This window comes from Melospiza melodia, chromosome 10 (genome assembly GCF_035770615.1).
Source record: "Melospiza melodia melodia isolate bMelMel2 chromosome 10, bMelMel2.pri, whole genome shotgun sequence".
NCBI lineage: Eukaryota > Metazoa > Chordata > Aves > Passeriformes > Passerellidae > Melospiza > Melospiza melodia.
Genome location: NC_086203.1, coordinates 9,247,354 through 9,390,504, shown reverse-complemented (window position 1 = coordinate 9,390,504; position 143,151 = coordinate 9,247,354).

Genomic DNA, 143,151 nt, shown 5'->3' with positions numbered 1-143,151 from the left:
TTCAAGACAGCTATAAACAGAATTCCTTCAGTACGTTCATTAAATGATTGAAGCAATCCAAGTTGGAAATAACATGATACCAACATAGAGCAAAATTACATAGAAAAGACATTAAAACTTTAATGCGAAACCAGCATCACTACCTAAGCCCAAATCAGCACAGCAGTTTGTAAGAGCACACTGGTGTACATGTGCATCAGTCTAACCTGCAAATCTCTGGGGAGAAAAAGGTACTGGATGGTATTTCATCACTAGCCACTACCTTTGGGCAATCTTCCATGTTCCTGTCAAGTTTTACATCAGATATATTGTTCCTAGAGAATGAAAAAGATGTAAGAGAAAAATCTTGATGATAAAAAAAAAGTTATATACTTTCTTTTGAGTTAGTAGTTCAGAAAATGCCTTCAGGAGGAGGTCTTCAAGGAGCTCAGCTTCAGTTCTGTGGTACAATGCTGGAAGTTCATGCAGCCAACACTCCATGGAGCCCCAAGTGGTGTTGGAGTCCCCAAGTCAGCACTTACCAGGCAACACTGGATTTGGCCTTTCTGTTTTATTCATTTTCCTCATTTCCTTTCTGTTTTTCCCCTCACAGCCATGGGATCCTCTTGGCTGACCTCCTGTTACTGCACCTGAGTGGGTCGCAGCTGGTGAGAGATAGACGGTGAATCTTGTTTCTTGAATCAGAAGGCTGGATTTATTAAGATATTATATATAATACATTATGACTATACCAAATAGAATATAGAGAGAGGTTTTGCAGAGCAGCTAGGCTAGCCTCAGAATAGATAGAAAGAATCCATAACAAAGTTGTGTTCAAGGACTCAGTCCCCTGGCTTGCACTGGTGATTGGCCCTTAATTATAAACATAGAACATGAACCAATCACCAATCAAAATAGGTGCCCCTGTTGCATTCCCCAGCAGCTGATAATAATTGTTTACCTTGTCTTCTGAGGCCTCTGGCCTCCAGAAGACGCAGAAATCCGAAAGAAAGGATTTCTGTGGAGAAATGTCTGCGACAGACCTCCCCCTGCCCCAGGGCACAGCGGAGCTGCCCAGTGACCATCAATCAGCCCCTTCTGCCTGGAGCTGCCGATCACCCGGTGCTGCAGCCCTGCTGGCAGGAGCAGGGGCTGCTCTGGCAAGAAAGCACAGGGGAATCTCTTTATCCACTGGTATCAGCAACCAGCTCTGCTGCAGCCTGACAAAGAGCCCAGGAGGTGAGGCTGGCTCCAGGCACGTCCAGCCAAACAGCAGGAATGAGCAGGAGGGTATTTCACAAGGAATCCCTGTTGTTGCAGTGCTCGCCCTGATAATGGCAAGGCCAAGAGAGGTTTCCATATTCCAATACCTGCAAGTTGTTTTGGGTGCTGGGGTTCTCAGAGCTGCCAGAGAGCTGCTGCAGCAACAAAACATATGCATATGGATAAACCTTGGGATGAATCATAGAATCATGGAGTGGTTTGGCTGGGAAGGGACCTAAAAGCTCATCTCATTCCACCCATGCCATGGGCAGGGACAGCTCCCACTACCTCAGGGTGCCCCAAGCCCTGTCCAGCACTTTAAGGGATGATGCTCAAATCTTCTCTGCTCCTGCTCACTATGGGTGTAGGACAAGGTTTGTTCTTTAATGGGACTGTTGCTTCTTTTCCATCATCTCCAGCCAAGTTAAACTAATTAGACTGAATGCAGATTATACTGGAGGCATATGGGTTTGGTTGTTTTGTAGATGGTATTTGACCCTTTTCTTTCTCACCTACCTCCACCATTGCATTGCAGAACTAGGGAGTGCTGTGTCACACCAGATCAGAGCTTTCACCCCCCCTCACTCTTTATCCACCTTTGAAGAGGTTGTGATGCTGCAGATTTCCCCAGAACAAAGGCATTCTCATCCCCTGACACACTGCACTGCCAAGGAATTTCATCTCCCAGACAGACTGCAAAGGGAAGAATCACCACAGACTATGTGCAATTTATGATTTCATTAATTCCTGCCACCAGCCACACTAACAGGCATTTTTCAGAAAGGAATGCATGATCAATTAGTCACAGGAATAAAAACGAAGGAGTAGACTCTTGAAATGAAAAGGGGATTATTCCTGCTTAAACATCAAAATGATGCTGGCTCCTCTGTGGATGATTAGGTGGAGAATTTATAGGAGATAATGTTAAATGCTCAAATGTTTCCCACTTAATTGTGGGAAAAGTGGTAGTGGGTGCTTTTCCCACAATTAACTGGGTACTATGAGACTGCTGCCAGGGTGATACATTCTCCAAAGATTTAAGCAATAAGCCGGAATTGCATTGACCTCTTACTGCCAAATAGCCATTAACTGGTGCAGGTATTAGGGGGAATTTCAATGTAAAAGGATGCTGAAGTCCAGCTCTGGGGCAGGCAGAGGCAGCAGCATTTCCTAATGGGCCAGGTTTCCACAATCCTCCCTCAGAAGAGGCTGTGCTCAGGTTCTGCTGCACTGCAGGCCCTTCAGCACGGCCCCACAGAGCCAAGTGCTTATTTTAGACCCCTCATCCCATGCACAGCCCCCAGCCAGCGTCCCTCCCCTCTGACAGCCCCTCTGTGTCCCAGGCAGAGCTGGGCTCCACACACACGCGCTTGTTTATCCCAAAGGTTCCGGTGATTTCCGCAAATTGGACCCAGGGCACGGCGTTTCCAGGTTAAAAGATTGTAGCTATAAAAATGTTGATATGAGAGAAATATTCCCTGTGGATTTTTCAAGCATTACAGAGTCTTTCACTGAACTATGGTTTATACTGTTTTCTTAATGGAATGCAGCTGGCTTAATGAATAGAAATAGTCAAGAATAATGTATTCAGTGACTGATGGTGGGGGGGGAAGCATCCCAAATAATTTATTTATATTCTATGACACTGATCTACTAATGAAGGCGTTTATTAATAAGAAATATGCTCAGTGATGATGGTGAAAATCAGTCAAACATATTATTAGCAGTCATTATTCCACCATTTTGAATTGAGAGGTAAAATTTCCTGTAGTAGCTGTAGTTTAGCTGTAGTTTCTCTGTAAAGTGTGCAGTTCAGGTAACAGCACCAGAAACAGTTCACATTTCAGAGGCAAAGGATGCATAAAACAATACCAATTAAACCCATTCTGGCTAAAAATTACAATATTTACCTTGGGGGTTCTGCTACTTTCTAGTTATTTTGCGTTATTAATTTGGAGTAATGCTTACACAGAATATCAACAGGAATTTGACAGGAAATTAATGTAGAAACTCCCCCCAGAGATCTTAGATGTTGCTAAGCCCATTTTTCCTTAGCCAGAGTTAATGAATAATCATCTCCTTGGCAATGGTTCCTGGAGTAGAGACTTGTACTTTCGTTCCTGTTAAATATAGAAAAATGAAAAGTGTCACATAACGTTGGCATCAGGGGGATTTATCTAAAGCAACTGAGTGAGTAAATACCCTCCATGCACTGAGTCACTGCTCTGAACCACCCCCATTGCTGCAGCTAACTTCCCATTTGGGAAAGTTTTCTCTACAAAGAATGTTTACCCCTTTTCAGTCTAAAGATACTTTGATGTCTCTTTCACATGCGAAAGCAGCACTCCCTCCTTTCTCAGTCCTACAATCAACTCCTAAGTCCAGGGATTTCTTTTATTTTTCCTTCTCAAGCTGCAGGACAACTTCTTTCAGAGGTGCTTTTCTGACATTTCATCACTTAATTTATTGCCGGCACCAAGGTGAGGGCTGGAAGTCGTTTTCCTGCTGCTTTTGTGCTCGGGAGCAGCTGACCTCTGGGGCAAGCTCATGGGGAGATTTCCTGGAATAACCTGAAACCCTGAGCTGGAGCTCAATGTCCTTCAGGGTGTGGATTCAGCTGCCCCAGTCACTGGAAACAGGGGCTGCTGCTGCTGCTGCTGCTGCTCCTTTGGGGCCAGCTCAGCTCTGCCCTCCTGGACACACCATCCCCAGCCCTGGGGCTTCCCCAGCCAGGCTGCGGCTGGTCACACTCGGCCATCGGAGCTGTGCGTGGCTCCTGACAGGACTGGGAGACCAGGAGGGAACTGGGACTGCTGTGGGAATCACAGAACCAGGGAATCACAGATTGGTTTGGGTTGGAAGGCACCTTACAGACCATGCCCAAGGGAGCAGGAGGCAGTAGGGGGAGGAATAGCAAAGGCCAGCAGTGGGGAGTGAATGCTCTTGCCCAAGCCCGCGCTGCCTTTGTGGAGGATGGACAAAAACCAAAGGTGTTTCCAAGTTCAGCCATCCCCCAAACACAGCTGTGTGTAAAGCCAACCCTCTCGTCGAGAACAGCAAGGGCAAAGGAAATCAATCCCTCTAGCCCACTGGGACATGAGGGCACTGCCCTGCATTTGATAAGCTCTTACTGACGTCATTAAGTCCCGATTTCTGTTTGGAGAGTTTGGGCTCCTCCTCAAATACATACAAAAATCTAACAAAAAAGTAAATGTGCAAAGGGATCTGGCTGATCCCGAGCTCTCTGGTGGGCACTGAAGATCTCAAAACACTTCAGAGGGCAGCTCTCCTCTGCCACACACACAGGGAATCATCATCTCTGCAATAACTTCAGGTAGTACTCTGGTATCTGTCTTGCAAATATCAGCAGGTTCAGAGCCCAAACGGTGCTTTTTGCAGGATGAAGCTGGCAGAGCTTGCCAAGATTCAGAGATGAAATCCAAATAAAAATGAGGCCCTTGAGGTTGCTCCCACATGTGACTGAGGGCATTGCTTAAGCAGAAGCTATCCATCCTCTCTGCAAAAACATTCATCACTGAGAGAAACCAGGTTTCTGAAATAATTTGGGGAAAATCTTGGTCATGAAGCTTGTCCACCAAAAGTGGGGCTTTCCAGGTGATATCAGCACACTTTTCAGGGTGGGCTGATGCCTTTCTGTGCAGAGAACTGTCTCCCAACCCACTGGGCCTGAAGGGCATTTACTCTACAACAATGCCAAGATTTTGGCTGCAGCAGGAGGAGAAGCTGTGCTGAGTGAGAATCTGAATCAGAAGCTTCAGAGTGCTCAGAAATTCCTCACAAATAGGTACCTGTCAGTGGGGATGTGGATCATTCCTCTTGGGTTCTGGTGCAAACTGGGCATTCTGAGTAACATTTGCAGCCTGTACTGGCTCCCTCAGGCCTTACACAGCCCAAGGCAGCAAAAGTAGACTTGGAAAAAAGACTTAATTCCATAAAAGCGGTGTTGGGAAAGCAGGAGATAGCAAAGCACTGCTGAAAGCACACAGTGTATATGATGTGAAATTATTGTTTAATTGATATACTGCAACATATTGTTCTAATGGTAGGAGGGAAAAGAAATAATGACCAGTTATCTCATTAATAATGTTCATTTTCTCTTCCAGTATTGTCAGCGGGTTGAGTTAATTATTAAGCATGACAGTTGGGCTTTAATATATCAGCTATAGATTCCAGTCACAGCAGTCTAGTTTAATAATTGGATTTCTTTCTCTCTCATTTTGACTAATAGCATACTTATAGCAATTATTAAAATTCATCATAGCACAAAAATAAACCATTTGAAACCTCACCAAAAATGGCAGCACAACAGAGCTCTGCTTAGCATTTAGTGGAGAATTCAGAACAGTTTCTTGGAAAGCAAGGACAGCTTCTCTGGTAATTCAACAGCCACAGTGTGAACGTGGACACTCCGTGAAAGCCAAGAGTGCTGCAGGTGAGCCAAGGCAGTGTTGAATAGGCTGCTGTCACTAAAGCAGCACATTCAAACTTCACGGGAAATTCCCTCTGAAAATGCAAATTCATTTGTGGTTCTTTAGCTATAGGTAGTTCAGCCAAGCCATGGCAGTTTACCAGCACTTGCAGAAAGTTGTTTTAACACTGCATCATCAAACTGTTCTGGAGACTTCACAGTCTGCCTTGGAATGGCTGTAGGTGCCAAGTGGACACAGCTTCTGCTGTGAGGAACTTAAAATCCTCCTTACTGCTCTTCCAGACTCTTTAAAGACAAGGTTTAACTTCCAGCATGAGCACAGCTCTGCATAAGCTCATTGACTCCAAAACCTATAGGCATCAAGGCACCCAGAAGAAATCCTGCACATTCCCACCATGCCAGAGAGAAATGGGGCTTATTCAAGGACTGACAAATAGGCAAGATTTTGAGGGGTGAGAGTGGAATGAAAATAGAAGACTTGAGAAAAGCCTGGTGTTTATAGTTTCGGGAGAAAGGGCAGCAGGACTGTAAGCTGCGTGCTCACCATCTCCTCCTCCAGGTGCACACAGGGATGGAGCAGCCCCAGTGAGTGGTTTCAGGCATTGAAACCACTGCAGACTTGGAATCAATTCACAAGTGAAAATAAAGACAGAATAACCATAGAATCCCAGACTGGTTTGGGTAGGAAGGGACCTCAAAGCCCCTCCAGTGCCACCCGTGCCATGGCAGGGACACCTCCCACTGTCCCAGGCTGCTCCAAGCCCCAGTGTCCAGCCTGGCCTTGGGCACCGCCAGGGATCCAGGGGCAGCCACAGCTGCTCTGCCCACCCTCACAGGGAGGAATTTCTTCTTAACATCTGACCAAGTACCTGGTTACACAGACACCAGGAACTGTCTCACTCTGCAGCAGGCTGCAGTGAATGTCTGCTGAAATATGACGCACAGAATGCACCACAGGTTCCTCCTGCACGCATTGCCTGCACTCCTCTCAGGACACAGCTCTCAAAACCAGTCCCAGAGTGCTCCTGCTGCCCAGGAGGAGATGGGAAAGGGCTGTGCCCTGGCTACAGCCTTGGCAAGAGCTCAGCAAGAGCCATCGGTGTCACCGCAGCCAGAGAGACAGGACAGGGAGAGAATTTCTATTTGCCCTTTGAAGCTGAGAAGGGACCAGTTTGTGTCTGAACAGCATTCCTTCACACCTCCCCATATTATCTAAAAGTAGGAGACTTAGCAATTAAGCAACCCTCAGATGAATAATTGAGAAAAATTAAAGACTGGAAAGATACCAAAGGCTTCCCTCACCGGACTGCAGAGTGATGCATTGCTTTGGAACTGCAGATAAACCAGGCCACAACCAACCTCATCCTCTGGCCCCTATTTAAGAGCCAGGAGGAAAAGACTGGAAGCAAGAAAACACCAGCTTACTACAAGTTTTGCCCTGAAACTCCATTGGCACAGGAGCCCCTGGCTTTCCTGCATGATGCTTCGTGACTCCACGATGCTTTTACAGCCACGCTCAGCTGCTGCACAGCCCATCCATTGTTCACTTGAGCAGCCTGAGCCTGGGAACACCAGAGAGTATTATCAGAGCACAGGGAATGCTGCTCTAACTGTTGGTTTGCAAAGTTATGTGGATAAATGATCATCTGGGGAAAGAAACGTGGTGTATGTATAGTTAATCTACGTAGAATTTGTTGTAAATTAATCATATTGAATATTAAAACTATTCCCTATTCTCACGTTAAAATAACTCCTCAGTATTTTCATCTGATTTTACCAGAAATGATGAAAAGCTGGACTTTGCTGTCCACCTCTCCCATTCTTACCTCTTGCACTGCCAGGAAAGTGCTAAATAGATGAATTGCCAGCTCCCTGCAGCAGAGAGCTGATCTTCTGGGCCCTGTGACACACAGATGAGGCAGTCAACCCACAGAGGTCTTTGGAGGCTAAAATCCTGTGTCTCTGTGGTGCTCACAGCAGCTGGTCCCAGGCAAGAGGTGAGCAGCTGCACAGGTGACCCGAGGTCTGTGGGCAGTTTGAAATCCCACGTATTTTGTTCATGTGCCAAATCTGGGCTCTGTTTCCTGTGCTCACCCCATAAACTCCATAGGTGAACTGACTAAAAATGGCATCACAGAGATCCCTGCAGATCAGCTAAGTGCAGATATCAGGTCAAAGACTGGACTCACTTCCCTTGGAGATCCTTTCCAGCTTTTGTGATGCCTGACTCTATAAACTGAAGCTGGCGTTTTGCTCACACTGCATTTTTGTCACAGCTTCGGAATCAATCCCTTCAGAACATCCGCTGAACAAGTATTGCTCTCCAGGCAGCTTCTCACACAGTAGAGGGATGGGCAATAGAAACCAGAAATTTTTTTTTACAAAGGTGTATTTGTTCTTTTCTAGGACAATTTTGGAATTAAGTGCTGTAGCACAAACATGTTTTTTCAGGATTACAATAGCCTCTCACCTTTACTGGTTCCGCAAAGCAAATTGGGTGCTGAATACCACTCACGCATGAATTAGTGGCCAATTGGCCAAAACTTCTCTTTCTTGTCTCCAGCCCAGCTTTAGCCATGACTCTGCACACTCAGAAATCACAGGGCAATGGAAGATTTGTCTTCTTAACAGCAGTAATGCAAGATGACTGCAGATGAAATTTTACATTCTACTTAATACTTGGTCCCCAGTGATGCTCCTGAGTGTCCTGGCTGTTCAGAGGTGTCCCAGCTCCCTCAAACACAACTGCACCAGCCAGGACATCTCATTTCATGGCCCACGGCAGCAGAAACGCACTGCTACAAGGCTCTGAGCCTGTGGGCCGCACTACAGAGCAGATAATCTCCAGCAGGGGTTGGAGGAAGAGTTCTGCTTTGAGCTCACCTGAAGATGATCAATAGCTGCACCCACCAAATTTGTTTTGTTGCTGCCCATCAGAACTAAGGAGAAGAATTTCTCAGCACCCTCTGCCAACCATTGCCGTCAGCTATTTGAAGTCATGTCCTTGTCCCTTTCCATGGTCTGCTGTGTGAGGAGCCACCTCCACAGTGCTGCCAGACACCCTGGGGCCACCAGCCCCTCGCTGGAAGGGTTCCAGCCAGGTACTGCCAGCTCTGCGTGTGCTGGGGATGTCACCTCCTGCACACACACCTAAATTATTTCAGTGGGTTGTAAGTCAGGTATAAAACTCTCTTTGGGCTAAAACTTGGCATGCCCACATATGCAAACACACTCACACAGCCTGATTTCTGGGAAGGGAAGAGACTGTGCATTACTCCTGAATTCTGCACAGAGGCAGAGGGCATTCTCACGGGGAGAAGCTGCAGAGCACCCACGAGGCCAGTGGGGGAAGGCAGAGATGGCTGGAAATGGGACGGCCACAAACCCACCCATCACTGCCATTCCAGTCTCCTTTCCATCCCCCAGCTCCGGGCAAGGGGGACGGCATCTTGTCTGCTCTTGGGGATGGTTAGCGGAGGGTTACATGTTTTCCCAGCTCTGTCTGAAACTCGGAGGCTACAGGGACACTTCAGAGCCCCCCTGCATAGGCTGCTTCAAAGGAAGAGTCCTTGGAAGCTCACCGGCACTAAACCCATCCTTTAAACAAGCTTTGCTTTGCAAGAGTTTGGATGCTCCTTGACTGTTCCTGCAAACTGCAGAGGGAAAACATGTTTGCAGTGCCAAGACTGTCCTGGGATGTTGTGTTGTTTCTGTAGAAGTTGGACTTTTCTGTTCCCCCCATCATGTAATGGCTCTGCCCTGGTTATCTTCTCCTTCCCTTGTGCTGCCAGTTATCCCAACTCATTCCCAGTTGCCTTGGAGACTAATGTACCCTTTCTCAAATCCCTCCCCGGTGCCCTGTCCGTCACTCGGCGCTCGCACCCTTCTCTCTAGAAACTTCCAGCGAGAGCGTTGAGTGATTGGTTCAGGGACCAGGGCCCCACCCTCAAGTTATCCCCATTGGGGTTCTCCCTAAGTCAATCTTTTGTATCCCCCTCCCCTCTAAAACTCCATTCGCCAGAGGGTCGACTCCTCCCCTGTCTCCCTCCCTGCTTAGAAGCTGTTGCAAGTGTCTCCCTCGTTCCCTGTCCGGCTGTCGGGTGCCCGCAGCTGGACAGCGCTCTCTGCTTTCTGCTGGCTGCAGCCATAAGCCGTGCCACGTCCTAGCGCAAGGTGGGGCTGCTGTCCCAGCACAGGGCGTTTGCCTCAGGCGCTGTCCCGAGCCGCGGAGACCGGGACAGTGCTGCCCTGCTGCTGGCGCTGCTGGATCGCTGGCGGGGCCGTCCGAGAAGGACAGTCCTTGCCCAGCTTGACCGCTTGACTGGGACATGGCCGCTGTTAAAGAGTGTAAATCGCACTGCTCACAGAGGTCCCTCGTGCGGGGCCCTGCGAGCTTGGCACTATCACAGCAAGAAGAAATGTGCCTCTGGAAGCTGCATCCAACAGTGCTTGCAGAGTTAGTGGGAAGAGAGGAGGGATTTTTAGGAAGCATAAAGAAAAGGGGAGCATAGAGACAAAGGGAGCCTCCTGCTGTCTCTTGAAATCTCCCCCAGCCTGAACAAGCTCCTTCTGGGACTGGAGGCTCCCAGAAGCAGAATGGGGCAGTGCCTGCTGTAAACACAGCATCCTTGCGATGTCTGCAGCTGCAGGTGTTTGTAGACTTGACCTTTTGTGATAAAGAGTAAGGACATTTCCTTCATACTTAGTTTGCAAGTCTTCTAGGAAACACACCAAACTCCAGGCAGTCATTTGCTGCAATGTTTTGTTCCCTGAATAACACAAAACTCCACCTTTATGTCAGTGTTGCTCTGGTTTGCTGGGTCAAAACCCACGTCTGGCCTGAGGGAGATGAGTCATTTGCCTGGGTGCTTCCACTCCTGCTGCAGCCCTGAGACGGTCAAGGTATAGAAAGAAGAGATGTAGGGAAAGAATGATAACAACATCTTATCATGTAATCAGGTGGTAAAAAAGGGGAGTGTGATTGAAAGTAAGGGTATTGTTATTTAATTTCATGCAACTGTATTTAGTGATATTAGTGGTTTGAGCATTGCTGTACATCCTCCCTACTAGAAATTACCTGCTTCCGCCATGTGGCCTCAGAAGAATGTAACAGCTCCATCTTTTCAGGGAGGAGGCAGCACTAGGACCACAGTGATTGTTTCACACAGAAGACCTGAGCACACAGTTTGCTCCAGCTCGGAGCATGGGCTCATTCCAGTGTAAGAACTCCTGAAGCTAAATTATTAGAAATAGCATTACCACAGGATGTATGATGTCTATCATGAGATAATCATCACACATCTGGATTTTTGAGACACAGAGCATAGTCTGGTGCTTTCCAGTCCCTGGTGACATGACCTAATAGCAACACATCCCTGGAGCTGCACTAGTGCAGCACTCTGTGCTGCATGAAGGAGGCGCTGCTGGGCTGGGAGAGCACACAGTTGGCAGCCCATGGCTGTGATTTACACAAAGCTGTTTGTGTCTTGTAAAGAGATTTCTTTTCCTTCAGTGGTAGGGAGCCAGGAGATGCATTGGTCAGCAGCAGAACAGGGAACATCTTGGTGCAGAGCCAGGAGCAGGGGAAGGACAAGCCTTCCAGCCCAGAGTACTCACATGGCTTTTGGAATGAAGAGCCGCAGCAAATGTGGAAGGGTAAATAAGGCCAGGAAATCTTTTGCTGTATGAATGAACTCCCTGGTATTTATGATGCAGAGTTTCCAGCAATGTTGCTGTGGAGCTGGGCTCCTGCTGGGCAAATGATTCTTCCCAAACTGAGGTGGGTGCCATGTTATCATTCCCTGGCTCTACCTGTCCCTATCTGGCTGCTCCTGAAAGCTCTGGCCTCAGCCCAATCTTGTGCCTTCTGAGCAGCAAGATTTAAATGGTCCCTATCATTCAAATGACTTGACTTCAAATTGAAATGATTTGATTATTTTAACAAGGGGTTAAATCAGCTCCCTCTGATCTAATGGTGTTGGTGTCTGGGAACAGTGCAGCCAGGACTGAGATGCTCAGTACAGGCTGCAAAACCTGCTGGAAATGCACGACAGTATTTAGGTTGTTTATGACACTCACCTCCCATTTCCTCATGCGGTTCCTGCACCTGTACTGGGTGGGCGAGGCTGTGCATGCCCTTTGAGCAGAGATGAACTTTTGGGGTCAGCTGCCTGATGGCCAGGAGGTGCCAAACTGCTGGGGTCACTGGTGTCCTCTGCCTGCCCTGCAATTCATGGCCACCATTTCTCTCACCTCTTATTTCTTCTCCCTGGTACCTCTGCCACTACTTCAGCTTCTCAAACCTTTTTTTCTGTTTCTGCTCTCCTCTGGAAATTGTCGGATCTTCTCTTCCCAAGGAAGTGATGTGGGCTCATTTTCCTTCTCCAGTCTTCACACCTGGTTTGTTCCTTCCATTTGCTGGAAGATGCATTGGCAGATGGATGTGGAGAAAACATCAGAGAGTGAACCAAGTCATTTACACCAAGAGAGACTGGATTATGTTATCCCTGGGTTGTTCAGAATCATGGAATCAGAGAATCCTTAAAGTTGGGAAAGACCTTCACAATAATCAATTCCAACCATCAAGCACCACCATCACAATGTTCACCACTAAACCACATGCCAAGTCCTGCATCAACATGTCTTCTGAGCTCTTCCAAGGATGGTGATTCTACCAGTGCCCTGGGCAACGTGTTCCAATGCTTTACAACCTTTTCCAAGAAGAAATGTTCCCTGATTTCCAATCTAAACCTCTCCTGGTGCAAGTTGAGACCTTTTCCTCTTGTCCTGTCCCTGTTCCCATGGGAGCAGAGCCCCACCTGGCTCCACCCTCGTGTCAGGGACTTGTGGAGAGCCACGAGGCTCCCCCTCAGCCTCCTTTCCTCTGGGCTGAAACCTGGAGGAACTCAAACTCACAGTTTGAGTTGATTCAGAGGAACCAACAAATCTGTTTTAGGAACTATTAAATGATGCTGGCTGCTCTTAGTAGTAAAAAACCAGAAAACAAACGAGATACGCCCAGCAGCTCAGTGTGGTGAGTTGTGCTAGCAAAGAGCCCACTCCAGACTCCAATGGCACAAGCATCAGCACCAGATTCTGCCTGGGATAACCTCTGTGAATTTCTCTCTCAACGTATGCAGCTGAAATAATAACTGATCCACATGAACCAAATCTTCACAGTGGGTACATTTTTTCCCTGGTGTTTCCAAACAAAAATCAAACATGAACAGTGAGAAATTATTTCATCTTTACTAATGAGTGGCAGCATGAGAACTCAGCAATATGTTAAGAGAAAATCTCGCTGGTACACTGAATTACACTTTTCCTGGAGTGAAGCAAGAGCCCTTGTGATTGAAAAACTCCCTTTCCAGACTCAGAGATTGTTTTTATAAAGTATTAAAAAAAAAGTATAATGTTCCAAAACACAGCCAGGAAAGCAGCGGTAATAATTCTACCCTAATGCCTCTGAAACTAAGCTAGACTTAGCCTGAACTTTTTCAATTTGGAGTGTATGTATACACAAGATTGCTAACATATTGCTGCAGTAGATGTGTGCAGTGTGTGCTGCCCTGCCCAGCTGCTGGCTCTGTCACCCCAGAAACTGCAGCTCCATCCCCATGGGCTGCAGGCCCCCACGGGCAGGGCTGGGGCGTGGGGGCTGCTCCCCTGCACGGCCTCCCCTTCACATCCCTGCCAGAGCCATGGGCAGCTGCCTGTGGCCCCCGAGCGCGCTCAGGAACTGACCACTGCTGCTGGAGGCCTGGGTGCTGAGCCCCTGAATCATCTCTCACTCGGACATGCTGACAAACAAAGGAGGAACAGGGCCTCAGTGGCCCAAAGAGCTGCCCACAGAACCAGGAGGACCAGGACGAGTGGGATTGCAGAAGCGGCGCGGGGAGAACATCCAGGCAGGCTGCCAGGGGCTGAGGCTGGGGCAATGGAAAATCTGCAGTGGGAAGGAAACAACACAGTATCTGGTATTTTGAAACACAGCTAGAGTTTTCCTGTGCATTCTGACTAGGAGTCAGCAATGGTACGCTGTGAAATTCCTAATACCTGTCTGGCCCTTAGGGCTGAGCTGTGGGATGAAGCTCTGGGAGGAGACCTGGGAGCGATCCTAGAGTGAGCCAGGGTTCCCCATATCAGAGTAGAGCCAGGAATAGCAGGAAGGGACCCATGGCAGCCTCGCCCCCTCTCTGCCCTTTCCGAACCATGAGCCAAAATACATGCTGAAGCACATGGTGAGAGAACTGCTCAAAGTGAATGGTGGGTACATTCCCTTAGCCTTGTCCTGGGGCTCAGCAGCCGGGGGCTTTGGCTGCACATCTGCACACGCCGTGCCCGGAACAGCAGGAAGGGATCCATGGCAGCCTCGCTGCCCCTCTGCCCTTTCCCCACCATGGGCACCCCGTGCAGCCGCTCCCAGGTTTCGGGACGTGTCTCCCCACGGAGGGAGCCCAGCAGGACAGCTCAGTACCCGAGTGCCCTGAGCCTGCTCGGGACAATTCCTCTGGGCTGTGCCCGTCTTGTCCGGGCTGTGCCCGCAGTGCCAAGCAGCAGAGAGGGCAGCTGAAGCCTCAGCAGGGCTCAGGCCCAGAGGCACAGCAATTACCTCCTGAGGCCTGGCATCGCCTCCCTTCCTGCAGAAGAGGCTGCAAATGAGCCACTGCTTCCTCTGGGAAATGCTGCCTTCTGCACAACCTCTCCATCTGCTTCTGGAGAAAAGAAAAGAGAGAGCTGGATCAGACTGGGCTGTTCCCCAGGAATGGATGCCACAAAAGCAGGGCTCAGCCTGTGGGGTCAGTTGAGACACACGACTCACCCCTGCGATGGGAGCCAGGCTTCTGTGTAGGAATCAGCAAAGGGTCGGGAAATGTGTTCCATTCAGGCACATCTGTAAGACAACAGCCATAGAAGCTTCTGTTACCAGGTTTCTGGCAGATTGTCAACAGTTATCAACAATTATTACTGTGTAGGACAATGAGAACAAACCTGCAGGAGGCTCCAATGGCTTCAAAACTTTATTCAGCCAATCTAATGGAGAAGCCTTTGCAGCAACCGCATCTCGAAGGGAGCACAGATGAGAACATTTTTCAGGATGTGTTGGGATCCCCGTCTGCCCCTGGGAAATGGGCACTGCAAGGGGCTCGGGTAAGGCGGTGGGAGGCAGACGTGAATGGACATGGCCAAAGCTGCACAGGGGCCTGGGGAGCTCTGGGCAGGCTCCTGGTCACTCTGCACCCTCTTTCCATGCCCTGTGCAACATCCCTGGTGGGGCGGCTGAAGCAGCTCAGGCCCCTGGGTGCTCTCACTCCCACAGCTGCAGCTCTTGCTAAATCCCTGGGCAAAACTGCAGCAGGCAGTGCCACAGCTATGCTCCTGTCCCCCTTTGTCCCTGTCGCCCTTTCTCCCTCCCTTCCTACCTTTTTCTATCTTTGCGACCCTCTGTCCCCTGGGACAAATCCCCCAGCACAGGGGCACGTGGCCAGGCCCTGTCAGGACCCAGTGGAGCCTTGATCTCCCCCTCTGCCCTTTCCCCACCATGGGCACCCCGTGCAGCCGCTCCCAGGTTTGGGGACGTGTCTCCCACGGAGGGAGCCCAGCAGGACAGCTCAGTACCCGAGTGCCCTGAGCCCTCTCGGGACAATTCCTCTGGCTGTGCCCATCTTGTCCGGGTTTTGCAAAAGTAAACATTAAGAATTAAAAGCAATTTTATTTTTTATTGTCAAAGTGTCAGAAGATTGTACGTTTCTGTAAAACTAGGTAACTGTAAAACTACTTTGGCAAATAGAGAACTGTTGGAGTGAAGGGGAACAAATATCCGGGGTCTGTATTCTATGAAAAACTTTTCTAAATGCTACAAATGAAAAACATATCAAAATGTTTCACATGAAAAACAAAGATAACATGAGGGTGCTGTTGGTCTCACGAGCCCCATGCCTGGCTGCTGCCTGCCCAGCCCTGGCTGTGCCCAGACAAACAGCTCTTCCAGTGCTGGTGCTAGCACAGGGACACCTGAGCTGGAGCTGGACTCAAGCCTGTGATAGATGAGTAATGTGCCATTTGACTCTCACAATTAAAAGACAAATATAATGTATATATGTTAAGAGAAGTTTTATAGACTTATTGTTATGTTTTACCCCCCCTTGCATTGTTATCATGGGGTGACCTGAGCTCCGGACATCAGGAGGGTCACCTTGTTATGACAGCAGCACCTGACCTCCAGTCGAGATGTAAGGAATCAAAGTGCACCACTGGACAGCAAAGAATAGGTCAATGGACAGAACTTTAGGAAGGGCAAAAGAGTTAAAAAGTGAAACCTCCCTTCTGTAGATGAGCATATGGTGGGAAAATCCTCTACTCCTGGTGCTGTAATAATTTCCTATTCAGTCTCCTGTGATATTTCAAATAAATTTTTAATAAACCTCTTGAATTTTTAGAAGAAAGTATCAATTTCCTCAAAAGCCACTCCCTGGCTTGCAGGGCTGCACCTCTTGCCCTGACAGGAGATCACAGCCAGTCCCTTTGGGGACAGAGGGTGCTGTTCTGCGTAGAGGTTGCAGGATGTTTCCAACAATAAGCTGGTAATGCACCTGAGGAAGGGACAATGGACACTGGCACGGAGATGCAAGATGGCAGGTCCAGTTCTCCCGCACTGAAGTCCTCGGCCGGACTTGTGAATCTGCAGAGGCGCTGCTGTGAAGAGAGGAGGTGGCTGAGGCCCCGGCTGCCAGTGGCACACAGGGACCCTCCTGCACAGCAGGGCCCAGAGCTGGCAAGGCTCCCCAGCACGGCTGGAGCTGCTGGCACAGCTTGGCCCAGCTGCACAGCTGCCCCTCAAGGCCCCGGCGAGCAGGACACGGCTCTGGGCAGGCTCCCTGGTCAGGAGCGGGCCCAGAGCGCCTCTGCCTTTCAAGGGCAATCTCGTCCCTGCTCTTTCTCCTCCCCACCCTGCTTTGCCTCTGCCCTGTGCCCCTGGGGCTCCTCTTGGCCAGGCAGCCTCAGTGGGAGCCAGCACTGGCTGCAGCCCCAGCAGGCCCCCCAGGACAAGGCCCAGCAATTAAGAGGCCAATGTAAGCTCTGGGCAGCAGCAGAACCCTCAGCAGAGTTCTTTGGACAACCATGGACTGGCCACACCAACACTGCAGCCTCACTGGGAATGTTTCCTGTCTGCAGTAGACTTTCAAAAGAAGCTGTTCGAGGGGGAGAGCAACAAAACACTCACCCTTTTCTCTTCCAGTAATTCCAAATTTGGAAACAGCATAAAATAAAGATAAGCTCCACAAAAAGTAGGCCAGCCATTAATCTCAGCCAGCAGCCTCTTTCCTTACAGACAACCCATCCAGGGCCCTCCTGGGAATCTGGAACTTGTGCTGTGGTTCCAGCTGCACCTGTGGGAGCAATGGGGAGCGTCAGCCCGTGCTGTGCTGCACTGCTGAGCTGGCAGCACGGTGGATGCGGGCAGGACGTTCTCCGTTTCCCCCAGAGCTGGGGCCTGCAGGCACCTTGCCGCCCCTTGGCACAGGCTGTGCCACCCAACAAAGCCCAGCAGGCCGGGAGGAGAGCCCGGGGCCAGCGCAGCTGCTTGGGCAGTGGCTGCTTGGAGGGACACGGGCCAAAGCCATCCCTGAGCAGCCACTGCCAGCCCTGGCCCTCCCTGCCCCGTGACAGCTCCCCCAGCGCCAGGGCACAGAGTCAGGCCCTGTCAGGACCCAGTGCAGCCCCTGCCCAGTCGGGAGCCGAGGCTGCCTCTGGCCCTGGGCTCGCGGCAGGGCTCCCGCTCGGGGCTGCTCCTGTGCCTTGGGCCTCTGGGCACTCAGGGCCAGCTCCGGAGCAGCTGCAGCGGGAGGGACGTTGGTGCACGAGTCCCCTTTCCCCGGGGCTGTGAATGAGCTCCAGAGGCCTCAAAGCTCCGGAGGCACCTCCAGCTTTGGCTGCTGCCGGGCCGTGCAAGGGCAGGCCCTGGGGGAAGAGCTGCTGCCACACAACCCTGTCTAGGGCTCAGCCTGGCAAAGCAATTACCTTCTGTGTCTGTGCCCGTATCTGGCATCTGCTCCTTTCCTGCGGCAGGGGCTGCCAATTGGCCCTTGCTTCCTTCAGGATATGCCTCCTTCTGTACAGATATTTGGTCCATCCCTTGATAAATGGAAATGGACAGCTGAATCAAATGGAAGTGTTCCTGATTTGGGTGCTGGCATCTTCAGGATGTCATGCTTGCCAAATATGGGGAAAGGATTCAGAAAATGTGTGGGCTTTTGGGGCAGGGCCATGGCTCTCCCTGTTCCAAACAGCCACCAGGCCTGAGCCGCAGGAGCAGTGAGGGGATCGCGCAGGGCGAGGGCACACACGTGAATGGCTCTGTCCTGGCACCTGCAGCGATGCCCCCCTGGCCAAGCTTTGGGCTCTGAGCTGGCAGCTCTCCCAGGGGAGAGGCCTTGACCTACCCTCACCATCTCCCAGAGGCTCAGTCCTGGACGTGGGTTGGGAAGCCAGATCACCTTCACCAATAGGCTCAGCTGCAAAGAAAGGCAGGACAGAACAGCTCCCGTGGCACTGTAGGAGATCCTCAGGCTGCAGGCAAGGCTCAGCCCCGGGGCACAGCCCTGGGCCTGGACCCTGCCTCTTCTGTTCTTCTCTGTGGCTGCACAGAGCACACAGAAGGACACAGTGGCATTGCACATGGGAGGAGGATGGACAGCTAAATGCTCCTTCCTCCCTCTGACAGTCATCCTGTGAGATCCCTCAGGGCTCCAGAATGGAGCATGGCAAGGTTTCCCTGAATCCATCAAGATGGTCTGAAGTGAAAGGGCAGATCTATGAGCTCTTGCCACCTGGTCTCTGCAAATGTTGTCAGGAAAGGTACATTGAGAACTTGCCTCCAGCCTTTCCTAAGAGATTCACGCCGTACTCCAGCAGGGCTTGCAGATAATCCATGTCCTGATCCCAATCTAGAGGTTAGCGGAAATAAGATTCATTTCCATTGTGTGTTGGAATCCCTGTCTGCCTCAGGGAACTGGGCACAGCAAGGGGGTCAGGTAAGTCCCTAGGATCCAGATGTGAATGGACAATGCCAAAGCTGCACAGGGGCCTTGGGAGCTCTGGGGTGACTCCTGGCCACACTCCACTCTCTCTGCAGACCCTGTGTAACATCCCTGGTATGGTAGCTGGACCAGCCAAGGCCCCTTTTGGTTCTGTCAGCTTCACAAAGGAAACCCTCCTTTGATCCCTGGGGAGAACTGCAGCCGGCGGTGTTGCAAAATCCCTCCCTCCTCTCCTCTCTACCACCCCTCCTTCTGCTGGGACACCTGCCCTATACCAAGGGCACAGAGCCACGCCCGGTCAGGACCCAGTGGAGCCTTGCTCTCCCCCTCTGCCCTTTCCCCACCATGGGCACCCCGTGCAGCCGCTCCCAGGTTTCGGGAGGTGTCTCCCACGGAGGGAGCCCAGCAGGACAGCTCAGTACCCGAGTGCCCTGAGCCTGCTCGGGACAATTCCTCTGGGCTGTGCCCGTCTTCTCCGGGCTGAGCCCGCAGTGCCAAGCAGCAGAGAGGGCAGCTGAAGCCTCAGCAGGGCTCAGGCCCAGAGGCACAGCAATTACCTCCTGTGACTGTGCCTGGCATGGCCTCCCTTCCTGCAGCAGAGGCTGCCAATGAGTCACTGTTTCCTCTGGGAAATGCCGCCTTCTGCACAGCCTCTCCATCCACTTCTGGAGAAAGAAAGAAGCACCCCTGATAAGGTGGGGCTGTTCCTCACTGGGAAGATCGCATCTTCAGCAGCCAGTACTTGTGAAACATATGTTTAAGTATCAGGAAACGATCAAAATATCTGGAGAGGCCAGGGCCCACTTTCATCAAAACACTCGCCCTTACTGATCAGCCTAGAAATGGAAAATCACAGGGGATCTCATGCTCTTGGTGCGTTTTGGGCTGCCTGTCAGCTGATGCCCAATGCCTTCCTGCAGAGGCTGGGGAGAAGCTGCAGCCAGGCCAGGCTGGGAAACAGCCCTGCAGGGCGTGGAAGCAGCAGCGGGGCAGTGAGGCTGCCATGGATCCCTTCCTGCTGTGCCGGGCACGGCGTGTCCAGATGTGCAGCCAAAGCCCCCGGCTGCTGAGCCCCAGGACAAGGCTGAGGGAAATGCACCCACCTTGTCCTCCCTGAAGCATTTCCTTCAGAATTTGCTGCATGACTTTGAGTGGCTCATGGGCTTTCTTGTCTCCTGTAGCTTTGTTCTTTCCCCTTGGAGGACCTAGGAGCAACACGATTCCATTTCCCGGGAGTGGATGCCACAAGAGCAAGGCTCAGCCTGTGGGGTCAGCAGGGACACACTACTCACCCCTGCGACGGGAGCTGGGCTTGTGTGCAGGAACCAGCAAAGGAGCTGCAGAAGTCCTCCCTGCAGACACACCTGTAACTCAACAGCCACAGAAGCTTCTGTCATCTCTGCTCAGCTGCACGGGCACCACTGAGCCGCAGGAGCGGCGAGGGGATCGCGCAGGGCGAGGGCACACACGTGCATGGCTCTGTCCTGGCACCTGCAGCGATGCCTGGATATTGGCACTGGTAGGAAAGGCACAAGGCGAACTTGCCTCTAGCATGCTCCAAGAGTTTCAAGCCATCATCCAGCAGGGCATCCAGAAAATGCAATTTGCGATCCCAGTCTGGAAGGCAGCACAGATCAGACCCATTTCCATGGTGTGCTGGAGTCCCCCTTTGCCTCTTGGAAATGGGCACTGCAAGGGGGTTGGTTAGGGCCAGGGGAGCCAGATGTGCATGGACATGGCCATAGCTGCAGTTGGGTCTGGGGAGCTCTGGGCTGGCTCCTGGTCCATCCCCATTCTCTTTGCAGGCCCTGTGCAACATCCCTGGAGAGGTGCCTGGAGCAGCACAGGTTGCATTGGGGCTCTCTCACAGCCAAAGCTGAAACTCCTTCTAAAGCCCTGGTGCAAAAATGCAGCAGGCAGTGCCACAATCATCCCTCCCTCCGTCATGCCCTCCCTTACTCCCTTCCTGACTCCCTCTCTCTCTTTATTCCTCTTTCCTTTGAAATTGCTCCCCCAACAGAAGCAGACATAGCCAGGCCCTGTCAGGACCCAGTGGAGCCTTGCTCTCCCCCGCTGCCCTTTCCCCACCATGGGCACCCCGTGCAGCCGCTCCCAGGTTTGGGGACGTGTCTCCCACAGAGGGAGCCCAGCAGGACAGCTCAGTACCCGAGTGCCCTGAGCCTGCTCGGGACAATTCCTCTGGGCTGTGCCCGTCTTGTCCGGGCTGTGCCTGCAGTGCCAAGCAGCAGAGAGAGCAGCTCAAGCCTCAGCAGGGCTCAGGCCCAGAGGCACAGCAATTACCTCCTGTGGCTGTGCCTGGCATCGCGTCCCTTTCAGCAGAAGAGGCTGCCAATGAGCCCCTGCTACCACTGGGAAATGCTTCCTTCTCTGAAGCTTCTCCATCCATTTCTGCAGAAAGGAAAAGGGACAGGTGGATCAGGTAGGGCTGTTCCCTACTGGAAAGGTGGAATCCTCAGGAGGTAATGCTTGACAAAAACACAAACTTGCTGGGTAGGCCAGGGCCTACTTTCATCAAAAGAGCCGCCCATAGCGATCAGCCTAGATAGACACTGGGAAATTGCAGGGGATCTCAGGGTGTGCATGGCCCATGGTGCTGTTCGGCTTTCTGTCAGCTGATGCCCAGTGCTTTCCTGCAGAGGCTGGGGAGAAGCTGCAGCCAGGCCAGGCTGGCAAACAGCCCTGCAGGGCGTGGAAGCAGCAGTGGGGCAGCGAGGCTGCCATGGATCCCTTCCCACTGTGCCAGGCACGGCGTGTCCAGATGTGCAGACAAAGCCCCCGGCTGCTGAGCCCCAGGACAAGGCTGAGGGAAATGCACCCACCACGGCGTCTCTCCAGATCACTCGGCATCTTGTCCATGTGTTTGGATGCCTCCAATGACTTACGGTCTCCTCTAGGTTTGTTGTTCATTCTCATGGGTCCTTAAGAGAAATGTTTCAATTTCCCATGAATGGATGCCCAAAAAGCAGGGCTCAGCCTGTGGGGTCAGCAGGGACACACTACTCACCCCTGCGATGGGATCTGGGCTTATGTGCAGTAACAAGCAAGGAAGCTGGAGAAGTTCTCCCTGCAGACACACCTGTAACTCAACAGCCACAGAAGCTTCTGCCATCTCTGCTCAGCTGCTCGGGCACCACTGAGCCGCAGGAGCGGTGAGGGGATCGTGCAGGGCGAGGGCACACACATGCATGGCTCTGTCCTGGCACCTGCAGCGATGCCCCCCTGGCCGAGCTTTGGGCTCTGAGCTGGCAGCTCTCCCAGGGGAAAGGCCTTGACCTACCCTCGCCATGTCCCAGGGGCTCAGTCCTGGACGTGGGTTGGGAAGCCAGATCACCTTCAGCAACAGGTTCAGCTGCAAAGAAAGGCAGGACAGAACAGCTCCCGTGGCACTGTAGGAGATCCTCAGGCTGCAGGCAAGGCTCAGCCCTGGGGCACAGCCCTGGGCCCGGCCCCTTCCCTCTCTGCTCTTCTCTGTGGCTGCACAGAGCACACAGAAGGACACAGTGGCACTGCACATGGGATGAGGAGGGACGGCTAAACGCTCCTTCCTCCGACTGACAGCGATCCTGTGGGATCCCTCAGGGCTCCAGAAGGGAATAGGGCAATGTTTTCATAATTCTACACCGCTGACTGATGGAAAATGACTTATGAGTGAGCTCTTGCCACATGGACACAGAATATTCTCCCAATAGAAAGGGAAATTGAGAACTTGCCTCCAGTATTATCCAAGTTCTTTAAAGTGTCATTCACCAGAAGTTGCAAATAACTGATGTCACGATCCAGATCTAGAGGGAAGCAGAGATCAGAACCGTATCCATGGTGTGCTGGGATCTCCTTCTCTCTTAGGGAACTGGCTACTACGTGTGGGTCAGGTAAAACCATGGAAGCCAGATGTGAATGTACTGCAGCCTGGGAAGCTCTGGGCAGGCTCCTGGTCACTTTCCTCCCTCTTTCCTTATTCTGTGTAAGATCCCTGGAGAGGAAACTGGGGCTGCCCAGGGCCCATGGGGGCTCTCTAACTTTCCCAGAGGAAACCCTCCCTGAAGGCCTGGGGAAAACCATCCCCAGCGCTTCCCGGGGAGCAGGGAGCGCTGTCCTGGGAAAGGGGAGCCAGGCTGCCGGCTCACCTGCTCCCCACGCTTGCAGCGGAGCAGCCTGGGCAGCCCTGGCAGGCAGGGCCACGGCCAGGAGGAGCAGGAGGAAGAGGCGCAGAGCAAGGGCCATGCTGCCTTGCCCTCTGCCAGTCCCGCAGCTCTTGCTGCCACCGCTGTCCTGACACCGCTGTCCCAATGTCAGCACCACTGCTGCCACCGCCGCTGCTGCTGCCGCAACAGTTGTGCTCAAGCACTGACTGCTCGCTCCTTGTGCTGCTGTGCAACCACCGGGTCTGGCACCTCTGTGACCTCAGAGCCTGCTGTGACCTCAGCCTGCTGTGACCCCTGAGCCTGCTGTGACCTCAGCCTGCTGTGACCCCTGAGCCTGCTGTGACCTCATGGCCTCAGCTGCACCCCCAGAGTGTGCCCCCACCTGTAGAAATTGACTGCCCTTATGGTAATTCTTTCAGTTCTTCAAAGAGCCATTGCTCAGCAAAGCCTTCAGGAACACAGGGTCTTGTTTGGTTTGATGGCAGCATCTGCACAGCAACGAGATGGTAAAGCAGCTGCCACAGGGACATCGGGCATGGGCATGGAGGTGGGAAATGTCTGGCAGGTGTGTCCCAGACTGAGGTGTTTGGGCTTTTTTTCTGCAGAGGGGCAGCTGTTGAAAGAAGAGGTAGCTGAGGCCCCCCGTTCAGCTGGGATACTGTCCTGGGGAGACTTGATGATGTTTGTATCCCCATGTGTCAGTTTAGCCTTGAAATAAGTCCTGCACCTGTAGGACTGGCTCCAAGAGTGAAGCGGGGAGTGGCGGGGGAGGTGAGAAGAAGCAATGAGTTTGTTATCAGGAACTGCACTTGCTCCCCTGCATCCTTCTCCTGCGCTATGCGGTCTGCGGCAAGGACAGATAGAGGGACAGAGCTCTCCTTTGATTTTTAATTAGTTTCTAGCTAACTGAGGCAGAGAATTTCTCTGGACTGTCTTTTTTCATTTTTTGTGGAACTGTTTGAACCTGCTCTGGACTGAAAACCCAGAAGAGCACCAGCAGCTCACACCTGTGGCCCACTGGACTGGGCCAGGGTTGCAGCATTTCGAATGCAGGAGGGACTGATAACAGAATGAGTTAGCAGAGCTACAGCCCACTTTCTGAGTGTGCCACCTCTTCTAAGTGGCAAGAGGTATTATTGTTCAATATTGTTCCTATTTTATTCTGCTGGTAAATGCTTGGCCTGTTAAATAAAGAAATCTTTTTCCACTTTCCTCCAAAAAAATCATCTTCCCATACTAGCTGGGGAAGGGGCAGCCTGAATGTGTTTTCTACAGAAACCATTTGGAGGTTATGTCCCAAATTTGCCCTAAACCAAGATCAAAACACAGACCCTCCTGCACAGCAGGAGATTACCATTGTGCTCAAAGGTTGCCTCTGAAGGCTGAGAGGTGAGCTTGTCAGAACTCCTGGAAAATACCAGCGTAAAAGTTTTACGTTAGTTTTTGTGGCTATGTAGAAATCTGCAGTGGGAAAAGAGCCTCTCCTGTATGCTGGGTGTCTTGGCTCGTCTTAGCTCTTCTCAGAGTATAGATGACCAATTAAATACAATTCTATATTTAATTCAAGAAGTGTAAAAATGTTCTAAGTTTTCCTGAATTCTAAATGTACTTTGAAAAATCCTAAATGTCAATGGAAAGAGGGAAGAAAATTTTGGGGATTTCTTTCTAAAAAAACAATAAAAACAAAATAAATTCTAAATATTTCAAAAACTTTCTAGAGTTCTGAAAATGAAAAACAAGTCCAAAACATGGCGCCTCGGGAGACACATGCCCAGCTGCTGCCTGCCGGGCTCTGGCTGTGCCCAGACACAAAGATCAGCCAGTGCTGGTGCTACCACCCAGAGACCAGAGCTGAAGCCCAGAGGTGTTGCTCAAGCCCTTCCCTGGCAGGAGGGGCCCACCTTCGGTCCTGGCCGCACACCAGAGCCAGCACGTTTAGGGACAGAGGCTCCTGTTCTGGGTGGTGGCCGAAGGTCCAGGGCAACAAGCTGATAATGCAGCACTGGCAGGGATGTTGGGCACTGCCTTGGGGATGGCTGATGACAGGTACTGGTCTCTCCAACCAAAGATATTGGCCAGTATTGTGAAGCTGCAGAGGCGCTCCTGTGAAGAGAGGAGGTGGCTGAGGCCCCAGGTGCCAATGGCACACAGGGAGCCTCCTGCACAGCCGGGCCCAGAGCTGGCAAGGCTCCCCAGCATGGCTGGAGCTGCTGGCACAGCTTGGCCCAGCTGCACAGCTGTCCCTCAAGGCCCCGGCGAGCAGGGCACGGCTCTGGGCAGGCTCCCTGGCCAGGAGCGGGCCCCAGAGCGCCTCTGCCTTTCAAGGGCAATCTCGTCCCTGCTCTTTCTCCTCCCCACCGTGCTTTGCCTCTGCCCTGTAGCCCCGGGTGCCTCCTGTGCCCATGTCCACGGCCATGGCTGTAAATGCCTTAGGCTGCAGCACAGGGCCAGGGCATAGCAAGGCTCTTGTTGTGCCTGCGGCGCTGCCTGGCAGGCCCAGCCGAGCCCGGGGCTGTGGCCCTTCCCTGCCGGGTCTGGGGCTGGCCCGACAGGGGCACGGCGGCTCCAGAGGCCCTGCCCGGCCCCCAAGGATGGGCTCCGCCCGCCCGCCGGGCCCGCAGGCCGGGTCGAGGCTTTGCAGGAAGCTTCCTGCTGACTTTGCACAGTGTCAGTGTCGACCGAGAGTGGCCTTTGCTGCGCTGAGAAGACTGAAAAACCCCGCTGCACACCTCATGAGGGGCTCCTGCAAGCCACTCCATAGAGATCATCATTAATCCCTTGTGCCTCATGAGGGAGCTCTGCACCCTGCAGCAGGGACCCAAAAATATCCCTGTGTTCCTCACAAGGAATCCGTGCACATCAATGCAAAGACCCCAAGACGGCCTTGTGTGCCTCAGAAAAGAACCCAGCCTCCTGCCAACTTTAGCAAGGACTCAGATCCTCTCCAGGCCTTGATAACAAGCACTAAACTGCCACGGTCATCACTGGAAGTCAAGCCCCTGCCAGCATTACAGATGTCTCCAGTCCCCTGTGCACCATAGGAAAGATCCCAAATCCCCATAGAAGCTCATGAGGAACCCCAGCCACATGCACCACTTCCAAAGGACCCAAAGCCCTGCAAGTCTTACTGCAAAACCCAATACCCACAAGACCAGCCCCTCCAGCTCGTGTGCCTCATGATGGACCCCGGTCATCTGCCAGGCTTACAGAGGTCCCCCCATCACCTGCATGCCAGAGAAAAGCCAGGCTTGACATTAACTCTAGCCTGCAGCATGTTCCCTGACAGAAACCAATTCCCTTCTGAGAATGGGGAACGCGTGTGGTGGGTCTGGCTGCACCTGTGGAAGCAATGGGGAGCGTCAGCCCGTGCTGTGCTGCACTGCTGAGCTGGCAGCACGGTGGATGTGGGCAGGACGTTCTCCGTTTCCCCCAGAGCTGGGGCCTGCAAGTACCTTGCTGTCCCTTGGCACAGGCTGTGCCACCCAACAAAGCCCAGCAGGCCGGGAGGAGACCCCAGCGGCAGCAGGAAGCTGAGAGAAGGCCCTGCTCTCGAACTGAGTGGGGTACCACCAGGATCAAACAAAGATGGTAATTGAAGAGATTCCCACTGTGCTCAAAGTTTGTCTGAGAAGACTAAGACGTGAGCTTTTCAAAAATCCCAGGAAGTATCTGGGAAAAGCTTTTATGTATGTTGGTTGTGACTAGGTACAAAGCTCCTGTGGGAGCAGGCTGCCTGGCTGAGGGTGTGTTCCAGATTGGAAGGCAATATGTATTCTATTACCATCTGTATGGCAGCTGTCTTTTGTCAAGTGGGCAGTTTGACTTATCTTTCTTTCTCAGTGATCACAATCACTCCTTCCTTGGGAGGGGACATCTGCTGATAACAGGCTATTGAATGTCACTGCACAACTGATAAGAACTATAACATCCCATGGTGAGATGCTCTGCCCAGAGGGAGGAGCCAAGCATTGCTACCCACATAGAATCTGGAGCTCCTGGAATAACTGCACAGCTTCTCCACTGGATTTCCCAGAGGAACAGCAGCTGCCTCTTTCTTCCACGGGATCTTCAGAGGATAGACTGAAATAAACAGGGCCAGGAGACTTCTTCTCCTTTTTAATGCCTTTATTAAAAGTGATCAGCTCAGGATTGGGTGGCTCGACGGGTCTGCAGCATCCCGTCGTCTCCCAGGGCAACTCAGAGGAGGAGGATATGCGCACCTTTGTCCACCAGGGGCAGAGCTGGGGATCAGGTCCTCGTGGGAGCCTTTGGGGCATGGTGATCCTTTCCAGTTGTTGTCCCTCCCACCCAGTCGGCCTGCTGTCACCACCGGGGTCAACTCCCATGGTCAGGGCGAGAGGCTCCAAAGGTGTTCCGCATCTCTGCAGGCTCAGCACTCGGCTCCTCACATCCAGACATCACTCCAGTCTCTCAACTCTTATTTGGCTCGTTGTTTTTGGGGTTTCTCCATGGGTTTGGAGTCGGGGGTCCTGCAAAGCAATCTGGTCTTGGGAGTCACTTTTCATAACCCCTCCCACCTTCTCAGGTGTCTTCCCTATTCTGAGAAAGGTAGAACTTAGCCTTGGGCAAGGCTCTGCTAATACAAAAGGAGCAATTAGCCACAACGACCCGTGATTACAATAACAAAACACGCAGAACTTGGGCAGGGCCAGTGATCTGGCTGCCTCTTTGTAACTTTTTCTCACAAAAAAATATTATCCGAATTTTTGTTCATAACATAGACTACACCCTTCTCTACAGGAACCCCCTTGCTCCAACAGAACCACACCTGACACTCCAGGAGGACTGCAGCCAAATTTCCAATCGGACTGCTACCAACACCCTGACCCACAGGGTTTCAGGTTGTGTTCTGACTCTGTTAGTGTTGTTTTAGTTTACTGTGTTCTTCATTTTCATCCTTTTATTTTCTTCCCTGTTAAAAAACTTGTTATGAACAAAAATTCGGTTAATATTTTTTTGTGAGAAAAAGTTACCACTACTGCTGGGCTGCTGCCTGTGTTACGGTAATTACGGTCGTTGTCATTAATGGTTGTTTTTGTATTAGTAAAAGCCCTGGCTGGGCCGAGTTAATGGCCCTTCTGCTGAGAAAGTAACGGGTGGGGACCTTCCTGAGCAGTGAGGAGAAGACACCTGGAGGGGAGGTTATGCAAAGTGACTCCAGGACCAGAATGCTTTGTGGGCCATCATCAAACATGCTCACAGGAGTAGGAGGATTTACATTGGCAAGCAGATCGCCGCCTTTGTCTGTGTGCATTGATAATCAACAAGTATCTGCTGTGTTTTCAATTGTCCAGCTGCCTCCTACAGTTTCCTGTTTAATTGGAAGGGACATTTTAACACAATTGGGAGTGGTGTTAACTAACCATCATCCTTTGGGGTAATTGCCATTGCTTGGACTTTCCCCATTCCACTCACCTGGAAAACTGATACACCGGTGATGGTTAAGCAATGGCCATTAAAAGGGGAGAGTCTTATGTACGCTCATGAATTGGTAAAGGAACAATATACAAAGGGACATCTACGACTTTCCACGAGCCCTTAGAATACACCTATTTTTGTAATTAAGAAGAAATCAGGGAAATATCATTTGATACATGATTTACGAGCTGTAAATGACCAGATGGAACCAATGGGGGCCTTACAGCCTGGTCTTCCAAATCCAACTATGGTCCCAGAACACTGGCCACTTTTAATTATTGACCTAAAGGATTGTTTTTTCACTATTGGGCTGCATCCTGATGACATGAAGAGATTTGGTTTTACTTTACCAGCAATAAATCGTGGAGAACCAGATAAAAGATTTGAATGGATGACTCTTCCGCAAGGCATGCGCAATTCTCCGACTTTATGTCAGCTTTATGTTGATGCTGCATTACAGCCACTACATCACAAATAGCCAGCAACTCTAATATATCATTACATGGACGATATTTTGTTTGCACAGCAACAACCATTTTCCTCTTTGCAGATTGACAGCATTAAAAATACTCTTGCTGCATATTCACTTGTTATTGCTACAGAGAAAATTCAGACCACAAAGCCCTGGAAATATTTGGGATGGACTTTGATGGATCAAAAAGAAATACCTCAAAAATTGGAATTACAATTAGACATTAAGACTCTACACGATGCACAGAAGTTGCTGGGAGACTTACAGTGGCTGAAGCCCATCGTGGGAATACCAAATCATTTATTAGAAGCCCTACGGCCTTTGTTAAAGGGCGTGGACCCTACTACTCCTGTATACCTGACAAAGGAGCATCATCTTGCCTTGCAGCAAATTAGTAACTGCGTACAACAAGGGTATGTGTCTCGTCGACAACTCGACCACCCCATTGACCTTACTATCTGGAATAGCCCTTGCCACTTGCTTGGTGCTCTCTCTCAAGAACAAGAGAAAACGGGGGAGATACGGGTTTTGGAATGGTTGTCACCACCACTACAGCATAAGAAAACAATATTTTCAAAAATGGAACAATTGGCTGCATTAATCAAAAAGGGGGGTCTCAGAATTCTTGAAGTGGATGGTAGAGAACCTGCTACCATTAGATTGCCTATGGAAAAAGAAACCCTGGACTGGTACTTGATTAATTCAAAGGATTTACAGGAAGCATTATTGACACCGTCTGCTAAAGTAGAGACCAGCAAATTAGTGCCCAGAGTTTTGCAATGGATGACAGAATGGAACTGGATCACTCGACCTTTGAGAGAAGAACATCCTATAGAAGGAGCTATTACAGCTTTTACAGATGCAGGAAAGAAATCAAGGCGTGCTGCTGTCACCTGGCAAGAAAAAGGACAATGGAAGCATCAAGTCCTCACAGCAGACCCTGCAGATAGCTTACAAACTTTGGAATTGTTAGCAGTAATATGGGCGGTGTCCAACTTACAGGAGCCTTTAAATGTGGTCACAGACTCTATGTACGTTGCAGGAGTAGTCAGACGAATAAAGGAAGCAGCAATTAAGGAAGTGAATAATAAACGATTGTATGAGTTACTGGTACAATTAAGGAAGGCTTTACGGGAGAGAAATGCAGCATATTCTGTGATTCATATTAGGAGCCATAAGTGGTCTGAAGGTTTAGGAGAAGGGAATGAACGTGCAGACAAATTGGTTACCCTACCCATTGATAACTCTTGTCCTGTTGATAAGCATACATTGGCCAGAGAAGCACATAGTAGATATCATCAAAATGCAAAAGGATTAGCAAGGCACTTTGAACTGAGTTTGTCAGAAGCTAAGGCCATTGTTAGAGCATTTCCAACATGTAGTTATCATAATGGTGGAATAGGTTTAGGCATCGGAGTTAATCCTCGAGGTTTAGAAATAAATGAGAAATGGCAAATGGATGTTACACATGTAGCTAGATTTGGTAGGGTCAAGTATGTGCACGTCGCTATAGATACATATAGTCATTACATATGGGCTACGACTCAAGCAGGAGAAAAAGCTATACACGTTATCAGACACCTGTTAAGTTGCTTTGCTGTCATGGGAGTCCCAAAGAGTATCAAAACGGATAATGGTCCAGCTTATGTAAGTGCTAGGGTCCAGAAATTTTTGAATCAGTGGTCTGTTAAGCATGTGACAGGTATTCCACACTCCCCTACTGGACAGGCAATAGTGGAAAGAGCAAACGGTACCCTTAAGCAGTATATTGAAAAACATCAAGATTTGAGAGATCCACAAGCATGTTTGGCTAAGGTTTTGTATGTGATTAATTATTTATGTATTTTTGGGGAAGACGATACCCCTCCTGCAATTAAACATCATCCGAGATCAGGTCAGGAAAATACCAAGGAGACAGAGGTCTGGGTTAAATATAAGAACCCGAGTACAGGATTATGGGAAAAACCTGCAAAAGTATTATATTGGGGTCGGGGGTATCTTTGTGTTTCCTCACCTACAGGGCCTTTGTGGGTGGCTGCTAAGTGGACTAAACCTGTTTTTGATGCAGCCTCTGGTGGATCGCCTCACGGAGGAGAACAAGGATCAACTGGGGAAGAAACTGCTTCTAGTCCTACCACCGCTACTGTTACAGTTGAAGGGACACTCGAAAGCAGTGAACAGAGCACTGACACGTCACTATCAGACAGCCCAGGAACGTATTAGTTTCATTGACTCATTATCAACTTTTCGTTTAACTAATCCAGCAAAGGAACATTGCCTTGACTGTCATGATCCACATTGTGCTGCCTGGATAGCCCTACGTTGTGGGGGTTGTGATAGAACTTTTTGGATAGAACAATCATTATTATGGGATTTGTGGTGTCACACTTGTGAACACGAGCACAGGTGGGGTAAAAGCTGGCAAGATGAATTAAGGAGACAAACAGGGCAAAATGCATATATAGCTTTAAATCTTTATGAGTCTCCTGAACAGAAAGTTCTTGCTTATTATCGATGGGAGGTACAATGTATTGTGAATAGAATTAAGGTTCAAAGTAAATCACGTATAGTCTCTGTAAGGTGTAGAAAATTAGTACCTTTAACGCAACGTTCGATTGTAGGGCCCTTCAGGGGGAATCCTGAGAGAGCCCTAGACTGCTGCATTGAAAGGTTGCAAAAATTGAGTTTGCAAGTGACAGGACCAGTAAAATTAGGAGCAGCAAAACTGAAGACAGATAAGAAAAGGAAGGCAAGAAAGGGAAACGACCTCATCTAAATAAGGCTATTAGTGATTGCTAATTAATTTTCTATGATTAGGACAATTTTACAGTTGTGGGACCCTTGGGAGGATATAGTTGTTGAAGAAGATAACGAACAAGAACTACGATTACGAAATAAGATACGCCTTGTGTTAAAGAAAGAGCTTGAACTATTAGCCTCATATAGTAAAAAAGCTGAAGAGGCTTTGCAATCACCACCATTGAATTGGTTGTATTGGGTTGAAGAAACAGACTTTTATACTGGTCCTTACTTACATTCACTTCCTTGTTGTGTTTGTAAAAGGGATGTTGATAAGTGCTATGCATAGATAGCTTTGCATTGTGCAGATTGTAATCAGGTTTATTGGTACTCACAGAGGTCAATAGGATATTTAAGGTGTAGACCTTGTTTTGGAAAGTGGATTCGAAATTTTCTCTGGGTTAGAGCTCTTGAGCAAAGTACTGGCCTGCCAGGACGGACAGGATTACAGCTTCTTGAGAGTGCAGAACAAGTGGTTATAGCATATATTAGGTGGAAGTTGCAGGAAATACTTAGAATATTTGAAATTACTAGAGCCTCACGCATCATAGCAGCTCGCTGTAAAGCTGATTTGCCTTTAAACTTACCTCACGCTATACCGGTAAGGAAGGATGCTGATTTGGAAGTAGATCAGTGTATTCAAAAATTGACTCAGCCTTACCATAGACACTCTAGCAAACCAGGGAAAAGACAATGAAGAAAGGAAAAACAGAGAAAGCAGAAAGAAAAATGAGGTTTGTTTTTATTATACAGCTCAATGCTGTAGCGAGTGAAGCAGTAGGAATAACATATTTTAGTCAGCCAAGAGAAAATTTATGGGTAACACTTGCTAATCAAACTAACCAATCATCACTTTGTCTTAGTCTTGGGGGAGTCACTAACCCATTTCGAACATGCCTGGTGGGACTTCCGATGTGGTCTCCTGGAGAATTTTGCAGTTTGATAAATAATCGAACCTTATGTATGTCTAACATGTCAAACATCACATTGCCGGTGCAACAAGGGTATACTGCAGGTCAGAGTGATGGCTATCGTCAATGCTTACTAATCCAATCACTTAACACCTCTTTGCATTCTCCTCCTGAGGAATTGGATCTTTTTGGAAGTACAAACGCCAGTATGTCTAACACTACAGCTGGCGGATGGTTTAGCTTTGAATTTTCAGATGCTCAGAATTTAAACCAACCTAAAGAAACATGGGCCACCCTAGATTCATCCCTGAATGTGAGTGGAATCTCTCCGCAGCATTTACAGTAAATGTAATAGCACAAATATCCCGGCACCAATGAAATTACCCACAGGAATATTTTTGATTTGTGGAGACAGGGCGTGGAATGGTATACCAGCTAAACCACAGGGTGGACCCTGTTATTTGGGAAAATTGTCATTGTTTCACCCTAATGTGTCCTTGTTAATGCAGCTGAGTCAAAATTCAAACAGGAAAAGACGTAGTATACATGACTTAGACTGCAGCCAAATAGGAGATCCACAGTTTTGGGGTACATTCAAACAAGTGGTAGTTTCAACTATCTTGCCAGGAGGATCTGCCAATAAAGCCATGAGTTTAGCAAAACAATTAGGATGCTGGGCAAAGGATGAGCTGAACAAGACATCACAAATTCTAGACATGCTAACCGCAGATGTGCACAGTGTTAACCATGCTGTTTTGCAAAATAGAGCTGCTGTAGAATTTTTGCTCTTAGCACAAGGGCATGGATGTTAGGAGTTCGAGGGAATGTGTTGCATGAATCTATCTGATCATTTGGTGTCCATTCACACTAAGATAAAAGAACTGCAACAGAGACTTCACAATCTCAAGGAAGAAGAAGGTTTAGGAATTGACAAATGGCTTAAAAGCTTAAGACTTGGGCCATGGCTGAGGAACCTTGTGATCTATGCTATAGGACTACCGGGTGTAATTTTACTGTTCTTGCTTATTTTGCCTTGTATCTTTAACTGTATTCAAAACATGGTCAGCTGTACAATAGCAAAAACCTGGCAGACTAATCTCCGTGCTCAAGAAGAAAACGGGGGAAATGTGGAGAGTTTTATTAATAGTTGGTTAGCTGAGAAAGGCCATACTGACATAATGCCGCTGGTTAAGCTGAAAGAGGGAAGTCAACAGTCAGTAAGCTGAAAAGAGAAGTCAGCAGTCGGTGTCCAATGACAGGCAAGGACAGAATGCCCTTGCCGCAACATGAGGATGGGGAAGAGAGATTCTCCTTGAGAATATGTAGAAAGTATCAAAAGTAGAACCATAAGAATGCAAAAGTAGGCGTACTTGCTGATATGTAATTAACCAATCCTGAGCTCAACTTTTGCAATATGTATGAAGCTCATTACGAACTGTATTTAACCTGCTGTACCGATCAATAAAACTGGACCTGTGATGATCTAATTGATCTCCGGGTCTCCTTCCGTCGACAAAGAAGTCTCCTGGCCCTATTTATTTCAGAACTGCTATTTCCTGCTCCCATATTTTTGCCTGAGAGCCACTTAACTTAAAATTTATACTAATTTGGTGGGGTGGAGAGGGTTTACATTCTCCATTTCAGGGGAAGGTCCGGCCTTCCTTAGTAGACTCTGGGCTTTCTAAACCGAGACAGGGTGTCTTAGTTCTTCCTAGAGTAATGATTACCACTGAAATGCAATTTTATTTTTTATTGTATAAGTGGAAAAAATTTCAAGAATGTACAACTACTTCCAAAAATTCAGATGTATTGTGTGAAAAGGGTGGAAACATCTGGGGATTTCTCTTTACAAAAAATATTCCTAAATATTTCCAACAATGAAAAGTGAAGGCAAAAGGGGGCCACTTTTTCTGGATTCTAATTAAACTTATAAAAATCCTTAACTACTATAGTAATGGGGAAGTAATATTTTTCGATGTCTCTCTTCAGAAAATATATTTTGAAATATTTTGAAAAATTTCTAATTTATAAAAATGAAAAACTAAGACAAAATAGGGTTGCTTTTTCTCAGGAGCCCCATGCTGCTGCCTGCCCCTGGGCTCCCCCAGCCCTCGGGACCCCGCCGCTGGTCACAGCAGCCCCTGCCTGGCTCCTGCCTGCCCACACCGTGGGCATCCACGGCTGCTCCTGGACGTAGAGCTCAGCCAGGGCTGCTGCCGGCTGGGCTTTGCTGCTGCTGCTGCCAGCCGGACACTGGTGCTAGCAGCAGCAAAGCCTTCTTTATTGCAAAAGAAGAGCTGAATTTGGAAGCTCTAACTCAATATTGAGTTAAGCACTTCTACATCCTTTCTTGGGGCTTTCACCTTTGGACCTGGAGGTAGGAAGACTAAAAGCCCCAAAGAGCTTTGTTTTCATTGAGATGAAAATGAAAACAGGTCAGAATCAGAGCTGCTATTGCTCTTCCAGCAGAGGACGTCTCGGGGCCAGCCAGCAGCTTTCAGCGTTTCTTCAAGGTGCTGCCTGTGGAGAGAGGAGGTGGCTGAGGCCCCAGCTGCCAGTGGCACACAGGGAGCCTCCTGCACAGCAGGGCCCAGAGCTGGCAAGGCTCCCCAGCACGGCTGGAGCTGCTGGCACAGCTTGGCCCAGCTGCACAGCTGTCCCTCAAGGCCCCGGCGAGCAGGACACGGCTCTGGGCAGGCTCCCTGGCCAGGAGCGGGCCCCAGAGCGCCTCTGCCTTTCAAGGGCAATCTCGTCCCTGCTCTTTCTCCTCCACACCATGCTTTGCCTCTGCCCTGTGCCCCTGGGGCTCCTCTTGGCCAGGCAGCCTCAGTGGGAGCCAGCACTGGCTGCAGCCCCAGCGGGCCCCCCAGGACAAGGCCCAGCAATTAAGAGGCCAATGAAAGCTCTGGGCAGCAGCAGAACCCTCAGCAGAGTTCCTTGGACAGCCATGGACTGGCCACAACTCCACTGCAACCTCTCTGGGAAGGTTTCCCTGACTATGAGCACCCTTCAAAGGAAGCTGATTGTGGTAAAGCTCTGCAAAGGACTCACCTTTTTTTCTTCCAGCAATACCAGATTGCTGCACAGCATATCATAAGGCCAAGTGCTGCACCAAACACAATGGCCATCATCTTATTCAAACAAGGTTTTCCCCAGCAGAAAACTCTTCTCCTGCCTTTCCAGATGTTGTCAACACTTGTTGCAGGGCTGGCTGCATCTGTGGAAGCAATGGGGAGCGTGAGCCCGTGCTGTGCTGCACTGCTGAGCTGGCAGCACGGTGGATGCGGCCAGGATGTTCTCACTCCCTGTTTCCCCCTGAGCTGGGCCTGCCGGCACCTTGCTGCCCCTTGGCCCAGGAGTGCTCAGTGCCCAAACCCCTGAGCCTGCATGCCAAAATTCCTATGTGCTGTGCCCTTCTGCCCCAGGCAATACTTGTCAAAAACATGGAAAAGGACAAGGAAAATGCCCAGGGTATTGGAGCAGCTCCAGGGCCCTACACCCTGCAAACAGCTGCCTCTCTGCATCTACCCAGACACCGAAATTGCAGGGGATCGCAGGCCTGTGGTGCAGTTTGGACTCCCTGTCAGCTGATGCCCAATGCCTTCCTGCAGAGGCTGGGGAGGAGCTGCAGGCAGGCCAGGCTGGCAAACAGCCCTGCAGGGCGTGGAAGCAGCAGCGGGGCAGCGAGGCTGCCATGGATCCCTTCCCACTGTGCTGGGCATGGCGTGTCCAGATGTGCAGCCAAAGCCCCCGGCTGCTGAGCCCCAGGACCAGGCTAAGGGAAATGCACCCACCTTGTCCTGCATGATGCATTTCCTTCAGCATTTGCCTCACGTGTTCAGATGGCTCATGGGCTTTCTTCTGTCCTGTAGCTTTGTACTTTCCCCTTGGAGGACCTTGGAGCAACACGGTTCCATTTCCCATGAATGGATGCCACAAAAGCAGGGCTCAGCCTGCGGGGTCAGTAGGGACACACTACTCACCCCTGCGATGGGATCTGGGCTTGTGTGCAGGAATCAGGAAATTTGCAGGAAAAGTCCTCCCTGCAGACACCCCTGTAACTCAACAGCCACAGAAGCTTCTGTCATCTTTATCCCCCTGGCTGAGCTTTGGGCTCTGAGCTGGCAGCTCTCCCAGGGAAAATGCCTTGACCTACCCTCACCATCTCCCAGAGGCTCAATCCTGGATGGGAGTTGGGAAGCCAGATCACCTTCAGCAACAGGTTCAGCTGCAAAGAAAGGCAGGACAGAACAGCTCCCGTGGCACTGTAGGAGATCCTCAGGCTGCAGGCAAGGCTCAGCCTGGGGTGCAGCCCTGGGCCCGGCCCCTTCCCTCTCTGCTCTTCTCTGTGACTGCACAGAGCACACGGAAGAACACAGCGGCATTGCACATGGGAGGAGGATGGACAGCTAAACGCTCCTTCCTCCCACCAACAGTGATCCTCTGGGATCCCTCAGGGCTCCAGAAGGGAGCAGGTCAAGAATTCCAGATTCCTTAAACCGTGAGATTATATTAAGGGAAACGGCTCATGAGTGAGCTCTTGCCACATAGACACATAGGGTTATACTCTTAGGACATGCACATGGAGAACTTACCTCCAGCCTCCTCCAACATTTTCAAGCTCTCATCCAATATGGCATCTAGAATATGCAAGTTGCGATCCCAGTCTGGAGGGAAGAAGAGATCAAAACCATTTCCATGGCCTGCTGAGATCTCCTGCCTCTGCAAATTGGGCACTGCAAGGGTTTGGGTAAGGCTATGGGAGCCAGGTGTGAATGGACAAGGCCAAACTGCACAGGGGCCTGGGGAGCTCTGGGCTGGCTCCTGGTCACTCTGCACCCTCTTTGCAGGCCCTGTGACACATGCCTGGAGAGGAATCAGGGGCTGCCCAGGGCCCTGGTGTCTCTCTCCCTCCCCCAGAGGAAACCCTCCCTGAAGGCCTGGTGTAAACCATCCCCAGCGCTTCCCAGGGAGCAGGGAGCGCTGTCCCGGGAAAGGGGAGCCAGGCTGCCGGCTCACCTGCTCGCCGCGCTTGCAGCGGAGCAGCCTGGGCAGCCCTGGCAGGCAGGGCCACGGCCAGGAGGAGCAGGAGGAAGAGGCGCAGAGCAAGGGCCATGCTGCCTTGCCCTCTGCCAGTCCCGCAGCTCTTGCTGCCACCGCTGTCCTGACACTGCTGTCCCAATGTCAGCACCACTGCTGCCACCGCCGCTGCTGCTGCCGCAACAGTTGTGCTCAAGGACTGACTGCTCGCTCCTTGTGCTGCTGTGCAACCACCGGGTCTGGGACATCTGTGACCTCAGAGCCTGCTGTGACCTCAGCCTGCTGTGACCCCTGAGCCTGCTGTGACCTCAGCCTGCTGTGACCCCTGAGCCTGCTGTGACCTCATGGCCTCAGCTGTACCCCCAGAGTGTGCCCCCATCTTTACAAATGGTCTGCCCTGATTGTAAATATTTTGCTTCATCAAAGGGCCATTGCTCAGCAAAACCTTTGTTGTGCCTGATGACATTGCTGGTCAAGCTCTGCCCCTGGGATGCTCCAAATTTTCAGAATTCACAGAATGAACAAGTTTGAATAGATCTTGAAGATCATTGAGTCCAACCCATGTCCCAACACCTCAACTAAACCATTGCACCCAGTGTCACATCCAGTCTTCTTTTAACACATCCAGGAATGGTGACTCCACCATCTCCCTGGAAAGGCCATGCCAGAACCTTATCACTCTTTCTGTGAAAAACTTTTTCTTAATACCAACCTGTATTTCCCTTGGCATGGCTTGAGACTGTGTCCTCTCATTCTGCCAGTTGCTGCCTGGGGAAAGAGACAAACCCCACCTGACTATAGGTGGGGTTGTCCTGGGGGGCTCCATCTTTCAGGGAGTTGTAGAAGAAGCTCACCTCTAAGCCTCCTTTTCTCCAGGCTAAATACCCCCAGCTCCCTCAGACGTTCCTCACAGGGTTTCTTTTCCAAGCCCCTCTCCAGCCTCGTTGCCTCCTCTGGATGTGCTCAGCATCTCAATGTCCTTCCCAAACTGAGGGGCCAGAACTGGACGCAGCACTCGAGGTGAGGCCTCACCAGTGCCAAGCACAGGGGAAGAGCGACCTCCCTGCTCCTGCTGGCCACACTATTCCTTGTCCAGGCCAGGATGCCCTTGGCCTTCTTGGCCAGCAGGGCACACTGCTGGCTCACATTCGAGCAGCACTCCCAGGTCCCTTTCTGCCTGGGCACTGTCCAGCCACACCGTCCCCAGCCTGGAACGCTGCAGGGGGTTATTGTGGCCAAAATGCAGGACTGGGCACTTGGACTTACAAAACTTCATCCTATTGGACTCTGCCCATCCCTGCAACCATTCCAGGTCTCCCTGCAGAACCCTCCTACCTTCCAACAGATGGACAGAGCTCGCAGCTCCGTGTCATCTGCAGATTTACTAATGAAAGACTCAACCTGCTCATCCATAGTGTCAATAAAAATATTGAACAGAGCTGGCCCCAGCACTGAGCCCTGAGGGACACCCCTGGTGACGGGTGCCAGCTGGATGCAGCACCGTTCACCACCACTCTCTGGGCCATCCAGTTCCTAAACCAGCAAAGAGTTCTCCTGTCCAAGCTGTGGGCTGCAGCTTTTCCGGGAGTGTGCTGTGGGACACTCCACAGTGCCAAAGGCCTTGCTGGAGTCCAAATAGACACATCCACAGCCTTTCCTGCACCCACCAGGAGGGTCACCTGGTCATAAAAGGAGATCAGGTTGGTCAGACACAACCTATGCCTGCTAAGCCCCTGTTGGCTGCCTCTGATAGCCTGGCCATCCTCTAAGTTCTCTGTGATGACACTCAGTATAAACTATTCCATCACCTCACCGGGTGGCTACTGAGGTCAGGCTAACTGGTCTGTAATTACCAGGATCCTCCTTCCCACCTATTTTGTGGATGGATGTCACATTGGCCAGCTTCCAGTCATCTGGAACCTCACCAGTGAGCCAGGGCTGCTGGTAAATAATGGAGAGCAGCTTGGCAAGTTCATCTGCCAGTTCTCTCATCACCCTGGGGTGGATCCCATCTGGCCCCATAGATTATGAGCATCCAAGTGGCTCAGCAGTTCTTTGACTACCTCCTCTTGGATAACAGGAGGCCCATTCTGCTCCCCGATACCATCTAGCAACCCAGGAGGACAGTTGTCTAGAGGACAAGTTGTCTTCCCACTGAAGACTGAGGCAAAGGCCTCTGCCTTCTCCTCAACTGCAGTTACTAAGTTCCCTCCCACATCTACTAAAGAACAAAGATTGGTCTTACCCTTCCTTTTACCACTGATATATTTGTAAAAACATTAATACTTTTTATTATCCTTTACAGAAGTTGCCATTTCAAGTTCAAACTGAGCTTTGGCCTGCCTAATTTTTTCCTACATGCTGCCGCTGGGTGGGCTTTGCTGGTGCTACCACCCGGACACTGGGGCGACAGCACCTTCTGTTTACTGCAAGAGAAGAGCTGGGCCAAGCCCTGAACCTTCAGTAGGGGCCAGAGGGCAGGGCCAGGGCCTTCAGCTGGAGAGGACCTTGTTTGGGTGATGGCAGCATCTGCACAGCAACAAGCTGGTAAAGCAGCTGTGACAGGGACATCAGGTGTGGGTAGGGAGATGTGCAATTAAAGATCCAGTTCTCCCTTAGGTGTTCGGTAGGACCTATGAAGGGGGAAGGATATGACTGTGGAAAGAGGCCATGGCAAGAGAAAGAGTAAAGACTGGCAGTCCTGCAAGCAGAAAATCCTAAGGATTCATCAAGTGGATTTAGACCATGTATTCCTGTCTTGTTTTGAACCTCTACAGAATCCATGTGGAGCATCAGCCCGTGCTGTGCTGCACTGCTGAGCTGGCAGCACAGTGGATGCGGGCAGGACGGTCTCCGTTTCCCCCAGAGCTGGGGCCTGCAGGCACCTTGCCGCCCCTTGGCACAGGCTGTGCCACCCAACAAAGCCCAGCAGGCCGGGAGGAGAGCCCGGGGGCAGCGCAGCTGCTTGGGCAGTGGCTGCTTGGAGGGACACGGGCCAAAGGCATCCCTGAGCAGCCACTGCCAGCCCTGGCCCTCCCTGCCCCGTGACAGCTCCCCCAGCCCCAGGGCACAGAGTCAGGCCCTGTCAGGACCCAGTGCAGCCCCTGCCCAGTCGGGAGCCGAGGCTGCCTCTGGCCCTGGGCTCGCGGCAGGGCTCCCGCTCGGGGCTGCTCCTGTGCCTTGGGCCTCTGGGCACTCAGGGCCAGCTCCGGAGCAGCTGCAAAGGGAGGGACATTGGTGCACGAGTCCCCTTTCCCCGGGGCTGTGAATGAGCTCCAGAGGTGCCTCCAGCTTTGGATGCTGCCAGGCCATGCAAGGGTAGGCCCTGGGGGAAGAGCTGCTGCCACACAACCCTGTCTAGGGCTCAGCCTGGCAAAGCAAATACCTTCTGTGTCTGTGCCCGTATCTGGCATCTGCTCCTTTCCTGCGGCAGGGGCTGCCAATTGGCCCCTGCTTCCTTCAGGATATGCCTCCTTTTGTACAGATATTTGGTCCATCCCTTGATAAATGGAAATGGACAGCTGAATCAAATGGAAGTGTTCCTGATTTGGGTGCTGGCATCTTCAGGATGTCATGCTTGCCAAAAATGGGGAAAGGATTCAGAAAATGTGTGGGCTTTTGGGGCAGGGCCATGGCTCTCACTGTTCCAAACAGCCACCAGGCCTGAGCCGCAGGAGCAGAGAGGGGATCGCACAGGGTGAGGTCACACACGTGCATGGCTCTGTCCTGGCACCTGCAGCGATGCCCCCCTGGCCGAGCTTTGGGGTCTGAGCTGGCAGCTCTCCCAGGGGAAAGGCCTTGACCTACCCTCACCATCTCCCAGAGGCTCAATTGTGGATGTGGTTTGGGAAGATAGATCACCTTCAGCAACAGATTTAGCTGCAAAGAAAGGCAGGACGGAACAGCTCCCGTGGCACTGTAGGAGATCCTCAGCCTGTGGCAAGGCTCAGCCCTGGGGCACAGCCCCTTCCCTCTCTGTTCTTCTCTGTGGCTGCACAGAGCACACGGAAGGACACAGTGGCATTGCACACAGGAGGAGGATGGACTGCTAAATGCTCCTTCCTCCCACTGACAGCGATTCTGTGGGATCCCTCAGTGCTCCAGAAAGGAGTGGGGCAAGTTTTACAGAATTCTTCAGCCCTGACCTAACATTAATGAAAATGGCAGATGGTTGAGCTCTTGCCACATGGACACTGGCTATTCTACCAGTAAAAAGGGAAATTCATAACTTGCCCCTGGCATTCGCCGTGAAATTCAATGTGTCATTCACCAGAACTTCCAAATCCTCCAAGTCGTTATCCAAATCCAGGGCAGCTGCCAGGTGGACATGCTGCTGCCACCTGGACATTGGGGTGGCAGCTCCATCTCTTTATTGCAACAGAAATGCTGGGCCAAGCTCTGCCCACCTTCAGTACGGGCCAGAGATCACAGCCAGTTCCTTCAGGGGGAGAAGACCTTGTTTGGGTGGTGGCAGCATCTGCATGGCAATAAGCTGGGAAAGCAACTGTGACAGGGGCATCGGGCATGGGCATGGCGATGGGGAATGTCTGGTACAGGTGTCCCAGACTGAGGCGTTTGGCCTCTCCTGTGAAGCTGCTGAGGGACGCCTGTTGAGACAGGACGATGCTGAGGTCCCAGTTGCAGCTGGCACACAGAGACCCTCCTGCACAGCAGGAGATTCCCAGTGTGCTCAAAGTTTGCCTCTGAAGACTGAGAGGTGAGCTTCTCAGAAATCCCAGAAAATATCAGGGAAAAGGTTTTAGGTTGGTTATTGTCGCTCGGTAAGAATGTCCAGTGGGAAAAGAGGCTCTCCAGTATGCTGGGTGCCTTGTGATGCCTTAGTTCTTCTTAGAGTAATGATTAACAATTAAATGCAGTTTTATTTTTTATTCTGCAAGTATTTAAGTGTTCTACATTTTTCAGAATTCTACAATGATTTTGAAAAATCCTGAACTCCTGTGGGGAAAAGGGAAGAAACATATGGGGATTTTTGTCTACAAAAACTGCTTCTGAATATTTTGAACAATTTCTGCTAAGTAAAAATGTAAAATGAAGACAAAATGGGGTTGCTTTTTCTCAGGAGCCCCATGCCCAGCTGCTGCCTGCCCAGCCCTGGCTGTGCCCAGACAAGCAGCTCCGCCAGCGCTGGTGGTAGCACACAGAAACCTGAGCTGAAGCACAAAGATGCTGGTGGACTCAGGCCCTTCCCTGGCAGGAGGGCTGCACCTCCTGGCCTGGCTGGACACCAGGGCCAACACCTTTGGGGACAGAGGATCCTGTTCTGGGTGATGGAGGCAACAGCATGTCCACAGCAATTAGCTGGTAATGCAGCTGTGGGGAAGGGACAATGGACAATGGCACGGAGATGCAAGATGACAAATCCAGTTGATTCTAGAAGTGTAAAAATGTTCAAAGTTTAAGAAGTTGTTAAAGATTTTTCTAAATAGTTTTAGAATCCACAAAAAGTGACCTCATTTTGTCTTCACTTTTCATTTTTAGAAATATTTAGAAATATCTTTTATAGTTAGAAATCCCTAAATGTTTCGTTCCTGTTTCCACAACACATCTGTATTTTTGAAACTGGTTTTAGAGTTCTGGAAAATATTTTCCCCTTATACAATAAAAATTAAAATTGCATTTCAGTGGTAATCTTTAGGAAGAAGTAAGACCCCCTCAGCCAGCCAGCCTGCTGCAGAGGCTCTTTTTCCGCAGGAGCTTTGTACCTAGTGACCACCAACATACGTAAAACCTTTTCCCAGATATTTCCTGGGATTTTTGACAAGCTCACGTCTTAGTCTTCTCAGACAAACTTTGAGCACAGTGGGAATCTCTTCAAGCTGACATCTTTGTTTGCTTCTGGTGGAACTCCCTCAGTTCTAGAGCAGGGCCTTCTCTCAGCTTTCTGCTGCCCCCGGGCTCTCCTCCCGGCCTGCTGGGCTTTGTTGGGTGGCACAGCCTGTGCCAAGGGGCGGCAAGGTGCCTGCAGGCCCCAGCTCTGGGGGAAATGGAGAACGTCCTGCCCACATCCACCGTGCTGCCAGCTCAGCAGCGCAGCACAGCACGGGCTGGCACTCCCCATTGCTCCCACAGGTGCAGCCGGCCCAACCACACGCGTTCCTCATTCCCAGAAGGGAACTGGTTTCTGTCAGGGAACACGGTGTTGGCAAGAGTTAAAGGCAAACCTGGCTTTTGTCTGGCATGCAGGTGATGGGGGGACCCCTGTAAGGCTGGCAGTTGACCACGGTTGACCTCCGTCATGAGGCACACGATCTGGAGACGGGGTCTTGTTCATGTTGAGTTTTGCAGGAAGACGTGCGGGGCTTTGGGTCCTTTGGAAGTGGTGCGTGTGGCTGGGGTTCCTCATGAGCTTCTATGGGGATTTGGGATATTTTCTATGGTGTACAGGGGACTGGAGATATCTGTGAGGCTGGAAGGGGTTTGAGTTGCTCGTGATTAATGTGGCAGTTTAGTGCTTGCTGAAATAAACAGGGCAGGAGACCTTTCTCCTTTTTTATGTTTATTAAAAATCAGGTCATGTGGGGAGAACCGACGCGTCGTGCTCACGCTGCAGCTGCTCCCAGGAATGGCACTGAGGAGGAGGAAGAGTGAAGTTGTGTCTGCTGGTCTGCAGGCAGTGATGAGTCTTTGGTCCTCACAAGAGCATCAGGAGATTTTCTAGTTTTTGAGTTTGACATTCGAAGTCCTCTTTCTAGCTGACATCTTTTTAGGTTAGGGTGAGAGGTAAAAAAGGTCTTAGCAGACACTGAAGTCTGTTCCTCACCTCTAGACATCACTTAGATCTCTTAATTCCATGGTGGCTTGTTGTTTATAGGGGTTGTTCTTGCTAGATTTGGTGAGGGGTTTCCTCTTTTGCATGCCTACCCCGATGTCACCTCCTCCTCACAGTCCTGGGTACCATCTTCCAGGAAGCAGCAGGGTGATACTTGACAAAGAGAGATTTCTAACCATCAAGAGCAGGTAATTAAAGGAAAGCTATTAACCACAGGTGACTACAACATGAAATTATTAACAAGTAGTTAGAACTCCAACTTGGTAGCAATTGGTTTAACTTGTGAACTCTGCATCCTTTAAAATAATGAGCAACCTTTCTACTCATAACACGTGCCGTTAAGGCCTGAAGAGGAGCTGAGTCCTTCCTAAGGTGGGCAGGAAGCTGGGTTCTTTTGTGAGGCACACAGGAATATTTTTGGGTCTGTGCTGAGGGGTGGAGGGATCCCTCATGAGGAACACAGGTATATTTTTGGGTCCCTTCTCAGTGGTGCAAGGATCCCTTATGTTATAAATGAATATGAGTCGTGCTAACAATTGCAAGTCTATCGATATCTTAGAAAATATTTGTTAAAAAGTAGTAGAGGAAAAGGATATGTAATTAGTGTCATGGAACAGATGTTTTCAGATGTTCATGAGAGAATAGGATACAGGATAGAATATTGAGATAAGCCATATCCTAAAACAGAATCGACCTTGGGATCAACAAAGTTAGGAAAACTCCCAAAGCAGAATTGGCATGGGGATGAACAAAGTTAAAATGACTCCCAAGGCAAGGGCAGCCTTGGGATGAATAAAGTGGTGACAATTCCAGATAGGGAATCTAAAATAGAAGTCTTATCTACAGTACAGCTTATTTGGAACATAATGCTTACTTATATAACACAAAGCTTAATGTACATGTGCAACTTGCCAGGTTATTCAGAAGAAGACAGCAAGGAAGACGGTGAGCCTTCCTCTGAAAAGACCACCACAGGGCCAAAAGACCGCTTAGCAGCAAGTGGAGCATGCATTATGCAGTATAGTGGCATAGATTGCAAGATGTGAAAAAAGATACTTATGGGAAAATATTGATGAATATGTATTAGCATAGAGTATATAAATTGTGGTTGTGTGCTTTTGCATTTTGTACATGAGGCAGGGTGGGAAGCCCTCCCCGTACCCCAATCAATTGGTTTTGCTTATGCTTTATCCAAACCACAGCCAAATTTCTTTTTGTATTTGCTTGATTATATTTAATTGTACTATTTTAAATAAAATTCCTTCTCAATTAAAATTGTTGCTCAATTTTAATTTAATGGTTTATTTAATTAGACACGTAGGACCTCATTCCTAACACTCATGAGGCACAAAGGACTATTGATGATCGCTACTGAGGCTTGCAGGAGTCCCTCATGAGGTGTGCAGTGGGGTTTTTCAGTCTTCTCAGTGCAGCAAAGGCCACTCTCGGACGACGATGTGCAAAGTCAGCAGGAAGCGTCCTGCAAAGCCTCGGGCCCAGCCTGCGGGCCCGGCGGGCGGGCGGAGCCCATCCCTGGGGGCCGGGCAGGGCCTCTGGAGCTGCCGCGCCCTCTCGGGCCAGCCCTGGCCCAGGTGGGGAAGGGCCACAGCCCCGGGCTCGGCTGGGCCTGCCGGGCAGCGCACAACAAGAGCCTTGCTATGCCCTGGCCCTGTGCTGCAGCCTAAGGCATTTACAGCCATGGCCGTGGACATGGGCACAGGAGGCACCCGGGGCTACAGGGCAGAGGAAAAGCACGGTGGGGAGGAGAAAGAGCAGGGACGAGATTGCCCTTGAAAGGCAGAGGCGCTCTGGGGCCCGCTCCTGGCCAGGGAGCCTGCCCAGAGCCGTGCCCTGCTCGCCGGGGCCTTGAGGGACAGCTGTGCAGCTGGGCCAAGCTGTGCCAGCAGCTCCAGCCGTGCTGGGGAGCCTTGCCAGCTCTGGGCCCTGCTGTGCAGGAGGCTCCCTGTGTGCCCCTGGCAGCTGGGGCCTCAGCCACCTCCTCTATTCACAGGAGTGCCTCTGCAGATTCACAAGACCGGCCAAATAACTCAGGCAGGGAGAATTGGACCTGTGATCTCTCATCTCTGTACCAGTGTCCGTTGTCCCTTCCATGGCTGCATTACCCTCCTATTGCCTGGGGACATGCTGTTGCCACCACCACCCAGAGCAGGACCCTCTGTCCCCAAAGGTGCTGGCCCTGGTGTCCAGCCAGGCCAGGAGGTATAGCCCTGCAAGCCAGCGAAGGGCTTGAGTCCAGCAACATCTTTGGGCTTCAGCTCAGGTGTCTCTGTTCTACCAACAGAGCTGGTGGAGCTCCTTGTCTGGGCACTGCCAGGGCTGGGCAGGCAGCAGCCAGATTTGGGGCTCCTGGGAAAAAGCAAGCTCATTTTCTTCATTTTACATTTCTACATATTAGAAATTTTTAGAAATACTCAAAAACATCTTTAATAGAAAAAAATCCCCAAATACTTTTTTCCCATTTCCCCCAAATGCTTTATATTTTTCAAAGTAGTATTAGAATTCTGAAAAATGAAGAACACGTTTACACTTGAAGAATAAAGAATAAAATATCATTTAATTGGTGATCTTTAAGAAGAACTAAGTCATCACAAGACACTCAGCATACTGGAGAGCCTCTTTTCCCACTGGACATTTTTATCTAGTGACAACAACCAACCTAAAACCTTTTCCCTGATATTTTCTAGGATTTCTGAGAAGCCCACTTCTCAGTCTTCAGAGGCAAACTTTGAGCACACTGGGAATCTCCTGCTGTGCAGGAGGGTCTCTGTGTGCCAACTGCAACTGGGACCTCAGCATCGTCCTGTCTCAACAGGTGTCCGTCAGCAGCTTCACAGGAGCGGCCAAACGCCTCAGTCTGGGACACCTGTACCAGACATTCCCCATCGCCATGCCCATGCCCGATGCCCCTGTCACAGCTGCATTACCAGCTTATTGCTGTGCAGATGCTGCCACCACCCAAACAAGGTCCTCTCCCCCTGAAGGAACTGGCCCTGATCTCTGGCCTGTACTGAAGGTGGGCAGAGCTTGGCCCAGCATTTCTGTTGCAATAAAGAGATGGAGGTGTCACCCCAATGTCCAGGTGGCAGCAGCAGCAAAGCCCACGTGGCAGCCGCACTGGCTCAGTTCCGTGCCCAGGAGCAGCCGTGGATGCCCACAGTGTGGGCAGGCAGGAGCCAGGCAGGGGCTGCTGTGACCAGTGGCGGGGTCCCGAGGGCTGGGGGAGCCCATGCTGAGCGTCCCTGGGCTGAGGGCACATTTCCTTCCCTGGCATCATCTGGGCCTGCACCTCCTCTGTGGGAAATTGATTTGTAGAAAATTCTTAGGGCCTGATGGAAGGCTCACACTGTATGTACTTGTATGTAAATTTTGTGATAAGAAATGCTGACTTCGAAGTTTTATGGAATAAGAGAGATATTGCTAAGACAGAAATCGGGTTAGGAAAAAAAAAAAAGCAAACCTGGAAACAGTTCCTAAAATTTCCCAGTTTTTATCATTCATTAGAAGACTTCTAATTCTTAGAGATTACCCCATGACCTAAAAAAGATTAACAAGATCATAGAAAACATGAAGCCTCTACAACCTAGACTTCTCTCTCTTTCAGTGATTCCAAGAGACTATCCCCTTCTTATCACCCACTTAAAAATTGTTTTTTCAACATCCTACTACATCCAGAGGATACTCCTCAATTTACCATTTTGGTTCCAATCGTTAATAGAAAAGAACCACTACAAAGATTTCAGTAAGTTGTTTTGCTGCAAGGGATGAAAAATTCTCCTACTATTTGTCAATATTTTTGTAGCAAAAGCTTTGTCTCCAGCCTGACAAAAACAGCCATAGTCAAGAATTTTACACTACATGAATGACTTGCTCATCACAGTTCTTACTGAAAAAGAACCGGAACAGAGTTCAGACAGCATCATCACTGGAGTTCAGAACAGTGGACTGGAAATTTCAACATCAAAAATACAAGAAACCTCGCCCTGGAAACATCTGTGATGGAGGATGACAGAACAATCCATCAAGGCACAGAAAATACAGCTTCATAGCAAAGTAAGCACCTTGCAAGATTTACAACAGCTTCTAAGAGATATCAGTTGGGTCCGATCTGGTTTTAGGAATTACAAATAATGAACTTGCTCTACTTTTTAACCTACTAAGAGGAGACTGCAGCATCAAATCTTAGAGAACTTTGATCTTTGAAACTCATAAAGCAATTGAAAATGTTGGTCAGTGTTATGAACAAAAATTCGGTTAATATTTTTTTTTGTGAGAAAAAGTTACAAAAAGGCAGCCAGATCACTGTAGCTGCCAAAGTTCTGCGTTTTGTTATTGTAATCACAGGTCGTTGTGGCTAATCGCTCCTTTTGCATTAGCAGAGCCTTGCCCGAGGCTAAGGTGTACTTTTCCCAGAAGGGTGAAGAGACCTGAGAGGGTGGGGGGGGGGCTATGCAAAGTGACTCCAAGGACCAGCATGCTGTGGGACCCCTACTCCAAACGTGAAGGAACCCCAAAAACAACGAGCCAAATAAGAGTTGAGAGACTGGAGTGATGTCTGGACCTGAGGAGACGAGTGCTGAGCCTGCAGAGATGCTGAACACCTTCAGAGTCCCTCTCACCCTGACCACGGGAGTTGTCCCCAGCGATGAGACCGAGCCGACTGGGCCGAGAGGGGTAACATCTGATGGGAACACCGTGCCCTAAAAGCTCCCACGAGGACGTGATTCCCCAGCTCTGCCCCTGGTGGACAGAGCTGTGCTTATCCTCTTCTTCTGAGTTGCCCTGGGAGAGATGACGGGAGACTGCAGCCCCGCCGAGTCGCCCAATCCTGAGCTGATCACTTTTAATAAAGGCGTTAAAAAGGAGAAGAAGTCTCCTGGCCCTGTTTATTTCAGCTGGGGCGCTCGTCTGGAATAGCCACGCCAAGAGAGGACTCAGGACTGGCCATCTTGGACCCTCAGGACAGCTGGCTACCAGGACCAGAGGGATCGACTCAGGACCAGCGACGCAGAGGAGCACCGGAGCACCGGACTGGTGAGAAATCTGGTGGCGGGAGTGGGAACCTGATGTTGAATCCTGGTCCAGTGCCTGGGGGTGAGAGTGATGTGAGTCCAACCTTTTTCCTTTTGGTTTTCACAGTCGAATTAGTAATGAAGAGTACCTGAAACGGGCTTTCAAACACAGGCATTAATGGTCTGCTATTTATGATTCTATCAAAACTCAGTTTCTCTGTTTAATGTTATTGGTTAGTTTCTCTTTTTCCATAGCTTGCATGTTTCTCTCATCAACTTCTACATACTCTGTATTTTGCAAGGAGTTGTATTTCTCAGCTAATTTAACTCCCAAAGTACTTTTATTCTCCTATTTTTCTGTGTATTTAATTCACTGGTTTTCTGTTCTATTTTTCAAGATCTTATCTATTTATCTCTTGCTTCTGTTTCTTACTTTCACTTACAGCTTAAATACTACTTTTCTTTCAACCCCCTTACACTTTTTCTCACACTATTTTTCTACACAATACACTTCCCTCTAAGGAGATGTGGTAAAACTTATAATGCACAATCTACATTACTTCTATTCTAATTTGTCTATATTCACTCTCACACATTCCTTCACACCCTCAAGACACAAACCGGATCCTTATTGCTAGAAAATCACGGGTATCTCTGGGCCTCTTGGAAGGGCCCTGACTCTGGTTGCCTCTGGTGCACATTTACCTGTGAGGCTGTCTGCGTTTCACTCACGCTCTTACTGCTACGGCTCCCTCACACATCTGGGGAGCCCTAGTCTGGTTTGCAGGTCACACACACTCTTTGGTCACAGCCCCCTTCCTACCTGCCCGGGAAGTTGAGGCTGACTTTGTGACTCACTCTCATACACACAACAAGACAATAAAAAGGTACCTTTTACTTTCACATCACTTATTACAAGTTTAGTCTTACTGGCCAGTTTTGGTGCTATTGGATATCCTTTCTACCTAGCTGTTTTTGTCTAACTTCAGATGTTACTTTGTTGAGACAGGACTTATCTGCCCCTGTATCAACCAAAAATTCAAATTCTTCATTTAGGGGTCCCACCTCAAAGTTTACCAAGGGCTCTTCTAGATGTTGCATCGGGTCCCCTAAAGTGTAAAGCCCCTGACCCTCTAATTGTCACCTCTAAGGATCTTCCCTAAATTATCTTGTTCCCTGGCTATTGCAGCATCGAGACTGAGCTTTCTACAAAACCTCCTGACGTGTCCTGCCTCTCCACAGTAATAGAGTAATAGCAAAGTCGTTCTCTCAGAGGGACTTGAGGTCTTTCCATCCCTCTTGTACCTGACAGTACTGACCTATCCTTGCCTCCTCCTTGTGGTGGACCTGCCCACCCTGCACTTTCTCTAGCTACAGCAACCATGATCTTAGCCTTGGCCTTTGCTTTTTCTTCCTCCCTCCTTAAATACACCTTCAGTGCTTCTCTTAGCAACTCATTAATTTCCTTCTCTTGTCAATCTTCCATCTTTTCCAATTTTCTCCGTATATCAGGGCAAGATTTGGTAACAAATTGGACTTTTAGTAGCATTTGACCTTCTAGGGTGTCTGGGTCTGTTCTAGAGGACAACTGGAAGTTCCGCTTTAGGCGGTTAAGCCAGGCAGCAGGAGCTTCATCTTTCTCTTGTGTACCCTCAAATGCCAATTGGGTGTTAGTTCCTTTGGGAACTGACTCTTTGATCCCCCGTATTATCAAACATCTATATTCCATCATGGCCTTCCTCCCCTCCTCCTGGTTAGGGTTCCAGCTGGGATCCGTTAGTGGCAATTTATGTTCACCTGATGGCACCTGGGGTCCTGGATGGTTCTCTTTCTCCCATATTCTTATGCCAGCCACCCTAATCATCTGGACCTCTTCTGGGGAGAATAATATACTCAGGATGGAATTCATCTCCCCGCAAGTGTAGATATTTGGACCTAGAAATTGATCCACTTGGTTGGCTATGCCCACTGGGTCCTCAACTAAATGCCCCAACTCTTTCTTGAATCCTCTCACCTCAGAAGCAGTTAGGGGAGCATTCACAAAGCCAACACCTCCCGCTACTCCTCCCATAGGAACCTCTCTGAGGTGAAAGAGTTTCTCTGCCTTGGAGGTCTTGGATCTGGTACTACAGTACGGCCCATCTTCAGATGCCAAACTCCTTTGAGGGATATCTGGGTTACCCTGAACGTTCTGCCCACCAGCAGGTGTATTGGCTGATAGCTGTTTACCGGGCAAGGAGGCATTTGTGTCCCAATTAGGAGGAGGTAAAGGGACAGCAATAGGAGGGGGAGAAGAGCCTGAGTGGATATTAAGTGGAGCTGGAGAAGGGGTGGAGAATGCAGCAGGTGTGGCAGGCACTTGTGGTGATGCAGAAGGAACTGGAGGAGCTGAAGGTGGTGAGGGAGTGGTTACTGGAGGAGATACTGGGTTTATCATAGCAGAAGCAGAAGCATATCATGCTGAAGAGGTAGAAGGAGGAATTTGAGCAGGTGGTAATGAGATGGCAGGCAGGGGAGGAACCGGACCTGCCATTTGAGGTGCTTGGAGAAGAGGATTATAAGGTGGAGGGGCAGAAGTATAAATAATCCAGGGAGTCCCATCTTTTACTAATTCCATCATCCCCTCCTTCATTTCCCTCTTTCTTCCTCTGTACCTTACAAATTCGCACCCCTTCATCCTCAACAGCGCTCTTTACCCAGCAAGCTACGTACAATAATTGCTCAGGATCAGCATCCCCTCAAGCTGTCAGATAATGGCTCAGTTGTTGGCATATCCACTTATCCTTTGTCCCACACCAAGGCCATCCTCCTTGGACCTCTAATTCCGGCCAGACTTCTACACAATAATGGATCGTTTTCACTTTATCTAATCCCTCCGGGCCTCTATAGAATCCCATTTCTCTAACAGTTCTCCTAAGGGACTATTGGGAGGTATATTCCTCAGTCTCTTGCCGGTCTTTTTACTATTACACCCTCCCATTTTACATGTCTCAACAGTAAAAAGTCCCTACGGTGCCTTTACTTACCGGTAATTTAAAAAAACACCTCCTTTGAGGAGCTTCAGCCTCCTCCACCGAACTTCAAATTTCTGCCTGATGCTCAGGACTTTATACTGAAACAACTGCCCGATCTCTTGATTGCCCAACTTTACAATGTCAGGTCTTACATCTATCAGGACTTGAACACACGAAACCTCGGCCAAGAATCCAGTTTATGCCTGACTTCCTCAGTCAGGAAAAAAAACTGCCTGATTTTTAGTTTGCCTAGCCTGCCAATTTTTAGGTTTCACCATATCAGGACTTAAAAGCAAACCGCAGCCTCCTTCGCTGGGGTTTGTGCCTGACTCCTTTGTCAGGACTTACTTTGCCTGCAGGGCTTGAGCTTACCCGAATCCTTCTCAGGACTTGAAATCTACCCTAATTGTTCTCAGGACTTAAAAATCTACCCGAATCCTTTGTCAGGACTTACAATCTGCCTGACTTCCCTCTGTCAGGACTTACTTTGGGTGCGTGCCACTCATACAACTATTCCCTCTGCATGCCCAGAGAGGGGGGGCCCCTTTTTTTTCCCCCTTAGGAACCGACTCACTCACACTAATTCCACTTGCTTTCCCCTGTTCCCGGCCGGCTTTCTCATGAAAGGCCGAAAACGCGGTATTGTGGGGTCCCTTTCACTTCAAAGGTCCGGCTGCCGGCCCTCGTCTCACTCACACACACATGTGCACGTCTCCCACTCCCGTCACCAGATTTCTCACCAGTCCGGTGCTCCGGTGCTCCTCTGCGTCGCTGGTCCTGAGCCGATCCCTCTAGTCCTGGTAGCCAGCTGTCCTGGAGGTCCAAGATGGCCAGTCCTGAGTCCTCTCTTGGCGTGGCTATCCCAGACAAGTGCCCCAGCTGAAATAAACAGGGCCAGGAGACTTCTCCTTTTTAACGCCTTTATTATAAGTGATCAGCCCAGGATTGGGCAGCTCAACAGGTCTACATCTTCCCATCATCTCTCCCAGGACAACTTAGAGGAGGAGGATAAGCGCAGCTTTGTCCACTAGGGGCAGAGCTGGGGATCAGGTCCTCGTGGGAGCCTTTAGGGCCTCGTGATCCCTTCCGATGTTACTTTTGCTGGCTGTCTTAGCTGGCCCTGGGCGCCGGGGACGACTCCTTGCTCAGGGTGAGAGAAACTCCAAAGGTGTTCCGCATCTCTGCAGGCCCAGCACTCCGCTCCTCTCGTCCAGACATCACTCCAATCTTTCAACTCTTAGGTGGCTCGTTGTTTTTGGGGTTTCTCACTATGTTTGAAGCAGGGGTTCCACACAGCATGCTGGTCCTTGGAGTATTTTGCATATCCCTCCCCTCCAAAGTCTCTTCTCCTCACTGTTCGGGAGGTCTCCACCCTTCACTGTCTCAGAGAAGGGCCATTGACTCACCCCAGCCAGGGCTTTTACTGATACAAAAGCAACTATTAACAACAACAACCCGTAATTACCATAACACAAGCAGCAGCCCAGCAGCAACAGTGGTAACCTTTTTCTCACAGAAAAAATTGGCAAAATTTTTTGTTCATAACACGATGATCAGGGAAACAAATTCCCTCTCAACTCCTGTCAAAGAAGCTGAGGGCAAAGTTGGGTGTCTTAAAGCCACCTGCTACCTATAGGACATGGTTCCATTAGTCACTAAGAGGAGGATTGCACTTTTCCTCTTCAGAAAGGCTTTTTGAAACAGGCCTGGAATAAGAGATAGAAGTGTTTGGAAAATTCACAAAAAAATTATCAGACTCTGAATTGGGTTTGTGGTCGCTGCACTGTCAGACCAGTTGTAAGCATGACTCAGTCTTGGACAAATCCACACCTTTTCCTTCAACAAAGAAGTGAGGGGCAGTATTATCAGTGTTTCTGCTTTTGAGCTGTTTGACACTGTTTGGAATTGCAGAATCCTAGAAGGGTTTGGGTTGGAAGGACCTGAAAGCTCAGTGCCATGGGTAGGGACACCTTCCATTGTCCCATGGTGCTCCAAGCCCTGTCCAGCCTTGAAGTGCATGAGGTTCAGCATGTAATAAATACATCTTTCCAACCTCACATCACACAGAAACGTGGCAGGAAAAGGCCATTTTGGTTCTTGTTACCATGAAATGCATCTTGAGCTCTCTGTGTTGCACTAAACATAGAAATATCTGGGAAGAGCCTTTGACAGGACAAGGAGAATAGTGCAGAATCATCCCTGGGTGCAATCAGGCTTGAAATAAATACAGCTAAAGCAATAATTATCACTGCTGCCTTTATATCTCTTAAGCCCGAGGCAAGAAAGGTCTTTGGGTGCTGCTTGGGATGTTAAAAGTGTGAGGGGGATGCAAAGGGAATTTGTGGCCAGTGAGCTGCTCACAGTTGGAGCTTGTGGAGCAGTCAGTGGCTCTGCTCAGGATCACCATCTGCAGCACTGCAAACAGTGTTGGCCCAGAGGGAAGAGGCCTGCTGCCAGTGGCTGCCAGGAGTCAGCAGGACTGGTTTCAGACAGGTTTCCTCCTGGTTTGTCCGGTTTGATTTTGAATTAGGGAGAGTCAGTTATATCATGTTGAAGCAGATGTTCAATTTCCAATGATCCACTTAAAACCTGCTCCCACCAAAGTGCTCCTTATTCCTCAGCTCTGTGGGGTGATCTGTGTGCTGAGAGTCAGAAATGTCCTTCTGTGGGCTATGACAGGAGCAGGCAGAAGTTTCTAAGGATGATCCTGTTAGGAATGTGCAGTCCTGGATCAGCACCACCTCATAACAGAGTGCAGGTTTATTGAACAGGTACAGTAATGTTGTAAGAGATGTGGTATTAAAATGAAGTTGTTTAAAATTGTATTGCATTTACAACAGATTAAGTGGTCTGCAATGAACAAGCCACAAGTGCTTAGTGTAACAAGTGGTAAGCTACTGTGTAAATCCTTTCATGAGCCCTTTCTTGGTCCATTTCATTATGAAACATAATTGTGTGGCCAGGCTTGTTTCCAGGAAATCTCCTCTCTGGTCCTGTGGCAATCTCACCATCATCAGGCTCTCCCGGCAGGGAAGAGTGAAAAAACATGGCAGTGGGAAAGATCACCAGTGTTTACAAGCAGCTGATGGGAATTCCAGCTGCTTTGGTGGGGTTGCAAACCTCGGAGTGGGAAATGCAGTGCCCTGAGCCTCTCCATGGGAATGCTGTCAGATGAAGTGCTGACATTGTGTGCGTGGTCACAGTTAAGCCCTCCAGTCTGTCCTTGCTGAGTTCCTTGCTTATGCAGAAGGGCCTAGTGGGTTTATGCTGTAATTGGAGTAAATGTCTCTTGAATGCATGTTGAATTTGGAAGTCTGATGTGGCTCAATTAAAAGTGATTAGGTTTTCTGTCTCCACTGTAGAGGCTGTAAGTGCTCTGGAGAACCATTTAACGTTGAAGGCTGGCCTGCTGCTTTTGGCTGAAATGCAGCTCCAAATAGGCAATACTCTGAGAAATTCCAGGACTCCCACTAGGTCAAAACATTTTCTCTCAACCCTAGCATTTAATCAAGTTTCCTAGTAACATGTCTCCATGTATCACAATCCTTATTGCTTGGAAAGCCACCAATTTTGCAATGAGCTGAGAGTTTTTGTTATGTGTACTGGATGCCATTCTCTAGCTATAGAGGTCTAATTAAAACAATTTCCATCCCTTCTGATTTCAGACAGCATTTGTGTTAGATGCTTCCGTTTTACTGTGTGTTACATGCTTTGGGTGAGATTAATTTAGTTACACTGAATATTTATCTAGTCGAATTCTATTAATTACAGTATTTTTAATCAACTTAACCTGGGATAGTATGTCCAGGATCCAGTCACTTAAATCTGGGCTGAAGCAGAAATGAGCTGTACTTTCAGAAGTGTACTTGGCATAAATCAAAACATTGTGGACAGGACAGGAGATCCCAAAAATCCCTGAGCTGGTCATATTGTGGTGACCATGCTGTCTGGGACTCACTCATGTCTCAGTTCAGTACTGCAAACCTTTGGGAGAATTGTGTCCAGCTGGTCTTATGGACTGTCACTTTTGTGGGGAAAATACAGAAATGTTCACGTTACCCAAGGTAAGACCTGCAGGCCCCTGTGCTCTGGTCTGAAACTGGCTGACAGCAGGGCTGAAGTCTCACCCACACCTTTCTTGGCTTTGGCACTTTTGATTAAGTTGTTCAGAGATAGTCCAATAAATTGTTTAATGCCTCATTTTCAGCTGAAAGAACAGTGTGATTTGCACATGAAACCAAAAAGCTCTTCCTTTGTTTACCTACCCAAAGACATTGATAATACAGTAGTTTTATAGTAAAAAAGGGCACTAATGTTCCATGGAGTACCAGTGTACTCAGTATTTGTGATGATTAGGGAAACAAAATCCCCCTCAACCCCTGTCAAAGAAGCTGAGGGCAAAGTTTATGATGTGCTGGATCCCCTAGACCCCACTTATTCTAGATGTGTTCAATTTGGGCTGATTCCAGCAGTCTTCACAGTGAGTGGCTTGATGTTCTTTTATTTCAAGAGAATCCTGGGGGGCAGAGTTAGAATATTCCATATTCTGGGCCTCCCAGCAGATTCTCCATGTGGTGAGGACTTGTCCATGCCTGTTCCCACAGCAGCACTGGGTTGACACTGGGAGGTGTCTCTGTGTCTTCATGGCTTCTTAAAGAAAGAAAAGGTTCTAACCTTGCAAGTGGGACGTCAGAATGTGCTGACTGGGACCCAAATTTCTGAAAATATTTGGCTTATTTTAGTGCATGTTGAGCACCTCAGTGGCTTCCTGGAGCACACCTGCCCTGAGCGGCCCAGGGCTGTGCAGGGGGTGCCTGGGGAGCTGCTCACTCCATGCCAGAGCTGTAACCACTGCAGGACAGTGCCTCGTTGTTGCTGGGGCAATGAATCACTGCAAGTGTGAAATGCAAATGATGGGGGTTGCCTTAACCGCATCTTGGATAAGATGGATATTTGTATTTTGCCCTGTCACTGTGACAGTGCTGCCATATGCTCAGGTTCTGCTTTGAGCTGAATTGGTGCCCAAAGGCAGCTGTGCTGCCCTGCCCCAGGTAACAGTGAGCACCTGAGCTCCTTGCTCAGCACCTCAAGGGCAGCAGAGCACCCCTGGGAGACCCTGCAAAATTCAGAGCTGAGCGGCAGCTGGTGGAGAGTCTGGATGGGAAGGCACACAAGGAACAGCTGAGGGCACTTGGTTTGCTCAGCTGGAGAAGGGAAGATTGAGGTCACAGCTTCAGAGGCTGCAGCCCCTCCCGAGGGGCAGCTCCAACCTCTGCTCCCTGGGACAGGGACAGCACCCAGGGAACAGCTGGAGCTGGCCCAGGGGAGGTCAGGTTCCAGAGAGTTTAAACTCTAACGATTAAATTCCAGGTTAAGATGAGTAAATGCATTGGGATCCTTTAGCAATAAATCACAGTGGCATTGTTTGGATGCTGAAAAGATAAACCAAAAATCGCTAATTGAGTCATATTTTAAAAATTATTTTAGGTGTCTGCCTTTTAATATCTTTTGACATATACTTTTTAAGTGCTTTATCCATGCATTTATAAATTTGTCTTTTGCTTTAAATGAAGCAGAACTAGGTATTTAATACTTGGAATCCTCATAATTGTTCTTGGAATTTTTATTTGGATGAGGATTTTGGCATGGATGATGCTTTATGAAACAGTCCCAGGTCTGGATCTCATTCATCGCAGCTCTTGAAAAGAAATGTCCCTTGGCTTTCAGATAGGGCTATGGAATTTTTCAGAGGAACTGGATCTAGAAAGTGTATGTACCTTTAAATATAGAGTTTATTTCATATGCAGAGCTTCCATAAGGATCAGGTTTGTGCACATTGCCTTAATTGTAAATGTAAATTTAAAATCTATTGTAGGCAATGCATTATAGATTAACAGAATCTCAGAATGGTTTGGGTTTGGAAGGGACCTTAAAGCCCATCCAGTCCCATCCCTTCCACCTTCCACTGTCCCAGGCTGCTCCAAGCCCCATCCAGCCTGGCCTTGGGCACTGCCAGGGATCCAGGGGCAGCCACAGCTGCTCTGGGCAACCTGTGTAGGGGCCTCACCTTTATATTATGCTGGTTTTAAATATGCCAGAATTTGCCAAATAAACTGGTTTCCTTATTAATTCTGTTGTGATCAGACATCAATTGAAACCAAATTTATTCCTGTATGTTTCTTTTTTGTAGCTGGCAGATGTTTGTCCTAGCAGAATTTGCAGCGGGGTACTCACCACAGACCTCCCCCATCTGGGGCTGGGGCTGGCCCTGAGCTGGGCTTTGGGCAAGGGGGGAGCAGACAGGCTCCTGGACTGCCCGGTGTGAGAGTTTTTGTGTGTGTCTGATCTCAATGACTCCAGTCCTGTGAAGGTGTTTATGAGCTCTGGGCTCTGTCCTGCTGCACCTCCGAGCTACTCCTGGTGAGCAGAGTGAAGCTCAGCCATACATCTTGTCATGTTCAGGGCTTGTCACTGGGCTGGAGCATGGTTAGTGCAGCCAGAGTTTGCTTTAGACGTGGTGCTGGGATTATAAAGTGTACTATTGGGTTGTAATAAAGTAACTGAGCTCATATTAGCAAAGCCTGACAGTTCTGACATGGAGCCTTTAGATTTACACCATCTTTTGCCTTGGGCCTGACCTAAATCCCAGGCACTTAGGGACAAGAAATGAATTAAGTCTTGTCTCTGTGCAGACCAAATTCCTGGCCTGTGCTGAGTGCACCATTAATGGAGCCAGCAGTGGTCATGTCTTTGCCTGAGACTGTAGTAAATTGCATTTATTAATGGCAGATTATATAAACTTCAGCCAAGTCTTTATCAGCACTGTTATGTTTGCCCACTTATCCCACCATAAAAAGGCCAAACAATATTAAAAGTAGTAACAATTTTAATTAAATAGTTTAGAAAATATATAAACAAGGGATAATTTGGTTCAAATAATAGCGCATAAGCAAAAACAACCGCGGGGTACGGAGGGCAGGGTTCAATGACCCTTGCCACTTCACGTACAAGCTTGCCAAGTAAAAGTCACCCCTTATATGCCATGTGTCAATACCATCTCCTCCCATTTTTGGTTGGTCACTTTTCTGTCTCCGCCCTCCTCACCACCTTTATCACGCATGTGCCACTACTCGGTTTGGTGGTCGCACAAGTGTTTGGGGGTCGTCACTGATGAAGGCCCTGTAGTCTTCTTTGTTGTCCTTTAATTCACCTTTGGGTTACACATGTGCACCAAGCCAGTACAATGTAAGCCAACGCTAACGTATCACTGCATCTACATATCAAAGCAATAAGTCCCTTATAATTAGCATTTTCTTGGACCCAACCATGTTCTTGATCATTTTTAGCAACTGTATCTCCAGCTTCTTTCCTGTGGTCCTTGAAAACATCTGCTGGGAAGTGGGGGGGGTGGGTGGAGCCCCTCCTTTCCCTCTCCTCTTTGGCATTACAACTTTTAACAATTACCTGTTTTATTATTCTCAATTATTAATTACTGTATCAATATTGATTACTGTTTCAATTTTTATCAGGACAAATCATGCCTATTTATCACAGCACTTAGGCCAGACACCAGATAAACAGTTGTCTGCAAGTCTTTGCTCTAATAAAATTGCACATGAACCTTGAACTCATTGCTGTGGCTTAAACACTTTAAGAAATGAGCTGGCTGCTCAGCAGTGTAAAGTGGACATTCCTTGAAGCCCAAGCAAGGCTGCCGTGCCACATCTGCTGAGGATCCCACTCTTGGCTCTCTGTGGGATTCTCCTGGCTTGTGTCCCTGCAGGATGAGGACGAGCAGAGCTGGGGCTGCCCAGAGCCTACACATGATGGCGCTGCCCCATGTCCTTGGCTGTGCCTCATGCTTTATTCCTTGGGATGAGTTTCCCTTCACACCTGGCCGGCCATTCCCCCTTAGAAGAGCTGGCCCTTTGCTGCCCGTTGCACTCCAGGAAATTCCCTGCTGCTGGGAAGAGATTCCCTGCTCAGGACATGCCAGAGCTCCCAGGGACTGTGCTCCCAAATTAAAACAAAGTGACAACATGTTTACTAGGGGGAGCTGGAGCAGCTCTGGTAGTCAGGGAGAGCAGTGCAGTTTCCCAAAGATTTTTTTTTTTTTTTTACCAAGTCTTTGAAATCTTTTTGACATCTGCCTCTTATTACACAATAATATAACTATCCTTTAAGGAAAGGAGATGATTTTCGTTATTCATTTCTAAGTTAACAGAGATATTTCCAAGTGCAGTAACTGTGGGAGCTTTGCTTTCAGGTTATTTGGCCATACAGCTGAGTTGAACTCCAACACTATTTTCTGTTCCATGCCTGCATTTACCTTGGCCACAACTGAAAGGAGGTTTTTATCAGAGAGCCAGGGTTTGCTTTTTATTGAAGAAATAGGTTGACTCTGTCTGAATGAGGAACATGAAACTCTGGGAGGAAATCTGAATGTCCCAGCCACTCACATTCCACAATCATCAGCAGAAGCATCTTGTTTGTTCTTTGTAGGGACAACACCGTTGCTTTCCCCCTCTCCACCCCAGGGATCACACTGAGTTTTCTTCTTTTACATCCAAGTAAAAAAAAAAAAAAGTAAACTTTGAGTGTTTTAAATAAAAAGTAATATGTAAGGATGTAAAGGCAGAGGGATGGAGCACTGAGGAGCTGACATTTGTTTCTCCTTTCATGCCAGGCTGCATTCCCAGTATTTGTGTTTCTGGAACAGCAGCACTGAGCTGGGGCTGCTCTCTGGGAGAAGGATGCCGTGAAGGGGCCGTGGGAAAGTCTCCTGCCTTGAGTCTCAAATAATGCTGCAGCACCATCTGTATTTGCACACCACAGAAAATTATCCACGCACCTATTCTTGATTTCTGCTGTGCTTGACTCCAAATTATGTCTGCATCAACCTGATTTTAAGGACTGTAGCACATCTGCAGTTTCAAGGCATAGTAAAGCCAGTGCTGCAATCTGAGACTTAAGTCCACAGTAAGAGTTGTTGATGTAATTTAACTAATTTGCAGGTCATTCCAATTTGCAGCTCATTGTCTTGATGAGGATGATGATGATGATATCATAGAACACTTTCCTATGTTCTCCACCAAATAAAGTGGTGCCACTAAGCTTCTGGAGAAAAGAGCTGTCAAAGGTGCTGTTTGGCAGTCATCTAGGGAGAGGTGCGGGGCAGAAAGATATGCCCTGGAAGGATGCTCTGGTGGGCTCCAGCATTTAAACAAGCTTCTTTGATACACAGACTGGGCCATTTTCAAGATGAAATGGCTGCATTAAGTGGTTTCCTAGGCTGTATTCTGGGCAGAAAGCTTTGAAAGCCCGTTGGAGTTTAGCCTCCATGAGAAAGGCAGCATCAGGTTTTGTGCCAGGTGAAACCTAGCATTCAAAAGCTCAAGCTGTGTTTAGAGAAGCCACCAGGCTAAGGTAAGCAAGGCCAGAAAGCTTCTCCAGTCCTGCTGAGCAGGTGTGGCAGAGCTGCTGTGTTTTACAGCAGCTCCATGGCAGCGCAGCAGCTGCAGGAGAGGGCTCAGGACAGGCTTGGGGCAGAGCAGGGCGGCACAAAGCTGAGAGAAGCCTCTGCACTAGAACTGAGGCAGTTCTTGAAGAAGCAAACAAAGATGGTGCCTTGAAGAGATTCCCGCTGTGCTCAAAGTTTGCCTGTGAAGGCTGAGAGGTGAGCTTGTCAGAAATCCCGGGAAATATCAGGGAAAAGGTTTTACGTTCGTTTTTGTGGCTAGGTACAAATCTGCAGTGGGAAAAGAGCCTCTCCAGTATACTAGTTGTCATGGGTTGGCTTAGTTCTTCCTAGAATAAAGATTACCAATCAAATGCAATTCTGTTTTTTATTCTAGAAGTGTAAAATGTTCTAAGTTTTCCTGAATTCTACAACTACTCTGAATAATCCTAAATGTCTATGGAAAAAGGGAAGAAAATTTTGGGGATTTCTTTCTAAAAATACAAAAAAAAAAAAATTCTGAATATTTTAAAAAATGAAAATGAAAAACAAATCCAAAATGTGGTGCCTCAGGAGCCCCATGCCCAGGGGCTGCCTGCCCAGCTCTGGCTGTGCCCAGACACTCAGACGAGCCAGTGCTGGTGCTACCACCCAGAGACCAGAGCTGAAGCCCAGAGGTGTTGCTCAAGCCCTTCCCTGGCAGGAGGGGCCCACCTCTAGTCCTGGCTAGACACCAGGGCAAGGAATTCAGGGGACAGAGGCTCCTGCACTGGGTGGTGGCTGAGCATCCACAGCAATAGGGTCATAATGCAGCGGTGGCAAACTCGTGTAGCAAAGGCTTGGAGATAGCTGACGACAGGTCCAGTTCCTCCTGCCTGAGTAACTTGGCCAGTCTTGTGAATCTGCAAAGGTGCTCCTGTGGAGAGAGGAGGTGGCTGATGCCCCAGCTGCCAGGGGCACACAGGGAGCCTCCTGCACAGCAGGGCCCAGGGCTGGCAAGGCTCCCCAGCATGGCTGGAGCTGCTGGCACAGCTTGGAACAGCTGCACAGGCCCCGGCAAGCAGGGCACGGCTCTGGGCAGGCTCCCTGGCCAGGAGCGGGCCCCAGAGCGCCTCTGCCTTTCAAGGCCAATCTCGTCCCTGCTCTTTCTCCTCCCCACCGTGCTTTGCCTCTGCCCTGTGCCCCTGGGGTTTGCCTTGGCCAGGCAGCCTCAGTGGGAGCCAGCACTGGCTGCAGCCCCAGTGGGTCCCCCAGGACAAGGCCCAGCAATGAGGAGGCCAACGAAAGCTCTGGGCAGCAGCAGAACCCTCAGCAGAGTTTTTTAGACAATCATGGAAAGGCCACAACTCCACTCCAGGAAAGTTTCCTGTCTACATTACGCTTTCAAAAGAAGCTCTTTAAGGGAAAAATGATTAAAGTACTCACTGTTTTCTCTTCCAGTAACACCAGACTCCAACACAGCATAAGATGATGATAAGCGCCAAAACAAGTAGGCCTGCCATTAACCCTAGCCAGGAGCTTGTTCCCTTACAGACACGCCTTCCAAGGCCCTTCTGGGAATCAGGAACATGTGCTGTGGTTCCAGCTGCACCTGTGGAAGCAATGGGGAGCGTCAGCCCGTGCTGTGCTGCACTGCTGAGCTGGCAGCACGGTGGATGCGGGCAGGACGTTCTCTGTTTCCCCCAGAGCTGGGGCCTGCAGGCACCTTGCCGCCCCTTGGCACAGGCTGTGCCACCCAACAAAGCCCAGCAGGCCGGGAGGAGAGCCCAGGGGCAGCGCAGCTGCTTGGGCAGTGGCTGCTTGGAGGGACACGGGCCAAAGCCATCCCTGAGCAGCCACTGCCAGCCCTGGCCCTCCCTGTCCCGTGACAGCTCCCCCAGCGCCAGGGCACAGAGTCAGGCCCTGTCAGGACCCAGTGCAGCCCCTGTCCAGTTGGGAGCCAAGGCTGGCTCTGGTCCTGGGCTCGCGGCAGGGCTCCCGCTCGGGGCTGCTCCTGTGCCTTGGGCCTCTGGGCACTCAGGGCCAGCTCCGGAGCAGCTGCAGTGGGAGGGACGTTGGTGCATGAGTCCCCTTTCCCCGGGGCTGTGAATGAGCTCCAGAGGCCTCCCAGCATCCAGAGGCACCTCCAGATTTGGCTGCTGCCAGGTCATGGAAGGGCAGGCCCTGGGGAAGAGCTGCTGCCACACAGCCCTGCCAAGGGCTGAGCCTGGCACAGCAATTACCTTCTGTACGGGTGCCCGTGTCTGGCATCTCCTCATTTCCTGAGGTAGAGACTGGCAATGGGTCTCTGCTTCCTCCGGGATGGGCCTCCTGCTGCACAGACGGTGTGTCGAACACTTGAGAAAGGAAGAGGCACAGCCGGATCAGATGGGATTATCCACTATTCATGGAGGTGGCATCTTCAGGTGGTAATGCTTTCCAAATTATGGATTAGGATCAGGAAAACATCTGGGAATTTTGGGCTGGGCCAGGCCCCTCCCACCTCCAAATAGCTGCCAGGCCTGAGCAGAAGGTGTGAGGGGATCGCGCAGGGTGAGGGCACACACATGCATGGCTCTGTCCTGGCACCTGCAGCGATGCCCCCCTGGCCGAGCTTTGGGCTCTGAGCTGGCAGCTCTCCCAGGGGAAAGGCCTTAACCTACCCTCACCATCTCCCAGAGGCTCAGTCATGGATGTAAGTTGGGAAGCCAAATCACCTTCACCAACAGGTTCAGCTGCAAAGAAAGGCAGAACAGAACAGCTCCCGTGGCACTGTAGGAGATCCTCAGGCTGTGGCAAGGCTCAGCCCTTGGGCACAGCCCTGGGCCCAGCCCCTTCCCTCTCTGCTCTTCTCTGTGGCTGCACAGAACACATAGAAGGATTTTGTGGCCAGTGCACACACAGTGCACTGGCACTGCACATGGGAGGAGGATGGACAGCTAAATGCTCCTTCCTCCCACTGACAGAAATCCTGTGGGATCCCTCAGGGCTCCAGAAAGGAGCTGGGCAAATTTTCCTGAATCCATCAACCTTGAGATGGTCTGAAGGGAAAGGGCACATCTGTGAGCTCTTGCCACCTGGTCTCTGCAAATGTTGTCAGGAAAGGTACATTGAGAACTTGCCTCCAGCATTTCCAAAGGTCTTCAAACTGTCATGTGCCAGGGCTCCCAGATAAACCATGTCAAGGTCCCAGTCTAGAGGAAAGCAGACATTAGAACCATTTCCATGGCCTGCTGCTGTCTCTCTCTGCCTTAGGGATTAGGCTCTGCAAGGGGGTCTCGGGTAAAGCCGTGAGGCCAAATGTAAATGGACGAGGCCAAACTGCTCAGGGGCCTGGGGAGCTCTGGCCTGGCTCCTGGTCACCCTCCACCCTCTTTTCAGGCCCTGTGACACATCCCTGGAAAGGTGGCTTGACCTGCCCAGGGCCCATGGTTATTCTTCTGCTCCCACAGAGGAAACCCTCCCTAAATCCCTGGGGTAAACTGCAGCAGGCAGTGCCACAACTATCCCTTCTTGCCTCTCTCTGCTGGGGCAGCTCAGACAGATGAAGGAAAAGTCAGAACCTCTCACAAAGCTCAGGCCCTGTGGGAAGAGCTTCTGGCACACAGCCTCACTGAGGGTTGAGCCCAGCACAGCAATTACCTCCTGTGGCTGAGCCCATGCCTGGGATTGCCTCCCTTCCTTCAGGAAATGCAGCCTTCCACAGAGCCTCTCTGTCCATCTCTTGAGAAAGAAAGAGGCAGAGCTGGATCAGATGGAATCATTGCACATCTGGGAGGTGGCCTCTTCAGGAGGCAATACTTGTCCAAGGCATGGATAAGGATCAGGATAAGGCCCGGGCTATTGGTGTTGTGACAGGGCACAAGCACCACCCCTCCTGATCCTCCTCGAGACCAGGAAATTGCAGGACATCTCATGCCCTTGCTGCAGTTTTGACTGCCTGTCAGCTGCTGCCCAATGCCTTCGTGCAGAGGCTGGGGAGAAGCTGCAGCCAGGCCAGGCTGGCAAACAGCCCTGCAGGGCGTGGAAGCAGCAGCGGGGCAGCGAGGCTGCCATGGATCCCTTCCTGCTGTGCTGGGCTTGGCGTGTCCAGATGAGCAGCCAAAGCCCCCGGCTGCTGAGCCCCAGGACAAGGCTGAGGGAAATGCACTCACCTTGTCCTGCCTGCTGCATGTCCATCAGCATTTGCCTCATGTGCTCAGAGGGCTCATGGGGTTTCTTCTGTCCTGTAGCTTTGTACTTTCCCCTCGGAGGACCTTGGAGAAACATGATTCCATTTCCCATGAATGGATGCCACAAAAGCAGGTCTCAGCCTGTGGGGTCAGAGGGGAAACACTACTCACCCCTGCGATGGAAGCTGGGCTTTCGTGAAAAATCCACCAAAGGGCCTGGGAATGTCCTCCCTGCAGACACCCCTGTAACTCAACAGCCACAGAAGCTTCTGCCATCTCTGCTCAGCTGCACGGGCACCACTGAGCCGCAGGAGCAGTGAGGGGATCACGCAGGGCGAGGGCACACACGTGCATGGCTCTGTCCTGGCACCTGCAGCGATGCCCCCCCGGCCAAGCTTTGGGCTCTGAGCTGGCAGCTCTCCCAGGGGAAAGGCCTTGACCTACCCTCACCATCTCCCAGAGGCTCAATCTTGAATGTGGGTTGGGAAGCCAGATCGCCTTCACCAACAGGTTCAGCTGCAAAGAAAGGCAGGACAGAACAGCTCCATTGGCACTGCTGAAGATTCTCCTTCAGGCCCAATGTCCGTGAGGGCACCTGGTTGACTGGTGCCCTCCAAGGCACTCCCTCGGCTCTGTCTTCCACTCAGGAGCAGGGCCAGGGGCACCTCGTGCCTGCAGTGGCCCCACACTGGGATGGAAGGAGCCCCTTGCGGGGCAGTCTGGGCAGAAAGGACTCCCTGGAGCTGCCAGCAGCTCCAAACACAGCCCCAGGCAGGGCCAGGTCTTGGCAGTGGCAGCAGGAGCAGCTCAGGCTACCTGGGGCCGGCAAAGGAGCTGAGAAAGGCTCAGCCCTGAGCCCAGCCCCTTCCCTCTCTGCTCTCCTCTGTGGCTGCACAGAGCACGCGGAAGGACACAGTGGCATTGCACATGGGAGGAGGATGGACAGCTAAATGCCCATTCTTCTCACTGACAGCAATCCTGTGGGATCACTCAGGGCTCCAGAAGGGGGCAGGGCCAGGCTTCTAGAATTCAACAACCTTTCTACTCTTAATGACAGTGGGACATGCATTAGGTTTTGCCTCACTGACACTGATTATCCTCTAATTGAAATGGAACTTTGAGATCTTGGCTCCAGCATGTGCCAAGGTCTTCAAACTGTCATCCAGAAGGATAAGCAGGGAATCCGTGTTACAATGCAAGACTAGAAGGGAACAGAAAACAGAACTGTTTCTGTGAGGTGCAGGGATCTAATTTTGGCTTTGGAATCTGGGTACTGCAAGGGTTTTGGGCAAGCCTGTGGAAGCTGGATGTCAATGGACGTGGCCAAAGCTGCAAATGGGCCTGGGAGGCTCTGGGCTGGCTCCTGGTCATGCTCCGCAATCCTTGCAGGCCCTGTGTAACATTTCTGGAGGGGCAGCAGGAGTCGCCCAGCGGCCCTGGGACACTCTCCCTGCCACAGCGGGAAACTTTCCTTAAGCCTTGGGGAAAATGGCAGCATGTAGTGCCAGAACAATTCTTACCTCCTTCCCTCCTGCCCCCCCTCTCTCCATCTTTCTGCTGGGACACCTTGCCCAAGCTTATGACACCAGGCCAGGCCCTCTCAGGACCCAGTGGAGCCTTGCTCTCCCCCTCTGCCCTTTCCCCACCATGGGCACCCCGTGCAGCCGCTCCCAGGTTTGGGGATGTGTCTCCCACGGAGGGAGCCCGGCAGGACAGCTCAGTACCCGAGTGCCCTGAGCCTGCTCGGGACAATTCCTCTGGGCTGTGCCCATCTTGTCCGGGCTGTGCCTGCAGTGCCAAGCAGCAGAGAGGGCAGCTCAAGCCTCAGCAGGGCTCAGGCCCAGAGGCACAGCAATTACCTCCTGTGGCTGTGCCTGGCATCGCCTCCCTTCCTGCAGCAGAGGCTGTCAATGAGCCCCTGCTTCCTCTGGGAACCTGAGCCTTCTGCACAGCCTCTCCATCAGCTTCTGGAGAAAAGAAAAGAGAGAGCTGGATCAGATTGGGCTGTTCCCCATTGGAAAGATGGCCTCTTCAGGAGACAATGCTTGTCACTGACATGGTTAAGAATCAGGAAATCCCTATCAACTTTTTGGGTAACGCAGGGACCTCTGTTCTCCAAACACCTGCCCCTTCTGCTTTGCCTGGATATGGGAAATTGCAGGGCATCTCATGCCCATTGTTCAGTTTGGGCTGCCTGTCAGCTGATGCCACATTCAATCCTGCAGAGGCTGGGGAGAAGCTGCAGCCAGGCCAGGCTGGCAAACAGCCCTGCAGGGCGTGGAAGCAGCAGCAGGGCAGCGAGGCTGCCATGGATCCCTTCCCGCTGTGCCGGGCACGGCGTGTCCAGATGTGCAGCCAAAGCCCCCGGCTGCTGAGCCCCAGGACAAGGCTGAGGGAAATGCACCCACCTGGTCCTGCCTGCTTCATTTCCTTCAGCATTTGCCCCATGTGCTTGGATGGCTCATGGGGATTTTTGTGTCCTATAGCTTCGTTCTTACCTATCAGAGAACCTTCAATAAACCAAAATACTTCAATTTCCCATGAATGGATGCCACAAAAGCAGGGCTCAGCCTGTGGGGTTAGCAGGGACACACCACTCACTCCTGCGTTTGGGCTTGTGTGCAACATCCACCAAATGACCTGGGAATGTCCTCCCTGCAGACACCCCTGTAACTCAACAGCCACAGAAGCTTCTGCCATCTCTGCTCAGCTGCACGGGCACCACTGAGCCGCAGGAGTTGTGAGTGGGCCGTGCAGGGCGAGGGCACACACATGCATGGCTCTGTCCTGGCACCTGCAGCGATGCCCCCCTGGCCGAGCTTTGGGCTCTGAGCTGGCAGCTCTCCCAGGGGAAAGGCCTTAACCTACCCTCACCATCTCCCAGAGGCTCAATCCTGAATGTGGTTTGGGAAACCAAATCACCTTCACCAACAGGTTCAGCTGCAAAGAAAGGCAGGACAGAACAGCTCTCATGGCACTGTAGGAGATCCTCAGGCTGCAGGCAAGGCTCAGCTCCCGGGCACAGCCCTGGGCCTGGCCCCTTCCCTCTCTGCTCTTCTCTGTGGCTGCACAAAGCACACGGAAGGACACAGTGGCATTGCACATGGGAGGAGGATGGATAGCTAAATGCTCCTTCCTTCGACTGACAGTGATCCTGTGGGATCCCTCAGGGCTCCAGAAGGAGAAGGTCAAGAATTCCAGATTTATTCAACCATGAGATTATGTTAAGGGAAATGGCTCATGATTGAGCTCTTGCCACATAGACACATAAGATTATTCTCTTAGGAAAGGCACACGGAGAACTTACCTCTAGCATCCTCCAATATTTTCAAGCTCTCATCCAACACGGCATCTAGATAATGCAAGTTGCGATTCCAATCTGGAGGGAAGCAGAGATCAGAACCATTTCTGTGATGTGCTGGGATCTCCTTCTGCCTCTGCAAATTGGGCACTGCAAGGGGGTTGGGTAAGGCTGTGGGAGCCAGGTGTGAATGGACAAGGCCAAACTGCACAGGGGCCTGGGGAGCTCTGGGCAGGCTCCTGATCACTCTCCCCCATCTTTGCAGGCCCTGTGAAACATACCCGGAGAGGAAACAGGGGCTGCCCAGGGTCCGTGGGGGCTCTCTCTCTCCCCAGAGGAAACCCTCCCTGAAGGCCTGGGGAAAACCATCCCCAGCGCTTCCCGGGGAGCAGGGAGCGCTGTCCCGGGAAAGGGGAGCCAGGCTGCCGGCTCACCTGCTCGCCGCGCTTGCAGCGGAGCAGCCTGGGCAGCCCTGGCAGGCAGGGCCACGGCCAGGAGGAGCAGGAGGAAGAGGCGCAGAGCAAGGGCCATGCTGCCTTGCCCTCTGCCAGTCCCTCAGCTCTTGCTGCCACCGCTGTCCTGACACCGCTGTCCCAATGTCAGCACCACTGCTGCCACCGCCGCTGCTGCTGCTGCAACAGTTGTGCTCAAGCACTGACTGCTCGCTCCCTGTGCTGCTGTGCAACCACCGGGTCTGGGACATCTGTGACCTCAGAGCCTGCTGTGACCTCAGCCTGCTGTGACCCCTGAGCCTGCTGTGACCTCAGCCTGCTGTCACCCCTGAGCCTGCTATGACATCATTGCCTCAGCTGTACCCCCAGAGTGTGCCCCCATCTGTAGAAACAAAATGCCTTGATTGTTTTCCTGTATCACAGCTCCACTGCTCAGCAAAACATTATTTGTCACCTGCTGAAATTGTGGGTTAGACTGTGTCCCTGGTGATGATCCTGATGGCTTCCCTCTTTTCTTGGGCTTGCCACTGGAGGAGGTGCAGGCCCAGATGTTGCCAGGGAAGGAAATGTGCCCTCAGCCCAGGGACGCTCAGCATGGGCTCCCCCAGCCCTCGGGGCCCCACCGCTGGTCACAGCAGCCCCTGCCTGGCTCCTGCCTGCCCACACCGTGGGCATCCACGGCTGCTTCTGGGCACGTTGCTGAGCCAGTGCGACTGCCAGGTGGACATGCTGCTGCTGCCACCTGGACATTGGGGTTACAGCTCTATCTCTTTATTGCAACAGAAATGCTGGCCAAGCTCTGCCCACCTTCAGTAGGAAGCAAAGATCAGGGCCAGTGCCTTCAGGGGGAGAGGACCTTGTTTGGGTGGTGGCAGCATCTGCACAGCAATAAGCTGGTAATGCAGCTGTGACAGGGGCATCGGGCATGGGCATGGCGATGGGGAATGTCTGGTACAGGTGTCCCAGACTGAGGCGTTTGGCCATTCCTGTGAAGCTGCAGAGGGACGCCTGTTGAGGCAGGACGATGCTGAGGTCCCAGTTGCAGCTGGCACACAGAGAACCCCCTGCACAGGAGGATATTCACCCTGTCCTCAAAGTTTACGTCTGAAGTCTGAGAGTTGAGCCTCTCAGAAATCCCAGAAAATACCTAAAAAGGTTTTAAGTTGGTTGTTGCCACTAAGTAAAAATGTCCAGTGGGAAAAGAGCCTCTGCAGTGTGCTGGGTGCCTTGTGATGACTTAGTTCTTCTTAGAGTAAAGATTACCAAATAAATACAGTTTTATTTTTTATTCTGCAAGTGTAAAAGCATTCCACATTTTTCGGAATTCTACAACTACTTTGAAAAATCCTGAACTCCTTTGGGAAAAGGGAAGAAATATATGGGGATTTTTTTCTACAAAAATTGTTTGTGAATGTTTTGAACAATGTCTGCCGTGTAAAAATGTAAAATGCATACAAAATGGGGTCTCTTTTTCTCAGGAGCCCCAAGTCTGGCTGCTGCCTGCCCAGCCCTGGCTTTGCCCAGACAAGCAGCTCCGCCAGCGCTGGTGGTAGCACACAGACACATGAGCTGCAGCCCAGAGATGGTGGTGGAGTAAGGCCCTTCCCTGCCAGAAGGGCTGCACCTCCTGGCCTGGCAGGACACCAGGGGCAGCACCTTTGGGGACAGAGGGTCCTGTTCTAGGTGGTGGTGGCAACAGCATGTCCCAGCATATAAGATGGTAATGCAGCTGTAAAAGGGACAACAGACACTGGCACAGACTTGGGAGATGACAGGTCCAGTTCTCCCTGGCTGAGTTATTTGGCTGGTCTTGTGAATCTGCAGAGGCGCTTCTGTGAAAAGAGAAAGTGGATGAGGCCCCAGCTGCCAGTGGCACACAGGGAGCCTCCTGCACAGCCGGGCCCAGAGCTGGCAAGGCTCCCCAGCACGGCTGGGGCTGCTGGCACAGCTTGGCCCAGCTGCACAGCTGCCCCTCAAGGCCCCGGCGAGCAGGGCACGGCTCTGGGCAGGCTCCCTGGCCAGGGGCAGGCCCCAGAGCGCCTCTGCCTTTCAAGGGCAATCTCGTCCCTGCTGTTTCTCCTCCCCACCGTGCTTTTCCTCTGCCCTGTAGCCCCTGGTGCCTCCTGTGCCCATGGGCACGGCCATGGCTGTAAATGCCTTGGGCTGCAGCACAAGGCCAGGGCATAGTGAGCCTCCCGTTTTGCCTGCAGTGCTGTCCGGCAGCCCCAGCTGAGCCCGGGGCTGTGGCCCTTCCCTGCCTGGGCCCGGGCTGGCCCGACAGGGGCGCAGCGGCTCCAGAAGCCCCGTCCGGCCCCCAAGGATGGCTTCACCCGCCCGCTGGGCCTGCAGGCCAGGCCAAGGCGTTGCAGGAAGCTTCCTGCTGACTTTGCATATCGTCGTCCGAGAGTGGCCTTTGCTGCACTGACAAGACTGAAAAACACCACTGCACACCTCATAAGAGACTCCTGCAAGTGTCAGTAGCGATCAATAGTCCTTTGTGCCTCATGAGGGATCTCTGCACCCCTCAGCAGGGACCAAAAAATATCCCTGTGTGCCTCACAAGGAATCCGTTCACATCAATGCAGAGACCCCAAGACAACCTTGTGTGCCTCACAAAAGAACCCAGCCTCCTGCCAACTTTAGCAAGGACTCAGCTCCTCTCCAGGCCTTGATGGCAAGCACTAAACCACCATGGTCATCACGAGGAAGTCAAGCCCCTGCCAGCCTTACAGATGTCTCCAGTCCCCTGTACACGATAGAAAAGATCCCAAATCCCCATAGAAGCTCATGAGGAACCCCAGCCACATGCACCACTTCCAAAGGACCCAAAGCCCTGCAAGTCTTACTGCAAAACCCAACACGCACAAGACCACCTTCCCACTCGTGTGCCTCATGACGGACCCCGGTCATCTGCCAGGCTTACAGAGGTCCCCCCATTAACTGCATGCCAGAGAAAAGCCAGGCTTGCGATTAACCCTAGCCAGCAGCATGTTCCCTGACCGAAACCAATTCCCTTCTGGGAATGGGGAACGCGTGTGGTGGGTCCAGCTGCACCTGTGTGAGCAATGGGGAGTGTCAGCCCGTGCTGTGCTGCACTGCTGAGCTGGCAGCACGGTGGATGTGGGCAGGACGTTCTCCATTTCCCCCAGAGCTGGGGCCTGCAGGCACCTTGCCGCCCCTTGGCACAGGCTGTGCCACCCAACAAAGCCCAGCAGGCTGGGAGGAGAGCCTGGGAGCAGCAGAAAGCTGAGAGAAGGCCCTGCTCTAGAACTGAGGGAGTTCCACCAGAAGCAAACAAAGATGGTAACTTGTAGAAATTCCAAGTGTGCTCAAAGTTTGTCTGAGAAGATTAAGACGTGAGCTTGTCAAAAATCCCAGGAAGTATCTGGGAAAAGCTTTTATGTATGTTGGTTGTGACTAGGTACAAAGCTCCTGCGGGAAAAGAGCCTGTGCAGCAGGCTGGCTGGCTGAGGAGTCTTACTTCTTCCTGGAATAAAGATTACCACTGAAATGCAATTTTATTTTTTATTATATAGGGGAAATAATTTTCCAGAATGTATAACTATTTTCACAAATATAAATGTATTCTGGTAATGGGGAAGAAACATTTGGGGATTTCTCTCTACAAAAATATTTTTAAATATTTCTAAAAATGACAAACTAAGACAAAATGAGGTCACATTTTCTGGATTCTAAAACTACCTAGAAAAATCTTGAACAACTATAGTAATTGGGAAGAAATATTTGGGGATGTATGTCTACAAAAAATATTTTGAAATATTTCTACAAATTTCTAATTTCTAAAACTGAAAAACTAAGACAAAATGGGGTTGTTTTTTCTCAGGAGCCCCATGCTGCTGCCTGACCCCTGGGCTCCCCCAGCCCTCGGGACCCCGCCACTGGTCACAGCAGCCCCTGCCTGGCTCCTGCCTGCCCACACCGTGGGCATCCACGCCTGCTCCTGGCCATGGAGCTCAGCCAGTGCTGCTGCCGGCTGGGCTTTGCTGCTGCTGTCACCCAAGCACTGGCGTGACAGCACCTTCCCTTTAGTGCAACAAGAGAAAGGGCCATCATCTAGCCTGGCAGAGAGCAGGGTTAACTTCAGTGTTGTTTAGAGGGCAGGGCCACGGGGCTCAGGGGCAGAGGAAGGGACATGTTGGTCTCAAGAGGGGCTGGAGGGTGCTGGGCTGCTCCTGGGGTCTATAGAAGAACTTGGGAATAGGCTGAGACAGGAAACAGGAAGATATAGAAAGAGATAAAGGTAGCTTGGGGATACGCATGGGGAGAGGATGTGGCAGTGGGATCTACAGATGAGGAGGAGGTTTCCTCATAAATCACTGCTCCGGGGTCCTCTTCTCAGAGCTCTTGAGAGGGCTGCCCAGGCCCTTCTTACTACTGGAGGAGCTGCTCAACATGTTTGGGTGGGAAGTGCAGTTGCCACCTATCAACTCCTATCCAGAGGTGGAACTGTGGAAAGATGAGGTGGCTGAGGCCCCAGCTGCCAGGGGCACACAGGGAGCCTCCTGCACAGCAGGGCCCAGAGCTGGCAAGGCTCCCCAGCACGGCTGGGGCTGCTGGCACAGCTTGGCCCAGCTGCACAGCTGTTCCTCAAGGCCCGGGCGAGCAGGGCACGGCTCTGGGCAGGCTCCCTGGACAGGACAAGGCCTGGGCACTTAAGAGGCCAATGAAAGCTCTGGGCAGCAGCAGAAACCTCAGCAGAGTTCTTTGGACAATCACGGACAGGCCACAACTCCTCTGCAACCTCGCTGGGAACATTCATCCCTCAACAACACCCTGGAGCCCCTGCCCAGTCGGGAGCCAAGGCTGCCTGTGGCCCTGGGCTCGCCACAGGGCTCCCGCTAGGGGCTGCTCCTGTGCCTTGGGCCTCTGGGCACTCAGGGCCAGCTCCGGAGCAGCTGCAAAGGGAGGGACATTGGTGCATGAGTCCCTTTTCCCCGGGGCCGTGAACGAGCTCCAGAGGCCTCCAAGCCTCCACAGGCACCTCCAGCTTTGGCTGCTGCTGGGCCTGTGCAAGGTCAGGCCCTGGGGAGGAGCTGCTGCCACACAGCCCTGCCGAGGTCTGTGCCCGGCACAGCAATTCCCTCCTGTGCCTGTGTCAGTGTATGGCATTGCCTTCCTTCCTGCAGCAGTAGCTGCCAGGGTGCCATTCCTTCCCCTAGGAAAGCAGCAGCAGGGCAGTGAGGCTGCCATGGATCCCTTGCCACTGTGTGGGCCGGGCCTTTCCAGGTGTCACTGAAAGTGTGGGGAAAACAAAAGCCTATGTAAACATTTTGGTGTCAGAGAATCAAGGCATTTATTGTGGCCATGATGTTGTTCTGGTCAGGATGTGCAACAGAAATAATTTCATTCTCACATAGCTTGGGGCAGAGTTCTCCAGACAAATAACAGTGCCAGTGTAGGCCCAATCCCTAAAGCTCTCTCAGAGCCATGCTTGATTCAAATCACATCTGCATCCACCTGATTTTAAGGGCTGTAGCACATCTGCAGTTTCAAGGCATAGTAAAGCCAGTGCTGCACTCTGAGGAATAAGTCCACAGCAAGAGTTGTTGATGTAATTTAATTAATTTGCAGCTCATTGTCTTGATGAGGATGATAATGATAATATCATAGAACATTTCTCTTTTTTTTCTCCCCAAATAAAGTGGTGCCACTAAGCTTCTGGAGAAAAGAACTGTCAAAGGTGCTGTTTGGCAGTCATCTGGGGAGAGGTGTGCAGCAGAAAGATATGCCCTGGAAAGATGCGCTGGTGGGCTCCAGCATTTAAACAAGCTTCTTTGATACACAGACTGGGCCATTTTCAAGACGAAATGGCTGCATTAAGTGGTTTCCCAGGCCGTATGCTGGCCAGAAAGCTTTGAAAGCCCGTTGGAGTTTAGCCTCCATGAGAAAGGCAGCATCAGTTTTTGTGCCAGGTGAAACCCAGCATTCAAAAGCTCAAGCTGTGTTTAGAGAAGCCACCAGGCTAATGTAAGCAAGGCCAGAAAGCTTCTCCAGTCCTGCTGAGCAGGTGTGGCAGAGCTGCTATGTTTTACAGCACCTCCATGGCAGTGCAGCAGCTGCAGGAGAGGGCTCAGGACAGGCTTGGGGTGGAGCGGGGTGGCACAAAGCTGAGAGAAGCCTCTGCACTAGAACTGAGGCAGTTCTTGAAGAAGCAAACAAAGATGGTGCCTTGAAGATATTCCCGCTGTGCTCAAAGTTTGCCTGTGAAGGCTGAGAGGTGAGCTTGTCAGAAATCCCGGGAAATATCAGGGAAAACGCTTTATGTTCGTTTTTGTGGCTAGGTACAAATCTGCAGTGGGAAAAGAGCCTCTCCAGTATACTAGTTGTCATGGGTTGGCTTAGTTCTTCCTAGAATAAAGATTACCAATCAAATGCAATTCTGTTTTTTATTCTAGAAGTGTAAAATGTTCGAAGTTTTCCTGAATTCCACAACTACTCTGAATAATCCTAAACGTCTATGGAAGAAGGGGAGAATTTAGGTGGAATCTCTTTCTAAAAAGAAAAAAATTCTAAATATTCCTAAAAATTTCTGATTTCTGAAAATGAAAAACAAAAGCCAAAACGTGGTGCCTCAGGAGCCCCATGCCCAGGGGCTGCCTGCCCAGCTCTGGCTGTGCCCAGACACAAAGATCAGCCAGGGCTGGTGCTACCACCCAGAGACCAGAGCTGAAGCCCAGAGGTGTTGCTCAAGCCCTTCCCTGGCAGGAGGGGCCCACCTTCGGTCCTGGCCGCACACCAGAGCCAGCACGTTTAGGGACAGAGGCTCCTGTTCTGGGTGGTGGCCGAACGTCCACAGCAATAAGCTGATAATGCAGTGGTGGCACACACGTGTAGCAATGGCATGGGCATGCCTGAAGACAGGTCCAGCTCTCCCTGCCTGAGTTACTTGGCCGGTCTTGTGAAGCTGCAAAGGTGCTCCTGTGGAGAGAGGAGGTGGCTGAGGCCCCAGCTGCCAGTGGCACACAGGGAGCCTCCTGCACAGCAGGGCCCAGAGCTGGCAAGGCTCCCCAGCACGGCTGGAGCTGCTGGCACAGCTTGGCCCAGCTGCACAGCTGCCCCTCAAGGCCCTGGCGAGCAGGGCACGGCTCTGGGCAGGCTCCCTGGCCAGGAGCGGGCCCCAGAGCGCCTCTGCCTTTCAAGGGCAATCTCGTCCCTGCTCTTTCTGCTCCCCACCGTGCTTTGCCTCTGCCCTGTGCCCCTGGGGTTTCTCTAGGCCAGGCAGCCTCAGTGGGAGCCAGCACTGCCTGCGGCCCCAGCAGGCCCACCAGGAGAAGGTCCAGCAATGAGGAGGCCAATGAAAGCTCTGGGCAGCAGCAGAACCCTCAGCAGAGATATTTCACAATCATGGAAAGGCCACAACTCCACTGCAGCCTCTCCAGGAAGGTTTTCTTTCTACATTAGGCTTTCAAAAGAAGCTCTTTAAGGGAAAAATGATGAAAACACTCACTGTTTTCTCTTCCAGTAACACCAGACTCCAACACAGCATAAGATGATGATAAGCTCCAAAGAAAGCAGGCCTGCGATTAACCCTAGCCAGGAGCGTGTTCCCTTACAGACACCCCTTCCAGTGCCGTTCTGGGAATCAGGAACATGTGCTGTGGTTCCAGCTGCACCTGTGGGAGCAATGGGGAGCGTGAGCCCGTGCTGTGCTGTGCTGCACTGCTGAGCTGGCATCACGGTGGATGCGGGCAGGACGTTCTCCATTTCCCCCAGAGCTGGGGCCTGCAGGCACAGGCTGCCCCTTGGCACAGGCTGTGCCACCCAACAAAGCCCAGCAGGCCGGGAGGAGAGCCCAAGGCCAGCGCAGCTGCTTGGGCAGTCGCTGCTTGGAGGGACACGGGCCAAAGCCATCCCTGAGCAGCCACTGCCAGCCCTGGCCCTCCCTGCCCCGTGACAGCTCCCCCAGCCCCAGGGCACACAGTCAGGCCCTGTCAGGACCCAGTGCAGCCCCTGCCCAGTCGGGAGCCAAGGCTGGCTCTGGCCCTGGGCTCGTTCCAGGGCTCCCGCTCGGGGCTGTTCCTGTGCCTTGGGCCTCTGGGCACTCAGGGCCAGCTCCGGAGCAGCTGCAGCGGGAGGGACGTTGGTGCATGAGTCCCCTTTCCCTGGGGCTGTGAACGAGCTCCAGAGTCTTCCAAGCCTCCAGAGGCGCCTCCAGCTTTGGCTGCTGCTGGGCCCAGCAAAGGGCATGCCCTGAGGGAAGAGCTGCTGCCACACAGCCCCACCAAGGGCTGAGCCTGGCACAGCAATTACCTTCTGTATGGGTGCCCGTGTCCGGCATCTCCTCCTTTGCTGCAGCAGGGACTGGCAATGGGTCTCTGCTTCCTCCGGGTTGGACCTCCTGCAGCAACGACGTTTTGTCCATCACTTGAGGAAGGAAGAGGCACACACAGCTGGATCAGATGGAACCATCCACTATTCATGGAGGTGGCATCTTCAGGTGGCAATGCTTTTCAAAGTAAAGGATAAGGATCAGGAAAACATCTGGGATTTTGGGGCTGGGACAGGGCCCTCCCACCTCCAAACAGCTGTCAGGCCTGAGCAGAAGCCGCGAGGGACTTCTGCTCATGCCGGGTGAGGGCACACACATGCATGGATGCATGGCTATGTCCTGGCACTGCAGCGATGCCCCCCTGGCCGAGCTTTGGGCTCTGAGCTGGCAGCTCTCCCAGGGGAAAGGCCTTGACCTACCCTCACCATCTCCCAGAGGCTCAATCCTGAACGTTGGTTGGGAAGCCAAATCACCTTCACCAACAGGTTCAGCTGCAAAGAAAGGCAGGACAGAACAGTTCCCGTGGCACTGTAGGAGATCCTCAGGCTGCAGGCAAGGCTCAGCCATAGGGCACAGCTCTGGGCCCAGCCCCTTCCCTCTCTGCTCTTCTCTGTGGCTGCACAGAGCACACGGAAGAACACAGTGGCATTGCACATGGGAGGAGGATGGACAGCTAAATGCTCCTTCATCCCACTGACAGCAGTCCTGTGGGATCCCTCAGGGCTCCAGAAAGGAGCAGGGCAAATTTTCCGGAATCCATCAACCTTGAGATGGTCTGAAGGGAAAGGGCACATCTGTGAGCTCTTGCCACCTGGTCTCTGCAGATGTTGTCAGGAAGGGTACATTGAGAACTTGCCTCCAGCATTTCCCAAGGTCTTCAAACTGTCATGTGCCAGGGCTCCCAGATAAACCATGTCAAGTTCCCAGTCTAGAGGAAAGCAGACATTAGAACCATTTCCATGGCCTGCTGCTGTCTCTCTCGGCCTTAGGGATTAGGCTCTGCAAGGGGGTCTCGGGTAAAGCCGTGAGGCCAAATGTAAATGGACAAGGCCAAACTGCTCAGGGGCCTGGGGAGCTCTGGCCTGGCTCCTGGTCACCCTCCACCCTCTTTTCAGGCCCTGTGACACATCCCTGGAAAGGTGGCATGACCCGCCCAGGGCCCCTGGTTATTCTCCTGCACCCACAGAGGAAACCCTCCCTAAATCCCTGGGGTAAACTGCAGCAGGCAGTGCCACAACTATCCCTTCTTGCCTCTCTCTGCTGGGGCAGCTCAGACAGATGAAGGAAAAGTCAGAACCTCTCACAAAGCTCAGGCCCTGTGGGAAGAGCTTCTGGCACACAGCCTCACTGAGGGTTGAGCCCAGCACAGCAATTACCTCCTGTGGCTGAGCCCATGCCTGGGATTGCCTCCCTTCCTTCAGGAAATGCAGCCTTCCACAGAGCCTCTCTGTCCATCTCTTGAGAAAGAAAGAGGCAGAGCTGGATCAGATGGAATCATTGCACATCTGGGAGGTGGCCTCTTCAGGAGGCAATACTTGTCCAAGACATGGATAAGGATCAGGATAAGGCCCTGGCTATTGGGGTTGTGACAGGGTTCTCTCTTGTCAAAAGCACCACCCCTCCTGATCCTCCTCGAGACCAGGAAATTGCAGGACATCTCATGCCCTTGCTGCAGTTTTGACTGCCTGTCAGCTGCTGCCCAATACCTTCGTGCAGAGGCTGGGGAGAAGCTGCAGCCAGGCCAGGCTGGCCAACAGCCCTGCAGGGCGTGGAAGCAGCAGCGGGGCAGCGAGGCTGCCATGGATCCCTTTCTGCTGTGCCGGGCACGGCGTGTCCAGATGTGCAGCCAAAGCCCCCGGCTGCTGAGCCCCAGGACAAGGCTGAGGGAATGCACTCACCTTGTCCTGCCTGAAGCATTTCCACCAATATTTGCCTCATTTTTTCAGATGGCTCATGGGGTTTCTTCTGTCCTGTAGCTTTGTACTTTCCCCTTGGAGGACCTTGGAGCAACATGGTTCCATTTCCCATGAAAGGATGCCACAAAAGCAGGGTTCAGCCTGTGGGGTCAGTAGGGACACAGTACTCACCCCTGCGATGGAAGCTGGGCTTTCGTGCAAAATCCACCAAAGGGCCTGGGAAAGTCCTCTCTGCAGACACCCCTGTAACTCAACAGCCACAGAAGCTTCTGCCATCTCTGCTCAGCTGCACGGGCACCACTGAGCCGCAGGAGCAGTGAGGGGATCGCGCAGTGCGAGGGCACACATGTGCATGGCTCTGTCCTGGCACCTGCAGCGATGCCCCCCTGGCCGAGCTTTGGGCTCTGAGCTGGCAGCTCTCCCAGGGGAGAGGCCTTGACCTACCCTCACCATCTCCCAGAGGCTCAATCCTGAACGTGGGTTGGGAAGCCAGATCACCTTCACCAACAGGCTCAGCTGCAAAGAAAGGCAGGACAGAACAGCTCCAATGGCACTGCTGAAGATTCTCCTTCAGGCCCAAGTGTCCGTGAGGGCACCTGGTTGACTGGTGGCCTCCAAGGCACTCCCTCAGCTCTGCCTTCCACTCAGGAGCAGGGCCAGGGGCACCTCGTGCCTGCAGTGGCCCCACACTGGGATAGGAGGAGCCCCCTGTGGGGCAGTCTGGGCAGAAAGGACTCCCTGGAGCTGCCAGCAACTCTAAACCCAGCCCCAGGCAGGGCCAGGGCTTGGCAGTGGCAGCAGGAGCAGTTCAGGCTCCCTGGGGCCAGCAAAGGAGCTGAGAAAGGCTCAGCCCCGGGGCACAGCCCTGGGCCCAGCCCCTTCCCTCTCTGCTCTCATCTGTGGCTGCACAGAACACACAGAAGGACACACTGGCATTGCACATGTGAGACAGATGGACAGATAAATGCTCCTTCCTTGCACTGACAGTGATCCTATGGGATCACTCTGGGCTCCAGAAAGGGGCAGGGCAAGGTTTTCAGAACTGATCAACCTTCAGTGAAATTTAAGGGAAATGGCACAAGTGAGATCTTGCCACACTGCCACAGATTATTCTGTCAGGAAAGCTACATTCAGAACTTGCCATCAAGGTCTGGCAATGTCTTCAAAGTACCATTCACCAGCATTTCCAAATAATCCAAGTCACGTGCCAGTTGAGAAGCGAGCACAGATCCTCCAGAACCATTTCCATGGTGTGCTGGGATCCCCTTCTGCCTTGGGGAATTGAGCACTGCAAGGGGGTGGGTAAGGCTGCGGGAGCCTGTGGCTCCTGGTCACTCTCCACCCTCTTTGCAGGTCCTGTGCAACATGCCTGGAGGGGCAGCTGGAGCAGCCCAGGGCCCTGGGGCTCTCTCACTCCCACACGGGAAATCCTCACTAAATGCTTGGGGAAATCTGCAGTGCCACAGCTGCCGCTCTCAACCTCCATCTCTCCTTCCTGCTAGCCCACCGGGCCATGGAACAGCTCCCAAAGCCCACGGGAACGTGGCCAGGCCCTCTCAGGACCCAGTGGAGCCTTGCTCTCCCCCTCTGCCCTTTCCCCACCGTGGGCACCCCGTGCAGCCGCTCCCAGGTTTGGGGACGTGTCTCCCACGGAGGGAGCCCAGCAGGACAGCTCAGTACCCGAGTGCCCTGAGCCAGCTTGGGACAATTCCTCTGGGCTGTGCCCGTCTTGTCCAGGCTGTGCCCGCAGTGCCAAGCAGCAGAGAGGGCAGCTCAAGCCTCAGCAGGGCTCAGGCCCAGAGGCACAGCAATTACCTCTTCTGAGTGTGCCTGGCATCGCCTCCCTTTCAGCAGAAGAGGCTGCCAATGAGCCCCTGCTTCCACTGGGAAATGCTTCCTTCTCTAGAGCTTCTCCATCCATTTCTGCAGAAAGGAAAAGGGATAGCTGGATCAGGTAGGGCTGTTCCCCACTGGAAAGGTGGAATCCTCAGGAGGTAATGCTTGAGAAAAATATAAACTTGCTGGGCAGGCCAGGGCCTACTTTCATCAAAACACCCGCCCATAGCGATCAGCCTAGATAGACACTGGGAAATTGCAGGGGATCTCAGGGTGTCCATGGCCCATGGTGCTGTTCAGCTTTCTGTCAGCTGATGCCCAGTTCTTTCGTGCAGAGGCTGGGGAGAAGCTGCAGCCAGGCCAGGCTGGCAAACAGCCCTGCAGGGCGTGGAACAGCAGCGGGGCAGCGAGGCTGCCATGGATCCCTTCCTGCTGTGCCAGGCACGGTGTGTCCAGATGTGCAGCCAAAGCCCCCGGCTGCTGAGCCCCAGGACAAGGCTGAGGGAAATGCACCCACCACGGCGTCTCTCCAGATCACTCGGCATCTTGTCCATGTGTTTGGATGCCTCCAATGACTTACGGTCTCCTCTAGGTTTGTTATTCATTCTCAGGGGACCTTAAGAGAAATGTTTCAATTTCCCATGAATGGATGCCCAAAAAGCAGGGCTCAGCCTGTGGGGTCCAGCAGGGACACACTACTCACCTCTGCGATGGAAGCTGGGCTTGTGTGCAGTAACAAGCAAGGAAGCTGGAGAAGTCCTCCCTGCAGACACCCCTGTAACTCAACAGCCACAGAAGCTTCTGCCATCTCTGCTCAGCTGCACGGGCACCACTGAGCTGCAGGAGCAGTGAGGGGATCGCGCAGGGCGAGGGCACACACGTGCATGGCTCTGTGCTGGCACCTGCAGCGATGCCCCCCTGGCCGAGCTTTGGGCTCTGAGCTGGCAGCTCTCCCAGGGGAAAGGCCTTGACCTACCCTCACCATCTCCCAGAGGCTCAATCCCGGATGTGGGTTGGGAAGCTGCACCACCTTCACCAACAGGTTCAGCTGCAAAGAAAGGCAGGACAGAACAGCTCCCGTGGCACTGTAGATCCTCAGGCTGCAGGCAAGGCTCAGCCCTGGGGCACAGCCCTGGGCCTGGCCCCTGCCCTCTCTGCTCTTCTCTGTGGCTGCACAGAGCACACAGAAGGACACAGTGGCATTGCACATGGGAGGAGGAGGGACAGCTAAATGCTCCTTCCTCTGACTGAAAGCAATCCTGTGGGATCACTCAGGGCTCCAGAAGGCAGTTGGGAAATGTTTTCAGAATTCTTCACCGCTGACTGATTGAATATGGCAGATGAGTGAGCTCTTGCCACATGGACACAATATTCTCCCAATAGAAAGGGAAATTGAGAACTTGCCTCCAGTATTATCCAAGTTCTTTAAAGTGTCATTCACCAGAAGTTGCAAATAACTGATGTCACGATCCAGATCTAGAGGGAAGCAGAGATCAGAACCGTTTCCATGGTGTGCTGGGATCTCCTTCTCTCTTAGGGAACTGGCTACTACTTGTGGGTCAGGTAAGACCATGGAAGACAGATGTGAATGTCCTGCAGCCTGGGAAGCTCTGGGCTGGTCCTGGACACTCTCCCTCCTCTTTGCAGGCCCTGTGACACATCCCTGGAGAGGAAACTGGGGCTGCCCAGGGCCCGTGGGGGCTCTCTCCCTCCCCAGAGGAAACCCTCCCTGAAGGCCTGGGGAAAACCATCCCCAGCGCTTCCCGGGGAGCAGGGAGCGCTGTCCCAGGAAAGGGGAGCCAGGCTGCCGGCTCACCTGCTCCCCACGCTTGCAGTGGAGCAGCCTGGGCAGCCCTGGCAGGCAGGGCCACGGCCAGGAGGAGCAGGAGGAAGAGGCGCAGAGCAAGGGCCATGCTGCCTTGCCCTCTGCCAGTCCCGCAGCTCTTGCTGCCACCGCTGTCCTGACACCGCTGTCCCAATGTCAGCACCACTGCTGCCACCGCCGCTGCTGCTGCCGCAACAGTTGTGCTCAAGCACTGACTGCTCGCTCCTTGTGCTGCTGTGCAACCACCGGGTCTGGGACATCTGTGACCTCAGAGCCTGCTGTGACCTCAGCCTGCTGTGACCCCTGAGCCTGCTGTGACCCCTGAGCCTGCTGTGACCTCATGGCCTCAGCTGTACTCCAGAGCATGCCCCCATCTGTACAAATAGGCTGCCCTGATTGTAAATATTTTGCTTCCTCATAGGGCCATTGTTCAGCAGAACCTTTTTTTTTTCGCCTGCTGACATTGCTGTTCAGTTTTATAAATGGGAACAAAATCCTGTAACAAAAGTGATTTCAGTTTTTATTATAAGGCCTAAAGCTTAGAGGGCCCTGTTGTGGAGCAGGAGGGTTCCCAACCAGTGAGGATGCTGCTGAGGTGGCTCTGGATTTTCTTCCTTTCTTGAGCAGCGATGTTCCCGCTGTTCCAGGTTGAGTGGCAGAGTTTCACCGACTCAGATGCCCGCTTTTTATGGTCCATTTTATTCCTTTGGATTGATTTGTGTTGGGATCCTTCATTTGCGTGAAGGTTAAGGTGCTTGATTGTCCCTTATGGTTCTGTCTAGTGTGGCTCAGTTGTGCTTGGGGTGGGGGTGAACTTTAGTTACGTGAAATACTTATGTTGAATACCGTATTTCTCATAACTACCCTTTTAAACTGTTTTGCAATATAATAATCAAAGCTTTTAATAGTACATGCTTAACAAATATCAACTACTTTACAACCATTTCTAACCTATTTTTGACCATTTCCCCCTCTATTTGATCAGGCTTCCAGCCTGCATCAACCTTTTAAAATTCAACTTCTACATTTCTCAGTTTCTCATACTGTTTAAGAATATCTCTGGCATTCTGATTGCTCTGTTCTTTTATTAACATTCCTTTTTTGCCATTTCCCCCTTCTACGTTACTGTTACCTTGCAACATGATCCTGCTTTGGACAAGGCTGGTTACTATCCCAACTAGACATGGAATTGCACATGGTAGAAATATTACACTTGCTAGTGCACACACCACAAAGAAGACCAATTTCTTCTACCATTTACCGTTCCAGGTGAACAAGTTCTCCCACCAGTCAGAGTCCCCAAACAACGGAGTCCATTTTTGTGCTCCAGCATAGGTTAGTTTTCTAATATTTTGAGTAATGCTTTTAATTACATGACTGTAGCCATCAATCTCTAGGCAGCATTCTGCAGTATTAAATTTCCCACAGATCCCTTTTTCCTCTGCAAGGAGGTAGTCCACTGCCAATCGGATCTGGCAAATTACTGATCGTGTTTGTTTTTGCTGCTGGTTTAAGAGATCAATGGTCAGAGTTGTTTGATTTGACTTGAAAGTACTGCTTGTAAACAGATGATTTGATTGAGCACATATACAGGGCTTCTGTACCCCCAGGATCCATCTTGGGCCCAGGTAGCTGGCCCATAAGTACCGATAATCTTTTGTGGAGTCCAAATTTCATTGTTGCAATTTTGGGTTCTGACAATTGAATTCTTTTTCTTTCTGGCCAGATCATCATAAACTGGAACTCCCAAGTTTGATTTCACATCCTTAGGCAGTAAGAAAAAGGATGGTTTCATTGCTCCAATTGTGCAACTCCCAGTCCATCCTCCCGGAATCTTCACATATGCCATGGGTACCACAGTTCCAAAATAAATTTTTAGGTGCCTCCCAGAAATTAGAATCTCAACTCGTTATATGGTTCCAATATTTGGATAGGGTTTCTATTGCCCAGAATGGGTTACTATAATCTCCTAAGCATTCAAACATTTTTTCTTTTTCACTGTATACACATCTACTTTCGGTTTTTTCTATTGACCAATATGAATGGGGGGTTTCTGGGATTCACCTGGTATGTGTGTCATTTGCTGCTAGATATTTTTTACATGGCTTTTCTCCTACTTCTATAGTATACATTTTCCCTTTTCTTGATAAACACTCTTCCCCTATTATTGATGATTTAAGCTTCCACTCTCCTTCCCTTCTTTTGGGTACTACCATGCTTTTTCTTGATGTAATCCAGTTAAAAATGTCTAGGCAATCTAACCTGATACTGTCCCATGGCCGAATTTCCCTTAAGTGTGCCCCCTGCACACCCAACAATCAGTCAAATTAAGTTCTTTCGTAATCTTTTCCACCGTATCAATAAAAAGATTCTTTCCGTGTATTCGTCCCTCTCTATCCCTTTGTGTTTTCAGTTTCACTTCTTTCTCTTTGAATGTGTCCTCTAGGTTGGTTTCACTTTCTTGTTCAAAACATACCCATCTTTCTTTCACAGGGCACTCTCCTGACATCCTCTGGCTTGGGTTTGCAATAATTTTAGCCAGCCAATATATTTTATTATCTTCTTTACAGGTTGTGAACTGTAGTGATGGAGTGATGGATACACTTTGGATTCATGTTTGTGTGTACTCTGATTAATATGCTTACTGTTTCTCCATTATACAAGGGATAGTAACACTTCTCACAAGTGTTTCCTCCACAGCATTTCTACAAATGGGAGTCTGGTATGAGCTGGCCTCTTCATCTCTTGATCCACAGGGGTTTTCTCAGTGCTGAGAGAGGATTTCCCGGAGGGAGTTCCCCATCCAGTCTTGCCTCCCCTTTCTGGTTTTCCCTTCTTCTGGTGACATTCTGCCATGACCCTTATCGTACCGAATCGCTTTGCTCAATTTGGTCCCAATTAGGGTTGCAAGGAGAGTGCTCTATGGAACAGTACTGGAAGCTGAGATGTTATTTTGATTGTCAATTCTTAGCTGAACAAAACTTGAACTTATACTATACCATTAATAAATATTAATAGACTTATGGATATACGGATAACAACATAGATGTTTCCCATGGGGAGTTGTGTTTGGGGTTGTGTTTCTTTTGGTGTTTCCCTCAGGACCAGTTTAAAGTCTTTATGGTCTCTGCTGGCTATAGTCCATTTGCTTGCCTCAGCTGGGGATGGTACTGGACCCTTCACTCGACTTGCATGAGTCCAGCCCCGCTCCTTTGTTCTTACTGCAGTGTTGGTTTGTTGTAAGCAGCACCTGGAAGGGGCCTTCAAAGTGAGCAGTTAGTGGAGGCCTTTTCCATGATTTAATCAACTCCCAGTCTCCCAGGTTAATAGCATGTATTTCACAGTTCAGAAGTTTGGGGAAGGTAGCCCTTTTTGGGTTGTTGTTGTTACTGTTTCTATATATTTTTGCATTGCTGTCCCCCTCTCTAGATGTTCCCCAGTACTGTATGGGGTTAGCAAGAAAGGCAGCCCAAACAACATTTCATAAGGAGAGACCCCTAGATCTGTTCTGGGTCTTGTTCTTATTGGTAATATAGCCCTTTTGACTCAATTCCATTTGGTTTCTAAGACCAATTTTGTTAAGATATTCTTTAATGTTTGATTCACCCTCTCGACCCTCCCAGAACTCTGAGGGTGCCAAGGGGTGTGCAAGTCCCACTTTATTCCCAGGGCCCTTATGACTTGTTGCAGAATACTGGAGGTATAGTGGGGGCCACAGTCCAAAGTAATATCCATATCTCAGAATAATTTCTTCCAAGAGAACTTTTGTCACAGGTTGGGCTGTCTCCCTTCTCATGGGGAGCGTTTCAACCCAGTGGGTTAAGTGGTCAACTATGACCAATAGGTGTTTATACCCTTGGGCTGGAGTTAATTCAGTAAAATCAATCTGAATGCTCCAGAAAGGTCTTATGGCTAACTGCCTCCGTCCCAGAGTGGTTTTTTGCATTGCCTTTTTGTTGACTTTTTGGCAGGTTAGAGATTCTCCTGTGATGGATCTGGCTATTTCATATATTCTCATCCCTATGTAATATTTCAGGAAATAATCACATATTCCTTGTGTTCCCTAGTGAGTTAATTGATGTATCTCTTCCATCACTTTCCTGGTTATTATTTGGTGGAATGTTTGTCATCCATCTGGGGTCAACCACTTTCCATCCTCTGTTTTTACCCCTCCCATTTTCTCTATTTCTTTTAGCTCCTTGTCTTGAAAATTGGTACCCCCTCTTCCCTTATTTTTCCCTGGTCTTCTTTTACCCTTAGGACTATGACTGGGTCCCCCATTTCTAAGGCTGCTTCTTTGGCCGCCAGGTCTGCTAATTTGTTTCCTTGGATTTCAGGGGAATCCCCTTTTTGGTGGCCTTTAATATGGACTATGTCAGTTTCTTTTGGTCCTCTGAGGGATTCGAGTACTTTCCTGATCAGACTTTCATGTGCCAGATTTTTCCCTTTGAGTTAAGGTATTCCTTTCTTGGCAGATTTTTCCAAAAGTATGAGCTATCCCAAAGGCATATCGAGAATCCGTGTAGATTGCCCCAATATCTTCTACTAATAAATCTAAATCTCTCTTTCGGGCATATACCTTGCAACTTTGTACAGACCAATTCAAGGGTAATTTCCTTTTTACTTTGATTTCCCCTGCTTCAATAATGGCATATCCTGATGCCCTTTTCCCCATTACAATTCAAGAGGATCCATCAATATACAGGACCCTTCCATATGGTAAGGGGTCTTCCTCTAGGTCTTCTCTTACTTTTGTTTGTATCTCAATTTGCTCTACGCAATTATGCTCTCAATTTCCCATTGATTCCCTGGTTAAGAATTAAGCAGGATTTAAACATTTTGAGGTGAGAATCTCTAGAATCAAGATATTTATCAGGGTTGTTTCATGCCTCAGGATTCGGCTGTCTGTTTGCCACTCAGGAGCTTTTTGGCTTAACGTTGTCCTCAGGTTGTGGGGTGTGTGTACTCAAATCCTCCCACTGAATGTAAGCTTTTGAGTGTCTTTTAATAAGGTAGCTGTGGCTGCCACAGCTTGAATACAGGCTGGCCACCTTCTTGCAACCGGATCCAATAATTTTGACCGCTAAGCCACCGGTTTCCTGCATCCCCGCAGTCTTGGGTTATTACTCCATATGCTATCCTTGCATTAACATTAACAAACAGATAAATGGTTTTCTTAAAGTAGGCAGACTCAAAACTGGGGCTTTCATCAATCGAGCCTTTAAGTCTTGGAACCGTTTGGTATCCTCCAGCGTCCAGCCTACAGGTTCTGTGTTTATTAATGTTTCAAAATTAATAATAATTATATAATAATTATATGATATATAGTTTCAATACAATAATATTAATAAAAATATAAATTAAATATTGCATTGATGTATTAATATTAATATACAATCGTTAAATATTTATTAATATTAATTAATTAAAATGTTACAGTTTTGAGTATACTGATCAATCCATTAGACCTAATACCTTTCTTACATCTCTTTCAGTCTTGGGTGGTGGAATTGACAGGATCCTCACAACTCTTTCAGGACTGAGCTTTTTGTACCCTTTTCCAATTAGATGCTCCAGTTACTTTACCTCTTCTTGCACAAATTGGAGTTTTTTCTTTGATACTTGTAATCCTTTTTCTCCCAGAAAATTTAGTAAACTTATGCTGGCCTGTTGGAGTTGTTCTTGATCTTTGCCTGATATTAGGACGTCATCCACATATTGTAGAATTTGTATTTCTTCCCCAGCTACAAAGGATTTTATAAGATCCTCTAAGGCTCATCCAAATAGGTTAGGGGACTCTGTGAATCCCTGTGGAGGACAAGTCCACCTAAGTTCTTGTTTACGTTTGCAGTCTGGCTCTTCCCATTTGAAGGCAAACCAATTCCTGCTCCCCACCTCTAACGGACAGGTCCAGAAGGCATCTTTCAAATCTATTACTGAGAACCATGCACGTTCTTGTGGAATTTGACTGAGAAGAGTATATGTGTTTGATACTATCAGATACCTGGAAATAGTTCATTTGTTTATTTCCCTCAAATCCTCCACCAATCGATAGGTTCCATCAGCCTTCTTGACACTAGGATTGGTGCATTATGTGGTGACAGGCCTGGTTCTAGTATGCCTTCTTCCACGAGTCCCTGCATCACAGGTGTTAGTCCTCTCTGGCCTTCAGGGGAGATGAGATATTGTTTTATCCAAACAGGGGGAATTCCTGACTACATTTCTATCTCAATTGGTGGGATATTTAACAACCCTTGCCCTCCTGCTTCCGTCCAGACTGTTGGGTTAAGTTCTCCTATATCCTGTTCAGTTAATACCATTATTTGGGGTACCATCCTCCCCTCCTTTGGCACTACTCCAATTCCCATCTTTACTTGCAGGTCCCACTCCAATAAGTTACAATCTAGTTTTTGGATGTAAAGGAAATCAGCTCTGCATGCCTTTGAATTGCCTTATTTAATTCTGCTCTCTATAACCTGGGCTCCAAGTGGTTCCCCTTTTGCTCCCTGCACTTGGCAGATCCTTTTGGTTAGCTGAGCCCCTCTGGGGAGCTTCATCACATAGGGTCGATCAGCACCTATGTCCACTAAAAACTCATATTCTTCACTCTGGGGCCAATGTCTAAGTTTACCAGGGGCTCTATCTGGTGTGCGATCTCATCCCCCGAAGCGTAGAGCCCCTGACACCCCTAATCATCATCTCCTCTCAAAATCTTCTCTAGGGAGTCCTGTTCTTTCTCAATTGCTTCATCTATTTGTAATTTTTTACAGGAACGCTTAACGTTCCCTTTTTCGCCACAGTAATAGCAATACACATCATCTAATGGTGTTTTTTTTCCATTTAGTCAGCTTCCCTTTATTTTCTGCTCCCCCTTATGTCTCCCCTCTTCCCACTCCTATGCTTTCTCTTGCTACTGCCACCATGATTTTTGCTTTTCTTCTGTTGTTCTCCTATCTCTCCTTAAATAAATTTTCAGAGCTTCCCAGATCATGAATTCCCTTTTCTTGCCAGTCTTGGAATTTTTCTAATTTCTGTCTAATGTCAGGCCAAGCTTTGGTAACAAACTGTACTTTTAATATTACTTGGCCCTCTGGTCCATCAGGATCAATGATGGTATGTAAGTGAAAATTTCATTTTAAGCAATTTAGCCATGCCCCTGGGGACTCATCCTTTTCCTGACTCCCATCAAATGCCAACTTTGTATTGCTGCTTTTGGGTACAGGTTCTTTTATGCCTCTTATAACATCCTGGTGCATGTTTCTCCGGCCCTCTTCCTGGTTGGGATTCCAATTTGTGTCTTCTACAGGGAGTTTTTGTTCACCTGGGGGTCTCATACGATTTTCCTTCTCCCAGATCATTATTCCTGCTGTGACCTTATGAGGCGTATCTCCTCTGGGGAGAAGAGGATGTTCATAATAGAATGCAGCTCCCCCCAGGTATATGTATTGGGACCCAGGAACTGATCTATTTGCTGTGCTGTCCCAACTGGATCTTCTACCAGGCTGCCCAGATCCTTTTGAAATGTTCTTACTTCACAAGCTGTCAGAGGTGCATTTACAAAGCCTATTCCTCCTACCCCCCTTCTAATGGAACTTTCCTCAGGGGAAACAGCCTCTTTGGATTTACCTCTGCCCTTACACCACTTTTTGATCTGGTATGACACTAAGGGCCAGTATCTAAAGGGTCATTTGATTGGCTCACTAATTGTTTGTTATCATTTGGGGAGGGTTCATTTGTTAGATTGGAGGATATATGCAGAGGTTTTTTCTCAGGGAAAGGTCCTATATTGTGACTTACAGGTTGAGCAAGCTGCAGATTAGTGGGTGTAGGGGGCAGCAAGGGAAAAGCATCAAGGAGTGGATATATATGGGGCAGTGGGGTTGTTGGAGTGGGTAAAAATGACATGGAGATTCCCTGAGGAGATAGAGGTGGAGATCATTGGAGGGGGTAAAGGTTGACTTTGAGAAGCAGGAGGCTGGGTGTTAAGTGGGGGGGGAGTGGCTTGATAGTTTGGAGGGAGAGCTGGTGGGGCTACATAATCAAGGGGATCCCACCTCCTTTGAATAACTCCCTCATTTTCTTTATCCTTTTCCTCTGATTTCTGCTCTTTATATTTTTTTACTTTGTATGCCTTAGAATCTCCTTCTAAGAATTTGACCCAGCAAGTAACATACTCCTTCTGAATTAGGGTTTTCTTGGTTACATATTTGCTGCTATAATAAATTACATAACCACATACCTCTACTTCCAAACCAGGGCCACTTTAGAGATTTTTGTTGTAATTTCGTTTTTGGCCAATATTCCACACAATAATAAATCATCCTCACTTGATCTAACTTTTTAATTTATTCACACTTATTCCAGTCATCCAGTATATCATCAAGGGGGCTACCAGGAGGAATATTCTTATTCTTTTTCTTTGGTTGCTCTCCTCTTCTTCTGTGGCCCTGAGCCATGGTGACTTTCAGTTACTCTACGTTTTCAGGCCGCTAAATAAAACTGCTTAATGTTATCGACTCTTTTTTAAAAGTTCAGTCTTACTCTTTTCTTAACTTAAGAGAGAGAAGTTCTCCTTCTCTGAATTTAAATTAGCTCCTTTTAATCTCTTTCTGTTTATGCAATAGGTCTCCTCAGCCTTAACAATTGATTTTGGCGCCTCTGGGCACTCTTATCTGGCGGTCTTATCTAAGGAGCACTTACTCTTTTTCACACACACACACATTCATTCACACCCTCAGGCCTGTTCATTCATACTTCTCTACTTGTGCTTAGCCAAATTTTTGGCTCTTGGTGCCTCACCCACTCAGACTATGTAGGTACTTTTTTTCCAACTCTTCAGAGCCTTGAGTACTGACACCCGAAGTTTCCCCACTGACCTAGGTTCAGCACCTCCATAAATTTTCTTTTAATGGACAGAGGAAAGGAAACGTTAGCAAACCTCTTAGACTTACACGAAGCGGACCCCTGTTGCCAGAGAATCACTGGTCCGTGTAGAGCCCCACCCTGACCCCTTCTGCCTCCCCTGAGGTTTAGCTGTCCCTCTTCCCTAGACATAGCCTCAGAGTCAGGGGTTTGGACCTCCGCACCTTGCTCAAGCTGGATTTCCCACCCCCCGTACCCTTAAGGGAATGGGCCACACGACCACCTCTTGCAGCCACGGAGCTATACATGTCCTACGATACTATAGCCCCCACCCTTGCCTTGGGGTCAGCCTCTCCGGGCTCCAGTACCACTGGGCCTTTGGAAGGACCCTGAATCTGGGCGCCTCCGGTGCTGTGAGGCTGATTCGTGTGTGATTCACTTTCTCTTACCACAGCTCCCTACATGCCCAGAAACAATGGCTTGCCAGGCTTTAAACCGGCCTGCCCAGGTACCTGACTTAAGGAACAAGGAGGGGTGGGCAGGAGGGGCACCTCACCTGTTCTTCCCTCTTTCGCTTCCCCCCATTCCCAGCCTATCTCCTTGCAGAAAATCGGAACTGTGCTAATAGGAGGTCCTCACCCACTCCGGGTCCCAAGGTGCTGAGCTGCCTGCCCCCTCTCAAGCACTCTGCACACATTCGCCCCTGCTGTCCCCCTGGCTCTTCCCCCTGCCTGTAGATGGGTGATACTCAACCGGCTAGCATCTCGCTCCTGCGCCTCACGTGCCTCAGGCCTTTTCCCTGCATACCAACGCAAGGTCCCTCTGTGAATCTGGGGGGGACAGGTGGCCGTCCCATCCTCCAGTCTCAGTTGGGCGAGGTCATATCCCGGCAAAGACCCCAGGTGTGTTCCAGGAACACACTCCTGGAATTAAACAATTGATTTCAGTTTTTAATATAAGGCCTTAGGCATAGAGAGTTCAGGGGTAGAGCAGGAGCTTCCCGACGAGCGAGGTTGCTGCAGAGCCGGCGCTGGATCTTCTTCCTTTCCAGCAGGGATGTTTCCGCTGTTTCAGGTGGAGCAGCAATGTCTCACTGACTTGGATGCCCACTTTTATACAGTTTTTCGCTCCTTTCAATTGATTTCTGTTGGGATGCTTCATCTGCATAAAGGCTAAGGCATTGAGTGGTCATTACAGTTCCGTCCAGGCTGGCTCATTTGTGCTTGGAAGGGTGTGCTTTCCTTAGGCGTAATAGAGTGAGTACTGTATTTCTTAATAACTACCCTTTTAACCTCTTTTACAACATAATAACCAAACATTTTAACAGTATATTAGTAAGTATTTTACAACAGTATCTAACCAATTTTTGACAGAGGTGGTACCCCACAAACACCTGAGCTGAAGCCCAAAGGTGTCGCTAGACTCAGGCCCTTCCCTGTCTGGAGAGCTGCACATCCTGGCCTGGCTGTAGAGCAGAGCCAGCCCCACTGGGGACAGAGGGTCCTGGTCTGCGTGGTGGTGGGAACAGCATGTCCCAGGCAATAGGATGGTAATGCAGCCGTGGAAGGGACAACAGACAATGGCACGGAGATGAGAGATGACAGGTCCAATTCTCCCTGGCTGAGTTATTTGGCTGGTCTTGTGAAGCTGCAGAGGCGCTCTTGTGAAGAGAGGAGGTGGCTGAGGCCCCAGTTGCCAGTGGCACACAGGGAGCCTCCTGCACAGCAGGGCCCAGAGCTGGCAAGGCTCCCCAGCACGGCTGGAGCTGCTGGCACAGCTTGGCCCAGCTGCACAGCTGCCCCTCAAGGCCCCGGCGAGCAGGGCACGGCTCTGGGCAGGCTCCCTGGCCAGGAGCGGGCCCCAGAGCGCCTCTGCCTTTCAAGGGCAACCTCGTCCCTGCTCTTTCTCCTCCCCACCGTGCTTTGCCTCTGCCCTGTGCCCCTGGGGTTTGCCTTGGCCAGGCAGCCTCAGTGGGAGCCAGCACTGGCTGCAGCCCCAGCGGGCCCCCCAGGACAAGGCTAAGCAATGAGGAGGCCAATGAAAGCTCTGGGCAGCAGCAGAACCCTCAGCAGAGATATTTGGACAATCATGGACTGCCCAGAATTCCACTGCAACCTCACTGGGAATGTTTCCTGTCTGCAGTAGACTTTCAAAAGAAGCTCTTTGAGGGGAAGTGCTACAAAACACTCACCAATTTCTCATCCAGGCATAGCAGTTTCCAATGCAGCAAAACCAAACAATAAGCTCCAAAAAGCAGGGCTCCTATTAACCCTATCCAGTAGGTTGTTTCCTCAAAGCTAGCCTTTCTCATGCCCTTCTGAGAATCTGGAACTTGTGCTGTGGTTCCTGCTGCACCTGTGGGAGCAATGGGGAGCATTATCCCGTGCTGTGCCAAACTGCTGAGCTGGCAGCATGATCGATGCGGGCAGGACGTTCTCCTTTTCCCCCAGAGCTAGGGCCTGCAGGCACCTTGCCGCCCCTTGGCACAGGCTGTTCCACCCAACAAAGCCGAGAGAAGAGCCCTGGGGCAGCGCAGCTGCTTGGGCAGTCGTTGCTTGGAGGGACACGGGCCAAAGCCATCCCTGAGCAGCCACTGCCAGCCCTGGCCCTCCCTGTCCCGTGACAGCTCCCCCAGCGCCAGGGCACAGAGTCAGGCCCTGTCAGGACCCAGTGCAGCCCCTGCCCAGTCGGGAGCCGAGGCTGGCTCTGGCCCTGGGCTCGCGGCAGGGCTCCCGCTCGGGGCTGCTCCTGTGCCTTGGGCCTCTGGGCACTCAGGGCCAGCTCCGGAGCAGCTGCAGCAGGAGGGACGTTGGTGCACGGGTCCCCTTTCCCTGGGGCTGTGAACGAGCCCTCAAGGCCTCCAGAGGCACCTCCAGCTTTGGGTGCTGCTGGGCCTGTGCAAGGGCAGGCACTGGGTGAGGAGCTGCTGCCACACAGCCCCACCAAGGGCTGAGCCTGGCTGAGACTGGTACAAGAATTACCTTCTTTGCTTTCACCTGTGCTTGGCGTCACATTTGTTCCTGCAGGGCGTAACACTGGCTCACTGCTTTCTCTGGGTTTGGCCTCCTTCTGCACAGAATTTCGGTCCATCACTTTAAAAAGAAAGAGACACAGCTGGATCAGATGGCAACATTCCCCATTGGAGAGGTGGAATCCTCAGGAAGCAATGCTTGAAAAAGTCAGTGGAAAATGCCCATGCTGTTGGGGCTGGGCATGAACACTCCCACCTCCAAAAAGCTGTGCCTCCGAATCTGCTCAGAGACTGGCAAGTTGCAGGGGAGTACAGGCCCATGGTGCACTTAGAGCTTCCTGTCAGCTAATACCAAATGCCTTCCTGCAGAGGCTGGGGAGAAGCTGCAGGCAGGCCAGGCTGGCAAACAGCCCTGCAGGGCGTGGAAGCAGCAGCGGGGCAGCGAGGCTGCCTTGGATCCCTTCCCGCTGTGCCGGGCACAGTGTGTCCAGATGTGCAGCCAAAGCCCCCGGCTGCTGAGCCCCAGGACAAGGCTGAGGGAAATGCACCCACCTTGTCCAGCCTGTGCTTCCTTCTGTGTTTGTCTCAGGAATTCATTTGAGTTAAGAGACTTTTTGGCTCCAGTATCTTGAGACGTTCCTTTTGGCCGACCTTAAGAGAGAGTAGTTCCGTTTCCCATGACTGGATGCCCCAAAAGCAGGGCTCAGCCTGTGGGGTCAGCAGGGACACACTACTCACCCCTGCGATGGGAGGTGGGTTGGTGCCAAACATCCAAACCTGGTACTGGAGATATCCTCTCAGCAGACACCCCTGTAACTCAACAGCCACAGAAGCTTCTGCCATCTCTGCTCAGATGCACGGGCACCACTGAGCCACAGGTGTGGCGCAGGGCGAGGGCACACACGTGCATGGCTCTGTCCTGGCACCTGCAGCGATGCCCCCCTGGCCGAGCATTGGGCTCTGAGCTGGCAGCTCTCCCAGGGGAAAGGCCTTGACCTACCCTCACCATCTCCCAGAGGCTCAATCCTGAATGTGGGCTGGGAAGCCAGATCACCTTTACCAACAGGTTCAGCTGCAAAGAAAGGCAGGACAGAACAGCTCCCGTGGCACTGTAGGAGATCCTCAGGCTGCAGGCAAGGCTCAGCCCCGGGGCACAGCCCTGGGCCCGGCCCCTAACCGCTCTGCTCTTCTCTGCTGCTGCACAAAGCACACGGAAGGACACAGCGGCATTGCACACAGGAGGAGGATGGACAGCTAAATGCTCCTTTCTCCCACTGACAGCAATCTATTGGAAAAAAATGGCTCCCAATATTACCAGTTAGATTGTGCCTGGGCCAGTCTGACCCTCGCTGCTGCGCCAAAGGCAGCAACTGCGGTGTGTCACCCCAGAGATACCTTGGCTTGCTGGTGGTTGCAGCTGGGCACTGAACAAGTCCAGGCTTGTTAGGACCCCGTTTACCTCAGGAGGAGAGCTTCAGGCGATGGTGAAGAGAAAAAGGAGATGGATTCTGCTGGAGGGTTTAATGTCCAGAGGTTTATTCCACGGTTACAGAGGTCTGAATGTGAGCAACTGCTCCAACAGAATACGGACAGCATGCTCTGATCACCTTTTTAAGCTCAAGGACAGGGGGAGGGGAGGTACAGGTGAGCCACCAACCAGGTGAGAGGGGCAGGATCTCAGGGGAAGATGACACCCAGACAGGCCAATGACCTCTGGGCATAGGGGCATCCTTTAAACTTGACCAACCACACGACGCCTTGCTGGAACGTTAAGTCTGAGTTACAGGACTCACTCAGCATGGGGGTAAGGGGGAAGGGAGAAAGTATAGGCACACCTGGGAAAGTGACCTGGAAGGCCAAAATGGGACAATACAGCACACCACAACAGCAATCCTGTGGGATCACTCAGGGCTCCAGAAGGAGCAGGGCAAGGTTTTCAGAATTGTCCTGGTTTAGGACAAATTAGGGGAAATCTCCAAAAGGGAGCCCCCCAAAAAACAAACCTCCAACCACCCCTCCCCCAATACCGGGTTTGGGAAGGAATTCCTCGGAGGAGCAAAGTGGAAAACAAAACCTATTTATTAACAAGTAACAAAAGAACACTCCCCAACACAAGAAAAGAAAAGAAACCCGGCAGTGTTGTGGAGGGCGCTGAGCTTCTCTCGCTGACTCCGGGGGGGGGCGGTCCTGGATGTCTCAGGTCAGGTCCGGAGCTGGTCCGGTATCTTCAGGGGAGGGTAAGAAAGAGGGAACAAAAGAAAAGAAAAAAACAGCGCAGAAAGCAAAAGCAGCAAAAAAACTATCAGGTAGGGGCCGAGGCAGCGAGGCAGGAGCAAGCAAGCAGCAGCAAGCCAAGCCAAGCAGCCAGAAGCCAAAAGCGAAAGTGCCCGGTCACACTCCCTCCCCGCCATGGCAAGACGGCCAGGGGGGCGGGGGGGGGGGGAGGGAAGAGAGAAAAGGCACAGCTGCCAGACACAACACACGATATTGGGATAAAGGCTGTCACCCCACGACACTCCACCCCTTATCCCGTATCGTGAACATACAATAAAAAAACTTTCATTTCACTTACTTACACCTTTGACACTTACGCATTCCTCTCATCTTACTTGCTCAGACCTTTAACACTTACAGTTTCCTTCTGTCTCACATTCAACAAACAATGACATTCATATATGAGTCTCATCCCACAATCAGGTCTCCCTGAGGTACACTCCGTGTTGTTCCATCTTCCTGCATTATCCACCATGTATAACCTGGTCCTTGAGCAAAGACAATCCCACGGATGGGTTTGTCTGTACTCCAGGCAGGGTTGATCCATACTGTCTTTCCCAACAAACCTCTGACATGGGCCACTGGGGCTTTATCCCCATCTACTATATTAAGGAGCTCAGACTGAGCAGGACCCGCTCGGTTGGTGGAACCTCGAGTGTTAACTAACCAGGTAGCCTTTGCCAAATGCTGCTCCCAGTTTTTTAAAGACCCCCACCCAATGCTTTTAAGGTGGTTTTTAACAATCCATTGTACCTTTCCACTTTCCCTGCAGCTGGTGCATGATAGGGGATATGGCATACCCACTCGATGCCATGTTCCCTAGCCCAAGTATTAATAAGATTGTTTTTAAAATGAGTTCCATTATCCGACTCAATTCTCTCAGGAGTACCCTGCCTCCAAAGGACCTGCTTTTCAAGGCCCAAGATAGTGTTACGGGCTGTAGCATGAGACACAGGGTAGGTTTCCAACCATCCCGTGGTGGCTTCTACCATGGTTAGTACATAGCGCTTGCCTTGGCGGGTTTGAGGCAGGGTGATGTAATCAATCTGCCAGGCCTCCCCGTATTTGTACTTAGATCACCGCCCCCCATACCAGAGAGGCTTCACCCGCTTGGCCTGCATAATGGCAGCGCACGTCTCACAGTCACGAATAACCTGAGAGATACTGTCTATGGTTAGATCCACCCCTCGGTCTCGTGCCCACTTATAGGTGGCATCTCTACCCTGGTGGCCTGAGGCATCATGGGCCCATCGTGCTAAGAATAACTCTCCCTTATGCTCCCAGTTGAGATCTATCTTCAACTCCCCTATCTTTGCAGCCTGATCTACTTGCTGGTTGTTTTGCTGCTCTTCATTAGCTCTACTTCTGGGGACATGGGCATCTACATGGCGAACCTTCACAGGTAACTTCTCTAACCGAGTAGCGCTATCTTTCCACTCTTCCGCAGCCCAAATTGGTTTTCCTCTGCGCTGCCAGCTGGCCTCTTTCCATCTCTTCAGCCTTCCCCATAGAGCGTTGGCTACCATCCAAGAATCGGTATACAAATAGAGCCTTGGCCACTTCTCTCTCTCTGCAATACCTAGGGCCAGTTGAATAGCTTTGATTTCAGCAAATTGACTAGATTCACCCTCTCTTTCAGTAGCCTCTGCAACCCGTCGAGTGGGACTCCATACAGCTGCTTTCCACCTCCGTTTCATCCCTATGACGCGACAAGAACCATCGGTGAATAGAGCATAAGGTGTTTCTTCTGCTGGTAACTGATGGTATGGCGGAACTTCCTCAACCCGGGTCACTGGCTCTTGTTCCTCATCCGCGGCACTAAAGCTTTCACCTTCGGGCCAATTTGTAATTATTTCCAGAATCCCAGGGCGATTTAACTTCCCAATTCGAGCGCGCTGCATAATGAGGGCAATCCACTTACTCCAAGTAGCACTGGTGGCATGGTGGGTAGAGGGAACCTTTCCTCTGAACATCCATCCCAGCATCGGTAGTCGGGGTGCCAGAAGGAGTTGTGCCTCTGTACCAATCACCTCCGAGGCGGCTTGGACTCCTTCATAGGCGGCCAAGATTTCCTTTTCTGTTGGAGTATAGTTATCTTCAGACCCCCTGTAGCTCCGACTCCAAAATCCCAATGGTCGGCCTCGGGTCTCGCCAGGCAGCTTTTGCCAAAGGCTCCAGGACAGACCATGGCTCCCGGCTGCAGAGTAGAGCATGTTCTTCACATCTGGTCCTGTCCTGACTGGACCAAGGGCTACAGCATGAGCGATCTCCTGCTTGATCTGGACGAAAGATTGCTGCTGCTCAGGGCCCCAATGGAAGTCATTCTTCTTGCGGGTAACCAGATAAAGGGGTCTCACAATCTGACTATACTCAGGGATGTGCATCCTCCAGAAACCTATAGCACCTAAGAAAGCTTGTGTTTCCTTCTTATCAGTTGGTGGGGACATAGCAGTGATTTTGTTAATAACATCCGCAGGAATCTGACGCTGTCCGTCTTGCCACTTCACCCCCAAAAACTGAATTTCTCAAGCAGGTCCCTTGACTTTGCTCTTCTTAATGGCAAATCCGGCTTTCAGGAGAATATGAATGATCTTCTCTCCTTTCTTGAACACTTCTATTGCCATGTTCCCCCAAACAATGATATCATCAATATATTGTAAATGTTATGGAGCCTCACCCTCTTCTAGTGCAGCCTGGATCAGTCCATGACAGATGGTAGGACTGTGTTTCCACCCCTGGGGCAGTCGGTTCCAGGTATACTTCACTCCCCTCCATGTAAAAGCAAACTGAGGCCTGCATTCTGCTGCCAGAGGGATGGAGAAAAACGCGTTAGCAATGTCGATGGTCGCATACCACTTGGCTGCCTTGGACTCCAGCTCGTACTGCAGTTCCAGTATGTCCAGTACAGATGCACTCAGTGGTGGAGTCACTTCATTCAAGGCATGGTAGTCCACAGTCAATCTCCATTCTCCGTCAGATTTTCGCACGGGCCAGATAGGGCTGTTAAAGGGTGAGTGGGTTTTACTGACCACCCCTTGGCTCTCCAGCTCTCGGATCATCTTGTGGATGGGGATCACGGCATCTCGATTTGTCCGCTACTGCCTGCGGTGCACTGTTGAGGTGGCAATTGGCACCCGTTGCTCCTCTACCTTCAAGAGTCCTACTGCAGACGGGTTGTCTGATAGTCCAGACAAGGTATTCAGTTGTTTAATACCCTCTATCTCCACTGCAGCTATTCCAAAAGCCCACCTGAATCCCTTAGGATCTTTGTAATAGCCATTCCGGAGGAAGTCTATGCCCAAAATACACAGAGCCTCTGGACCAGTCACAATCGGATGTTCCTGCCACTCCTTCCCAGTCAAGCTCACCTCAGCTTCCAACAAAGTCAACTGTTGTGATCCCCCCGTCACTCCAGCAATGGAAACAGGTTCTGTCCCCACGTGTTCCGATGGTATTAAGGTACACTGTGATCCAGTGTCAACCAATGCTTCATAGTCTTGTGGCTCTGATGTGCCAGGCCATCTGATCCACACCTTCCAAAAAACCCGGTTTTCCCGTGCCTCTTCCTGGCTGGAGGCAGGGCCCCTCTAAGCCAGATTGTCCTTCTTTCCTCGGGGGTATGCCTTAGAAGTTCCTTCAAGGGGATCAGACATGTCATCGTCATCATCATACTTAACATCTTGGCTACAAGCGACCGGAGCTGCTCTCTTTTTGGTGATACTTCCTCTTGCCTTCAAATCATGCACCCGTTGTGCCAAAGCAGCGGTGGGTTTTCCATCCCATCTCTTCATGTCTTCTCCAGACTCACGCAGAAAAACCCATAACTCAGCCCGTGGGATGTACCTTCTCCCCCCATCAAAGGAGCGCCAGCGTTGGATACCAGGGCCTCTAATTTGTACAGCTGAGATTTAAATATGGTCCTCCTTAATCTCTTCCCGGAGTTTCTTATGATTCTCCTCTATTTTGTCCTCCAGTTTCTGCAGTCGGGTTTCCACTGCTGCAATTCTGGCATGAGTTGGGCCATGCACAGCATCTGCATACGCTCGAAGCTTCTTTGCCATATCGAGCACAGTCTCATATGTATCATCCCGCTTCATTATTGCTAGCGCAGAAGCGTATTCAGGTGGCCCAAGTTGCACAAGTTTCCTCCACATTACAGGTGTGCATGGTACCAGGTCCGGATTCCTAGTTGTTATATCATCTGAGAAAATGAGCTCTGCCCCCGCCATCTCTCTCAGGCATTGGACCCCCTGTTCTGTGGTCTTCCACCGTGTCTGTTGTATATAGAGATCATCTGCACATAAGTATCTTTGTGCTACACTACCCAGGACCCGTTTCCAGAGGCTGTGAGGGTTAGCCCCCCTCATCATACCTTGATCAATGACAGGATCATGTGACAGGGATCCCAAATGCCTCGCTTCAGTACCATCTAAAATCGTAACCTCCCCTGCAGCATCCCAAAGGCGGACTAACCAACTAATTATAGATTCGTCAGGTTGTCGTCTGTAATCCTTTCTTAGGCCTCTGAGGTCCTTCAGAGAAAAGGAGTCAATATTAGCTCCAGAATCTGTGCCCCTTGATGTGGCCTCTGATTTTGGTGAGGGTCCTTCTCCTGCATCATCATCATCATCCTCCACCTTTCCATCGGTCGCATCATCATCATCATCCTCCACCTTTCGATCGGTCTTGCCTTTACACTTTCCACCTCTTGTATTAGCTGCAACAGCCATGGGTTGAGGCCTATTGTCTGATTCAGCTGCTAGCCTGGAGCCTGGGATGTTAGCTGCAGCCTGGGTCACTGGGATAGTAACTAACTTATCTCCCTGTTCCCTTTCTGCTATCTGCTGCTCCACAGTATCTAGCAGAGTACGGTAAACAAACGCCAAGGCCCAGCTCACTGCAGTAATCCTTTCTTCCTTAGTATTACCATGGCACTTCTCCCTCAAATACTTTGCCACCTCGACTGGGTTCTGAATTTGATCAGATGGAAAGTCCCAGTCTATAGGATCAGAAAATTCCTTTAAAGTCTGGCCCATATCCTCCCATTTCCCATTCCAGTCAAGATTTTTCCTGCTTTGTTTTACTCCTAAATCAGGAGTCTCTCTAACCCCTCTAGAAATCTCAGCTTTCATTTTATATACACTCCAGACAGTATAGAAAAGGCTTAATAAATTAAATGCCAGAAAGATGGTTTCTTTTAAACTCAGGGGAAATTCAGCATTTTCTAATAGAGATGTCAACAATTTGGAGGAGAAGAAGGAAGACAAAGGCTGAAAAGTCCCTTCCCTTTCTTCTCCCCACACAAACTGAGCCATAACAACAATCCATACGTTCCTGAAACAAAGTCCAGCATTTTTATAAACCTCCGACAAATCATCACACATAAGACCAGCCCAATGACTATTCTGGTTAGTGCCCCCCGCTTACAAAAGCTACTTATTAGGGACAACACCAGAAGTATTTCTGGGTAAGGAAATAACCCTAGGGACCACAAAGGTATTAAAACTTCAACAACCCCTAGGGACCAGAAATACCGGCAAGCTTCCACCCCAAATGACATTATGAATTACCAATATGCCCACAAAACAACCAAAACCAAAATATTATTGTTATAGGGGTTTTTTTCCACTGTCGTTGGCTTCCGCTTCCCGGCCAACGCACCAAATAATATACTGTCCTGGTTTAGGACAAATTAGGGGAAATCTCCAAAAGGGAGCCCCCCAAAAAACAAACCTCCAACCACCCCTCCCCCAATACCGGGTTCGGGAAGGAATTCCTCGGAGGAGCAAAGTGGAAAACAAAACCTATTTATTAACAAGTAACAAAAGAACACTCCCCAACACAAGAAAAGAAAAGAAACCCGGCAGTGTTGTGGAGGGCGCTGAGCTTCTCTCGCTGACTCCGGGGTGGGGGGCCGTCCTAGACGTCCCAGGTCAGGTCCGGAGCCGGTCCAGTATCTTCAGGGGAGGGTAAGAAAGAGGGAACAAAAGAAAAGAAAAAAACAGTGCAGAAAGCAAAAGCAGCAAAAAAACTATCAGCTAGGGGCCGAGGAAGGAGCAAGCAAGCGGCGGCAAGCCAAGCCAAGCAGCCAGAAGCCAAAAGCGAAAGTGCCCGGTCACACTCCCTCCTCTCTTCCCCGCCCCGCCGCGGCAATACGGCCGGGGGGCGGGGGGGGGGGAAGAGAGAAAAGGCACAGCTGCCAGACACAACACACGGTATTGGGATAAAGGCTGTCACCCCACGACAAGAATCCTTCAATCCGGGTTAATGTTAAGGAGAAATCCCAGATCAGTGAGCTCTTGTCACATGGACACTGCTTATTCTCTCAGGAAAGGCACACTGAGAACTTGCCTCTAGCATCTTCCAGGAATTTATATCCATTTTCAAGCAGGGTTTCCAAATCATGCAAGTCATGATCCCAATCTAGAAGGGAGCACAGATTAGAACCATTTTCATGTTGTGCTGGGATCCCCTTCTGCCTCTGGCAATTGGGCACTGCAAGGGGGTGGGGTAAGGCCGTGGGAGCCAGTGTGAATGGACAAGGCCGAACTTCACAGGGGCCTGAGGACCTCTGGGCAGGCTCCTGGTCACTCTCCACAATCTTTCCAGGCCCTTTGCAACATCCCTGGAGGGGAGATTGGAACAGCCCATGGCTAGATGAGTCTCTTACTCCAACACAGAGGAAATGCTCAGTAAAGCCCTGGGAAAACTGCAGCAGGCTGAGCCACAGCTATCCTTGCCTCCATTTGTCCCTCCTGCCCTCCTTCTGCTGGGACACTGCCCAGCTCTCAATGGCACATGGCCAGGCCCTGTCAGGACCCAGTGGAGCCTTGCTCTCCTCCTCTGCCCTTTCCCCACCATGGGCACCCCGTGCAGCCGCTCCCAGGTTTCGGGACGTGTCTCCCATGGAGGGAGCCCAGCAGGACAGCTCAGTACCCGAGTGCCCTGAGCTTGCTCGGGACAATTCCTCTGGGCTGTGCCCGTCTTGTCCGGGCTGTGCCCGCAGTGCCAAGTATTGGAATATGGATCCCAATATTACCCGTTAGATTGTGCCTGGGCCAGTCTGACCCTCGCTGCTGCGCCAAAGGCAGCAACTGCGGTGTGTCACCCCAGAGATACCTTGGCTTGCTGGTGGTTGCAGCTGGGCACTGAACAAGTCCAGGCTTGTTAGGACCCCGTTTACCTCAGGAGGAGAGCTTCAGGCGATGGTGAAGAGAAAAAGGAGATGGATTCTGCTGGAGGTTTTAATGTCCAGAGGTTTATTCCACGGTTACAGAGGTCTGAATGTGAGCAACTGCTCCAACAGAATACGGACAGCATGCTCTGATCACCTTTTTAAGCTCAAGGACAGGGGGAGGGGAGGTACAGGTGAGCCACCAACCAGGTGAGAGGGGCAGGATCTCAGGGGAAGATGACACCCAGACAGGCCAATGACCTCTGGGCATAGGGGCATCCTTTAAACTTGACCAACCACACGACGCCTTGCTGGAACGTTAAGTCTGAGTTACAGGACTCACTCAGCATGGGGGTAAGGGGGAAGGGAGAAAGTATAGGCACACCTGGGAAAGTGACCTGGAAGGCCAAAATGGGACATTACAGCACACCACAACACAGAGTACGCAGAAGTTGATGAGAGAAACATGCAAGCTATGGAAAAAGAGAAATTAAACAATAACATTAAACAGAGAAACTGAGTTTTGATAGAATCATAACACTGCAGACCATTAATGCCTGTGTTTGAAAGCCTGTTTCAGGTACTCTTCATTAGTATTTCAACTGTGCAGACCAAAAGAAAAAGGTTGGACTCACATCACTCTCACCCCGTGGCATTGGACCAGGATTCAACACCAGTTTTTTTTACCCCTGGCATTCTGGCATTGGACCGGACTCCACCCCATTCTCCCTCTGGCATTGGACCGGGCTCCACCCCCATTTTCCTTCTGGCATTGGGCCAGAGTCCACACCACTCTCACCTCCGGGAACTGGATAACGATTCATCTGCTTCCCAAGTTAATTGACCTGAGTATACTGTGATTTAAAGTTGACTCTCAGAAGGAAGAGTCAAAAAGACTGAACTGTATGGGAAAAAATTAGTATCAGAGTTCTAACGTTGCTTAAAATGTTTCAAGACTGTTCTATGTAAACTATGTTGGTAAAGAGTTTAAGACTGTAAATGATTAATTCTGGTTAAAGTTCCCCAATTTAATTCTAAACACTCAAGGTTAATCCTCTACAGAGCACTCACCTAGGAGAAACCAAAATTGGTAGGGAACTGACCAAGAGAGGTTTAAACAGAGAAAGCAGGTAGAAGGGACTCTAAAGAGCTTGGAAGCTTCTTCTCAGTAAAATTCCACAAGAGGCAAGGCCGGGTGGGCATGCTGTGCAAAATGACCCATACCGGACTCTTGGGAAGGGTAGTAATGATGGCTCTGATTGCTGGTGGTGCTTGGGGGAGCCCAGCTGAGCCGTGCAGTGAGTGCTACCAACCCCGCTATGAGGAGGAAGTGAGCTCCTTGTTGAGAGTCCACATCAATTCTAACCTTAATTGTGTTAACCTCTCCTAATTGGTCCTTTATCATTAAAATAAGAGAATGTATTGGATAGTACACAATATTGCCACTTTTAGGCAGCCACTCTTAGGAGAGTGCCCTATAGGGAAAGCCTGGTTGTGTTTTGAATATGATGCTGCTGAAACAAGCTCAGTAGATCTAGTAAAAAGAAAGGAAATGGTGAAAATGGTAAGAAGAATTGTTTGTAACAAGTATTTAGCAGTGGAGTATTCAGCTACCCAGTGGATCCCAAGAGATCCAAACAAATTAGAGTCTGTTGAAAAAAAAAGAGACAAGTGTACTCACCAAGAACTTTATAAATGTTATGAGTGTACTGAAAAAGAGATAAACCCCTTTTGGAACACATTTAAGGGGAGCCCTAAACCCCTAGGTTTGATCTCTGATACCACAGCACACACCAAGTTGTCAGGAGACTAGTCTGGCAGCTGCATTGCTAGAGTGATAAAACCAATTTAGTTCTTATAACTCAAAGAAACTGGATCAAGTTTGGGAGATCCTATATATAATGATTTAGGAGAAATTAAACAAAACAGGTAAAGTGAAATAGAAAAAGAGAAAATCCAAAATTGTAAAAGCCTAGATCAGATCCCAGTATCTATGTTAAACAAAGTCATCCGGCTCCAGGCAGTATTAAAAATAAAGAATTCAATTATTAGGAACATTTCAAACGAAATAAAAAGATTAGCATGGGTAAATAATCAAGAACAAACTCCTACACTTGATCGCAGTGGGTGGGAAAACCTGGAGATTTTCAAAAAGGATGTATGGGAAAAGGGAGTTTTTCTCACTGTGTGTGTACTTGGAGGATTGCTCTTTTTAATATGCTTATTTATCTGTTTCAGTAAAATAATATTTCCCGTGCAGACCAATCTGAAGAAACCAAGGAAGGTAACAAAGTTAGGTAATCGTGAATACCAAAGTGCACAAGAAATTTATAGTCAATTCAAAACAAAAAAATTGTAAGTTGATGCGAGCTTTAAAATTAAAGCTCAATCAAAGAAAAACAGGGAGGAATGTTATAAATAAAAATTCAGTTGATTTTTTTCTGTGAGAAAAAGATCAACACCTAATACCAGGCTGCTGCCTGTGTTATGGTAATTACAGGTTCTTGTTGTTAATAGTTGTTATTGTATTACTAAAACCCCTGGCTGGGGGGAGTTAATGGCTCTTCTCTCAGACAGTAATGAGTGGGGATCTTCACGACAAGTGAGGATAAAATAGATTGGAGGGGAGGGATATGCAGGGGCATAGCTGTGGCACTGCCTGCTGCAGTTTTGCCCAGGGATTTAGCAAGAGTTGCAGCTGTGGGAGCGAGAGCACCCAGGGGCCTGAGCTGCTTCAGCCGCCCCACCAGGGATGTTACACAGGGCATGGAAAGAGAGTGCAGAGTGACCAGGAGCCTGCCCAGAGCTCCCCAGGCCCCTGTGCAGCTTTGGCCATGTCCATTCACGTCTGCCTCCCACAGCCTTACCCGAGCCCCTTGCAGTGCCCATTTCCCAGGGGCAGACGGGGATGCCAACACATCCTGAAAAATGTTCTCATCTGTGCTCCCTTCGAGATGAGGTTGCTGCAAAGGCTTCTCCATTAGATTGGCTGAATAAAGTTTTGAAGCCACTGGAGCCTCCTGCAGGTATGTTCTCACGGTCCAACACAGTAATAATTGTTGACAACCTGCCAGAAACCTGGTAAAAGAAGCTTCTGTGGCTGTTGTCTTACAGATGTGCCTGCATGGAAGCCTCTTCCCGACCCTGTGCTGATTCCTACACAGAAGCCTGGCTCCCATCACTGGGGTGAGTAGTGTGTCCCGGCTGAACCCACAGGCTGAGCCCGGCTTTTGTGGCATCCATTCCTCGGAAATGGAACCACTTTCTCTTAAGGTTCTCTGAGTGGAAAAAAAAAAGCCACAGGACACCAGAAAACCCATGAGCCAAACAACATCCCGAACCGCATGGTGACAGAACTGCTCAAAGGGAATGGTGAGTGCATTCCCTCAGCCTTGTCCTGGGGCTCAGCAGCCGGGGGCTGTGGCTGCACATCTGGATACGCCGTGCCCGGCACAGCAGATAGGGATCCATGGCAGCCTTGCTGCCCCGCTGCTGCTTCCACGCCCTGCAGGGCTGTTTGCCAGCCTGGCCTGGCTGCAGCTTCTCCCCAGCCTCTGCAGGAAGGCATTGGGCATCAGCTGACAGGCAGACCAAACCGCACCACAGGCATGAGATGCCCTGCAATTTCCCATCTCAACTCCAGGCAAAAGGGGCACCTATATAGAGAAGGGAGAGCCCTGCCGGACCCAACAAGTCGAGAGGGATTTACTGAATCTTAACCATGTCTTTGAAAGGCATTGCCTCCTGAAGATGCCACCTCTCTAATGGGGAAAAGCCCAGTCTGATCCAGCTCTCTCTTTTCTCCAGAAGCAGATGGAGAGGCTGTGCAGAAGGAAGCATTTCCCAGAGGAAGCAGTGGCTCATTGGCAGCCTCTTCTGCAGGAAGGGAGGCCATGCCAGGCACAGCCACAGGAGGTAATTGCTGTGCCTCTGGGCCTGAGCACTGCTGAGGCTTGAGCTGCCCTCTCTGCTGCTTGGCACTGCGGGCACAGCCCGGACAAGACGGGCACAGCCCGGACAAGACGGGCACAGCCCAGAGGAATTGTCCCGAGCAGGCTCAGGGCACTCGGGTACTGAGCTGTCCTGCTGGGCTCCCTCCGTGGGAGACACGTCCCCAAACCTGGGAGGGGCTGCACAGGGTGCCCATGGTGGGGAAAGGGCAGAGGGGGAGAGCAAGGCTCCACTGGGTCCTGACAGGGCCTGGCCATGTGCCCCTGTGCTGGGGGATTTGTCCCAGGGGACAGAGGCACGCAGAAACAGAAGGAGGTAGGAAGGGAGGGAGGAAGGGCAGGAGGGACCGAGGGGGACAGGGGGATAGCTGTGGCACTGCCTGCTGCAGTTTTGCCCAGGGATTTAGCAAGAGTTGCAGCTGTGGGAGCGAGAGCACTCAGGGGCCTGAGCTGCTTCAGCCGCCCCACCAGGGATGTTGCACAGGGCATGGAAAGAGGGTGCAGAGTGACCAGGAGCCTGCCCAGAGCTCCCCAGGCCCCTGTGCAGCTTTGGCCATGTCCATTCACGTCTGCCTCCCACAGCCTTACCCGAGCCCCTTGCAGTGCCCATTTCCCAGGGACAGACGGGGATGCCAACACATCCTGAAAAATGTTCTCATCTGTGCTCCCTTCGAGATGAGGTTGCTGCAAAGGCTTCTCCATTAGATTGGCTGAATAAAGTTTTGAAGCCACTGGAGCCTTCTGCAGGGCTGTTCTCACGGTCCTACACAGTAATAATTGTTGACAACCTGCCAGAAACCTGGTAAAAGAAGCTTCTGTGGCTGTTGTCTTACAGATGTGCCTGCATGGAAGACTTTTCCCGACCCTGTGCTGATTCCTACACAGAAGCCTGGCTCCCATCACTGGGGTGAGTAGTGTGTCCCGGCTGAACCCACAGGCTGAGCCCGGCATTTGTGGCATCCGTTACTGGGGAACAGCCCAGTCTGATCCAGCTCTCTCTTTTCTTCAGAAGCAGATGGAGAGGCTGTCCATTAGGAAGCATTTCCCAGAGGAAGCAGTGGCTCATTGGCAGCCTCTTCTGCAGGAAGGGTGGCCATGCCAGGCACAGCCACAGGAGGTAATTGCTGTGCCTCTGGGCCTGAGCCCTGCTGAGGCGTGAACTGCTCTGCTCTTATATGGGGAACCCTGGCTCACTCTAGGATATCTCCCATGTCTCCTTCCAGAGCGTCATCCCACAGCTCAGCCCTAAGGGTCAGACAGGTATTAAGAATTTGACAACGTACCATTGCTGACTCCTTGTCAGAATGCACAGGAAAACTCTAGCTGCGTTTATAAATACCACACGCTGTGTTGTTTCCTTCCCACTGCAGATTTTCCATTGCCCCAGCCTCAGCCCCTGGCAGCCTGCCTGGATGTTCTCCCCGCGCCGCTTCTGCAATCCCACTCGTCCAGGTCCTCCTGGTTCTGTGGGCAGCTCTTTGGGCCACTGAGGCCCTGTTCCTCCTTTGTTTGTCAGCATGTCCGAGTGAGAGATGATTCAGGGGCTCAGCACCCAGGCCTCCAGCAGCAGTGGTCAGTTCCTGAGCGCGCTCGGGGGCCACAGGCAGCTGCCCATGGCTCTGGCAGGGATGTGAAGGGGAGGCCGTGCAGGGGAGCAGCCCCCACGCCCCAGCCCTGCCCGTGGGGGCCTGCAGCCCGTGGGGATGGAGCTGCAGTTTCTGGGGTGACAGAGCCAGCAGCTGGGCAGTGCAACACACACTGCACACATCTACTGCAGCAATATGTTAGCAATCTTGTGTATACATACACTCCAAATTGAAAAAGTTCAGGCTAAGTCTAGCTTAGTTTCAGAGGCATTAGGGTAGAATTATTACTGCTGTTTTCCTGGCTAAGATTTGGAACATTATACTTTTTTTTTAATACTTTATAAAAACAATCTCTGAGTCTGGAAAGGGAGTTTTTCAATCACAAGGGCTCTTGCTTCACTCCAGGAAAAGTGTAATTCAGTGTACCAGCGAGATTTTCTCTTAACATATTGCTGAGTTCTCATGCTGCCACTCATTAGTAAAGATGAAATAATTTCTCACTGTTTGTGTTTGATTTTTGTTTGGAAACAGCAGGGAAAAAATGTACACACTGTGAAGATTTGTTTCATGTGGATCAGGTATTATTTCAGCTGCATAAGTTGAGAGAGATTCACAGAGGTTATCCCAGGCAGAATCTGGTGCTGATGCTTGTGCCATTGGAGTCTGGAGTGGGCTCTTTGCTAGCACAACTCACCACACTGAGCTGCTGGGCATATCTCGTTTGTTTTCTGGTTTTTTACTTCTAAGAGCAGCCAGCATCATTTAATAGTTCCTTAAACAGATTTGTTGGTTCCTCTGAATCAACTCAAACTGTGAGTTTGAGTTCCTCCAGGTTTCAGCCCAGAGGAAAGGAGGCTGAGGGGGAGCCTCGTGGCTCTCCACAAGTCCCTGACACGAGGGTGGAGCCAGGTGGGGCTCTGCTCCCATGGGAACAGGGACAGGACAAGAGGAAAAGGTCTCCACTTGCACCAGGAGAGGTTTAGATTGGAAATCAGGGAACATTTCTTCTTGGAAAAGGTTGTAAAGCATTGGAACACGTTGCCCAGGGCACTGGTAGAATCACCATCCTTGGAAGAGCTCAGAAGACATGTTGATGCAGGAATTGGGATGTGGTTTAGTGGTGAACATTGTGATGGTGGTGCTTGATGGTTGGAATTGATTATTGTGAAGGTCTTTCCCAACTTTAAGGATTCTCTGATTCCATGATTCTGAACAACCCAGGGATAACATAATCCAATCTCTCTTGGTGTAAATGACTTGGTTCACTCTCTGATGTTTTCTCCACATCCATCTGCCAATGCATCTTCCAGCACATGCAAGGAACAAACCAGGTGTGAAGACTGGAGAAGGAAAATGAGCCCACATCACTTCCTTGGGAGGAGAAGAGAAAATCTGGCAACTTCCAGAGGGAAGGAGAAACAGAAAAAAAGGTTTGAGAAGCTGAAGTAGTGGCAGAGATACCAGGGAGAAGAAATAAGAGGTGAGAGAAATGGTGGCCATGAATTGCAGGGCAGGCAGAGGACACCAGTGACCCCAGCAGTTTGGCACCTCCTGGCCATTAGGCAGCTGACCCCAGAAGTTCATCTCTGCTCAAAGGGCATGCACAGCCTTGCCCACCCAGTACAGGTGCAGGAACCGCATGAGGAAATGGGAGGTGAGTGTCATAAACAACCTAAATACTGTCGTGCATTCCCAGCAGGTTTTGCAGCCTGTACTGAGCATCTCAGTCCTGGCTGCACTGTTCCCAGACACCAACACCATTAGATCAGAGAGAGCTGATTTAACCCCTTGTTAAAATAAGCAAATCATTTCAATTTGAAGTCAAGTCATTTGAATGATAGGGACCATTTAAATCTTGCTGCTCAGAAGGCACAAGATTGGGCTGAAGCCAGAGCTTTGAGGAGCAGCCAGATAGGGACAGGCAGAGCCAGGGAATGATAACATGGCACCCACCTCAGTTTGGGAAGAATCATTTGCCCAGCAGGAGCCCAGCTCCACAGCAACATCCCTGGAAACTCTGCATCATAAATACCAGGGAGTTCATTCATACAGCAAAAGATTTCCTGGCCTTATTTACCCTTCCACATTTGCTGCAGCTCTTCATTTCAAAAGCCATGTGAGTACTCTGGGCTGAAAGGCTTGTCCTTCCCCTGCTCCTGGCTCTGCACCAATTTGTTCCCTGTTCTGCTGCTGACCAATGCATCTCCTGGCTCCCTACCACTGAAGGAAAAGAAATCTATTTACAAGACACAAACAGCTTTGTGTAAATCACAGCCATGGGCTGCCAATTGTGTGCTCTCCCAGCCCAGCAGTGCCTCCTTCGTGCAGCACAGAGTGCTGCACTAGTGCAGCTCCAGGGATGTGTTGCTATTAGGTCATGTCACCAGGGACTGGAAGGCACCAGACTATGCTCTGTGTCTCAAAAATCCAGATGTGTGATGATTATCTCATGATAGCCATCATACATCCTGTGGTAATGCTATTTCTAATAATTTAGCCTTCAGGAGTTCTTAGGCTGGAATGAGCCCATGCTCTGAGCTGGAGCAAACTGTGTGCTCAGGTCTTCTGTGTGAAACAATCACTGTGGTCCTAGTGCTGCCTCCTCCCTGAAAAGATGGAGCTGTTACATTCTTCTGAGGCCACATGGCGGAAGCAGGTAATTTCTAGTAGGAAGGATGTACAGCAATGCTCAAACCACTAATATCACTAAATACAGTTGCATGAAATTAAATAACAATACCCTTACTTTCAATCACACTCCCCTTTTTTACCACCTGATTACATGATAAGATGTAGTTATCATTCTTTCCCTAGATTTCTGCTTTCTATACCTTGACCATCTCAGGGCTGCAGCAGGAGTGGAAGCACCCGGGCAAATGACTCATCTCCCTCAGGCCATACGTGGGTTTTGACCCAGCAAACCAGAGCAACACTGACATAAAGGTGGAGTTTTGTGTTATTCAGGGAACAAAACATTGCAGCAAATGACTGCCTGGAGTTTGGTGTGTTTCCTAGAAGACTTGCAAACTAAGTATGAAGGAAATGTCTTTATTGTTTATCACAAAAGGTCAAGTCTACAAACACCTGCAGCTGCAGACATCACAAGGATGCTGTGTTTACAGCAGGCACTGCCCCATTCTCCTTCTGGGAGCCTCCAGTCCCAAAGAGAGCTTGTTCAGGCTGGGGGAGATTTCAAGAGACAGCAGGAGACTCCCTTTGTCTCTATGCTCCCCTTTTCTTTATGCTTCCTAAAAATCCCTCCTCTCTTCCCACTAACTCTGCAAGCACTGTTGGATGCAGCTTCCAGAGGCACATTTCTTCTTCCTGTGATAGTGCCAAGCTCGCAGGGCCCCGCACGAGGGACCTCTGTGAGCAGTGCGATTTACACTCTTTAACAGCGGCCATGTCCCAGTCAAGCGGTCAAGCTGGGCAAGGACTGTCCTTCTCGGACGGCCCCGCCAGCGATCCAGCAGCGCCAGCAGCAGGGCAGCACTGTCCCGGTCTCCGCGGCTCGGGACAGCGCCTGAGGCAAACGCCCTGTGCTGGGACAGCAGCCCCACCTTGCGCTAGGACGTGGCACGGCTTATGGCTGCAGCCAGCAGAAAGCAGAGAGCGCTGTCCAGCTGCGGGCACCCGACAGCCGGACAGGGAACGAGGGAGACACTTGCAACAGCTTCCAAGCAGGGAGGGAGACAGGGGAGGAGTCGACCCTCTGGCGAATGGAGTTTTAGAGGGGAGGGGGATACAAAAGATTGACTTAGGGAGAACCCCAATGGGGATAACTTGAGGGTGGGGCCCTGGTCCCTGAACCAATCACTCAACGCTTCCACTGGAAGTTTCTAGAGAGAAGGGTGGGAGCGCCGAGTGACGGACAGGGCACCGGGGAGGGATTTGAGAAAGGGTACATTAGTCTCCAAGGCAGCTGGGAAGGAGTTGGGATAACTGGCAGCACCAGGGAAGAAGAAGATAACCAGGGCAGAGCCATTACATGATGGGGGGAACAGAAAAGTCCAACTTCTACAGAAACAACACAACATCCCAGGACAGTCCTGGCACTGCAAACATGTTTTCCCTCTGCAGTTTGCAGGAACAGTCAAGGAGCATCCAAACTCTTGCAAAGCAAAGCTTGTTTAAAGGATGGGTTTAGTGCCGGTGAGCTTCCAAGGACTCTTCCTTTGAAGCAGCCTATGCAGGGGGCTCTGAAGTGTCCCTGTAGCCTCCGAGTTTCAGACAGAGCTGGGAAAACATGTAACCCTCCGCTAACCATCCCCAAGAGCAGACAAGATGCCGTCCCCCTTGCCCGGAGCTGGGGGATGGAAAGGAGGCTGGAATGGCAGTGATGGGTGGGTTTGTGGCCGTCCCATTTCCAGCCATCTCTGCCTTCCCCCACTGGCCTCGTGGGTGCTCTGCAGCTTCTCCCCGTGAGAATACCCTCTGCCTCTGTGCAGAATTCAGGAGTAATGCACAGTCTCTCCCCTTCCCAGAAATCAGGCTGTGTGAGTGTGTTTGCATATGTGGACATGCCAAGTTTTAGCCCAAAGAGAGTTTTATACCTGACTTACAACCCACTGAAATAATTTAGGTGTGTGTGCAGGAGGTGACATCCCCAGCACACGCAGAGCTGGCAGTACCTGGCTGGAACCCTTCCAGCGAGGGGCTGGTGGCCCCAGGGTGTCTGGCAGCACTGTGGAGGTGGCTCCTCACACAGCAGACCTGGGAAAGGGACAAGGACATGAGTTCAAATAGCTGACGGCAATGGTTGGCAGAGGGTGCTGAGAAATTCTTCTCCTTAGTTCTGATGGGCAGCAACAAAACAAATTTGGTGGGTGCAGCTATTGATCATCTTCAGGTGAGCTCAAAGCAGAACTCTTCCTCCAACCCCTGCTGGAGATTATCTGCTCTGTAGTGCGGCCCACTGGCTCAGAGCCTTGTAGCAGTGCGTTTCTGCTGCCGTGGGCCATGAAATGAGATGTCCTGGCTGGTGCAGTTGTGTTTGAGGGAGCTGGGACACCTCTGAACAGCCAGGACACTCAGGAGCATCACTGGGGACCAAGTATTAATTAGAATGTAAAATTTCATCTGCAGTCATCTTGCATTACTGCTGTTAAGAGGACAAATCTTCCATTGCCCTGTGATTTCTGAGTGTGCAGAGTCATGGCTAAAGCTGGGCTGGAGACAAGAAAGAGAAGTTTTGGCCAATTGGCCACTAATTCATGCGTGAGTGGTATTCAGCACCCAATTTGCTTTGCGGAACCAGTAAAGGTGAGAGGCTATTGTAATCCTGAAAAAACATGTTTGTGCTACAGCACTTAATTCCAAAATTGTCCTAGAAAAGAACAAATACAGCTTTGTAAAAAAAAAAAATTCTGGTTTCTATTGCTTATCCCTCTACTGTGTGAGAAGCTGCCTGGAGAGCAATACGGATGTTCTGAAGGGATGTTCTGAAGGGATTGATTCCGAAGCTGTGACAAAAATGCAGTGTGAGCAAAACGCCAGCTTCAGTTTATAGAGTCAGGCATCGCAAAAGCTGGAAAGGATCTCCAAGGTAAGTGGAGAGTCCAGTCTTTGACCTGATATCTGCATTTAGCTGATCTGCAGGGATCTCTGTGATGCCATTTTTAGTCAGTTCACCTATGGAGTTTATGGGGTGAGCACAGGAAACAGAGCCCAGATTTGGCACATGAACAAAATACGTGGGATTTCAAACTGCCCACAGCCCTCGGGTCACCTGTGCAGCTGCTCACCTCTTGCCTGGGACCAGCTGCTGTGAGCACCCCAGAGACACAGGATTTTAGCCTCCAAAGACCTCTGTGGTTTGACTGCCTCATCTGTGTGTCACAGGGCCCAGAAGATCAGCTCTCTGCTGCAGGGAGCTGGCAATTCATCTATTTAGCACTTTCCTGGCAGTGCAGGAGGTAAGAATGGGAGTGGTGGACAGCAAAGTCCAGCTTTTCATCATTTCTGGTAAGATCAGATGAAAATACTGAGGAGTTATTTTAACGTGAGAATAGGGAATAGTTTTAATATTTAATATGATTAATTTACAACAAATTCTACGTAGATTAACTATACATACACCACGTTTCTTTCCCCAGATGATCATTTATCCACATAACTTTGCAAGCCAACAGTTAGAGCAGCATTCCCTGTGCTCTGATAATACTCTCTGGTGTTCCCAGGCTCAGGCTGCTCAAGTGAACGATGGATGGGCTGTGCAGCAGCTGAGCGTGGCTGTAAAAGCATCGTGGAGTCACGAAGCATCATGCAGGAAAGCCAGGGGCTCCTATGCCAATGGAGTTTCAGGGCAAAACTTGTAGTAAGCTGGTGTTTTCTTGCTTCCAGTCTTTTCCTCCTGGCTCTTAAATAGTGGCCAGAGGATGAGGTTGGTTGTGGCCTGGTTTATCTGCAGTTCCAAAGCAATGCATCACTCTGCAGTCCGGTGAGGTAAGCCTTTGGTATCTTTCCAGTCTTTAATTTTTCTCAATTATTCATCTGAGGGTTGCTTAATTGCTAAGTCTCCTACTTTTAGATAATATGGGGAGGTGTGAAGGAATGCTGTTCAGACACAAACTGGTCCCTTCTCAGCTTCAAAGGGCAAATAGAAATTCTCTCCCTGTCCTGTCTCTCTGGCTGCGGTGACACCGATGTCTCTTGCTGAGCTCTTGCCAAGGCTGTAGCCAGGGCACAGCCCTTTCCCATCTCCTCCTGGGCAGCAGGAGCACTCTGGGACTGGTTTTGAGAGCTGTGTCCTGAGAGGAGTGCAGGCAATGCGTGCAGGAGGAACCTGTGGTGCATTCTGTGCGTCATATTTCAGCAGACATTCACTGCAGCCTGCTGCAGAGTGAGACAGTTCCTGGTGTCTGTGTAACCAGGTACTTGGTCAGATGTTAAGAAGAAATTCCTCCCTGTGAGGGTGGGCAGAGCAGCTGTGGCTGCCCCTGGATCCCTGGCGGTGCCCAAGGCCAGGCTGGACACTGGGGCTTGGAGCAGCCTGGGACAGTGGGAGGTGTCCCTGCCATGGCACGGGTGGCACTGGAGGGACTTTGAGGTCCCTTCCTACCCAAACCAGTCTGGGATTCTATGGTTATTCTGTCTTTATTTTCACTTGTGAATTGATTCCAAGTCTGCAGTGGTTTCAATGCCTGAAACCACTCACTGGGGCTGCTCCATCCCTGTGTGCACCTGGAGGAGGAGATGGTGAGCACGCAGCTTACAGTCCTGCTGCCCTTTCTCCCGAAACTATAAACACCAGGCTTTTCTCAAGTCTTCTATTTTCATTCCACTCTCACCCCTCAAAATCTTGCCTATTTGTCAGTCCTTGAATAAGCCCCATTTCTCTCTGGCATGGTGGGAATGTGCAGGATTTCTTCTGGGTGCCTTGATGCCTATAGGTTTTGGAGTCAATGAGCTTATGCAGAGCTGTGCTCATGCTGGAAGTTAAACCTTGTCTTTAAAGAGTCTGGAAGAGCAGTAAGGAGGTTTTTAAGTTCCTCACAGCAGAAGCTGTGTCCACTTGGCACCTACAGCCATTCCAAGGCAGACTGTGAAGTCTCCAGAACAGTTTGATGATGCAGTGTTAAAACAACTTTCTGCAAGTGCTGGTAAACTGCCATGGCTTGGCTGAACTACCTATAGCTAAAGAACCACAAATGAATTTGCATTTTCAGAGGGAATTTCCCGTGAAGTTTGAATGCGCTGCTTTAGTGACAGCAGCCTATTCAACACTGCCTTGGCTCACCTGCAGCACTCTTGGCTTTCACGGAGTGTCCACGTTCACACTGTGGCTGTTGAATTACCAGAGAAGCTGTTCCTTGCTTTCCAATAAACTGTTCTGAATTCTCCGCTAAATGCTAAGCAGAGCTCAGTTGTGCTGCCATTTTTGGTGAGGTTTCAAATGGTTTATTTTTGTGCTATGATGAATTTTAATAATTGCTGTAAGTATGCTATTAGTCAAAATGAGGGAGAAAGAAACCCAATTATTAAACTAGACTGCTGGGACTGGAATCTACAGCTGATATATTAAAGCCCAACTGTCATGCTTAATAATTAACTCAACCCGCTGACAATACTGGAAGAGAAAATGAACATTATTAATGAGATAACTGGTCATTATTTCTTTTCCCTCCTACCATTAGAACAATATGTTGCAGTATATCAATTAAACAATAATTTCACATCACATACACTGCGTGCTTTCAGCAGTGCTTTGCTATCTCCTGCTTTCCCAACACCGCTTTTATGGAATTAAGTCTTTTTTCCAAGTCTACTTTTGCTGCCTTGGGCTGTGTAAGGCCTGAGGGAGCCAGTACAGGCTGCAAATGTTACTCAAAATGCCCAGTTTGCACCAGAACCCAAGAGGAATGATCCACATCCCCACTGACAGGTACCTATTTGTGAGGAATTTCTGAGCACTCTGAAGCTTCTGATTCAGCTTCTCACTCAGCACAGCTTCTCCTCCTGCTGCAGCCAAAATCTTGGCATTGTTGTAGAGTAAATGCCCTTCAGGCCCAGTGGGTTGGGAGACAGTTCTCTGCACAGAAAGGCATCAGCCCACCCTGAAAAGTGTGCTGATATCACCTGGAAAGCCCCACTTTTGGTGGAGAAGCTTCATGACCAAGATTTTCCCCAAATTTTTTAAGAAACCTGGTGTCTTTCAGTGATGAATGTTTTTGCAGAGAGGATGGATAGCTTCTGCTTAAGGAGTGCCCTCAGTCACATGTGGGAGCAACCTCACAGGCTGTGCCACCCAACAAAGCCCAGCAGGCCGGGAGGAGAGCCCGGGGGCAGCAGGCAGCTGAGAGAAGGCCCTGCTCTAGAACTGAGGGAGTTCCACCAGAAGCAAACAAAGATGTCAACTTGAAGAGCTTCCCACTCTGCTCAAAGTTTGTCTGGGAAGACTAAGACATGAACTTGTCAAAAATCCAAGGAAATATCTGGGAAAAGGTTTTATGTATGTTGGTTGTGACGAGGTAGAAAGCTCCTGCAGGAATGAACCTCTGCAGCAGGCTGGCTGAGGGGGACTTACTTCTTCCTAGAATCAAGATTACCACTGAAATGCAATTTTATTTTTTATTGTATAACGGGAAAATATATTTTCCAGAACCCTAAAACTAGTTTCAAAAATACAGATGTGTTTTGGAAACAAGAATGAAATATTTGGGGATTTCTCTCTACAAAAGATATTTCTAAATATTTCCAAAAATGAAAAGTGAAGACAAAATGAGGTGACTTTTTCTGGATTCTAAAACTACTTTAAAATATCTTTAACCACTATAGAAACTGGGAAGAAATATTTGGGGATGTCTCTCTACAGAAAAAACATTTCTACATATTTCTACAAATTTCTAATTTCTAAAACTGAAAAACTAAGAAAATGGGGTTGCTTTTTCTCAGGAGATCCATGCTGCTGCCTGCCCCCTGGGGTCCCCCAGCCCTCGCGACCCCGCCACTGGTCACAGCAGCCCCTGCCTGGCTCCTGCCTGCCCACACCCTGGGCATCCATGGCTGCTCCTGGCCATGGAGCTCAGCCAGGGCTGCTGCCGGCTGGGCTTTGCTGCTGCTGCCAACCAAACACTGGCATGATGGCACCTTCCCTTTAGTGCAACAGGAGAATGGGCCATCACTTAGCCTGGCAGAGAGCAGGGTTAACTTCAGTGTTGTTTAGAGGGCAGGGCCAGGAGGCTCAGGGGCAGAGGAAGGGACATGTTGGTTTCAGGAGGGGCTGGAGGGTGCTGGGCTGCTCCTGGGGTCTATAGAAGAAGTTGGGACAGAAGAGAGGAGGATCAATAGACATGAAAGTAGCTTGGGTGTACACATGGGGAGAGGATGTGGCAGTGGGATCTACAGGAGAATAAGAGGTTTCCTTGTAGATGACTGTTCTGGAGCCTTCGTCTCAGAACTCTTGAGAGGGCTGCCCAGGCCCTTCTTACTGTTGGAGGAGCTGCTGCAGCTTTTTGGATGTGACGTGCAGCCACCGTCTTACAATTCTTGTCCAGAGGTGGAACTGTGGAAGAGGAGGTGGCTGAGGCCCCGGCTGTCAGTGGCACACAGGGAGCCTCCTGCACAGCAGGGCCCAGAGCTGGCAAGGCTCCCCAGCACGGCTGGAGCTGCTGGCACAGCTTGGCCCAGCTGCACAGCTGCCCCTCAAGGCCCCGGCGAGCAGGGCACGGCTCTGGGCAGGCTCCCTGGCCAGGAGCGGGCCCCAGAGCGCCTCTGCCTTTCAAGGGCAATCTCGTCCCTGCTCTTTCTCCTCCCCACCCTGCTTTGCCTCTGCCCTGTGCCCCTGGGGTTTCCCTTGGCCAGGCAGCCTCAGTGGGAGCCAGCACTGGCTGCAGCCCCAGCGGGCCCCCCAGGACAAGGCCCAGCAATGAGGAGGCCAATGAAAGCTCTGGGCAGCAGCAGAACCCTCAGCAGAGTTCTTTTGACTATCATGGACTGGCCACACCTCCCCTGCAGCCTCACTGGGAATGTTTCCTGTCTGCAGTAGACTTCCAAAAGAAGCTGTTTGAGGGGAAGTGCTACAAAACACTCACCAATTTCTCATCCAGGCATAGCAGATTCCAATGCAACAAAACAAAACAATAAGCTCCAAACAAAGCAGGGCTCCTATTAACACTATACAGTAGGTTGCTTCCTCAAAGCTAGCCTTTCTCATGCCCTTCTGAGAATCTGGAACTTGTGCTGTGGTTCCAGCTGCACCTGTGGGAGCAATGGGGAGCGTCAGCCCGTGCTGTGCTGCACTGCTGAGCTGGCAGCATGGTGGAGGCGGGCAGGACGTTCTCCGTTTCCCCCAGAGCTGGGGCCTGCAGGCACCTTGCCGCCCCTTGGCACAGGCTGTGCCACCCAACAAAGCCCAGCAGGCTGGGAGGAGAGCCCGGGGCCAGCAGGCAGCTGCTTGGGCAGTCGCTGCTTGGAGGGACACAGGCCAAAGCCATCCCTGAGCAGCCACTGCCAGCCCTGGCCCTCCCTGCCCCGTGACAGCTCCCCCAGCCCCAGGGCACAGAGTCAGGCCCTGTCAGGACCCAGTGCAGCCCCTGCCCAGTCGGGAGCCGAGGCTGGCTCTGGCCCTGGGCTCGTGCCAGGCCTCCTGCTTGGGACTGCTCCTGTGCCTTGGGCCTCTGGGCACTCAGGGCCAGCTCTGGAGCAGCTGCAGCAGGAGGGACGTTGGTGCACGAGTCCCCTTTCCCTGGGGCTGTGAACGAGCTCCAGAGGCCTCAAGGCCTCCAGAGGCGCCTCCAGCTTTGGCTGCTGCCTGGCCGGGCAAGTGCATGCCCTGCGGGAGGAGCTGCTGCCACACAGCCCTTCCAAGGGCTGAGCCTGGCACAGCAATTACCTCCTGTGCCTGTGCCTGTGCCTGTGCCTGTGCCTGTGCCTGTGCCTGTGCCTGTGCCTGTGCCTGTGCCTGTGCCTGTGCCTGTGTGTGGATTGGCCTTCCTTCCTGCAGTAGGGGCTGCCGATTGGCCTCTGCTTCCTTGGGGAACCACCTCCTTCTGTGCTGCCATTTGGCCCATCACTTGAGAAACAAAAAAGTACACCTTATCAGCTGGAACAATTGTCCATTACTTTGGTAGCATGTTCACGACGTCATGCTTATGCAAAATCGGGTGTAATCAACAAATCATCTGGTCTTTTTCAGCTGGGCCAGGGCCCACCCTCCTCCAAACAGCTACCAGTGCTGAGCACAAGTTGTGAGTGGACCATGCAGGGCGAGGCCGCACACATGCATGCCTCTGTCCTGGCACCTGCAGCAATGCCCCCCTGGCCGAGCTTTGGGCTCTGAGCTGGCAGCTCTCCCAGGGGAAAGGCCTTGACCTACCCTCACCATCTCCCAGAGGCTCAATCCTGAATGTGGGTTGGGAAGCCAGATCACCTTTACCAACCGGCTCAGCTGCAAAGAAAGGCAGGACAGAACAGCTCCAATGGCACTGCTGAGGATTCTTCTTCAGGCCTGAGTGGCAGTGAGGGCACCTGGGTGATTGGTGCCCTCCCAGGCACTCCCTCAGCTCTGCCTTCCACTCAGGAACAGGGCCAGGGGCACCTCGTGCCTGCAGTGGCCCCACACTGGGATGGAAGGAGCCCCCTGTGGGGCAGTCTGGGCAGAAAGGACTCCCTGGAGCTGCCAGCAGCTCCAAACACAGCCCCAGGCAGGGCCAGGGCTTGGCAGTGGCAGCAGGAGCAGTTCAGGCTCCCTGGGGCCAACAAAGGAGCTGAGAAAGGCTCAGCCCCGAAGAACAGCCCTGGGCCCAGCCCGTTCCCTCTCTGCTCTCCTCTGTGGCTGCACACTGCCAAGAAAGAAACATTGGCGTTGCACATGGGAGGCAGATGGACAGATAAATGGCCCTTCCTCACACTGACAGTGATCCTGTGGGATCACTCAGGGCTCCAGAAGGGAGCAGGGCAAGGTTTTCAGAACTGATCAACCTTCAGTGAAATTTAAGGGAAATGGCACGAGTGAGATCTTGCCACACTGCCACAGATTATTCTGTCAGGAAAGGTACATTGAGAACTTGCCATCAAGATCTGGCAATGTCTTCAAAGTACCATTCACCAGCATTTCCAAATAATCCAAGTCACGTGCCAGTTGAGAAGGGAGCACAGATCCTCCAGAACCATTTCCATGGTGTGCTGGGATCGCCTTCCCCCTTCGGGAATTGAGCACTGCAAGGGGGTGGGTAAGGCTGCGGGAGCCTGTGGCTCCTGGTCACTCTCCACCCTCTTTGCAGGTCCTGTGCAACATGCCTGGAGGGGCAGCTGGAGCAGCCCAGGGCCCTGGGGCTCTCTCACTCCCACACGGGAAATCCTCACTAAATGCTTGGGGAAATCTGCAGTGCCACAGCTGACGCTCTCAACCTCCATTCCTCCCTCCTGCTAGCCCACCGGGCCATGGAACAGCTCCCAAAGCCCACGGGCACGTGGCCAGTGCCTCTCAGGACCCAGTGGAGCCTTTATCTCCCCCTCTGCCCTTTCCCCACCGTGGGCACCCCGTGCAGCCGCTCCCAGGTTTGGGGACGTGTCTCCCACGGAGGGAGCCCAGCAGGACAGCTCAGTACCCGAGTGCCCTGAGCCTGCTTGGGACAATTCCTCTGGGCTGTGCCCATCTTGTCCGGGCTGTGCCCGCAGTGCCAGGCAGCATAGAGGGCAGCTCAAGCCTCAGCAGGGCTCAGGCCCAGAGGCACAGCAATTACCTCCTGTGGCTGTGCCTGGCATCACCTCCCTTCGTGCAGGAAATGCCGCCTTCCACAGAGCCCCTCGATCCATCCCTTGAGAAAGGAAGAGACACAGCTGGATCAGATGGAATCATTGCACCTCCAGGTGGTGGCCTCTTCAGGAAGCAATACTTTCCCAAGACATGGATAAGGATCAAGAAAATCCTGATCCCCCCAGGCATATGGGGCTGGCTATGGCCCTCCCTCCCCCAAGCAGCCACACCTGAGGATATGCCTGGGGACCAGGAAAATGCAGGGGATCATTGGTGAGATTGGGCTGCCTGTCAGCTGATGCCCAATGCCTTCCTGCAGAGGCTCAGGGGAAGCTGCAGCCAGGCTAGGCTGGCAAACAGCCCTGCAGGGCATGGAAGCAGCAGCAGGGCAGCGAGGCTGCCATGGATGCCTTCCCGCTGTTCCGGGCACGGTGTGTCCAGATGTGCAGCCAAAGCCCCCGGCTGCTGAGCCCCTTGACAAGGCTGAGGGAAATGCTCTCACCATTTCCTTTGAGCAGTTCTGTCACCATTCGTTTCAGGATGTTGTTTGGCTCATAAGGTTGGTTGTGTCCTGGGGCTTTGTTCTTCCCTCTCAAAGGACCTTAACAGAAAGTGGTTCCATTTCCTAGGAATGGATGCCACAGAAGCAGGGCTCAGCCTGTGGGGTCAGCAGGGACAACACTACTCACCCCTGTGATGGGAGCCAGGCTTCTGTCTAGGTATCAGCAAAGGGACAGGAAAGGTCCTCCCTGCAGACACATCTGTAACACAACAGCCACAGTTGCTTGTCTTACCTGGTTGCTGCAAAGTTGTCAACAATTATTCCTGTGTAGGACAGTGAGAACATACCTGAAGGAGGCTCCAAAGGCTTCAAAACTGTGTTAAGCCAATCCAATGGAGAAGCCTTTGCAGGAACGTCATCTAGAAAAAGCAGAGATGAGAACATTTTTCAGGATGTGTTGGCATCCCCGTCTGCCCCTGGTAAACGGGCACTGCAAGGGGCTCGGGTAAGGCTGTGGGAGGCAGACGTGAATGGACATGGCCAAAGCTGCACAGGGGCCTGGGGAGCTCTGGGCAGGCTCCTGGTCACTCTGCACCCTCTTTCCATGCCCTGTGCAACATCCCTGGTGGGGCAGCTGAAGCAACCCAGGGTCCTGGGTGCTATCACTTCCACAGCTGCAACTCTTGCTAAATCCCCAGGGAAAATTGCAGCAGGCAGTGCCACAGCTATCCCACTCTCCTCCTCCGACCCTCCTGCCCTTCCTCCCTCCCTTCCTACCTTCTTCTATCTCTGCGTGCCTCTGTCCCCTGGGACAAATCCCCCAGCACAGGGGCACGTGGCCAGGCCCTGTCAGGACCCAGTGCAGCCTTGCTCTCCCCCTCTGCCCTTTCCCCACCGTGGGCACCCCGTGCAGCCGCTCCCAGGTTTGGGGACGTGTCTCCCACGGAGGGAGCCCAGCAGGACAGCTCAGTACCCGAGTGCCCTGAGCCTGCTCGGGACAATTCCTCTGGGCTGTGCCCGTCTTGTCCGGGCTGTGCCCGCAGTGCCAAGCAGCAGAGAGGGCAGCTCAAGCCTCAGCAGGGCTCAGGCCCAGAGGCACAGCAATTACCTCCTGTGGCTGTGCCTGGCATGGCCTCCCTTCCTGCAGAAGGAGCTGCCAATGAGCCACTGCTTCCTCCAGGAAATGCTTCCTTTCGCACAGCCTCTCCATCTGCTTCTGGAGAAAAGAAAAGAGAGAGCTGCATCAGACTGGGCTGTTCACCTCTGGAGAGGTGGCATCTTCAGGAGGCAATGCCTCTCAAAGACATGGTTAAGATTCAGGAAATCCCTTTCAACATTTTCTGTACAACAGGGTTCTCCCTTCTCCATATAGGTGCCCGTTCTGATTTGCCTGTAGATTGGAAATTGCAGGGCATCTCATGCCTGTGGTGTGGTTTGGTCTGCCTGTCAGCTGATGCCCAATGCCTTCCTGCAGAGGCTGGGGAGAAGCTGCTGCAGGCCAGGCTGGCAAACAGCCCTGCAGGGCGTGGAAGCAGCAGCAGGGCAGCGAGGCTGCCATGGATCCCTTCCTGCTGTGCCAGGCACGGCGTGTCCAGATGTGCAGCCAAAGCCCCCGGCTGCTGAGCCTCAGGACAAGGCTGAGGGAAATGCACCCACCTTGTCCTGCCTGCTGCATTTCCTTCACAATTTCCCTTATGTTTGCAGATGGCTCATGGGGTTTCTTCTGTCCTGTAGCTTTGTTCTTTCCCCTTGGAGGACCTTAGAGCAACACGATTCCATTTCCCATGAATGGATGCCACAAAAGCCGCGCTCAGCCTGCGGGGGCAGCAGGGACACACTACTCACCCCTGCGATGGGAGCCAGGCTTCTCTGTAGGAATCATCACAGGGACTGGAAAAGCCCTCCCTGCAGACACATCTGTAACACATCAGCCACTGAAATTTCTGCCATCTCTGCTCAGCTGCACGGGCACCACTGAGCCGCAGGAGCGGTGAGGGGATCGCGGAAGGCAAGGACACACACATGCATGGCTCTGTCCTGGCACCTGCAGCGATGCCCCCCTGGCCGAGCTTTGGGCTCTGAGCTGGCAGCTCTCCCAGGGGAAAGGCCTTAACCTACCCTCATCATCTCCCAGAGGCTCAATCCTGAACGTGGGTTGGGAAGCCAGATCACCTTCAGCAACAGGTTCAGCTGCAAAGGCAGGACAGAACAGCACCCGTGGCACTGTAGGAGATCCTCAGGCTGCAGGCAAGGCTCAGCCCCGGGGCATAGCCCTGGACCTGGCCCCTGCCCGTTCTCCTCTTCTCTGTGACTGCACAGAGCACACGGAAGGACACAACGGCATTGCACATGGGAGGAGGATGGACTGCTAAATGCTCCTTCCTCCCACTGACAGCGATCCTGTGGGATCCTTCAGTGCACTAGAAAGGACCTGGGCAAGGTTTACAGAATTCTTCAGCCCTGACTTAACGTTAACGAAAATAGCCAATGGGTGAGCTCTTGCCACATGGACACTGATTATTTTGCCAGTAAAAAGGGAAATTCAGAACTTGCCTCTGGCATTCTCCAAGACATTCAAAATGTCATTCACCCGGATTTCCAAATCCTCCAAGTTGTGATCCAAATCTAGAATGGAGCAAAGACATGAGCCATTTCCTTTGTGTGCTGGGATCCACTTCTGCCTTTGGGAGCAGCGCACTGCAAGGGGGTTGGTTAAGGCTATGGGAGCAAGGTGTGAATGGACAAGGCCAAACTGCACAGGGGCCTGGGAAGCTCTGGGCAGGCTCCTGGTAACTCTGCACCCTCTTTGCAGGCCCTGGGACACATCCCTGGAGAGGAACCTGGGGCTGCCCAGAGCCCTGGGGGCTCTCTACCTTTCCCAGAGGAAACCCTCCCTCAAGGCCTGGGGAAAACCATCCCCAGCGCTTCCCGGGGAGCAGAGAGCGCTGTCCCGGGAAAGGGGAGCCAGGCTGCCGGCTCACCTGCTTGCCACGCTTGCAGTGGAGCAGCCTGGGCAGCCCTGGCAGGCAGGGCCACGGCCAGGAGGAGCAGGAGGAAGAGGTGCAGAGCAAGGGCCATGCTGCCTTGCCCTCTGCCAGTCCCGCAGCTCTTGCTGCCACCACTGTCCTGACACCACTGTCCCAATGTCAGCACCACTGCTGCCACCGCCGCTGCTGCTGCCGCAACAGTTGTGCTCAAGCACTGACTGCTCGCTCCTTGTGCTGCTGTGCAACCACCGGGTCTGGGACATCTGTGACCTCAGAGCCAACTGTGACCTCAGCCTGCTGTGACCCATGAGCCTGCTGTGACCTCAGCCTGCTGTGACCCCTGAGCCTGCTGTGACCTCATGGCCTCAGCTGTACCCCTAGGGTGTGCCCCCATCTGTAGAAACAAAATGCCTTGATTGTTTTCCTGTATCCCAGGTCCACTGCTCAGCAAAATCTTATTTTTCACCTGCTGACATTGTGGGGTAGACTGTGTCCATGGAGATGCTCTTGATGGCTTCCCTCTTTTCCTGGGCTTGCCACTGGTGGAAGTCTAGGCCCAGATGATGCCGGGGAAGGAAATGTGCCCTCAGCCCAGGGACGCTCAGCATGGGCTCCCCCAGCCCTCGGGACCCCGCCACTGGTCACAGCAGCCCCTGCCTGGCTCCTGCCTGCCCACACCGTGGGCATCCATGGCTGCTCCTGGGCCCAGAGCTGAGCCAGTGCGGCTGCCACGTGGGCTTTGCTGCTGCTGCCACCCGGACATTGGGGTGGCAGCTCCATCTCTTTATTGCAACAGAAATGCTGGGCCAAGCTCTGCCCACCTTCAGTACGGGCCAGAGATCACGGCCAGTGCCTTCAGGGGGAGAGGACCTTGTTTGGGTGCTGGCAGGATCTGCACAGCAACAAGTTGGGAAAGCAACTGTGACAGGGGCATCGGGCATGGGCATGGCGATGGGGAATGTCTGGTACAGGTGTCCCAGACTGAGGCGTTTGGCCGCTCCTGTGAAGCTGCAGACGGACACCTGTTGAGACAGGACGATGCTGAGGTCCCAGTTGCAGCTGGCACACAGAGACCCTCCTGCACAGCAGGAGATTCCCAGTGTGCTCAAAGTTTGCCTCTGAAGACTGAGAGGTGGGCTTCTCAGAAATCCCAGAAAATATCAGGGAAAAGGTTTTAAGGTTGGTCGTTGTCACTCGGTAAGAATGTCCAGTGGGAAAAGAGGCTCTCCAGTATGCTGGGTGCCTTGTGATGACTTAGTTCTTCTTAGAGTAAAGATTACCAATTAAATGCAGTTTTATTTTTTATTTTGCAAGTATTTAAGTGTTCTACGTTTTTCAGAATTCTACAACTATTTTGAAAAATCCTGAACTCCTGTGGGGAAAAGGGAAGAAATATATGGGGATTTTTGTCTAAAAAAACTGCTTCTGAATATTTTGAACAATTTCTGCTAAGTAAAAATGTAAAATGAAGACAAAATGGGGTTGCTTTTTCTCAGGAGCCCCATGCCCAGCTGCTGCCTGACCAGCCCTGGCTGTGCCCAGACAAGCAGCTCCGCCAGTGCTGGTGGTAGCACACAGACACCTGAGCTGAAGCACAAAGATGCTGGTGGACTCAGGCCCTTCCCTGGCAGGAGGGTTGCACCTCCTGGCCTGGCTGGACACCAGGGCCAACACCTTTGGGGACAGAGGATCCTGTTCTGAGTGGTGGAGGCAACAGGATGTCCGCAGCAATAAGCTAGTAATGCAGCTGTGGGGAAGGGACAATGGACAATGGCACGGAGATGCAAGATGACAAGTCCAGTTGATTCTAGAAGTGTAAAAATGTTAAAAGCTATTCTGAATTCTAAAACTACTTTGAAAAATCCTTAACTACTATGGAAATAGGGGACAAAGTTTTGGCGAATTCTTTATTGGGAAAAAAATAAACCCTACCTATTTCTAAAAGTTTCTAATTAATAAAATGAAGAACTAAGCCAAAATATGGTGTCTCAGGAGCCCCATGCTCGGCCACTGCCTGCCCACCCATGGCTGTGCCTAGACAAGCAGCTCAGCCTGTGCTGGTGGTAGCTCACAGACACATGAGCTGAAGCCCAAAGACGTTGCTGTACTCAGGCCCTTCCCTGTCTGGAGAGCTGCACATCCTGGCCTGGCTGTAGAGCAGAGCCAGCCCCACTGGGGACAGAGGGTCCTGTTCTGGGTGGTGGTGGCTACAGCATGTCCCCAGCAACAAACTGGTATTGCAGCCATGGCAGGGACAACGGACACTGGCACGGAAATGAGAGATGAGAGGTCCAGTTCTCCCTTGCTGAGTTATTTGGCTGGTCTTGTGAAGCTGCAGAGGCGCTCTTGTGAAGAGAGGAGGTGGCTGAGGCCCCAGCTGCCAGTGGCACACAGGGAGCCTCCTGCACAGCAGGGCCCAGAGCTGGCAAGGCTCCCCAGCACGGCTGGAGCTGCTGGCACAGCTTGGCCCAGCTGCACAGCTGTCCCTCAAGGCCCCTGCGAGCAGGGCACGGCTCTGGGCAGGCTCCCTGGCCAGGAGCGGGCCCCAGAGCGCCTCTGCCTTTCAAGGGCAATCTTGTCCCTGCTCTTTCTCCTCCCCACCGTGCTTTGCCTCTGCCCTGTGCCCCTGGGGTTTGCCTTGGCCAGGCAGCCTCAGTGGGAGCCAGCACTGGCTGCAGCCCCAGCGGGCCCCCCAGGACAAGGCCCAGCAATGAGGAGGCCAATGAAAGCTCTGGGCAGCAGCAAAACCCTCAGCAGAGTTCTTTGGACAATCATGGACTGGCCACACCCACACCGCAGCCTCACTGGGAACATTCATCCCTCAAGAACACCCTGGAGCCCCTGCCCAGTTGGGGGCTAAGGCTGGCTCTGGCCCTGGGCTCGTTCCAGGGCTCCCGCTTGGGGCTGCTCCTGTGCCTTGGGCCTCTGGGCACTCAGGGCCAGCTCCGGAGCAGCTGCAAAGGGAGGGACATTGGTGCATGAGTCCCTTTTCCCCGGGGCCATGAATGAGCTCCAGAGGCCTCCAAGCCTCCAGAGGTGCCTCCAGCTTTGGCTGCTGCTGGGCCTGTGCAAGGTCAGGCCCTGGGGAGGAGTTGCTGCCACACAGCCCTGCCGTGGTCTGTGCCCGGCACAGGTATTCTCTCCTGTGCCTGTGTCAGTGTATGGCATTGCCTTCCTTCCTGCAGCAGTAGCTGCCAGGGTGCCATTCCTTCCCCTAGGAAAGCAGCAGTGGGGCAATGTGGCTGCCATGGATCCCTTGCCACTGTGTGGGCCGGGCCTTTCCAGGTGTCACTGAAAGTGTGGGGAAAACAAAAGCCCTATGTAAACATTTTGGTGTCAGAGAATCAAGGCATTTATTGTGGCCATGATGTTGTTCTGGTCAGGATGTGCAACAGAAATAATTTCATTCTCACAGAGCTTGGGGCAGGTTATCCAGACACATAACAGTGCCAGTGTAGGCCCAATCCCTAAAGCTCTCTCAGAGCCATGCTTGATTCAAATCACATCTGCATCCACCTGATTTTAAGGGCTGTAGCACATCTGCAGTTTAAAGGCATAGTAAAGCCAGTGCTGCACTCTGAGGAATAAGTCCACAGCAAGAGGTGTTGATGTAATTTAATTAATTTGCAGCTCATTGTCTTGATGAGGATGATAATGATAATATCATAGAACATTTCTCTTTTTTTTCTCCCCAAATAAAGAGGTGCCACTAAGCTTCTGGAGAAAAGAACTGTCACAGGTGCTGTTTGGCAGTCATTTGGGGAGAGGTGTGCAGCAGAAAGATATGCCCTGGAAAGATGCGCTGGTGGGCTCCAGCATTTAAACAAGCTTCTTTGATACACAGACTGGGCCATTTTCAAGACGAAATGGCTGCATTAAGTGGTTTCCTAGGCTGTATGCTGGCCAGAAAGCTTTGAAAGCCCGTTGGAGTGTAGCCTCCATGAGAAAGGCAGCATCAGTTTGTGTGCCGGGTGAAACCCGGCATTCAGAAGCTCAAGCTGTGTAAGCCACCAGGGTAATGTAAGCAAGGCCAGAAAGCTTCTCCAGTCCTGCTGAGCAGGTGTGGCAGAGCTGCTGTGTTTTACAGCAGCTCCATGGCAGCGCAGCAGCTGCAGGAGAGGGCTCAGGACAGGCTTGGGGCGGAGTGGGGTGGCACAAAGCTGAGAGAAGCCTCTGCACTAGAACTGAGGCAGTTCTTGAAGAAGCAAACAAAGATGGTGCCTTGAAGAGATTCCCGCTGTGCTCAAAGTTTGCCTGTGAAGGCTGAGAAGTGAGCTTGTCAGAAATCCCAGGAAATATCAGGGAAAAGGCTTTACGTTCGTTTTTGTGGCTAGGTACAAATCTGCAGTGGGAAAAGAGCCTCTCCAGTATACTAGTTGTCATGGGTTGGCTTAGTTCTTCCTAGAATAAAGATTACCAATCAAATGCCATTCTGTTTTTTATTCTAGAAGTGTAAAATGTTCTAAGTTTTCCTGAATTCCACAACTACTCTGAATAATCCTAAACGTCTATGGAAAAAGGGGAGAATTTAGGTGGAATCTCTTTCTAAAAAGAAAAAAATTCTAAATATTCCTAAAAATTTCTGATTTCTGAAAATGAAAAACAAAGCCAAAACGTGGTGCCTCAGGAGCCCCATGCCCAGGGGCTGCCTGCCCAGCTCTGGCTGTGCCCAGACACTCAGATCAGCCAGTGCTGGTGCTACCACCCAGAGACCAGAGCTGAAGCCCAGAGGTGTTGCTCAAGCCCTTCCCTGCCAGGAGGGGCCCATCTTCGGTCCTGGCCTCACACCAGAGCCAGCACGTTTAGGGACAGAGGCTCCTGTTCTGGGTGGTGGCCGAACGTCCACAGCAATAAGCTGATAATGCAGTGCTGGCACACACGTGTAGCAATGGCATGGGCATGCCTGAAGACAGGTCCAGCTCTCCCTGCCTGAGTTACTTGGCCGGTCTTGTGAAGCTGCAAAGGTGCTCCTGTGGAGAGAGGAGGTGGCTGAGGCTCCAGCTGCCAGTGGCACACAGGGAGCCTCCTGCACAGCAGGGCCCAGAGCTGGCAAGGCTCCCCAGCACGGCTGGAGCTGCTGGCACAGCTTGGCCCAGCTGCACAGCTGCCCCTCAAGGCCCCGGCGAGCAGGGCACGGCTCTGGGCAGGCTCCCTGGCCAGGAGCGGGCCCCAGAGCGCCTCTGCCTTTCAAGGGCAATCTCGTCCCTGCTCTTTCTCCTCCCTACCGTACTTTGCCTCTGCCCTGTGCCCCTGGGGCTCCTCTTGGCCAGGCAGCCTCAGTGGGAGCCAGCACTGGCTGCGGCCCCAGCAGGCCGGCCAGGAGAAGATCCAGCAATGAGGAGGCCAATGAAAGCTCTGGGCAGCAGCAGAACCCTCAGCAGAGATATTTGGACAATCATGGAAAGGCCACAACTCCACTGCAGCCTCTCCAAGAAGGTTTACTTTCTACATTAGGCTTTCAAAAGAAGCTCTTTCAGGGAAAAATGATGAAAACACTCACTGTTTTCTCTTCCAGTAACACCAGACTCCAACACAGCATAAGATGATGATAAGCTCCAAAGAAAGCAGGCCTGCGATTAACCCTAGCCAGCAGTCTGTTCCCTTACAGACACCCCTTCCAGTGCCGTTCTGGGAATCAGGAACATGTGCTGTGGTTCCAGCTGCACCTGTGGGAGCAATGGGGAGCGTCAGCCCGTGCTGTGCTGCACTGCTGAGCTGGCAGCACGGTGGATGCGGCAGGACGTTCTCCGTTTCCCCCAGAGCTGGGGCCTGCAGGCACCTTGCCGCCCCTTGGCACAGGCTGTGCCACCCAACAAAGCCCAGCAGGCCGGGAGGAGAGCCTGGGGGCAGCGCAGCTGCTTGGGCAGTCGCTGCTTGGAGGGACACGGGCCAAAGCCATCCCTGAGCAGCCACTGCCAGCCCTGGCCCTCCCTGCCCCGTGACAGCTCCCCCAGCCCCAGGGCACAGAGTCAGGCCCTGTCAGGACCCAGTGCAGCCCCTGCCCAGTCGGGAGCCAAGGCTGGCTCTGGCCCTGGGCTCGCGGCAGGGCTCCCGCTCGGGGCTGCTCCTGTGCCTTGGGCCTCTGGGCACTCAGGGCCAGCTCCGGAGCAGCTGCAGTGGGAGGGATGGTGGTGCATGAGTCCCCTTTCCCTGGGGCTGTGAATGAGCTCCAGAGTCCTCCAAGCCTCCAGAGGCGCCTCCAGCTTTGGCTGCTGCTGGGCCCAGCAAAGGGCATGCCCTGAGGGAAGAGCTGCTGCCACACAGCCCTGCCAAGGGCTGAGCCTGGCACAGCAATTACCTTCTGTACGGGTGCCCGTGTCTGGCATCTCCTCCTTTGCTGCAGCAGGGACTGGCAATGGGTCTCTGCTTCCTCCGGGTTGGGCCTCGTGCAGCAACGACGTTTTGTCCATCACTTGAGGAAGGAAGAGGCACAGCTGGATCAGATGGAACCATCCACTATTCATGGAGGTGGCATCTTCAGGTGGCAATGCTTTTCAAAGTAAAGGATAAGGATCAGGAAAACATCTGGGATTTTGGGGCTGGGCCAGGGCCCTCCCACCTCCAAACAGCTGTCAGGCCTGAGCAGAAGCCGCGAGGGACTTCTGCTCATGCCGGGCGAGGGCACACACATGCATGGATGCATGGCTATGCCCTGGCACCTGCAGCGATGCCCCCCTGGCCGAGCTTTGGGCTCTGAGCTGGCAGTTCTCCCAGGGGAAAGGCCTTGACCTACCCTCACCATCACCCAGAGGCTCAATCCTGAACGTGGGTTGGGAAGCCAGACCACCTTGACCAACAGGTTCAGCTGCAAGGAAAGGCAGGACAGAACAGTTCCCGTGGCACTGTAGGAGATCCTCAGGATGCAGGCAAGGCTCAGCCATGGGGCACAGCTCTGGGCCCAGCCCCTTCCCTCTGTGCTCTTCTCTGTGGCTGCACAGAACACACAGAAGGATTTTGTGGCCAGTGCACACACAGTGCACTGGCACTGCACATGGGAGGAGGATGGACAGCTAAATGCTCCTTCATCCCACTGACAGCAGTCCTGTGGGATCCCTCAGGGCTCCAGAAAGGAGCAGGGCAAATTTTCCTGAATCCGTCAACCTTGAGATGGTCTGAAGGGAAAGGGCACATCTGTGAGCTCTTGCCACCTGGTCTCTGCAAATGTTGTCAGGAAAGGTACATTGAGAACTTGCCTCCAGCATTTCCCAAGGTCTTCAAACTGTCATGTGCAAGGGCTCCCAGATAAACCATGTCAAGGTCCCAGTGTAGAGGGAAGCAGAGATCAGAACCATTTCCATGGCCTGCTGCTGTCTCTCTCTGCCTTAGGGAAATGGGCTCTGCAAGGGGGTCTCGGGTAAAGCCGTGAGGCCAAATGTAAATGGACAAGGCCAAACTGCTCAGGGGCCTGGGGAGCTCTGGCCTGGCTCCTGGTCAACCTCCACCCTCTTTTCAGGCCCTGTGACACATCCCTGGAAAGGTGGCTTGACCTGCCCAGGGCCCATGGTTATTTTTCTGCTCCCACAGAGGAAACCCTTCCTAGATCCCTGGGGTAATCTGCAGCAGGCAGTGCCACAACTATCCCTTCTTGCCTCTCTCTGCTGGGGCAGCTCAGACAGATGAAGGAAAAGTCAGAACCTCTCACAAAGCTCAGGCCCTGTGGGAAGAGCTTCTGGCACACAGCCTCACTGAAGGTTGAGCCCAGCACAGCAATTACCTCCTGTGGCTGAGCCCATGCCTGGGATTGCCTCCCTTCCTTCAGGAAATGCAGCCTTCCACAGAGCCTTTCTGTCCATCTCTTGAGAAAGAAAGAGGCAGAGCTGGATCAGATGGAATCATTGCACATCCAGGAGGTGGCCTCTTCAGGAGGCAATACTTGTCCAAGACATGGATAAGGATCAGGATAAGGCCCGGGCTATTGGTGTTGTGACAGGATTCTCTCTTGTCAAAAGCACCACCCCTCCTGATCCTCCTTGAGACCAGGAAATTGCAGGGCATCTCATGCCCTTGCTGCAGTTTGGTCTGCCTGTCAGCTGATGGCCAATGCCTTCCTGCAGAGGCTGGGGAGAAGCTGCAGCCAGGCCAGGCTGGCAAACAGCCCTGCAGGGCGTGGAAGCAGCAGCGGGGCAGCGAGGCTGCCATGGATCCCTTCCCTGCTGTGCCGGGCACGGCGTGTCCAGATGTGCAGCCAAAGCCCCCGGCTGCTAAACCCCAGGACAAGGCTGAGGGAAATTCACCCACCTTGTCCTGCCTGAAGCATTTCCACCAGTATTTGCCTCATTTTTTCAGATGGCTCATGAGGTTTCTTCTGTCCTGTAGCTCTGTACTTTCCCCTCGGAGGACCTTGGAGCAACACGGTTCCATTTCCCATGAATGGATGCCACAAAAGCAGGGCTCAGCCTGTGGGGTCAGTAGGGACACAGTACTCACCCCTGCGATGGAAGCTGGGCTTTCGTGCAAAATCCACCAAAGGGCCTGGGAAAGTCCTCCCTGCAGACACCCCTGTAACTCAACAGCCACAGAAGCTTCTGCCATCTCTACTCAGCGGCACGGGCACCACTGAGCCGCAGGAGCACCGAGGGGATCGCGCAGGGCGAGGGCACACACGTGCATGGCTCTGTCCTGGCACCTGCAGCGATGCCCCCCTGGCCGAGCTTTGGGCTCTGAGCTGGCAGCTCTCCCAGGGGAAAGGCCTTGACCTACCCTCACCATCTCCCAGAGGCTCAATCCTGAATGTGGGTTGGGAAGCCAGATCACCTTCACCAACAGGCTCAGCTGCAAAGAAAGGCAGGACAGAACAGCTCCAATGGCACTGCTGAAGATTCTCCTTCAGGCCCAAGTGTCCGTAAGGGCACCTGGTTTACTGGTGCCCTCCAAGGCACTCCCTCGGCTCTGCCTTCCACTCAGGAACAGGGCCAGGGGCACCTCGTGCCTGCAGTGGCCCCACACTGTGATAGGAGGAGCCCCATGGGGGGCAGTCTGGGCAGAAAGGACTCCCTGGAGCTGCTGCAGCTCCAAACACAGCCCCAGGCAGGGCCAGGGCTTGGCAGTGGCAGCAGGAGTAGCTCAGGCTCCCTGGGGCCGGCAAAGGGGCTGATAAAGGCTCAGCCCCGGGGCACAGCCCTGGGCCCAGCCCCTTCCCTCTCTGCTCTTCTCTGTGGCTGCACAGAGCACACAGAAAGACACACTGGCATTGCACATGGGAGGCAGATGGACAGATAAATGCTCCTTCCTTGCGCTGACAGTGATCCTATGGGATCACTCTGGCCTCCAGAAAGGGGCAGGGCAAGGTTTTCAGAACTGATCAACCTTCGGTGAAATTTAAGGGAAATGGCACAAGTGAGATCTTGCCACACTGCCACAGATTATTCTGTCAGGAAAGGTACATTGAGAACTTGCCATCAAGATCTGGCAATGTCTTCAAAGTACCATTCACCAGCATTTCCAAATAATCCAAGTCACGTGCCAGTTGAGAAGGGAGCACAGATCCCACAGAACTATTTCCATGGTGTGCTGGGATCGCCTTCCCCCTTCGGGAATTGAGCACTGCAAGGGGGTGGGTAAGGCTGCGGGAGCCTGTGGCTCCTGGTCACTCTCCACCCTCTTTGCAGGTCCTGTGCAACACGCCTGGAGGGGCAGCTGGAGCAGCCCAGGGCCCTGGGGCTCTCTCACTCCCACACGGGAAATCCTCACTAAATGCTTGGGGAAATCTGCAGTGCCACAGCTGTCGCTCTCAACCTCCATCTCTCCCTCCTGCTAGCCCACCGGGCCATGGAACAGCTCCCAAAGCCCACGGGCACATGTCCAGGCCCTGTCAGGACCCAGTGGAGCTCTGCTCTCCCACTCTGCCCTTTCCCCACCGTGGGCACCCCGTGCAGCCGCTCCCAGGTTTCGGGACGTGTCTCCCACGGAGGGAGCCCAGCAGGACAGCTCAGTACCCGAGTGCCCTGAGCCTGCTCGGGACAATTCCTCTGGGCTGTGCCCGTCTTGTCCGGGCTGTGCCCGCAGTGCCAAGCAGCATAGAGGGCAGCTCAAGCCTCAGCAGGGCTCAGGCCCAGAGGCACAGCAATTACCTCCTGTGGCTGTGCCTGGCATCGCCTCCCTTTCAGCAGAAGAGGCTGCCAATGAGCCCCTGCTTCCACTGGGAAATGCTTCCTTCTCTAGAGCTTCTCCATCCATTTCTGCAGAAAGGAAAAGGGATAGCTGGATCAGGTAGGGCTGTTCCCCACTGGAAAGTTGGAATCCTCAGGAGGTAATGCTTGAAAAAACATAAACTTGCTGGGCAGGCCAGGGCCTACTTTCATCAAAACACCCGCCCATAGCGATCACCCTAGATAGACACTGGGAAATTGCAGGGGATCTCAGGGTGTGCATGGCCCATGGTGCTGTTCGGCTTTCTGTCAGCTGATGCCCAATGCTTTCGTGCAGAGGCTGGGGAGAAGCTGCAGCCAGGCCAGGCTGGCAAACAGCCCTGCAGGGCGTGGAAGCAGCAGTGGGGTAGTGAGGCTGCCATGGATCCCTTCCTGCTGTGCAGCCAAAGCCTCAGGCTGCTGAGCCCCAGGACAAGGCTGAGGGAAATGCACCCACCACGGCGTCTCTCCAGATCACTCGACATCTTGTCCATGTGTTTGGATGCCTCCAATGACTTACTGTCTCCTCTAGGTTTGTTGTTCATTCTCAGGGGACCTTAAGAGAAATGTTTCAATTTCCCATGAATGGATGCCCAAAAAGCAGGGCTCAGCCTCTGGGGTCAGCAGGGACACACTCCTCACCTCTGCGATGGAAGCTGGGCTTGTGTGCAGTAACAAGCAAGGAAGCTGGAGAAGTTCTCCCTGCAGACTCCCCTGTAACTCAACAGCCACAGAAGCTTCTGCCATCTCTGCTCAGCTGCACGGGCACCACTGAGCCGCAGGAGCAGTGAGGGGATCGCGCAGGGCGAGGGCACACACGTGCATGGCTCTGTCCTGGCACCTGCAGCGATGCTCCCCTGGCCGAGCTTTGGGCTCTGAGCTGGCAGCTCTCCCAGGGGAAAGGCCTTGACCTACCCTCACCATCTCCCAGAGGCTCAGTCCTGGACATGGGTGGGGAAGCCAGATCACCTTCAGCAACAGGTTCAGCTGCAAAGAAAGGCAGGACAGAACAGGTCCCATGGCACTGTAGGAGATCCTCAGCCTGTGGCAAGGCTCAGCCCCGGGGCACAACCCTTGGCCCAGCCCCTTCCCTCTCTGCTCTTCTCTGTGGCTGCACAGAGCACACAGAAGGACACAGTGGCATTGCACATGGGAGGAGGAGGGACATCTAAATGCTCCTTCCTCTGACTGAAAGCGATCCTGTGGGATCACTCAGGGCTCTAGAAGGCAGTTGGGAAATGTTTTCAGAATTCTTCACCGCTGACTGATTGAATATGGTAGATGAGTGAGCTCTTGCCACATGGACACATAGGGTTATTCTCCCAATAGAAGGCCAATTGAGAACTTGCCTCCAGTATTATCCAAGTTCTTTAAAGTGTCATTCACCAGAACTTGCAAATAACTGATGTCACGATCCAGATCTAGAGGGAAGCAGAGATCAGAACCGTTTCCATGGTGTGCTGGGATCTCCTTCTCTCTTAGGGAACTGGCTACTACTTGTGGGTCAGGTAAGACCATGGAAGACAGATGTGAATGTCCTGCAGCCTGGGAAGCTCTGGGCTGGTCCTGGGCACTCTCCCTCCTCTTTGCAGGCCCTGTGACACATCCCTGGAGAGGAAACTGGGGCTGCCCAGGGCCCGTGAGGGCTCTCTCCCTCCCCCAGAGGAAACCCTCCCTCAAGGCCTGGGGAAAACCATCCCCAGTGCTTCCCGGGGAGCAGAGAGCGCTGTCCCGGGAAAGGGGAGCCAGGCTGTCAGCTCACCTGCTCCCCACGCTTGCAGCGGAGCAGCCTGGGCAGCCCTGGCAGGCAGGGCCACGGCCAGGAGGAGCAGGAGGAAGAGGCGCAGAGCAAGGGCCATGCTGCCTTGCCCTCTGCCAGTCCCGCAGCTCTTGCTGCCACCGTTGTCCTGACACCGCTGTCCCAATGTCAGCACCACTGCTGCCACTGCCGCTGCTGCTGCCGCAACAGTTGTGCTCAAGCACTGACTGCTCGCTCCTTGTGCTGCTGTGCAACCACCGGGTCTGGGACATCTGTGACCTCAGAGCCAACTGTGACCTCAGCCTGCTGTGACCCCTGAGCCTGCTGTGACCTCAGCCTGCTGTGACCCCTGAGCCTGCTGTGACCCCTGAGCCTGCTGTGACCTCAGCCTGCTGTGACCTCAGCCTGCTGTGACCTCAGCCTGCTGTGACCCCTGAGCCTGCTGTGACCTCATGGCCTCAGCTGTACTCCAGAGCATGCCCCCATCTGTACAAATAGGCTGCCCTGATTGTAAATATTTTGCTTCCTCATAGGGCCATTGTTCAGCAGAACCTCTTTTTTTTTCGCCTGCTGACATTGCTGTTCAGTTTTATAAATGGGAACAAAGTCCTGTAACAAAAGTGATTTCAGTTTTTATTATAAGGCCTAAAGCTTAGAGGGCCCTGTTTTGGAGCAGGAGGGTTCCCAACCAGTGAGGATGCTGCTGAGGTGGCTCTGGATTTTCTTCCTTTCTTGAGCAGAGATGTTCCCGCTGTTCCAGGTTGAGTGGCAGAGTTTCACCGACTCAGATGCCTGCTTTTTTTATGCTGTATTTCATTCCTTTGGATTGATTTGTGTTGGGATCCTTCATTTGCATGAAGGTTAAGGTGCTTGATTGTCCCTTATGGTTCTGTCTAGTGTGGCTCAGTTGTGCTTGGGGTGGGGGTGAACTTTAGTTACGTGAAATACTTATGTTGAATACTGTATTTCTCATAACTACCCTTTTAAACTGTTTTGCAATATAATAATCAAAGCTTTTAATAGTACATGCTTAACAATTATCAACTACTTTACAACCGTTTCTAACCTATTTTTGACCATTTCCCCCTCTATTTGATCAGGCTTCCAGCCTGCATCAACCTTTAAACTTTCAACTTCTACATTTCTCAGTTTCTCATACTGTTTAAGAATATCTCTGGCATTCTAATTGCTCTGTTCTTTTATTAACATTCCTTTTTTGCCATTTCCCCCTTCTACGTTACCGTTACCTTGCAACATGATCCTGCTTTGGACAAGGCTGGTTACTATCCCAACTAGACGTGGAATTGCACATGGTAGAAATATTACACTTGCTAGTGCACACACCACAAAGAAGACCAATTTCTTCTACCATTTACCGTTCCAGGTGAACAAGTTCTCCCACCAGTCAGAGTCCCCAAACAATGGAGTCCATTTTTGTGCTCCAGCATAGGTTAGTTTTCTAATATTTTGAGTAATGGTTTTAATTACATGACTGTAGTCATCGATCTCTAGGCAGCATTCTGCAGTATTAAATTTCCCACAGATCCCTTTTTCCTCTGCAAGGAGGTAGTCCACTGCCAATCGGATCTGGCAAATTACTGATCGTGTTTGTTTTTGCTGCTGGTTTAAGAGATCAATGGTCAGAGTTGTTTGATTTGACTTGAAAGTACTGCTTGTAAACAGATGATTTGATTGAGCACATATACAGGGCTTCTGTACCCCCAGGATCCATCTTGGGCCCAGGTAGCTGGCCCATAAGTACCGATAATCTTTTGTGGGGTCCAAATTTCATTGTTGCAATTTTGGGTTCTGACAATTAAATTCTTTTTCTTTCTGGCCAGATTATCATAAACTGGAACTCCCAAGTTTGATTTCACATCCTTAGGCAGTAAGAAAAAGGATGGTTTCATTGCTCCAATTGTGCAACTCCCAGTCCATCCTCCCAGAATCTTCACATATGCCATGGGTACCACAGTTCCAAAATAAATTTTTAGGTGCCTCCCAGAAATTAGAATCTCAACTTGTTATACGTTTCCAATATTTGGATAGGGTTTCTATTGCCCAGAATGGGTTACTATAATCTCCTAAGCATTCAAACATTTTTTTCTTTTTCACTGTATACACATCTACTTTCGGTTTTTTCTATTGACCAATATGAATGGGGGGTTTCTGGGATTCACCTGGTATGTGTGTCATTTGCTGCTAGATATTTTTTACATGGCTTTTCTCCTACTTCTATAGTATACATTTTCCCTTTTCTTGATAAACACTCTTCCCCTATTATTGATGATTTAAGCTTCCACTCTCCTTCCCTTCTTTTGGGTACTACCATGCTTTTTCTTGATGTAATCCAGTTAAAAATATCTAGGCAATCTAACCTGATACTGTCCCATGGCCGAATTTCCCTTAAGTGTGCCCCCTGCACACCCAACAATCAGTCAAATTAAGTTCTTTCATAATCTTTTCCACCGTATTGATAGATTCTTTCCGTGTATTCGTCCCTCTCTATCCCTTTGTGTTTTCAGTTTCACTTCTTTCTCTTTGAATGTGTCCTCTAGGTTGGTTTCACTTTCTTGTTCAAAACATACCCACCTTTCTTTCACAGGGCACTCTCCTGACATCCTCTGGCTTGGGTTTGCAATAATTTTAGCCAGCCAATATATTTTATTATCTTCTTTACAGGTTGTGAACTGTAGTGATGGAGTGATGGATACACTTTGGATTCATGTTTGTGTGTACTCTGATTAATATGCTTACTGTTTCTCCATTATACAAGGGATAGTAACACTTCTCACAAGTGTTTCCTCCACAGCATTGCTGCAAATGGGAGTCTGGTATGGGCTGGCCTCTTCACCTCTTGATCCACAGGGGTTTTCTCAGTCCTGAGAGAGGATTTCCCGGAGGGAGTTCCCCATCCAGTCTTGCCTCCTCCTTCTGGTTTTCCCTTCTTCTGGTGACATTCTGCCATGACCCTTACCGTACCGACTCGCTTCGCTCAATTTGGTCCCAATTAGGGTTGCAAGGAGAGTGCTCTATGGAACAGTACTGGAAGCTGAGATGTTATTTTGATTGTCAATTCTTTGCTGAACAAAACTTGAACTTATACTATACCCATAACAAATATTAATAGACTTATGGATATACGGATAACAACATAGATGTTTCCCATGGGGAGTTGTGTTTGGGGTTGTGTTTCTTTTGGTGTTTCCCTCAGGACCAGTTTAAAGTCTTTATGGTCTCTGCTGGCTATAGTCCATTTGCTTGCCTCAGCTGGGGATGGTACTGGACCCTTCACTGAACTTGCATGAGTCCAGCCCCGCTCCTTTGTTCTTACTGCAGTGTTGGTTTGTTCTAGGCAGCACCTGGAAGGGGCCTTCAAAGTGAGCAGTTAGTGGAGGCCTTTTCCATGATTTAATCAATTCCCAGTCTCCCGGGTTAATAGCATGTATTTTACAGTTCAGAAGTTTGGGGAAGGTAGCCCTTTTTGGGTTGTTGTTGTTACTGTTTCTATATATTTTTGCATTGCTGTCCCCCTCTCTAGATGTTCCCCAATACTGTATGGGGTTAGCAAGAAAGGCAGCCCAAACAACATTTCATAAGGAGAGACCCCTAGATCTGTTCTGGGTCTTGTTCTTATTGGTAATATAGCCCTTTTGACTCAATTCCATTTGGTTTCTAAGACCAATTTTGTTAAGATATTCTTTAATGTTTGATTCACCCTCTCGACCCTCCCAGAACTCTGAGGGTGCCAAGGGGTGTGCAAGTCCCACTTTATTCCCAGGGCCCTTATGACTTGTTGCAGAATACTGGAGGTATAGTGGGGGCCACAGTCCAAAGTAATATCCATATCTCAGAATAATTTCTTCCAAGAGAACTTTTGTCACAGGTTGGGCTGTCTCCCTTCTCATGGGGAGCGTTTCAACCCAGTGGGTTAAGTGGTCAACTATGACCAATAGGTGTTTATACCCTTGGGCTGGAGTTAATTCAGTAAAATCAATCTGAATGCTCCAGAAAGGTCTTATGGCTAACTGCCTCCGTCCCAGAGTGGTTTTTTGCATTGCCTTTTTGTTGACTTTTTGGCAGGTTAGAGATTCTCCTGTGATGGATCTGGCTATTTCATATATTCTCATCCCTATGTAATAT